Genomic DNA, 144,179 nt, shown 5'->3' with positions numbered 1-144,179 from the left:
GAGCTACTAGTGACTTGGAATTTATTAAGGCACCTTTAAGGTTGGGAGTATCAGGTCTTGACAATTGGGCATGGGAGGAGGTAGTGGGGGCTTCTTTAGTGGGTATTAGCTTAATCATCCTGGGTTTTCTAAAGGTGGGATTATCTGTTTTAGGCAAGGTGGGTGGGTATGCTAGATTGATGATTTTCATTGAAATAACTTGTTTGGTATGAAGACCTTGTCTTCTGACGCAGGTACTGGTTGTAAGGTTGGCTGATGGTCCAAATAATTTCATCAGTCTAGAACAGAGTCTGGTATTTCTAATGGGGAAGTGGCATGGTATGTTGGTCCTGGGAGGACTTTGGGTGAGAATGGTGATCGGTGCTGGTTGGCCCAGTTTGCTTTGTATTATTGGAGTGCTTACATTGCCTAGTGTGGCTGCCATGGTGTGGGTATCACTGGGGTTAGGGACTGAGGTCAGTATAGCCCAGAGTAGGACTGACTGAAGGACAGTGGTGAACATAATGCACTTAAGTCTAGTCTATATAACTGCCAAGAGCAGTATGCTCATTTGCATTGTGTTTTGTTTATTCTATATGGTTCATTTAAATCCAGTGTGTGCATAGAGGAGGAGGGGAGGGCTAGTCTTAGTGGAATTAACAATGCTTACCCAGAGGGGTAGGAGTAGGTTGGATTAGGTGAGTGAGTCATAGTACGTTCCTTTGAGTAAGTTAGGAGTATAGCGAAAGACGGATGGGCAGTTTCTCATGGCTAGGTATGTGTAGGTCAGTAGTCTAGATACACTAGTCTAGAGAGAATGAAACACAGAGGCTAGAATGAATGCAATACAGCATACTAGAATGAAGAGAATACAGTAGGCTAGAATGAGTGCAATACAGTAGGCTAGAATAAATGCAATAAAGCATACTAGAATGAATGCAATATTGGAGGCTAGAATGAATGAAATACAGTAGGCTAGAATTAATATTATACAGTAGGCTAGAATGCGTGCAATACAGTAGGCTACAATGAATGCAATACCGTAGGCTAGAATGAGTGCAATACAGTAGGCTAGAATGAATGCAATACCATAGGCTAGTATGAGTACTATACAGTGGGCTAGAATGAATACAATCCACTAGGCTAGTTCCAGTAGGCTAAGTCTAAGTGAATATATTCACGTATAGGACAGTCGCTCAGGTACTGTACGCTCAGGAACAATAGGGTAGAGTGGATGCAGTATAGTAGGCTGGTTCCAGTAGGCTGGGTCAATGGTCAAGATAAGCTCATTCACATGAATTCAAGGTATCAACAGAAAGCAGTAGGCTGGTTACAATAGGCTAGTGCAAACAATGGGTAGGCTAGTTCCGGTTCGCTCGGCGTATATGGGGTTGGCTAATCCAGGAAGCCGGACTTGGCTTTGTCAGAAAGATGAGAGAAAAAATGGGTGGAACCCTCTTTTTTGTAAAGGGGGCCTGACTCTTGAGGGTGGGTATAATGGAAGGAAAGGAAATGGAGTCAAAGGCTACCCTAACCCAAAACGTGACAGGGGGTCACAACATTTGCAGCAAAGCTAGGTAGTAGCTAGCTTGAAAAGACACACACCTTAAAAAGGAAGAGTGTATCAAGAAAAAGGTTTATTAACACTAACACAATAGACATATTTTCAAAAACGAGACATATTTTCAAAAGAGTGCCATTGCACTAAAGGTGTGCATCATTGAGCACATAAATATCTGCTTTTTTGTGGGTTAGTAGGCAGAGTGAAGAATTAATACATGTATTGCTTGGGATCACAATACGATAGTTTTGTCGACACAAAGACTGGTGTTTCTGGTTCGGTGTATTTGATGATATATTGCAGTGGCTGTACAGGGTGGAGAAGCACTGCTTGGATGTACCGAACGGTCTTCAGGACTGTAAGTTGTAGTTGGAGCCATGGTGGTGAAGTGCGTCCATCTAAATTTTTTGAGAAAGGACTGGGTTAGTCTAGGGGCGGTGGTGTCAATGATTAAAAGATTTGAAGAAGGAATGCTGCAAAAAATGGATCTACCATGTTCGGGTAGTTGTACGTCTAGGTCAAGGTCCAATTTAAATATATTTGGACTGGCGGGCATCTGCGAATAAGTCAGATGTCAGGAGCTGTAAGTCACACAAATGAAAAAGGTAAGTAGGTGTTGCCCTGGTTGGTGGCAACGAGTACTTGAAAGTGCCTACGAAGTGCTGTGCTGCATATGGTGCAGCAGAGAGAACCGTCTGTGTTGGGTACAGGTGGTCGTGCAAAAATTCTTATGTACAAAGGGCTAGTGGTGCGTCCAGTACTAGTTGGGCAGAGGTGCCTCACCGCTGATGTGGAATACATCATAGCGGCGTGTGAAAACATGCAGAACTGTTATTGCAGGTAATCATTGGTGCAGTGCTGGTTTTAATGTGAAAACCTGCGCTTTAGATTCTAGCGGGTTGTGTCTCAGTGGGCATGGCAGCGTGAGCACTCATGCCGATAGACGTGCCAGCTTAAAAATTAATTATGTGCGAGGATTGGGATAGGGCAGGTGACTCTTTTAAACCAGAGAAACCAAGATTCGCATTTAAACGAAGTCGCAACCTTAAAGATCACCTGGTTCACACGTATACCGAAGTTGAGACCTCAAGAAACCAACAAACCACCCTCTGGCACCTTCTGCCAGTAAAAGGACACTTTAAATGCGGCAATTGTTCGGTCTGCTCCCTAACAGCCAACCTAAAAACCATTGACCTGAAGGGCCATCAGTGGACCCTTAATTCCTTCTCTAATTGTAAAACCAGATGGTCTGTATACATAATCAAATGTCCCTGCGACCTCATCTACGTTGGCAAATCCAAAAGGGAGATTAGGCAACGCATATGCGAACATCGCTCTTGTGTGCGCAACCAAGTAGACGACAAACCCCTGGTGGCACACTTTAAAGCCAAGAACCATACCCACAATGACATTTTTTGGGCAGTACTGCAAATAGTAGGGAACCCCTTTCGCGGAGGCAACAGGGACCTGGCCCTGCAAAAACTTGAACAGAAATGGATCTACCGCCTAGACTCTGTCAAACAGGGTTTAAACATTTCAATCGAATGGAATCTCTTTTTTAACAAATAAAGCGATCCTTACAACAAAGCATCAGCCAGCAAACATGTTTGGCCTTTTTGCCCATAATTAGTTAGGAAACTGCCTATTTTAGCTGTGACCCAAAACATACACTGAGGTGTACTTGTTAACAACAGAGCTCTGTGTAAAAAATGCTAATATTTGTAATAAAATGTCCACTTTGGTTCGGACAGGATCCATTATACAAGCCGCAATACACAATTTTTGTGTTTTGTGTGCCTACAGTTAACCAATGTTCCTTCCTAAGAAATGTCACAATCGATGTCTTTCCTACTAATGTCGGCCTTGCTGAAATTTGACCACCTTACTATATAAATAATTGTATGTATAAGTAGCCATTTGCACTAAATGTACTGGCGTGCCATCTAACCTGTAAACCAAAAACCTTCTGCCTACTCTGTCACATTCTCGACATCCATTCCAAAATGTTTTCATTACCACAATTGTGAATGTTTACTTTTCGGATGCCAATATGCAAATTATCACGATTATGTACTACAACATGTATTGCATTGTAAATACCATATGCATCATCAAGTGCGTGGGCCCATGTCTAGGTGCCTTTCCAACTCGTTAACAAGATCGCCTAACATCATAGGCACTGGCAACCACTTATCTGTCTGATCAGACACTAACTCCCGACTGACGAAGTAGCGCTCAGTCCGCATCGACTCATGCGCCCGTACACTAAACCTCGGCGACATGCGCACTGCAGCCCATGTCTCGCTTCTTTAAAAACGACCCGCCAACGCGCAGGCGCACTATCCGTCCTCACGAGGTACGCAGCTCATTATCCACGGGACAACGGGACCAAGCGCCGGACGCAGCACAGCTCCCCAGCCGATCAATACCAGGTATCTATGCTTGCCCCCTCCGGGTCACCTGCCCTATCCCAATCCTCGCACATAATTAATTTTTAAGCTGGCACGTCTATCGGCATGAGTGCTCACGCTGCCATGCCCACTGAGACACAACCCGCTTAAATCTAAAGCGCAGGTTTTCACATTAAAACCAGCACTGCACCAATGATTACCTGCAATAACAGTTCTGCATGTTTTCACACGCCGCTATGATGTATTCCACATCAGCGGTGAGGCACCTCTGCCCAACTAGTACTGGACGCACCACTAGCCCTTTGTACATAATAATTTTTGCACGACCACCTGTACCCAACACAGACGGTTCTCTCTGCCGCTCCATATGCAGCACAACACTTTGTAGGCACTTTCAAGTACTCGTTGCCACCAACCAGGGCAATACCTACTTACCTTTTCATTTGTGTGACTTACAGCTCCTGACATCTGACTTATTCGCAGATGCCCGCCAGTCCAAATATATTTATATTGGACCTTGACCTAGACGTACAACTACCCGAACATGGTAGGTCCATTTTTTGCAGCATTCCTTCTTCAAATCTTTTAATCATTGACACCACCGCCCCTAGACTAACCCAGTCCTTTCTCAAACAATTTAGATGGACGCACTTCACCACCATGGCTCCAACTACAACTTACAGTCCTGAAGACCGTTCGGTACATCCAAGCAGTGCTGCTCCACCCTGTACAGCCACTGCAATATATCATCAAATACACCGAACCAGAAACACCAGTCTTTGTGTCGACAAAACTATCGTATTGTGATCCCAAGCAATACATGTATTAATTCTTCACTCTGCCTACTAACCCACAAAAAAGCAGATATTTAGGTGCTCAATGATGCACACCTTTAGTGCAATGGCACTCTTTTGAAAATATGTCTCGTTTTTGAAAATATGTCTATTGTGTTAGTGTTAATAAACCTTTTTCTTGATACACTCTTCCTTTTTAAGGTGTGTGTCTTTTCAAGCTAGCTACTACCTAGCTTTGCTGCAAATGTTGTGACCCCCTGTCACGTTTTGGGTTAGGGTAGCCTTTGACTCCATTTCCTTTCCTTTGTCAGAAAGATGCCATGCCTGTGCAAAAAGTGGAATGGGCTAATGCAAAAGTTGGGGTACATACAAATGATTTAGTAGATGCATATGATCACAACCTGTTCATGTGAACTCAAGCAAGTTGCATGTATCAAGCAAACAGGTTAACCCATGTAAATGAGCAGCATATACAGTGGATGAGCGAGTAAACGGGTACAGATATTGTACAATGCACATACAGTAGGTAGCTCCGAACACGGTGCAATAGGTCAAGCTCTGAGCGCATGCTATGGACTGATTCAGTCTAGCTCAGAGCAGATTTAAATGGAGTGCACTGAGTTTAAAGTGTGGCACAGTACACAGTAAGCAGTGAATGTGCCTCCTCTAAATCCTACAACAAAGGTAAGTATTGAAATGTACAATACTTATTAATATATAATGTATATACATTTTGCCTGCCCAGCGTGAAGCATAATGAGGAGGCAGTGAATTGTCATAGGTGCATAGAGTTATATTGGTATTCGGTGGTGAGGATGGGCGTTCATACTGTCTATGGGAGTCATGCAGCTAATTGCCGGGTATGGATTGACGTAGATCAGAGATAACATATAGCTAGAAAAAAAGTATAAAACACTTGAGCATATAACGTTAGTGCACGCAGGTCAGTAGTGGAGGCTTACCCGGCGAGGTTGCCGGCCCACCGCTCTCCGTGGCAAACAGGGGCAAACAGGTGCTTACTTCTCACGGGCCTTGGAGAGAGAGGGCCGGCTTCCGCCTGTGGCGGATATTCACCTAATTAACTAGGCGCATTGCCTAGCAACATGTAAATAAAACGTAATGCCGGCAATTTAGGTAGTCTTTCCAAAACACCAATGCGGTGTGGCCAAAGGGCTACGTGGGGCTGGGTTGCTTGATACTTCAGAGGTCTAAGGGGGGCTGAAGGCAGCAGGTGCACGCGGATTGTGCTCAACTGCAATGTGGATGATACATGCGGTGCGTGCGAGGTTCCAGCAGCTCTGTAGTTGCAGCGACGGCTTTCCAGGCTTGGTGTAGGAGGAGGTGAGAAGGGCTCCTGCCCTCTCCGTTGATCGGGGTGGAAAGGCAGCAGGGCCACAGGGCTAGGGGCAAACAGGGCCTTACTTCTCACAGGCTTTGGAGTGAGAGGGCCAGAGGTCTGAAACACTGTGGATTAGAAACATAATATATGGCTCATATCGGGGCTTGTCTGACAAGCCCCGATATCAGCTATACATTCAATCATAGCTCATTATGCAACATTACAACAACTTGATGCCTTTAGCACTGTAAAAACATATGCTTACATCTAATCTTATGTTATCTTTCTAATCCACAGTGTTTCAGACCTCTGTACATTAGATAGTGTGGTCGAATTTTTAAATAGTATTGTAATTGTCTAAATGTCTTCCATTTTGTCTATATATATATATATATATATATATATATATTTTATAATAAAATAATGTTACCCTACTTCTGTGCACTTCTGGTGTAATCTAATTATGTTACACTAGGCTTTAGAATCTTGTCTACAACCGCTTTATGCGCTTTAGAATCTTGTCTACAACTGCTTTATGCGCTATCAGGGAGGGGTAGCCTTTTGACTCAGCCTTTCTTCTTTTGATACTGTTACAACCCTCATGAGTCAGGCCCCACGTTACCAAAAAAGAGGGTACTATAGCCTTTGTGTTTTGTCTCCTGTCGAAACCCAATACATGACATAACAGATAAAACAGGATTTAGAAAAAATAGGATGTAGATAACCTGACACAACGGATGCTGGAAAATCAGCCATTTGGTCTACCTGCAATGCTAAATATAGCACATTTAACCACCAAAATAACCTCCATTACTAAGGAGGTGGGCGTGACTGCCACGTGCTGTGAAAGGAAGCATAGATGCAACTGGCCATTAACTTTGCCAACTTCTAATATATCTCTGCTTGGGACCGTAAATGTTTCAATGATAAACCTAAATGAAAAATGACCTAATCTTATACACCACGCCACCCATTTCTTACATACCATAATAATTCGACATCCACACCACATCCAGAATAAAAGGGTGTGATATGTTGAAATCCAATACATGTCATAACAGATAAAACAGGATTTAGAATAAACAGGATGTAGATAACCTGACTCAACAGATGCTGGAAAATCAGCTATTTGGTCTAGCTGCAATGCCAAATATACCACATTAAACCACCAAAATAACCTCCACTACTAAGGAGGTGCAACTGGCCATTAACTTTGCCAACTTCTAATATATCTGTGCTTGGGACCATAAATGTTCAATGATAAACCTAAATGAAAAGTGAGCTAATCGCGGAGTCAGGGTAGAGTCTGAGGAGCTGCAGGAGCTGGTGTGCTGTTCCTTCCTCAGTCTGTCTACTCTGTTAACAACTTTCTGTAAGGCGTGCTCAAAAGGCTCAATCCCCCCGCGGAGCGGGCGCAGAGTCAGGGCAGAGGCTGAGGAGTCTGAGGCAGTCGAGCAGCTTTGCAGCCCCTGCTCTCTGCCCCTCCTCTTATCTCCTGTTCCTTACGTTCGATTGCAGGACTACGAACGGCCCCTCGAGAATGCCAGATATCTGAGTTACAGTACTTCTGAGGACGCATGCTCAACTCAAACGGATGCAATCTGCTGATGATCTACAGAATGTAGTCACCCACGCATCCTCTCAGCAGTGCCCAGTTCGTTGAGATCAAGTAAGTCAGCTGTGCAGTCCTGCCCAGGACGCTATGACTATGATTGTTGAATGCGTTAACCCCATGCCTAGTCTAACCGCACAGACACTTGGTACCGCCATTGAAAGTGAAAGCGGTAAGCCGACTACTACTAACATTAATACTACACCTGAATTTACTGAATATACTGTCAGCAAACAACTTTCATCTGAAGTGGTGGCCCCCTTGGCTGCGTCTCCGGAAGTTGCTGTGGAGCTAAGAGGGGTTGGCTGGGTTTGTTTTACCAACAACGAAGCCGCCTCGACTAAATACACCTCAGCGGAATGTTGTTCTCTCGTGCTGTTACTCAGAGTGTCTGAAGCAAAAAACTGGAAGTTCATATCCTCGAACTCAAGTGCAAGGGGTGACAAAGGGGTGGCAAATCCAATGGGGTTGGTACATCGCTGTCCAGAACTGGAGATTAGATTCTGTAGCTGTGTGATGGTAATCTGACCTAGAGAAGGTCAACTGTTCATATTCTGTTTTCCTGTGTTGTTATTTTAATGATTCCCGTAGGTCACAGAGAATTAGGAATACTTGAGGTTCAACAATTGGAAATGCACAAATAAAAATAGCCAAAGGGCCAAAATGGTGAGGGAAGGCTCTTATAAAAATTGCACACTCTTTCCATCTGGGTGTGCGTAGGAACGGTTGTTCTCTCGCAATATCTTATTCCTTCCCGTGGAGATATTTGGTGCAGGTCATGAGAGCCCTCATGACCTGTGGGGTCGACCGGTTTCAATGGCACTCATATTTGGGGCCATCTTCGTCAGGACCGTGATTCCAAAAGAAGGGGGATCAATCCGAAAAGTTTCAGAATTGTCTGAAACGGGGACAGGTTCCTCCTCTAATCACAGACTGTGTCATTCCGAGCGGCTTCACCGAACGAAGCAGACGCCTCCCTCGAAGACACAGAACAGAGTTACCAGCCAGCCTGTGACAGACCCCCTCCAGCACACAGTCTGTGCTGTGCTGTGCTGTGGATTTGCCACCCCTTTGTCACCCCTTGCACTTGAGTTCGAGGATATGAACTTCCAGTTTTTTGCTTCAGACACTCTGAGTAATTAAACATATTTTCCTATAAAACCGTTGTTTTTGTGCTATCACGTCTGACCCCTTTAACGGTTTAAAGGAAACCAACGGCTTGTCCGTGCCCTCCTTTGTTTTTTCTACAACAACGTAACCCTGTTTGTTGTTACGTTCTCTTGTGCTGCCCATGAACGTGTCAACGGAGCCAATTGAACAGTTGCCTAACATCTGTAAAACATTACTGTGCCATACTGCGGTCGACATTGCAGATTCACCAATCGATTCCACTGTGTATACTACGATTACTGACTTTTTCGCATCAGCGGAACCAGCACTAGATGTAGCACCACTAATTCCTGCACGCTCAATTTATTTTAGTGCCTCTGCCAATCACTTAGAGATTGTTGATGGTTTATGCAGCGATAATGTTTTCACAGACGCCTCACAGTTGCGGGTCTGTGGCAATAATCCTCCTGCAATGATTTTCCCTATTTCCTCTCAGGTTGAACACCTTCAAAACTCTCAAAGTTCAAGTGCTATGATCCCTGCACACATTACAGAAAATCGTCGCAATTCACTTGACATTGCAGGCAAACTGCTTACTGACTTAGTATTGATTAACAAAGCATGGCAATCTCATAGAGCAGATAGTGTTGTCACTGGAATGAATGCTCAGCCGATTCAAACAAGAACAACTGATTGGCTGGCTGCTTGCCTTAACCCCCTGGCGAAGCTCTCTTATGGAGATGCCTGTGGCACTAAACGTAGAAGAAATCGTGCCAGCAGCTCCTCTGGAAACGACTTTGTGACTGAGCCTGGCCTGAAAACCTCAAGGGTTTATAGTTAGTCGACTACAGATTCTTCTTTATTTGACATGTCATCTACTGATTCCTCTTTAATGGACCGTCCTTATCCGAAAATTAGGGCTTGTAGACGCTATTGCCGAAATAAACAGGCTTCGACCAAACAAAATCATATGCACCTTGGTGATTCAAACTGGGCCTGAGATCTTCAGATAACCCTTATGGCATCAATGGCCATATCCATTGCCCCCTTTACTAAACTCTATGAACACATTAATGGAAATATCACAGACCTCACAACTTTGATTGCCGTCTGTAATACCAAACTAATCGACATTGAGAGGAAGAGCACTTACTGTAAAGATGATCTTACATCCTTCAGTAGCAAAATGGAGTGTATGGTAAACTCTATCTCCAAGCAACCCAAAGATAACAATGAGGACAAAAAACTTCTAGCCGAAGTATCCATGGAAGCACTGAAACTGTTTAGAACAAAGCCGGAGCCTTCAATGGGAAATCCCAACAATGAGCCACACTTCATTGGCACAGTACCACGAGACATAGAGCTGGAGAAGATCTCGCCCACAATCGCCACCAAACACGTGCCATCTAACCTTGGCCCGACGCTAGTGTCTTTTATGACATGTGATCCTGCTCTGACACAGGAGCCTTCTGGGCAAACAAAACTGGATTTGCTCACAAACACGGCCAGCACTGCTGACTTTGACAAGACGATGTGCCGCTCTAACACGACCCCGACACGATCGGCTGAATCTGAGAGCCCTCAAACTGTATCTTTGAAGACTGTAATGATCCCCAGTTCTTCTCTGCCTGTTGTCAAATTAACATCTAAGGGACTTCAAGCAAGGACAAAAAAAACTACAACTAGCGTCAGCGCGCCGGCTGACTACACCGACATAGATCTTCATAAAAACTCTCACGTTGTGATTCCAGACAGTCTTGCACAGGACTTACCATTGCAGGACACAACTTTCTTCAGCGAAGCATTAATATCTAGTCTTCAAACCAGTAACTCAGCTATTGCTAATTCACAAATGGCCTCGTCTTCAAGCGCTTTGCTCCTCAATACTGATATAAGCAAGAAGATTACGAGTGTAACATATAACGTTGATCTCTGCTCCTCCAAGATCTTGGAGGTCTTTGATATTTTCAAAGGATATCAACAAACAGCGAACCCATTGACAACTTTCACGTTTGGGAAAACCCAGACTGCGAAAAGGAAAACCAAAAACCAACCAGCAACGAAAATGCGGCATGGGAATGGATCCAGAAAATTCCTTTGCAATATAAAAACGGTACATTTAACAGTTCATAACAACACTGGGTCAAAGGGACTTAACTTGCCTAAACAAAAAGCTGCATACGAGGAACCAAGTACAAATCTTGAAGCCATTGGCCTAGATGAGCTTCCAAATGAAGAAATTGACGTGGTTAACTTATCAACGTATGAAGATGATTATGATGATAATCCTAATGACAAGGAATGCTCTCCAACAAATTAACTGTGGAACCGCCAGTTATTGACTCATCCAAAGATAAGCGTATTGATGTACCTGTCAAGGTGCTGTTCTCTGAGCCACCAGGAGCTTTCAGCCAGTTCAAATGCCAGAGAACTTGCACTCTGGTGCAACCAGGAACTCTGGCAATCAGCATGGAAAAATCTATCGGAACTCCCTTCCTGACAATGGAAGAAAAACGATCCAAAATTGTGGCACACAAGCATTCTGTCTCGAGTGGTGAAATCCATTCACTCAAGGCATCTGCGGACTGTCACAAAAACAAAGCTTCTCCAAACTTGTCCATAAAGACTATGCACAAGACAAATCTACTTCTCGTGTTTCCATTGTAGAGGCAACTCATCTTGCACATAAACGAGTCATAACAAACTCTAAGCTAACAAAAAAAAGTCTCTTCCTACCATCAACTGACTTTGGAAAAAATTGACTTGTCGGACGATCTAATTTTAAATCGTCACTATATATCGTGGCTCTTCCATCTTGTGCCTAGTTTGAGAACAATCCTTCCTGATGATTTAAAAATCGTGGAATTCCACGCAGAAAAACGAAATGACAACGTGATTTTACACCTTGCATCAAGCATAATTCGGGACATTTTGTTAGAAGCTGGCCCGTTGCTGCTGTCTCGGGGCTTTGAGATATACACTATTCCCCAAACAGATACGATCCCGAAGCCTACAGATAGCGGAGCCTGCCACAAAGTCACTCAAAAACATCTTGTGACACTTCAAATGGATGTAAAAGAAAAATCTGCAAGAGCTCCCGGGTCCCCAACATTCTCTGAGTTTGTCTCCACAAATAGACCTGCGGATTCTGACAAATTCAAAGCTGGCGAGAAAATAAAAATAACTATTGAAGGTCTAAGCAGAACTCCTGACGTACTTGCTACCAAAGGCACGAGCAGTTGCCCTCAGGACAACGGAAATTGGGCTTGGCTATCATTGGCTCTGAAATCGCAGAAGAGCAAGTAACACCAGGAATCTTACTATCTTTCACCTTTGACCCTTGGACCTTGGAACCCTCATGGATTTGCACATCTGTTTCACATGCCTTGGCTGTTCGACCTCGACCTGGCATGTTTACAAGAAACATGGTTAACAGAATGCCCAATTCTACCACTGTTTGAAATAGTGCTAAATTTGCGTCGAAACAACAGAAGGGAAGGCCTATGGCTCGGCTGTTAAGTGCTGTAAAAAGATCATCCGGCCTCAGAATTGTGGAGTCTAAAAATGTATCCCCATACATCCAGAAAGCGAAAGTGATGTTATGCGTATCTTGCGAACCAGAGTATCTTCATATCATCAATATATATTGGAACCAGGTCACTATGGGAATTGGATCATTTGTCGTGCTTGTGACAACTATTATAGACAATATCCTCGAGAACTCGAGTACCGCAAAAATAACAATTTGCAGCGACTTAAATATCGACTGTTTGAATCATATCAGTAGTACAATACAGTCACGAAGAGGGAAGGCTAATGACCTAGCGGCTCGTTTGTGGTGTTCAGAAATTGACTCTCATAAAATGGCACTGTTGAACAGGAATCTTGCTGGTGACATTCCATCCAAGACTACTTGGATTCGAGATCAGCAATCTTCAACACTTGACTACATCTTTGTCTCTGAATCCATCTTAATAAAGGCAAGTCGCTGAGAGGTTACCAAGATGGTCCATAGCGATCACGACATTTTGTTTCTTAACATCACAACCAGCTTTACACAGCCTTTCTGGCCTCATCCTATCTCCTTTCGATCAGGCCGTTTAAGATTAAATCGTAAAACTACCGATGTCAATAAGATTTCTTCCAACTTAAACTCAGAATCAGATATGACTGAGTACCAACATCTTCTGTCTCAATTTGCTGTTCACAAACAGGGCCTCAAACAGCCTAAGTTTTGCCGCAAACATAAGTTTGACATTGAAGTGTTGAAGCACAAACGCCACCTGCGTTGCGAAATAAGAAAGATACTATTCGAAGACTGTTAGGAAAGATTTCATGATTGTATGTTATGTTATGTTATGTTATTTTGCATTTATATAGCGCCTTATATATCATTGGTATGGTCTGAAGGCGCTGGTCGGTTGAATGCCCTCGGGAACCGAAGTTCAGGTCAGTAGAGAGAGTAGAGAGAGTCCAAAGGTGCGTGTGCGCACCAGGTATGTGTGCAGCTGGTGCGGAATTCGTGTGGTAACTGCTTCTTAGCGGTAGGTGTGGTGGTTGAGAGATCAGGAGTATGTGTTCGCTCTGGCAGGATTTATCCAGACCGAGTGTGGCTGCGTTAGGCCTGAGGAGAACGCCAGGCTGGGGGTGTGAAACCAGCAGTGTTTATTTAGAGTGATGGGGAGTGAGCGGGAGATGTTGATATGAGGACAGTTATACCGAATGGTGTAATTTTAGTGATTGGTGGTGTAAAGAAGAGAGTAAGCGTGGGGTGTGGTATGATATATGTTCTTTCATATGTTCCCTGCATTCCAAAGCATATTATGTATGTCACGCAATTCTAAGCGATCAGGTCCGTTCTATGCATTTTTATTCATTTCATGCGTTCAAGATTGCCCTACACACTCCTGTCTGCTCGACACACTCACGCACTCTAGTCCACCTTGCGTGCTCTAGTCTATCCCTCATTCTCCAGTGTGCCCCATTCCATACGCATGCACTCCTGTCTTCCCTGCGCATGCACTCCTGTCTACCCCGCGCATGTACTCCTGTCTGCCTACGCACTCATCCGCTCTGTATACTCATCCGCTCTGTGCGCTCATCCGATCTTCCCGCTCATCGATCTACACGCTCATTGATCTACACACTCATCCGCTCAACATACTACACATCCGCTCTACGTATTCATCCGTTCAACACACTCATCCGCTCTGCATACCCATCCGCTCCATACACTCATCCTTTCATGCGTTCATCCACTCCAGACACTCATCCGCTCCACATACTCATCTGCTCCACACACTCATCCGCTCCACATACACTCATCCGCTCCACATACACTCATCCGCTCCACACACTCATCCGCTCCACACACTCGTCCAATTCACACATTCGTCCAATCTGCACACTCGTCCAATCTACACGCACTTATAAATTTATAGAGTAGACATAACTTTCCACAGACAGGCTATTGGGCACACTTCAAAGTGCAACTTTCCACTAATGGGTTATTGGGCACGCTTCTAAATGCAACTTTCACAGAGAGGCTATTGAGCACACTTCGAAATGTGACTTTCAAAGAGAGGTTGTTGGGGACACTTCTAAATTCAGAGAGAGGCTATTGGGCACACTTCTAAATGCAACTTTCGTTAAAGGCTATTCGCACACTTCTAAATGTAGGTAATTCTCCTTCCATGTGGCAACCCCCAAACTTTGTGCTGTTGTTTTACACCCTGATCTAGACTTTGCCAGAGAAGCGCAGCCTTCTGCCGCACTACTCTGTGCTTTCGCTCCATTCTTACGGGGAAACTGACATGCCCTTAAGACAGTCAGTACCGGGAGACTTTGTTTCCCTTAGTCCTTTCCTCATGTTGCAGCTTTTGAGCAACATGAAACAAGAGTGCACCGTAACTTACATTACCGCGCTCTTGGGTCTCTAGTCATTCCAATGGCCCTAGAAACTCTCACTGGACTTATCATGAAATGTGCAAGTGTGTCACGGATGGGACTGGTGGCAGCTATCGTTTCTTTGTGTTTTGAACCCCTTTTTGCTATGTTAACCGAGCTTTCCCGCGTTTGGCCCAAATGGGTGGCCTGGCCTCCAAAATGGCCCTGCCATGAGGTTCTTTGTCCTGTCCGCTGACCGTCTTGCCCCTTCACCTTCCCCCAGGTCGAGCCGACCCGGGGCAGTCCTTATTTGGTCGTGCACTTTGCCAAGAAACACAACGCTTTTGCAGGCTTCTGCATGCCTTGTGTGTGCCTCCAGGATGTGGGCTGGGATGTCTATTCCCAATACATATCCTGGGTTCCAGAGAGTCTAGAGTGTCTTGAATGCCTGGAACCACCGTGGTCCGTGATAGGTCCACGTATGGTGTGAGTGTTTTGTGAGCAGATCTCCCATTGGCTCCGTTTTGGCGCGAATGGAACTCTGGATAAGAGGAGGCTGGAAACACCACTACCATGTCGATCTCCTGAGTTCTCACGAACAAAGGATAAGGAGCCAAGTATCCTGCAACTAAGAAGCTGAGTCGAGGAATCGCTGGTGACCCGCTGAAGGTTTGGCACCCTGCACTGCTGTCGAACGAGAAGGCCTCTACTGGCGCTTTGACACTTTAGAATAGTGGGAACAACTATTCTCGGCATCTTCACCAAATCCTGTACGTAAGCCTTCGGAAGCGTCCCTGGGCCATCCAGTGGACTGACCAGCCTACAGGAACCTTGCTCTATCACCGCCGTCTGGCTTACTGCTAATCCCGTGTCCTCGGCACTCTCACACGATTCGTACACTTGGCATTCCCAGGTCTGAAGTGAGACGTGTGCTTTGGGACTGAAATACATGCGGTTGCCGAGTTGCCCTGCTGTGGTAACAAACCTGTGCGTGTTCGCTGCATTTGGGACACCCTCGACCCTGACTCCTGCTGTCGCGGAATCTACACCGCATCGAGACATCCTGCTGATCGCATCTGAACCTGCCAGTACCGAAACGGAACCGGAGAAGCCTGGGTCTGCCTGCATCGGGGACCGGTGAGTAGTCAATAACCTAACCGGTCGCCCTCCCACAGGAGCCTGTGGCTCTCCACCGCTGTCGTAAACAGCAACCCTTTTCCGCACTCGCGCCCTGCTTCTGCCCACAAGTGGAGGCCGTGCTTCAGTAGCGGGGAACTGTTCATCATCATTTTTTTCACCTCTCTGAACTGCCTGATCTCCCTGAAGAGACTCTCCTTTGCCCGTTTGCACCCGCGTGTGCAGGTACTTTTGAGCACAAGGCTCCACTCTTCGTAGGGCTCAGACTTCCTTCTAGTTAGGTGGCCTCTGATGTTGAACTGGGTCTAACGATTACTTGCACTGCCTGTTTTCCTCCCCATCTAGGTGGTCTGCATATTTCGTGCTTCTAACTCTTTAGACCCCTTGGTCTTGTATATATATTGTATTGCTTGTGATGTGTTGGTTTATTGGAGTTTTACCGTGATTCTTTACTATGGTCGATGTTACAAACGCCTTTTAATAAATATGTCTATATTTTTAATATAACAGCTGTCTGCAGTAATTTGTAAACGTCCTTGCTTTGTGTGCTCATTGCGGGCTTTCAGTCACCCTCACCCCTTTTGAGACCTAGTCTTGACCGCCACCATCGCTACCCTGATTTGTCTGGCTTGTCCAGAGGTTACCCTGTTCCAAGAAACTAGGCTGGCCTTCTGAACCTCTGCGCCTCCAGGACAGAGTTCAGAAATCCATCTTAACAAAGACTTTGGTCACTACCAGGTAAACAGGAAAGCTGAAATTCAGAAATACAAGAACTGGACCAAGGCCCACAATTCTGTGTTATTACAAAATGACTCTGAGGAAATGTTGATAAAGCTTAAAACAAAAATTCCTCTGAGTTCTGGAGCCTCACTAACAACTTCGCTGCTCCTCAGGATGCACTACAAGTGTCAACTATTTCAGAAGAAACTTGGGTGAAATACAACACGGATATGTTCAGCAAAAATACAGAAAAAATCCATGAACACCTTTCAAATCTGGTCATCTGGGATTTGAAATTCGACAAAGATGACATCTTAAGTTCCATCGTGCATCGAGAGCGCCAGGTCCTGATGTTCTTGCAAACTATACCATTCAACTAAACCCGGATGCATGTGCAGATTTCTGCGTAACGCTGTTCGAAAGAATTGCAATCAAACGAGCTACGCCTAAATCCTGGAAAAGTGCCATCATCATCCCTATTTTCAAAAAAGGTAATAGGGCAAATCCAAAAGATTACCGACCCATTGCCCTTCTCGACGTACTGGGCAAAATGTACACAAGCCAACTACAACGAATGCTGCTGAAGTGGTCCACGGAAAACAACTACATAGACCATTGGCAAGCTGGCTTTGTGAAAGGTGTCGGATGTGGCCTCAACATCTTTTTGCTGAACTTTTTGAAAATGGAATCAATAAGAACAAATTCCAAAATGTACGTGGCAGCGATTAATTTCTCCCACGCCTTCGATAGTGTAGACCGTCTAATTTTGTGGGCCAAATTGAAAGCGTCGGAGTGTCCGTCAAGTCTATTGGACACCATTAAGGATTTCCACACTAATACGTCCATTAAAATTAGACTGGGGTACGGAGGCACTCTGTCATCTGCAATAAACACCTTTAAGGGCGTTAAAAAGGGCTGCCCGCTGGCAGCAATTATTTTTTATCTTTTAATCTCAGTCATCGGAGAAACATTTAACGCAGTGGCCGCTTTTTCTCCAAAAATTCATGGTTCGCATGTTGGCTGGCTCATTTATGCAGATGATTTGATTCTTTTAGATGTCACACCGATTGGTCTGCATCGCAAACTTGATGCCCTGGAAACCTATTCATCAGAAACAGGCTTTGTATTAACAAGGAAAAATGTGAAATTTTGATCCTTCGTAACCTGCTAACTCATAAACAGGAACATAGCAAACACATCTGCCACCTTGAAAAAACAACTCTAAGAACTTCGACAACCATTAGATATTTGGGCATGTTGATAAACTCCAACATAAATGACTGTCCTTGGGTCGAAGCAACAAAAAAGAAATGTCGACAACTAGCTTGCCAGGCAGCAATCATTAACACAAAATTTTGAACATTTTCTATAAAGTCACTACTTAACTTTTATTGTCCAAAGGCCGTGTCGGCTCTCATTTACAGAGCTGAAAACATGTTAGGTTGCCCATATGTAAATAACAAGGGGGGTCCTGGGAGACTCTCTGCCAGACATTAGTCCTGGTTACAAGAGCCTTACCCAGAGTCTTTAGCTCACTATCTTTCACAGAGGAGAAATATCCTAAACATATCAGTCTTTGTCCTTCCTTGGGGCATTCCAGCACCCAAATGCTAGGCAATTCTCCTCTGAAGAAGAGCACCAACAGCAACCCTAGACACGTGTTTCAGTCTGTTTGAAGCTCATCAGTAGGGTGTAGCTGTGCCTCTCTAAAAATAGTAAGCAAGGTGTCCACGTCTGGATTCGCCTAGTAACTTAGGGTGAGACCCAAAGTTACTTGAAATATGCAAATAACAAAGGGTGTCCTGGGAGACTCTCTGCCAGACATGAGTCCTGGTTACAAGAGCCTTACCCAGAGTCTTTAGCTCACTATCTTTCACAGAGGAGAAATATCCGAAACATATCAGTCTTTGTCCTTCCCTGGGGCAATCCAGCACCGAAATTCTAGCCAATTCTCCTCTGAACAAGAGTACCAACAGCAACCCCAGACACATGTTTCGGTCTGGTTGAACCTCATCCGTAGGGTGTAGCTGTGCCTCTCTAAGAATAGTGAGTAAGGGTTTCCACGTCTAGATTCCCCAAATAATTTAGGGTGGGACCCAAAGTTAGTTGAAATATGCAAATAACAAGGGGGGTCCTGGGAGACTCTCTGCCAGACATAAGTCCTGGTTACAAGAGCCTTACCCAGAGTCTTTAGCTCATTATCTTTCACAGAGGAGAAATATCCTAAACATATCAGTCTTTATCCTGCCCTGGGGCATTCCAGCACTGAAATGCTAGGCAATTCTCCTCTGAACAAGAGTACCAACAGCAACCCCAGATAGCGAGCTAAAGACTCTGGGTAAGGCTCTTGTAACCAGGACTCATGTCTGGCAGAGAGACTCCTAGGAACCCCCTTGTTATTTGCAGGTTGCCCATATGACCTGTGGAGTTCCCTGGAGAATATTATTTGGACGAGAGCCCTTCACCTGCCTAAAGATTGTCCTACCTGTAACCTAAGATATGAACCAGGCCTGATATCCATACATGCAAGAGTATGTTGGAACTTGCTAAACCTTCACAGGAAGATGATTATTTTGAATCCGGCCTCTCAATTCAAAATACTACTTAAGCCAGACACTGATCCGGAATACACAGTTCTTTCTATGTGGGGTAAATTATGTCTTGAGATACTCGATGCAAATGACATTAAGGTCACAACCTAGGTGGAAAACCCTGAAAAAGCGTAGCAAAAAATGTGGAGTCTACATTGGCACTTAACCTGCTCGGCCAGACATAGCTCTCGTCTAATGAGAGCTGCTCCCTTCGAAGCAAGAGCACATGATAAATTGCAGCCTTATTTGCTTCAATCTCTAGACCACACATCAAGATTGCTTTTCATACAATTTAGACTTAGGGCCTCATTACACGGAAGGCGGTAATGGTTAACGGCCACCGTTAATGGTAACGGTGACCGTTAACCATTACCGCCTTACTACGAGGTCCCTTAGCGGGTTGGTGCTTTAACGCCTGCTTTTTGCAGGCGTTAAAAACCAACCCGCTAAGGGACCTCGGAGCTAATTACGGCACCGCAAAATTGCGGTGCCGTAATTAGCGCCTTCCCCATTCCGATAGAGCCCTATGGGGCTGAAATGGGAATGGGGAAGGGCAATGGCGGAAGGGGGATTTACCGCCCCACCAACCTTGGAATGGGGCGGTAAATCCCCTTTCCGCCAAGGCGGTGCCGGTAATTTACCGGCATGGTCCAGGGTGCTAATAGCACCCTGGATCACCGCCTTCCGTGTAATGAGGCCCTTAATCTGTATTACACCAAAGATCGGACTAGAACTTGGAACAGAAATGAAAATGCAAATCTTGTTTGTCGTCTCTGTGAGCAATCAACAGAATCTCTTAAACACCTAATCTTGTTTTGTCCTAAGCTTCGAAGTCTGCGAACACGGCTATTTGGCCCAATTTTTTGGGCCCGACAAACCTATTTTGCCAATGACTGGTGGAAATCTATGTTTGAGGGATCAGAGCGAAAACTTATGTATGGGCTAGTAAATTTTCTGGAAATACTGAAAACCTGCTTAGTTCAATGTGAGTATGTGATGTAAGAAGCTCTAGGAAGTATTTCTTTGATTTAATTTTTCCTTCTTGATTTTAATGTACTGATGTATTTAAGTATTCATGTATGGATGTTGACACTTTGTAAAGGTTTTTTTTTTAAACCACATACAAATAAATAAAAAAAAGTGAGCTAATCTTATACACCACACTACCCATTTCTTACATAACATAACAATTCTTAATAAAGCATACACATAATACAATCAATATATACATACACTATTCATGACAAAGGTATCAAGTGAATAAAAGCTGCAAAATAATGCACTGGCACTGACTCACTCCTCCCAGCTCCAGTTTTCACACCTCACAACTCTCTGCTTAAGGACTGTAGGTGAACTCCAGATAGACAACATTCCTCCAACCCACTTTTCACCCCGATTCATTTTACATCTCTATTTGACAGTGCATTGCATAACAACATATTGTATTACATAGCATAGAACCCAAATAGACTCATGTACTTCCAAAGTACACCATTTGCAAGAAAATTGGAAAAATGCCAAATATGATTGTTCATTATTATTTCTAAATTACTACCAACAATTACATGGCAGTGAAAATCCTGCAGTATAACAAACATCCCATATACTATGAAACCCTACTGATTTAGCCACTATAACTTCACTTTCTTCAGTTCGTAATTGCACACTTCCACAATTTTAAGACAGTAGAAAATCACCATATAGGGTCACAGAAAAAACAGCTTAATATCCAACTACAAAGCACACATAAAGCCACAATAGTTTTCAAGCTTAGAGTTAGACTGCTTGGTACACACTAGGACTTCTTATGCACCCTCATTCATATCACCTCTTCCAATGTCACTGAGAAGCAACGTTTATTTGGAGTTATATTTTCTGGCAAACACAAGCATAGCACACCATGTCATACTGCTTCATCAGTCTCCTAAAAACACTATAGTTCATTTCTAGAAAACCCTACTTTGCAAACAATACTTACAAACTTGACCAGATGAGACACCTAAACATACTTCAACTATCTTACAAATACAATCATTCTAACCGTACATACAATATATAAAAGCACACTATCACTCACCTTCGGCTGCTCCAAATAATGAATAGATATTCACCATAGCCAAACACAGAACATGTGCAAACTGTAAGTTCTAGAATCATACTGTCAAAAGTTTACACAAATGTCACTTTCATAGCTTTCACAATTCAATAGCACAAAAAGAGGACTGTAGAAAGCAAGCAAGTAAAATGACAAACACATTCCTATTACAAGCTATATCAATCAATAAAACCCAACACAATCCATCAAAGAATACTTTATACAATATTTACACACTAAGTTAAACATTGATTTTTTTTCCTAATTTCCTAATTTTAACCCACCTATAGACGCGGTTACACGAAAATGTTTTTAATGCGCTCAAAAAAACATATTACAAAGATTTCAAAATCAATTCACATTAGCCTTCAAATCTGAGCTAAATCATCCATAATATAATATAATATAATCACTTCAGCAAGATCACTGCACCAAAATACAATCAGCTATGTTCACGGTACAGTGACCCGTGGCTATCAAAGACCGCCAAAAAACACATAGCTGTGAATCGCATCAACCGCCAGTAGTAACGGCTCCCAGTATCATTTGTACACTTTCAAAAGGACATATTGACCAGCTGTAACAATTCAAACAACATAAAGGTACACATGAGGGCATGGAATCAGAAACACGTGAAATTGTGTGGTGTAAAATCAATGGAAAAACAGGATCAATGCATAGAAATTGGAATGATTATGTCTGCGGCTAAACACACAATAGTTATAACCGCGGTTGCACCCACTTAAAATACACAACATGCCATTTGCCTGCCCGTACCCATGGCTATGACCCGTCTTGCGATTGATACCCGTGACTATCAAAGACCGACAAAAAACATGACATGCGATTGGCCCATTGATAGCAGCGAATCACGTCAACCGCCAGTAGTTGCAGCTACTCTTACCATTTTTACATATTCAAAAGTACATATTGACAAGCTGTAACAATTCAAACAAAATAATTGTACACATGAAGGCATGGAATCAGAAACACATGTGAAATTGTGTGGTGCATAATCAATGGAGCAACATGATCAATAGATAGAAATTGGAATGGTTATACCCACGGCTAAACATACAATGGTTTTGTACCTTCGGCTATCAAAGACCATAAAAAAACACGATGTGTGATCGGCCGGTTCAGAGGCATGAATCACCTCAACAGCCAGTAGTCGCAGCTACCCGTAATATTTTTACAGAGTCAAAAGGACATATTGACAAGCTGTAACAATTCAAGCAGCTAAAAGATACACATGAGGGCATGAAATCAGAAACATATGTGAAATTCAGTAGTGTACAATCAATAGAACAACATGATCAATGCACAGAAATTAGAATGGTTATACCTGTGGCTAAAGTACGATAGTCACAAACATGGCTACACCCGGTAAAAATACACAATGTGCCATTTGCTTACTCGTACCCGCAGCTATAGCCTGTCCCGTGGTTGGTACCCGCGGCTGCAATATGCCTGACAGGACACAATGTTGCAATGATTAGTACTGTAACCGCGGCTATTTTAAAAAAGGGCATCACACGTATTTTCCTTTTCCAATTGACTTAACAAATTATATGGGTGGCTTTTAAATGTGCCTTTAGGTTCTGTTACCAACATATCACCAACATTGTCAATCTGAGAAATACTCTTCATCTCTGTGATGATTCAAAACATTTTGAAAAACGTGTCTGTGCTCTTTCTTTAGATGATTAATTAATTTTCTTTTCCCAAAGATAAAAAAACCTGTGCTCGCTGATAAATATATTTCACCACACCACAGCATATACCTCTCATTTCAAACACTCCATCAAAAATAATATTATAAAACCAAAAAAACCTTGTAAGCCAACTCTTCGAGAACTCATCACCTATGTCCATGATATCACTATTAACCCCATCCTCAAAAAAATGTCCACAATCTTCTGAAGAAAGTGATTCCTCTAATTCGTAAATTTCTTCATGTTTCAAATATCAAATGAAAAAATAAATATACCCCAAAAGAGCACTATTTCCTAAGGGTACACCTCACCCCCAAACAATAAAAATGTACTGTGTACAAAAACACGTAATATAATAATGGTATATTATTTATAATTGTATTGGCATATATAAACATCACTCAAAAAATACATTTTCTCAAAGACTCTATACAATTCAAGAGCATCTGAGGTACTTGAAATTCTATTGGCAGCCACCCACCACCCAAACAATGAACAACCAATCACAAAGCAAACACAAACATTCCACCTTCTCTCCTCATGAATCTTTCTTCATTCCCAATTCTAACTCTGAACTCAAAATAAGTAATTCTCTGTACCACTACTAAAATGGAACAGTATATGGAATGGCTGGAGGAGAATTACCCACCAGAGGAAGAGATTAGAAAAAGAAGATGCTGAAAACAATGCTCCAGAAGACAATACACCACAATCAGGATTTTGTAAGTGCATTCTATAATTCATGTAAAATGAGACTAGCAATTATATTTGCAGGAACAAATATCAGTAACCAAACACATATAATGTATCTATCTATTATCAAACTATCAAATGTGTATAAAACCAACACACATATTTTATGCGTGTATCGTCAATTGTTTAAAAATATTTCAAATATTTTCAAACAGATGAAGAAGTGATTCAAGAATATATAAGATTCAAAGGGGAAGCACCACAACAAGGACCCACCAATCTAATTAAGATTCCTCGACAGAATTAAAAGACCTTTTGATGAATATTCAAAAAGACATGCGATCAATGTAAAAGGATATTGAACATTTAAGAGAACTCATGGACAGTACAAATCCAGAAAGATTGGCTACAGAACAAGATATATCATGTGTTCTAACTAAAACAGAAAAAACCCACAACCAGATCCCATCCCAAATAAACCTGTTTTCAACAAACTGTGTTTGAATATTTACCCTTTTCACGTATGTACACTTATATGCATTATTATTGATTAAAAAGTATTTCAAATGTTACACTGTTTGCAAACACCACACACAATGCATATTTAAAAATTGTTCCACATTGAATTTTTTTTCAAGAAATCCTATATCCTTTTATCTGGAAAAAAGAAAACAGAATCAGTTCAATGATACACTTTAATAAACACAATTTAATACACACATTGTTATGACCCTCAAATGTTATATGCAGTGCATCACATGCACTATATAAAAGATACAACATTTGTGCGTAGTACACTGTTGTTCTCTTTGCACATACTAATCATTGGGAAATAAAATCCAACCTGGATTAAAAAGAAACATGCAACAATATAAAAAACCACTACAAAAACAAACAGAGATATAAAAACTGGGGCAAAATAAATGAAGAACATTGTACTAGTTGCAGGCAGAACATAGGATGGGAAGGTCAAGTAAACTTGGAGGACAAGAGAAAATAGGGTAGAATAAGTACTTGGAAAGCAAGAGAAAATAGGGTAGGATAAGTAAACTTCGACCACAAGTCACCAAACAGATCAAGTTTATAAAACTACTTTTCCTTTTTTTTTTACTTTTCAATTTTTTGCAGCATTACCTCAAAATGCATTAAAAGTACAAGAAAAGCAAATGAGGAAAATAATAATGAACACCATCTGATCACTACAACTACCACACACACAATGCAAATAAACCTTCAAATTCTATGTGGCTACGGATTTTGATTTGTACCCGCTGCTAAACGCACATTTTCATGCAAGCACCAAATCAAACTAAATTGGCCTTCAAACCTTCAAATTAAATAAGTGAACAACTAAGAACATAAAATAAGACACACAAATGCAATTATGAACTATATCATCCACATGAACATATGATTATTGCACAGAAAATGTATATTTATAGGCACGGCTTTAAATATACCTGCAGCACTAGACATAACAAATGAAACATAGGATAGTATCGATGCGCCTACGCACATGCTTTTTTAAGAGCTCCTCCTAAATGTCTGCTGGTAACCACGACTATTCGCAATAACTGTGAAAATTGCATTTCCACTGCACCAAACTCCAAAAACTGTCCCCAACATGCCTACCAGCACCACTTCCACTCCTCATGGTCCTCCTCCACTCCCCTAGTCTTGTAAAATCCCCCAAAACACTCAATGCATATAAGATACCACACCACCAAAAATTTCGGATAGTGGCGGCTACCACACGTCCACAAACACACAATGTGTCACTTGCTCAAATATAGCCGCAGCTACAATGGGGGAGGTGTTTGTGTGAGAATCTACCCACGATTAGCAATACTGGACTCTGGGTGGATGTTGGGTAGTCACAAATACTAACAATAGCACCATTGGCCAATTAGAAAAGTACAACACACACATATCATACATACCCTGCTCATAAAAACTACTAGAAATTCAAACTAGGATTAATTTTCCTGGAAACAGAGAAATACTGTGGGTATCATGGCTGGTTTGAAATCTGTGTGGCTGATTGGAGATAGTTAGATGTTTTGGTTGCTTGCTTTTTTGAGAAACTAAATATTAACATGTACCTCAGTTTGAGAGATTTTTCAATTAAATGGTTTGGATTGCGGGGAATGCTTTGGTTCCAGATTTTTCCAAGATTGTTCATTCTGAGAAGTACAGAGCACCCAGATGTCATACTAATTAATTGCAGAGGCAATGATTTGGCAAATGTATGAGGGGTGACCCTTACTTTAATGATGAAACAAGACATGAAAAAACTAATGGAACTATTTCCTCACACCATCTTTATCTTTTCCAATCTCACTCAGAGGCAGAAATGGAGATGGCTCACCAGATTTAATGGCATTCGTGACAGACCACAACCAATTATGGATTGTGAACAACAACATACAGTTCTACATGGCCAATTCCTATGTACATCACAGAGCACATCTAACTGATGAAGGAAATGCAGTGTTCCTTCATAACATCAAAACAGAACTCGTTATGTGCTATTGTTCTACAGTCAGTGTACCCTAAAACAGTTCTTTTAAGGACTATTCATCATACATCAATACACAAATACAATAAATAATAACTAAAACAATGTTTTGTTATACCCACAGCTACAGTTAATTTACTTTTACCAAAGCTGCAACTACAAAAAGTCAGTTAAAAGGGAGACTGAGTTCACGTTTTATACTACAATCAAACTTAACTGATGAGTACAAAACAAGACTACTTGTGTACTAATGTAAAGTAACTGTAAAATAAGAATCATGAAAATAATACATAATAGTAAACTGGATAGGTAGACATTCCCCCCCACAACAAAGTACCATAAGTGAGAACACACAACCTAAAATATATTGTATGGCGCATCTAAAATGAGACTACAATCGCTCAGTTTTATATTTTGTTAAACTATTTTCTTCTATCTTTCTCCAAAGTCACACATGCTCAAAAGTCTGAAAACACACATTCAAAATAAAAAAGACTGGCCTTTGCCCATGGCCTGTGATTTTTCACCCTCAATGTCACTATACCTAAACAAAGTATTTTCCCAAAAGTATAAACCACTGACACCCCAAACTATATAGCCGCGATTACCATACTACACATACTCTCGGCTATCTGTAGTCTTTTGTAGCCTTGAATATAGCCCTGAATATCGGCAAAACTGCCAGAAAGAAATGCTTTTCTGCTCCCCTGAACCTCACAACGTGCCCACCTCATCTGTACGAGCTCCCCCGACTTCCCAAATGGCATCCTCACCTTCCCTGATCTCTCCCTCCCCCCACTACACACGCTGCTTCTATGACACAGTTTGCTATGAGACTAAGGAAAACTACTCGGTCCCTGTACCTCCTCCAACTTCCAAATTTCACTTTGTGCCCAATAGCTACCCCCCTACCTCTAACCTGATGGTATTTGTATATATTTTTACCCGCAAATAGCTTTTTCCTATGATTCATTTTCCCATAACCTCGACTATAGCCGCAAATATCTCTAGCATCAAGAGAAAAACAAGATGGCGATAGTTTAATTTCTGAAAACCTTGATCCAGCAATGCACCATGGAAGAAATAACTATAATTTTTGGAGAAGGGGCACAAATTTGAAAATAAACACGGAACGGACGGAATTACCCAAAACCATGCATGGATCGCGAGTCAACGCAATTGACAAACAAGGTCAATTTTTGCCAAACCGCACAGACCAAACCGCTGGATGGAATTGGACTGGGTCTGAAACAACTTGGGCACAAAGCATTTCCAAGAAGCCTTCTTGTGGTTTGGGGATATTCCGTACAGTAGTTTTTTAGATATTTGATGGAGAAGGAGATGCCCCTTCTCAAAAATAGATAGCTGTACCTCAGGTAAATTGCCAAAAATTGTGGTATATAGAAATGAAACAGCCGCCATCTTAGTTTTTGCTCAAAGCGAGAGATAGACATGGTTATAGCCGAGGTTATCGGAAAATGAAACACAGGAAAAAAGCCAATTGCAGGTCATAATAAATGCACATGCCATCGGTCTAGTGGTGGGGGCTTGGCTAGAAAGCACCAAGTGAAATTTGGGAGTTGGAGAATTTTCAACACAAAGCTTTTCTGTAAACTTGGCAGTAAACACAAATAACCGACATCACAAAGCAAACTCCGTCACAGAAACAGAAGGTGTTGTGGGGGAAAGGGAGAGGGCAGGGGAGGTGAGGGGACATCTGGGAAGTGGGTTGAGCTGGTACAGATGATGGGGGCCTTGATCAGGGCCTGGAGGTGCAAGAATGCATTTTTTGGACCATTTTCCCAATAATCACAGCTATAATAAACTACAGATAACCGTGGCTACCCGTAGTTCATAGATAAAATGACTTCAGATCGGCAAGATTATCTGCAGTACGTACCCGTGGCTATAGTAAAAAAGTTAAACATGAATAAAAAAAATATTTTGACAGGTACAGTGACGTACGGGGTGTACAATCACTGGCCACGGCGTGACACAACAGGCATCCTGGACTTCCATCCAGGCAGTTACCAGAACTGAGCCCGCCTACCTTCAAAGTAAGGTATTAGCTGGCACCCTCAGGCCACGTTGCCTAATAAATTAGAGGAAGTCAAAAGAATAAATGTGCAAAAGTTAAAAGACCACTTAAAGGAATGTGGCCTGAGGGGGGTCAGTCTCGGTTACCGCCTGGATGGGATACAGTTCACAGTTCGGGATGTGTTTTCTTAGTTTTAAAAATCTCATAACAGGGGGGCGCTGTTGAGCAGCCAAGCAAGATGGCCGCCTAAAAGAGGAGCTCCAGCCCCAAAATATCTGTTATCCAAATTAATCAGTTGTTGCCCAATTGTAAAGAAAACCAACACCAAATGTGATTGAATAGGATCCAAGAAGCTGAGGGATCATTTTGGTCAACATTTGAAGCACTCGAGGGGAGGAGCGAGCAGCTGAACAACCGACCCTGCCAGCTGCCAAACTATGCTGGTGAGCGAGTGGCTATTGGGTGCTCTGCCGTGGGGCCCACCTGACATCCCACAGCCTGAGAAGTGACTACCGGCCCACCCACAAATAATACCTCAAACATTGATGGCAGTGACAGCGCCAGGCCAGTGGCTCTGGACCCTGAGTCGCGGGACGGTCCCAGGTGTGTCTGATTGTGCTCTCCCTGGTGGGGGAGGAATAGCTCACTGTGCGAGGCGATCAGACCACGGCCACTTCCATATAAGTGCTGCCGGGCTGGCAGCCAGAGATACTGCATGAGAGAAGCTGTCGGGGCTGGAGACCTAGAGATTATGTTAGCATCAAGAACACTTCAGGCCATCCCCCACCGGCAGAGGTACTGGGTCGCCGGTGGCCAGCAGCAGATTGGTTGGCCCACAGGATGTTGCATAGACACCATTAGCCACCTTGGCGAGGCCGGAGACGTGAGACCTGAAGCAGATGGGACTCTGCCTTTACAACCAAGGGTATCAGAGTGGTGATATCACTGCAACACACACACACCCGGAGACATGGAACACAAAGCCACGAGGACGACCCTCATATCGTCACGACCTTTGGCCATACCCCGGTTGCCGGCAGCGACCAGCTGAGGTGGACTTACGCAGGGGCAGACATGCTGTGAACAGCGACATTGGATCCTACCCAGCCCTGAGGGTGCAGCGGCGGCGCTGGGGTGGCTGACATACATCCAGCCCTACAACAAACAATGATAATCAAGATACAAGTAGCAAATCATTTCCCAGCTATCTCTGCCCGCGCTGGATGCCTTGGGATGCATAAGGCGCTGTTGGGGATACAGAGACGCCCCTTGAAGTGTGTACGTAGGCGTGCAGAGACAGCCCACTAACGACAGCTGGGAGGCCGCATCAGCAGGGCACCATCACTGTGTGCCTGCTGTGCCATACGCCTCAACCGGATCTGAGGGGTGGTTCTGCTCTTCCCATCAGTTGCCACAATGGCAAACCGGACCACAAGGAGCAGTGGGGTCATGAAACAGAGGTTAGTAAGATCTGGCCCTGAAGCCGACCCCCAGCCACACAACTAAACATTGCGCATATGAAATGCTGGGCTTGATGTGTCCCCTGAGGTGTCCTAAACAGTCCCATGATACCTTTGGTGATCGTGCTCTTAAGATATTACTGTAACATAACATAACATGCTACGAGGGCACAATTAAATTGGGGAGACCTAACACATACTGCTAATTACTTTTGTGTACAAAGACGGGGGATAAAGCAACACTCTAATTTCTGCAAGGCCTGCTGGGGAATGTGCAGTTGGCACCCATAGGCTTCCCCCTGAGATAAGAACTTGGAAGCCGGGCTCAGGGCCCCCACACTGGGGAGATCTGAAGTGAGATCACAGGCATAGTGCTGCATATCGACCAAATATATATAACCTGCACTGGTGTCCCGAGCGTCATCCTGGCACCACCCCGCCCCTCTGGCGGTTTGATTAACAGGGAACATCCTCACAGCTTCCTTGACTGCTGCATTCGCCCAGCAGGCCGGCAGTTTACTACGAGCACCCATCAGACTTTGATCTTGCCACAGCAACACTTCAGACATACCACCAGAGACAACCACTTCCTTGCTGCGATGCAGAATGGTTTCATGGCGGTGAACATGAAACTTGATGATATTGTTTACACCATTGGGTCCCTGAATGTCATGACCACTGTGAGGGGCACAAGTTGTGTCACAAGCAGGCTCCCACCAGAACCCTGAGGGCCTTAATGCCACTGCAAAAGGGCTCCTGGAGCCAGTTCTGGCACCTTTGGCACCAGGCTCATATGTAGGAAGGAAGGGATGTTCAAATGAGGCCCATTTATGTACATGGGCCTTTAAATCCAACATGGAAGCACCCACACAGTCTAGTTCTAAGAACCAAGCCATGCGTCTAGTGTTTTGGGTGTGGCAGGCCTGGAACCACTTTCCCTGGTACTACTTTACCTAGGCTATATAAACCACACCCTGACTGCAGAACACGCTTCGTGTTATTCTGCAACCCGCAGCGTGACACTCACTGTGTCCAGCTCCTGGTCTTAAGTATCTTCCTGTAATCCTGCAAGAACAAGATTATTCTGTTTTACCTGAGAAAACACCATCCAGCACTCAGCATCTCAACTGAGCTGCAATCTGTGGAAACCGAGAGAAGAAGAAACATCACTCACCTGTGAGTACTAACTTAAAGACTTCTGGCAAACGGCTACCACAGCTGCTATTCGAACATTGCGACCTGCAATAACGAGAAAGGGAAAAACAATATTAGAACACGCGCTTTCAAAACATCGAATTACATCAGTCTTACCTGAATTCCATCGTTCTACGCCACGCTTCCATCCAGAGCAGCACAGCAACATCTGCAAAGCAAAAGAGACATATTCAGGTTTGCTTTCAATATTAAACAACCGCACAGCGGAGAAGAAGAAGAAAACACAGGTTAGCTTTAAAAGACAATGGGGGTCATTACGACCCAGGCGCTAATTGCGCCGACTTTACCACCATGGTGTAAACTATGTTTACACCATGGTGGATGGCGGATTTACTGCCCCATTCCAAGGTGAGTGGGGCGGTAAATCCCCATTTCCCATTTTCCCTTCCCCATTCCCATTTTTGCCCCATAGGGCATAATGGGAGTGGGGAAGGCGCTAATTACGCCACCGTAAATTACGGTGGCGTAATTAGCATCATGGCAGGTTAGCGCCATGGATTTTAACGGCTGCTAAGAGCAGCCGTTAAAATCAGAATAGGCGTTAAGGGTTAACGACGGCGTTAACCCTTAACCCCTGGGTCGTAATGAGGCCCAATAAAGGCGCCGCGCTTCGCGCTTTCTCTTACCTAGAAAACGTGCCTCTCCATCCGGCATGCCAGCATCAAGACCTTCGCACCTGGAAAGAAGGAGATACAGACATTAACGAATTCCCACCATAAACAGAACAAGGACTTACAATTAACAAACCTACCTGCCTACCAGCAGATTCGGGGTCACAGCAGGCCTGAGCCCAAGGAAGGCGTACTGCACCAGTGAAGCAACTCGATCAGCTCGCCAACAAACATCAAGCACCCCTGCACAAGAAACGCAGGATGGATAACTAACCCTACAAATAACTAAGATTCATTATTCAGCACTGGGCAACTACGCATCCAGGGTTCCAGATTTCAGAGCCTTCGGGACACCCCGGGGATATCAGGGGAGCGTAACACTGAAGTCTAAGCTGGAAAAACAAGGGGCACGCATCACAGAGGTGGAAACAAGGGTCAGTGAAACGGAAGATACAGTTATGAAACATGCTCCCGACATTGCACACCTGCAGCAGGAGTTCAGCAAAGCCTGCAATAAATGTGACGACCTAGAGTCGCGATCTTGACAAAATAACAGCTGGATAATCGAGATCAAGGAGACGGCCTGTAAAGGTCCAATGGAACAATTTGTAGAACTTGTTAAAAACACTATTTGACTCCTCTGGATTCTCACAATACTTCCTGGTGGAAAGGGCACACCGAGTCCTGGCTCCTGTTCCCAAACCAGGGGCTCTTTCTAGCACTACCCTGGCTAAACTTCTTAACTATTGAGACAGGGATCTGGTCCTGCACATGGCAAGAGTAAAAGGACCACTGCAATACAAATCCTCAGATATACACATATATCCTGACTTCTATGCCATTGTATTTACTAAACGCAAGTCATATGATCCAGTTAAAAAATGGTTACGCATCAGGCAAGTCCAGTATGCGCTGTTATACCCAGTGAAGAAGCGCATACAACACCAAGGAAGAGCTCACTTCTTTGAAGATCCTAATGAAGCAACAGCATATATCAAGTCCACAATCTCAATACCGCTCCTGAGAAGAGACTGCAATGGCGGGGGCAGACCCCTACAAGCAACAATGAGCCGGACAATATGGACAACGATTGACAACCCTGGTGGTTTAAACCTTCGTTATACCTTGATCATGGGCACAGGTAATTTTTGTCTAGGGGCTGGCGGCAAGAGGGCGGCTGTCTAAGTAGAACCACTGACTGCTCACAGTGCACCCCAAGTGTTATCTAAATGTGTTCCATTGCGTTATGGGTTCCATCGTCAAGTTGGGTATGATGATGTGGGAGGGGCAATGTTAATGTGAGTTGTACATTTTCGGGTTTTATAGGTTTGTTTTTACAAGTTGGCATGCTTGATTTGGAAAAACACTGAAGACTGCTCTTCGACCACACAATTCAAACACATCCAAGGTCTTGCCTGGCAATGACTGGGCCTCAGCTGATCACACTCCAGCCATGATAGGTTCTAACATCACATTTATGTCATGGAATATCCGTGGTCTCAACCACTCAATAATTAAGGTGCGGAAGGTCGCTGCATACATAAACCGTCAGGCTCCTAAAGTGGCGATGCTACAGGATACGCATGCAATGGGGGCCTTCAAGGACACATTTTCTAGGGCCCTCAGCACAGCTACACTAATTATTCATTGCAGTCCTGTGGGGTGATGACGATGATATATCGATCTATACCATTCCAGGAAACCGACCGCAACTTAAACTCACAAGGCAGGTATGTCATTCTCTGGGGCGAACTAGCAGGTGCCACCACAACCCTAATAAGCATATATGGGCCAAATATCGATGACCCTGAGTTCTATGGTCAGATTTTAGATATTCTACTGGGGCGTTCCCAAACACGCATAATCTGGGGACGGGACTTTAATCTGATATTGCACTGTGTCATGGACAGATCTAGAACTACTGAACAGGAACTAACCAATGCAGGCCCAATGCTGTTAAACATGAAATATCTCGAGCTAGAGGATCCATGGAGAGGGCGAAACCCAAGCACACGTGAATACACATTCTACTCAACAGCCTACGATGCACACTCAAGAATAGACTACTGGCAGATTCCTACTTTGCATATGACACAAGTAGAAGACTGTAGGATTCTCCCACGCACAATTTCAGACCACTCCCCTATCATTATGACACTGAAATGGAGTGGACAGTCCGCCCCATGCCCACTCTGGTGTATGCCCCCTACATGCCTAGCAGACACAATTTTTCTGGAGATTGCACAATGAGGCGGTGGAGTTTTTCCAAAGGAATGAAGGGACTGTGCAAAAACATGGCACAGTCTGGGAAGCCTTCAAGTTGTGGGTCAGCATGAGGTCCTCTCCATGGCATCAGGCATGCTAAAGGAAACTAGATGTAAAATGGTAAGGGTGGGACCTGACGTTAAAAAACTAGAAGTCGTATATGGCACCATGCAGGACCGTGCCCTGCTTGGTGGCATTAAGGGGAATCTCTTGAAAATTAAGGAACTAGCTGACAGGCCAAACTGCTCTACTCTCCTATACGAGCGAGAAGATACCGAGAGGCTGATAGACTGGGACACCTACTGGCAAATGTGGTTAGAAGCGAGAAAGGGGTGCAGCATATTACTGCGATATCGAGTTCCACTGGTACCACCCTAAATACTCCTGAAGCGATAAATCACAAATTCCATAGGTTTCATGAATCCCTATATTCGGAATCAGACGGCTGCTAAGCTGCTGAGCTGGAGGACTAATTAGATGAGATACCGCTAGCGGTGCTCCCAATGGAGGCTCCACAGGTCATCAATCTACCACTGACTACTGTAGAGATTGCTGACACAATTATGTCACTTCCCTCGGCAAAGGCACCTCGCTCCCAATCTGCTGAGAATATGCGAGGAGTGTTAAACTCACCTGATATCCCCGGAGGCATCTGGAAGGCTCTGAAATCTGGAACCCTGGATGCGTAGTTGCCCAGTGCTGAATAATGAATCTGCAATTACAGAAGGGCAGATTTGTGATAACTGTCTCTAATAGGTGAATCTCCCACCTCCCTCTGACCGATTCCCTTCCCACTGGGTTCCTTTCTCACCTTAGTTATTTGTAGGGAGAGCTATCCACCCTGCGTTTCTTGTACAGGGGCGCTTGACATTTGTTGGCGAGCTGCCCAAGTTGCTTCACTGGTGCAGTACGCCTTCCTTGGGCCCAGGCCTGCTGTGAGCCCGAATCTGCTGGTAGGCAGGTAGGTTTGTTAAGTGTAAGTCTTTGTTCTGTTTATGGTGGGAATTTGTTAATGTCTTTATCTCCTTCTTTTCATGTGCGAAGGTCTTGATGTTGGCGTGCCGGATGGAAAGGCACGTTTACTAGGTAAGAGAAAGCATGAAGCACAGCGCCTTTATTGTCTTTTAAAGCTAACCTGTGTTTTCTTCTTCCTCTCCTCACAGGCTGCTGTGGTGCTGCGAGTGGATGAGAGCGCAATGATAAACAGGCCCCCGGAATCCGTTAAGGTAAGTACAGCGCTGTGCAGTTGTTTAATATTGAAAGTGAACCTGAATATGTCTCTTTTCCTTTGCAGATGTTGCTGTGGTGTTCCGGATGGAAGCGTGGCGTAGCGCAATGGAATTCAGGTAAGACTGATGGAATTCGATGTTTTGGAAGCACGCGTTTGAATATTGTTTTTCCTTTTCTCGTTATTGCAGGTTGCAATGTTCGAACAGCAGCTGTGGTAGCGGTCCACCAGAAGTACTTAAGCTAGTACTCACAGGTGAGTGATGTTTCTTCTTCTCTCGGTTTCCACAGATTGCAGCCCAGTTGAGATGCTGAGTGCTGGATGGTGTTTTCTCAGGTAAAACAGAATAATCTTGTTCTTGTTCTTGCAGGATTCAAGGAAGATCCTGAAGACCAGGAGCTGGACACGGTGAGCGTCACGCTGCTGGTTGCAGAATAACATGAAGCGTGTTCTGCAGTCAGGGTGTGGTTTATGTAGCCCAGGTAAAGTAGTAACAGGGAAAGTAGTTTCAGGCTTGCCACACCCAAAACACTAGACCGCATGGCTTGGTTCTTAGAACTAGACTGCGTGGGTGCTTCCATGTTGGATTTAAAGACCCATGTACATAAATGGGACCTAGTTTGAACAGCCCTTCTTTCCTACCTGTGAGCCTGGTGCCAAAGGTGTCAGGACTGACTCCAGGAGCCCTTTTGCAATGGTTTTAAGGCCCTCAGGGTTCTGGTGGGAGCCTGCTTGTGGCACAACTTGTGCCCCCTCACAGTGGTCATGACAGGAGTCACTGTAATCTGGCTGACTTCCCCCCTCACTCTCAAAAGCAGTGATTACAGTACTGCTGAAACCAAATAGACCTGCTGCTGACATGGGTTCATATAGACTATTGTTCCTGATCAAGTCGGACACAAACGTTTTTGTCAACTTATTAGCCACTCGGCTCCTCCCATATATGATAAAGCTAGTGCACTCTGATCAATCAGAGTTTTTCCCCGGGCGATCGACGGCCTCAGTCTTGTGGCAGTTCCTTTTCTCGGTGCTGTAGTGAATGGGTCTTGGAGATTTCTTTACTCAGTGTGTCCATTTACTATAGGTCTCCCCGGCGGCAAGGATCCATACCGGGACCACACTATCCCCTATGTTCCTGCTTGGACGCGGCACGTGACAGGGCTGCCCGCTATCCTCGTTGTTGGTTGCACCCACTATGGAGCCCCTAGCGTGTATCATGCGCCTCAAACACATACACCGAGGCTTGCATATGACAGGAACACAGCAAATCATATCACTCTATGCGATGATTTGTTTACATAAGAAGCACATTCACAAACCTCACCCCAATTTTAGATGAAGTGCGCAAGTTTGATATCTACTCGGGATACCGTATCAATGAAGATAAATAAGAATTGTTCCCACTGACCGAAGCCACCACTGCCACACCTGAATTGGCAGGACGTAGATGGGTCAAAGACAAGCCTAAGCACCTAGCTATAGTGGTTACACGCCAACACCACTCCCTATTAACTGAAAACCACGAAAAGTATGTACTAACACTCACAGACAAACTGAACCTGTGGGCCAGGCTTCCAATCTCACTATACAGTAGGCTGTCCCTTTTAAAAATGATTGTGGTCCCCAAGTTATTATACTGCTTTACTAATATTACGGCTTGGCCAGGTCGCGCATTCTTTGATAAGCTGCGTTCACTGGCAGTTGGATTCACGTGGGGCAAATGAATTGGGAAGCCATGACTAGACCACATGAGCAAGGTGGGCTAAAAGCCCCAGACTTTGTGTTGTACTATGAAGTATCACAGGCACAGTTTGCCAGACATTGGTATTCCCCACACCCACATGATAGGCCACTACACACGAACTTAGAGGAGTACATTGCATACCCGTCGATCCTTAGCACTATAGTCTTGCCCAATAGACATGCGGACACCTGTACGTTCGACCCGGTTCATACGACAGTAAATGCCTGGGCCAGGATATTCAAGAGACTGAATGCCACCACACCCTACGTCAGGGCAATTCTGCTTTGCTCCTGTCGAGGACTCCCCCCCCAACATACAAGGCTATTCAGAAGGTGTGGAACTTCGATTGTACACTGAAACTGCACAATCTTTTTTGGAGAGCTCTTTTGTTAAACAAGCACATTTCTCCAAAAATGTGGGCATTAACTCCATTAAATCACTACAATATTATAGAATTATAGCAGCGGCCAGGGGGCGCTGTCCATCGTTCCCGCTTGAACCCAAGGAATAGGAAGTATTGTGCAGTGGTTACAGGTGGGAACCCCAGAGGGCTGGTGTCCAGATTATATAAGAAGTGCCAAGAAGCTCAGAACCAATCCCAGAGTGCTAGGATACGGTGGGAGGCAGATTTGGGCATGCCATTGGACAATATTCAGTGGCTCTGGTGGTGTTGCTTGACCAAAGAGGTATCCCTCAATGCCAAACACAGACCTATACAATTTAAGATATTTTATAGGTTACATGACACCCCCGCAAAAATTGCTAGGTTCGCTCCCACAGCGTATGGCAGCTGCATTAAGTGCAACACTAACGTGGCTGATGCATGCCATATGTACTGGAGCTGCTCCTGGGTAGCCCAGTTCTGGCAGGCAGTTGCAAACTGTTTCCATGAATGCACTGATGTCCCTCCTTTGCTGTCACTACCGAAATACTTGTTTGGCGATATAGGGAAAATATCAGTAAAGTTGCGTGGCCTCTTTAACCTAGAGTGTTTGAGTGCTAAAAATGTATACTGCTTCAATGGAAGTCGAAGGCTGCCCCGGTCATTAAAATGTGGATTAAAGAAATGACTTATGCCAACAAGTGTGAGGAGACCTATGTTTCACTTGTAACAGTGAGCTGCAGACCTAAAGACATTTGGGAACCCTTCCGAGAATACTTAACGAAACAAGGATCTGCTCAGTAAACACAATGCAAAAATGAATGTAATTATGATATGCTGTCCAAACAATACCTGCATTTCTGTGTACTAAAATTCCTAAATGCTGTTATGATAGTGTGATCTGCTCTAGAGGATGTATGCCATGCAATCCACTAAATAAAGTAAAAATAAATCTCATTATAAACTTAGGAAACACACGGCATCCGCATTCTTATTTTTTTTAAAATGTCAGTCCTTCAAAGTATTGCACTTAGAAAGCACTTAGAGAACATTCTTTTGCCTTTTGCTGAATTGCATTATGGTATTTGTAGTTTCCCAGTCAAGACAGTGGGAATAATGTCACAAATGTACACTTTTCGCCTAACATAGTTCGATAATGATTTATATATTTGAGTGACAATATGGTATGTGTACTTTTCAAGTTATCTTTATAAAGCAAAGTATTATTGAAAGCCAGAGATATGGGTGAGTAGGGGAAATGAGAGGGCAAGTAAGCCATGAGTATTTGCCCATGATGTGATGAGAGAGTTTGCAATCCTGGACACCGGTGTAGTTATTTGCCCCGGATTGTGGCTGATTTTCAGGGCACAAGTAAAGGACACATGTGGGTGGAGAGCATAACTTTTTTTCAGAGGGCAGAATCAACCCGTTGTTTTTTTTTTAGGTTGGCAAGGATGCTCAAGTATTTGGCAACCAGGATTTTACTCAGGTTGTCATGTTCCCAATGCAGACATTTGCCCACAAAGTCACAACCAATTGTTTCATACTTGGGTTTAGTTTTCCACGGCACATTTTGTGGCAGAATGCTAGGTTTCTGAGGGGAAGGTCAAATTACCTACATTTGTATATTTCACTTTAAGATATATGTTCACTTATACTCTGTATATTCATAGGTTCCAGCTTTTGATTTTCACTATGGGGCAAATGTACCTGGACATATGTTATTCTTGCAGCTGGTCATTTCTTTCCCTTTTCCATGCAGCTTACATGCGGTTAGTTGGGGCCATGTGATGTATTTCAACCGTCACCAACAGACTGGCCATAAAACAAGGGGCTTCTAGCCCGCTGCTTAACCAACGTGTATGGTCCATGGCAAATAATGTTATCTCACTGCACATTGTGAGTTCTCAAAGCCAGCAAGCTTAGTTTAGTTTAGTTTAGCTTAGTTTATTTCTTATATAGCGCAACACGCCAGGGCTCAGTGCGCTGACAGCAGAACATGTAAACATCAATACGAACAATCATATAAATCAAACAGTATGATTAGCCAACCCAAAGTAATAAGCAAAAAGGAAAATGCAGAAAATCAGTTCAAAATGAGACTCAGTTTAGTGGGAGAGGAGATGTTCTACTAACCTTTGTTTAATTTAAAAAACAAAGGAAGGTTACTATGACTGCAGCCTGTGACTATACAGTTTGTTTTATCTGTTGAACCTCAATTGCTGGTCTTTACCCTTCGCAGGACTCTCAGGTCCTGAGTTCTGACGCAGTTTTGGCTTACTCTGTGATGTAACCAGGCCAAGATGTTCTTTTTAAGTGACTCTCTTGACTCTGGTTCCTTAGGATTCTCAACATTAGTAATTGTAATATTCCTTGAGTCCCAAACAAGCTTCCTTAAATTTGGATTACCAATCCTTGCCATATTAGATTGTATTTTATGAATATCCTTCAAATATGAATGTATGGGTGATGTATTTAGTTGCAGAGACGTTAAGGTGGGAACTTAATGCAACAAAACCCCAAAAATTCAGCCAAAGCCACCTTAACGTCACACCCGCTGTTGCGTAGCCTATGACCACATTGATGACATCACAGATGGCTTTACGGATGGCGTTACTGATGACATCATTGGTGACATCACAATAACATCATCTATGACATACACACAAGTATTGAAAAATGGAAACTCTTTCCAAATTACTTTTACTTTTTACAGTATGTGTTTTATTTCAATTCTAGCACGTTAATCACTTACAAAAGACACACAGAACGAAATATACATCTATGCACATGTTTTCAAGCAATTTTGAAACTTCATTTCTTTTCTATACATATATCCATTTACAGTTGTAATCCCTTTTTTCAATACCAATGTATGACAATTCTTCAAATATATCCTGGTACTTGGTTGTTCCTTATTTTAAAGCACTTCTCATGTCATTTAGAGAATGATATGTGTACACATTTTTCTTACGATAAAATAATTGAGAATTTACGGATGTTTAAAAACATCATCAATAATTAGGGTTCAGCATGTGTGGCTTTCATCTAATTTCTTTGTAAATGTATATATGGATTATATTACAGTGAACATGTCTCAGATATAGTTTGCACAAATAGGAACATTCTAAGCAGTACACTTTTTATAGTACAGATATCTTTTACCAATTTACTACAAAGGATATCTTCACAAGTAGTAATATGATGCATGTGTAGCTGTTTACTGTTTTAAACAATGTACTCATTGTTATGAACTATTCTAAAATGTTATTATCACATTTGTAGAAACGTAAGAGTGGTCTAAATATATGCAAATACATAGAGCAATCTTATTAGTTAAATAATCATTGATGTTATTTATGATGTTGCTAGCGATGTCACCAGTGATGTCATCACTGATGTCTTAGTGATGTCACCAGTGATGTCGGCCGTGATGTCATCAGTGATGTAATTTGTGATGTCATCATTGTGGTCATTGGCTTTGCAACAGCAGGGGTGAAGTTAAGGTGGCTTTAGCTAAATTTCAGGGGTTTTGTTGTGTTAAGTTCTCAACTTAACGTCTCTGCAGCTAAAGTTTTTTCCGTGAATATATATATATATATTATAGGGCAAAGGTTACTGCCTATAGTTAAGGTGAGTCAGACTCCCATAGGAACCCCTCAAAATCTCATTGTTAATAACTTTTGATATGAGTAACGGTTTTGGCCAACATTTCAGACTGCAAAGGTACGTACAGATTTCTTTTCTCCAAAAGTGCAGCCTACTTCCCATTCATTTTCCCATAGGCAAACAAGGTACATTTTTGCCAAAGCACAAAGCTAAAACCGCTTGACTGATTTGGAGCAGGTCCAAAACAACTTGGACATGAAGCGTTGACTCGCGTTCCAATGATTGTTTTGGGGTTACTCCGTGCAGTTGTTTTTAAATATTTGATGAAGAAGGGGATGTCCCCTTCCCAAAAATAGGTAGAGCTATTTAGTGGATTTACCCAAAACCGTTTTTTTTTAGAAATTAAAGGACCACTATCTTGTTTTTCTCTCGATGCAAGTGATATCCATGGCTATAGCCAGGATATGGGAAAATGAAAGACAGAAAGAACGCTATTTGCAGGTCAAAAAACATGCAAATGCCAATAGGCTAGAGATGGGGGTGGTGGCTAGAGGGCACCAAGTGACATTTGGGAGCTGGAAGGGGTCCAGGGACCGTGTTTGCAACACAAATCTATCTGTAGCCTCGGCTACAGCTGCAAAATAGACATCTGAAAGAAAACCGCGTCACAGAAACAGCGTCTGTTGTTGGGGGCAAGGTGGAGGACAGAGGAGGAGAGGAGGCCATCTGGTGAGTGGGGGAGCTGGCACAGATGGGGGGAGCACTTGGTGAGGGCCTTGTGGGATAGGAACAGATAATATGTTTTCATCCATTTTGCTGATATTCATTTTTATATAAGAGGCTACGACGGACTACAGATATCTGTGGGTAGGAGTAGTTCTGTGCCGTGGCTATATATTTAAGATGTCAGTGTTTTATTTGTTAGTTTAAGTTAATTTTATAGGTATAGCGACTTTGGGGGTGAAAAATCCCTTGCCATGGCTAAAGCCCATGATCCATGACTTGGTAGGTATTTGGGAGTGTTTCTTTTTTTTTGGCTGTGTGTTTTTAGAGTTTTGTATATGTGAGTCTTTGGGGAAAAACCAAGAAAATTGACATAATTAATATAAAAAGGAGGATTCGTACTGTAGTTTTAGATGCCCCATACAATGTATTTTAGGTTGTGTATTCCCACTTACGGTATTATCTTGTGTGACTGTGAAATGTTTTCCTACCCAGTTTATTGTTATGTATTATTCCCTGCTTTCTTTATCTTTAGCTACTTTACATACGTATGTTAGTAGTGTTGTACTGTATTGATCTTTTAAGTTGTATTGCAGTATAAAACCTGAAGTGAACCCCCTTTTTAACCAATTTGTGTAACTGTGGTTATGATAAAAGTCAATGAACTGTAACCACGGGTATTATAAAATAAATTGTGTTTGTTTTATTGTATTTGTGTATTTATATGTCATAAGTAGTCCTAAAAAGACTGTTTTGGGGTATACTGAGTGTAGTATTTTAGCACATCTGGAATACTGTATTCATGTTTTGCAGGAACACTGCATTTCCTTCATCAGTTAGGTGCACTCTATCATGTCTATAGAAATTGGCCATGTAGAATTGTATGTTATTGTTTGAAATCCATAATTGGTTGTGGTCTGTCATGAATGCTGAAATGGCTTTATTAACATTTCTCCAGGATTTTCTCAATGTTACCATTAAATCTGGTGGTACATCTCCATGTTTGCCTCTGAGTCAGATTGGAGAAGATAAAGATGATGTGAGAAAATAGTTGCATTAGTTATCCCATGTCTTGTTTCATCATTAAAGTAATGGGCACACCTCGTACATTCCCCAAATCACTGCCTCCACAATGAATTAGCACGACGTCTGGCTGCCCTGTACTTCTCGTACTTAACAATTTTGGAAACATCTGGAACCAAATTAGTCCTTGAAATCCAAATAATTTTATTGTAAAATTTCTCAATCTAAAATTAGCCACAGTTTTCAAACCAGCCATGATATCTGCAGTCTTTCTCTGTTTCCAGTAAAATTATTCCTAGTTTGAATTTACTAATAGTTTGTCTGAGCAGGGACGTTGTGTATTTGTAGTCACGTCTATAAAAAAAGCACATGTGTAGGAGTGTCAATACCATTCAGCATTTTATCAGTTATGACTAGAACCGCAGTTATATTAAAAGCGCATCTGTAAACATATATTTTCTGTGCAATAATCATATTTCTATGTGGATGATACAGTACATAATTTTATTTGTGTGTGTTATTTTATGTACTTTGTTGTTCATTGTTTGATTTGAAGGTTTGAAGGCCAATTTAGTTTGAATTTGGGCCTGCAGAACAATTAGATGTAGCCGGGGATACAAAGCAAGGTCTGCAGCCATGTAAAATAGGCACATTATAAAATCCACCATTTTCTGCAGTTTTAGCCTTTTGATATCAGAACTGTCACTGTGCACATGGCAGAAGTATGGCTGATGTGAAAGAAGGTTTTGATACATATTTACATGTTTGAAGGTTTATTTGCAGTGTTGTGTGTTAGTTATGTTAATTACTACTTTCAGATGGTGTTTATTATCATTTTATTTCATCTGCTCTGATTGTTGGGCAGGTATTTTTTAAATGTATTTTTTAACTTTCACTAACATGGACCTACAAAATTAGATTTGTCAATCAATGGCATTTATATGAAGGCATTTCATTTTTGTTTTTATGTTAGTGAGGTTGAAGGTTTATCCTATTGTATTTGTTATAATTTGAATGCAACTTCAGCTATGCATTACTCTTTACTATTTTGAGTCATTTATTTTTGCATTGTGTTTTAGCTGTATCGTTCTCATCATCCCAGTGGATTTGCACCAGACGTTGGACAGTTAATTTCTCTGAAATGTCAACCTATATTATAAACATAGTGCTACTGCTGGAGATGGGAGCAGCACATTTATAGACAGTTTATTAAAAGCCTTCATTTGAACATGTCTAGCATTTCTGATGATTATTGAAATGGGGTGCTGCAGGTGTTTCAAGTGTCTGGTTGCTGGTGACAGCACTTTTAATGTGTGGAGTTTATTATACACATTTGACACAAAAGGACCAAAAAGAGGGTCGCATGCCTGAGTGTACCCTTATTTATTTGCACAATAGAGGACTCAGGTTGATCGGTTCTATGGGGGATATTGTAGTCAAATATCTAATTCAGAGTTGTGAGGTACTTGAGGTTGCTTTAAAAACTGCTTTTAATAAACTGCTTCATAGATGAAAAAATAATTTGTTATTAGATTTCTCTATCCACAGGGTATAACAAGAGGATACATATATATGTATTTCTATTGGATACTTGTATTCATTTTTCAAAATTTCCTCAGAATTCAGGTCTCCCTTGTTATTTCTTCTGCTCTGGTCTTTTTCATAATTTTACCAGAGTCTTTTTAGGGATAATGGTGATTTGCATCGTTTTTGAGGGGGAGTGAGGGAATTTGATGAGGAAGCCCGACGAGTTTCAGGAAAAAATGTATATCTGCTCGTCTGGGTTTGTTCCTGGTAAAGAAGCCATAAAAAGCCTACCGGTTTCAGTGGCACAGGCTAGATAAAGGCCACATTCATCAGGGCTGGGCTGACACTTAAAGGTTGCTGTGTCGACAAATGGGTAAATGGTCGGATAATGCCAGGAGATCCACCTAGTTACAGGGGTCCCCACAAGTATCCGTGTAGAAGGGAAGATAAGGTAGTGCACTCCCCAATGAGACATGGGATATTTGGCATGCTCAAAGATACCATTTCCTTTTCATAAAATCAGCTGCGATCTGTCGCAGTGCCTCCCTTGCAGTTTCCCTCCCTGCTCAGTTTGTAGCTGCGCTGCTAGTAGACACGGCATGGTAAACCGAGGAATGTGTCAAAGCAACTTGTACAAAATGCAAACCACGGTAGATTATGTTCTACCTGCAATTCGGATAATCGCTCCACGTTACTAATACAAACACATAGTAAATACGTAATACTAATGCTTCTACGTTACAATGCAGATGGTACGAAAAACAACTGCAAGCTGACTGGATTCACACATGGTCAAATATCAATTGGTAGGAAAACCTTCACAACAATAGGTATAATCTACCACGAAGGAGCCACAACCAACTCAGGGCACTACACTGCATATATAAAAAAAAAATGTGGATGGTTTCAATGTAATGATAGTACTGTTACTCTAAAGCAGAGATTACCAGCTAATATTACAAACGCATATTTAATGTTCTTAAAACCAAAATTTGATAACTGAACTGTACTTAAACCTTAAGTACATTTGTAGTAAAAAAAATATAAACTGTCACAATATTTCAAAACCTATCTAACTGCCCAAAGTTTCTACAACAACTAATCAGATAAATTAATACCACTCAAATAGAGCAAAAAATAGACAGTTAGAATACGCCAATTGGTATCTATCTGTCCCAAAATTTACAAATATGCAAACAGATAAATCAATACCACGAAATTATATCAAAACATAAACAGTTAGAATACGCCTACTGGTATCTAACTGGGCCAAAATTTTACAATATCCAAACAAATACCTAATATCTTACGGCTCACAAAAACTGGAACAATCCAATGCATAAAGCATTAGGCAGAAAGAACAAGTAAACACGGAAAACAAACAAATAAATAAACTGTAGCATAACAGAAAAAGGTTTTTTTTTTAAATCCAACATGGATTTTTTTTCTCCCACAGACCCAATGATTTTAGCAACAAACACAGAAACTTTGCACATTGCACAGTACTCTGGTCTGTAATCTACTAAATATGAGGGTCAATAAAAAGAAGAAAATGTTGATTGTACAATGTAATAAGTCATTATAAAATACTAATACTAACATGCTATTTTCTTTTATTACAGAAATGAACAAGAAAAACATGGACTCCCGTTACTAAACCAAATAGTACGTATAACAAGATAAATACAACCATCGCAGCATATCACACCCATACAAGCTTATACAATTGTTCCTTATAAATTAGTTTTTGACCCAAAGTTAAAAGCCACTATGGGTGTGATATGCTGCAGTGGTTGTGGCCAAGTCATACACTCTTGGGTGCATGGCCAAATGGCCATGCACCCAACATTCTATACCCTGGCAACAACCACCGCAGCATATCACACCCATAGATGCAAGCATTGCAACCATTTTTATGTCCGCGTACAGGGGGAAGGTCCTATGACACATTCAACTTGCCAGAGGACAATACAAACCGCATCCTCAGGACACCCCCATTTTCTTTATGTACGAACATTTCTGGACACCGCGATTGTTCTTAAAACATTTTCACCTTGCCAACGAACAATACAGACAACGTCTCCGGGACACCCCCTGCAAACATTCCAAGACACCACGAGTGTTCTTAGAACACTTTCAAGTTGACACCGAATCCATTCTGTTTATTTACGAACATTGTCCGCAGACAAATCGAACACAACAAAACCGTCTAGCACATAAATAAAATTACAACTTTGAACCTATCTCATACTCCCCCATCCTCCCCAAAGACTTCTACACACCAACACACTCTACTAAATACACATTTTGAACAAACTTTCACTGCGCTGTCCGCGGACGTCCGCAAATGCAAGATGGCGGGCGCGACAAAAAATCTGACGCGCATCACGCACCACGCCACCCAATCAGCGAACACGTCGCATGTCCACGGACATGACGCAAGCCGCTAGGCCAATCGGGGCGCTGTCCGCGGAGCGAACAGGGAAGTCCGTCCACGAAGCGAACACAGATATCACCAATTTTTTTGCCTTATATTTTGGTCATTTTTAAAAGAAACTACTGGGCGGATTTACACCAAATTTGCAAAAGCACGCTTTCGGGACCAGGCCGCCGCTCCTGCCGCAAATTTGGTGTAAATCCGTCCAGCGGTTCGGGCTGTAGCCGTGCGTAAACTTTTTTCCCATTCAGTCTATGGGGAAAAAAAAAGTTTTGGGACCCCCCTATAACTTTCCCCCCCCCGGACGAATCCTCACCAAACTTTGCAAAAAGATTCAGGGTGGGCCATATTCTTTGTTTGCAAAGTTTGGTGAGGATTCGTCCAGGGGGAGCGAAGTTATAAGCCGCCCAAAAAGTGCTCTTCCTATGGAAACACCAATTTAACCATAACTACATGGCCGCTACTGCGGCCATGTAATATATATAGTGGGAACGCAAAACTGTTATATGATCCGATTATCTGTTACAAAAAAGTGCAATGCCACATAGCTGCGTCAATGTAGCTTTCAAAGTGAGTGGGACTTTCCTTGACGTGGCCACCGCTACATGCAGGCATGTCTTCTCATTGATTTAGGCGACTGGCCAATAAATTAGGCGCGAACACGTCATTACATTTGGGCGTACCCGCGCATACGGAAAACACATTCTGGTTCGCCATTTCATGTAACAGCAGTTCTACCCCTCTCCCAAGCACCTCATTCCTGTTTTATGTCATTGATTTTTGTCGCTTGGTGGGTGAACTTCTTTGTAAGCCGTCAGGAACTTTTAAAAGCAGTACCTTGATTTATAGATTCTTTTTTTTAACCTTTTTTCTTCCTATACCTTTGTCCTTTGTCGTGTGCTTTGTGCTTTGTTATTTTTTGTTATTTTAGCTTGTGTAGATGTGTATATGGGCAGTAGTCTTGTAAAGATTTATTTTAAGATATATTGAGTGCAGTCTTTGTACACAGTTACGGTAACACTTTAATAATTCTCTATTCATTAACATTACATATACATGTAAACACTTAAAAAACTTAAGCACATATACAAACAAAGTTTGAAATTAACAGGTTTATTTGGGGGGGTGATTGTGGTTGCACAATTATTTTTTCACTTTGTAGACATGATACATCCTTTTCTTTAGCCCAATTGTCTGTATTATGGATGTCAATTATCTATGGAATAACAAAACCCTTGAAATTAAAGGAAAACACATTAGTTGCAGGGACATTAAGGTGAGCAATGAGGTACGTTAAGGTGAGAACTTAATGCAACAAAACCTGTGAAATTCAGCTAAAGGCACCCTTAACTTTGCGCTTCCTGTTGTGTAGCCTATGACCACAATGATGACATCCCAGATCGCATCACTGATGAAATCACTAATTACATTACAAAAGTAACTGGCATTAAGCATGACCTTCAGCCATGGTCAGTGTGTATGGGAAAATATATTGTTAATGAGTACTAATCATGCCCTTCACTTATGGACACTGGCTACAATCTTCACCCATGTGCAGTGTATATTTTAAACCACTAACAGGCTGCCAAGCATAGACTTTGGCCTTCACCAGAGGCTACAGCTTTGAATTGTGTCCACTGTATATAATGTACACTGGTCAGGCTTTAAACATGGACTTTAGCACAATACTGGTCAATGTCCACAATCTTTGGCTGTGCCCACTATACATTCAATCATATAAATGGGCACTAACCATGGCCTTTAACCTTGAGCAGTGTATACATCTTTTGGCCATGTCCACTCTATATATTAACATTTTTTAAAATGCAATAAGCGATGGTCTTCGGCCGTGCCCACTGTGTGTTATACAAAACTATCCAGCCGCTAGCTATGGCCTTTGGCTATGTCCACTGTTTATTATATACTCTAGCCAGCCACTAGCCATGAGCTTGAACACAATACTAGCCAGTGGCCACCGCGTTTGGCTGTGCCAACTGTATATTCTAACATATTAATGGGCACTAGCTGTGGCCTTTAGCCATGGCCACTGATTACAGCTTTTAACTTTACCCACTGTATATTTAAAAACAGTGTTGGGCTACTAGGCATGGCTTTTAACGATGCACATTGGTATTTTTGAACACCAACCACCCACTAGCTATGACCTCTGGTGCTGGCCAGTGACCCCAGTCTGTGTCATGGCTAAGTCCAAGGCCTAAATTGTTATTAAGGTAATCAAAGTTTTAATAATCTAACATATAAATGATGTTCTGTCTAATTCCATTATTGATGTAATCAGTTGTATGCAATGTAATTAGTGTTGTCACCAGTGATGACATCAGTAATGTGATTTGTAATGTCATCAGTCTTCCCATACACCTGTAGAGGAGCAGCTGAATGCCTCTGCAGGAAGTCCTGCCCCCATTCTGCCTATTTTATTATTTTATTTGTGTGTTTATATTGCACCGAAAACCCGCAGGCATTGGTGCGCATACATGTAGACACGGACTAACATATCAAATCTATCTAGAATGAGGTTCCACCCTCTGGCCAGGTCCTATCATCTGAACAGATGTGTTGTCTGCGCTATCCTGAACTTTTGTTAGGTCTTCTCTTGTCTGAGTTGTTTTGGAAGGCTATTCCACTCTGGGCTGCTTTCACAGGAAAGGCTCGGCCCAGTCCATGGGACCTTTTTGAGGGCGGACCGTTAATATGGCACAGCGCCTCTGATCTTAGTGACCACGTTGGTGCATAGAGAGTGATTTTCTCTTTGAGGTAGGCAGGAGCCTGCCCAAATATGAATCTATGAACCATGGTCATGCTCTTAAAATGGATTCTGTCCTCTGCTGTCAGCCAGTGGAGCGCTTTCTGTCCTCTGTGATGTGATCTCTCCTTGCTTTATTTCTTATTATTCTCAAAGTGCTATTTTGCAAGGTCTGGCATTTTTCTGTACATCCATTACTTTGCCGTAGTCGAGCCTAGATTAGATATTGGACTTTGCTATGGTTGCACTATTACCCTCACTCAAATATGGTATGATGGATTTGAGTAACCACATGTAGTATTGGCAGTTTTTGTTCAAGTAGGTAATCTGTGCTTCTGCCCACATGGAGGCTTCCAGGAAAATCCCCAATTTCTTCACATTCCCTACCACTAAAATTGGGGAGTCTTTGATGTTAAAAGTCTGGTATTCTTGACTTAACTTGCAGCGAGCCTGCGGGAGCCAAAGATCATAAGCCCTGTTTTGTTCCCATTAAGGCATACATCCAGTGTTTATCCATCCAGGTTTCAATGAGGTTGTAGAGGGATGCCACCTTGGTGCAGTCGTTAGCATAGCAGCCACACAGTTCCACCACCAGCTGGGTGTCATCTACATAGTTCATGCAAAATCTCTGGTGTTGTGAGCATTATGCAGAGACACCTCAACTAAAAATTGAAAAATAGTGGTGATAAGCTTGCACCCTGGGTTGCACACACAATAGATGGGCCTCTCGCTTGAGAATGTGTCCCCCCAGTGAATTTGTGTTCTCCTGTCTGTTATAAATGAGGCTACCCATCTGGTTGCTTCTGTTGAGCAATTGCCCACATTTTCCAACGCCCACTGTAGCTGTTGATGATCAAGGAGATCAAATGCAGCACTTAGGTTTAGTAGCACCAGCAGGCCAGTTTTACCTTTGTCCATAATGCTTAGCATATGGGATTGTAAATCCATCATCGCTGTCTCTGTGATGTGAGCTGCCCTGAATCCTGACTGTTGTCTGTGTAGAATGTCATTTGCTTCTACACATGTTTGAAGTTGGGCCGTAGCCACATTATCCATGATTTCTAGCAGGAAATAGCTATTTGTTATTGGCCGTATTGGCCGTAGGTTCCCCGGATCCTTCAGATCCAATTCTGTTTTTTGGCCAGTGGTGTGACAGTGACTATCTTGATACTCTCAGGTATCTTCCCCTCTCTAAAGGATGCGTTCACCATCCTAGTCAACAGAGGTGCAAATAACTTCCTGTTATCCAGAATCATTTTAGGGGGCGTATATTCTCTGCACATGAAGTTGGCTTCATGGACGCTAGTATTCCTTCCATGTCCTCCGTTGTGATGGAATTAAACATAAAGCTTTCCTGGTTATTCCATAGGATAGCTATTCTCGTGGGGCTAGATTTGTCTGGTTTAGTTGCTTGAGATTTTCTGATTACCTCCCTTGCATTTTCTATTTTGTGAAAGAAGGTCACCTGTACCTTTTCACAGTCTTCCTATGAGGGTAGGAAGGGGGGGGGCTTTTGGTTTTTCCACTGATTTCGAACAGTTTGCTTGTCGAGTTCGATGCTGACGCAATCTGCTCGTTGTAGAAATTTTTCTTTGCTTAGAAAATACTTTTTTTATAGCGTTTATCAGAGTCCTTCCATTTGTTCCGGTTACACTTTGAGTTTTTTTTTTAGCCAACTGCTCTCCCTTCTCCTTTTTTCTCGTTTCAATTGTGACAGGTTGGTTTTAAACCATGGTTGGTGGCCTTTATTTGCCCTGACTAGTTTGTTCTTTACAGGGTCCAACTGGTCTAATAATTCTTGTATCTGTGAGTTGTAGATGTGGATTATTTCTTTGCAGGTATCTCTGTCTGCATTGTCAATGATGATTTTATTTATGCACTGTTCTAATTTCGTTGTGGTGATTTTCTTGAAATGTCTGCTCTGTGTCTTTTTATGCTCATTAATTCTTTTCAACTGGGTTTCGGGAGTTAATAGAACAAAGTTCACTTTGAAGTGGTCGGACCATATACATGGTGTGGTCTCTTCCATTCAGGTCTCAAGATTACATGTGACCAAACAGTCTAATTGATTGCTATTGGAGGTAGTTGGCTCTGTGTTAAGTACCTTAAAGTCGATGTTGTTCAATACTTTTCCTAGCTTAATGGCCTCCTTATCTTTGGTGTTTCCTCTCCATCTATTGAAATCTCCCAGCAATAAAGCGGCGGTGTTCAGGTCCTTGAAGTTATTTAGCTGTTGAGTGATTTCCTCGTTGAAATCAGACATCAGGGATGGGAGTCGATAGACTACGATCACATTGATGCAGCTGTTGTTAGTCGGAGTGTGTTTTAAATGTAACATTTCACAGCCCTGACATTGTGTTGAGGAAGGGAACATGTGGAGGTCATTCCTGACTATGACCACTGCCCCCTCCCCCCGAGACCCTGTTCTCTGTTTTTATGGAAAATTGTATAGCCATCCCGGCACAGCTTTTTCTATTGTAGGGCCACATAGGTCCTGGAGCCATGTCTCAGTTCTCTATAATGAGGTTGTGGATACACTCTGTGTGCTTGTTCAATGATCTAGTATTTGAAAGACATATTCTTATCTGATTGTTGTTTTTTCCCATCTTAGTTGGACATTCTGTGGATGTGTTGTTCTTATTTTGAATTGTCTTGGCTTTCATTTGTGCCTTGCTCGTAATGTTGACAATGTCAACTGGAGCCTGTACTCCCGAGCGTATTAAGGTATTTGAGGCGTCCTGAAATGACGTGCTCTTTTCTTCCATGGCTTTCTGATCATTATGTTGTACTGATGCTATCTGTTGGCATCATTGAGTGTCCAACAATATTTTCCAAGCATTTCCAAGGGTCCCATCCTTACCTCCTAGTGAGCAGCACCCTGCTAGGGGAAGCAAGAGCGCTGGGTTTCGACATCGATGACGGCGAGGACCAGCGAAGACCAGCCAGGCTCTGAAGCACCGGCGCTGAAGAACCTGGTGTTTCCTTAAGCGCCTGGCCGGGACTTCTGGGAACTGTAGTTCCTAAAACTGAGCACTCTCTGTGCTGATGTAGACTTCAAAACTAATGCACTCTCATCTAAAGAGATCTCATCAATATGGTAACTACAAGTATATGTTGGAAACCGTAGAATGAGACATGTGCAATGCCAATGATGGTGCAGATTACACAAAAAAGCCTTTGAGACAAGGGCCCTCATTACGACCCAGGCGGTAAGTTACCGCCTGGGTCGTACCCTTACCACCATGGCGTAAACTACGTTTACACCATGATGGTTGGTGGATTTACCGCCCCATTCCAAGGTGAGTGGGCCGGTAAATCCCCATTTCCCATTTTACCCTTCCCCATTCCCATTTTCGCCCCATAGGGCATAATGGGAATGGGGAAAGGCGATAATTACGGCACCGTAAATTACGGTGCCGTAATTATCGCCAAGGTCCCTTTGTGGCATGGATTTTAACGGCTGCAAAAAAGCAGCCGTTAAAAGCCATCCCGCAAAGGGAACCTTGTAATCAGGCGTTAAGGGTCGGTGCCGTTTACGGCGCCGTAAACCCCTTAACGCCTGAGTCAGAATGAGGGCCAAGGTATCGACTGAGAAAACCCTATGTGACCTATCTATGAAGAGATGTCGGTCTCCAGAGGAGGTCCCCGAAGAAGTGTGCAGATATGAAAAGGAGATGCTGGTGACATCACAAGAAACGAGCGTGGCGCTCTGAGAAGGATGATCGAAGAAGAAAATACACAAACCTTATATGATGGTGAAGTAAAGAATTGAGAAGACTTTCATGTGTGGAATGAAGATTGCACATGTAAGAAGCACTGCAGAGAATGCAAGCCGTTTTATAACTGTACAGATGCGGTAAAGCAAGTAGACTAAGTAATTGTAAAGGCTGGCTATATGTAGTGAATAGACTGCAGGTGGTACTGCCAATATGTACATGTATATAGAATATGGAAATTCAATGTCACAATTATAGTAAGCTCAACCGTGGAGAAAGGAGTATTGATAGTTGTGCTGTCTGTGTCGCAGCAAAGAAATAAGCCGAGGCTTGAAGATGGACGAGAGGAATGCTGATTGGCCTGGTGTCGAAGGCTAAGGCAGCCAAAACTGATTATCAGTCCTTAAACAACATTGAATGTGAGATGCCAAAGCATTCCTTGTTAAGTTGCAAAGAGAGAACACCATGAGTGCCAAGTTTCTTTATTCGAGATAATTAAATGCAATAAAATGGGCTGATTCACAGTCTCCTGTCACGTGAGTCCAGGATGGAAATAGAAGTAGACCTGAACCTTGATAAGAACATGCTCACACTCACTTATATTCCCAGTGAAGAAAAGTGACTACAAGGCCACATTAAAAGACAATCTAAATGGCAGAATGCATCAGCGTTGAGAGATGTTGGGCTAATTGGGTGGGGAGGTACGGTCAAGTCCACCCACCAGCACCTGGGGTACCAGATTATGTGCTGCTAGAGAATCAAATGTTACAGAAGGGTACAGGCATGCCAACCAATTGTAGAAGGCCATATAACGAAGGGCCAAATAGTTTGAGAACCACTGATGTATTGTGTTTCTAATAACTGTTGAAGATGACTTGCACTAGGGAGGGCATAAGTTGCCCACCTGACTATAGAGACCCAATCACAATCCAATCCCTTATAGAAAGTATACTTAGATAGTCCCCTTAGTCCTATCACAATACTGCATAAGTTTTCTTAGCTTGCCACGTAGTATGATGTCACGTATGATGATTTTTTTTATATAAGTGCTGTTTATTATGAAATGCTTTCAGACTATTTTAAGGGAGGAATGGTCATTTTGCCCCCTGTACATTAGGCACAAAAGAAACCTAATGTTCATGCAATAGTGGGGAGACGTCTTCCTTGCCCGTCCCTGACAACAGCGGAAGAGGGGCTATTGCACAAAACATTCAGACTCCATTTTGTGCACCTCCAGGCTCCATTTTTGGACTAATAGATCAAGTCCCCTGATAAAGCACCTGGCGGGCTAGACCCTCATACCCTTTATCTCTACAAAGGCCTGAGGCAACAATGTGTAAATAAGAGTCTATAATTTATAGGTATCCCCACATTCTAGTATATGGTTTATGTTTTGCATTATTCACTGCATGTCAGGAGATATTGTGTAGCTTAGTTTAGACAGAACATTCTCCTCTCATGGACCCGGCCTGACCTTCACCTCGCAAAGATGAGCCCAGCTGACACACGTGATGCCTTCCGGACATCCAAGTTGCCAGCCAATCCTGTGGAGCCGGTCCCTACACTACTATAATGTATCCATGTCTTTCACCAATCCGAATGTAACTTGATGTACCTATAGCGAAATGTCACTAGTGATGTTTCTGAAGCTTATAATGTACTGTATTTGTATTGTTTGGCAGAGCGCTCTCGAGGCAGCAGAGTCCTCTGCATGCATTATTCTCTATAAATCTTTGTTTTACTCACAACCTTTCTCCTGGTCTCATTCTCTACTGGGGTGTGTCATTTCACTATGAGTTTATAATTGTCTTTACGGGGAATGACCACCTTCACTATGCTGTGCGAAGTCCGTTGATGTCCGTTGTACTCCCTGTTTTAGATCATTGAAAAAAGAGACATTTTGCTAACTTCCTGAGTCGGTTTTCTCATTTGGTGTGAGAGTTATTCTCCATCCCATCCATTTTACGATGACATGCTACAAAGTGAACCCTTAAGGTCAATTATAAGGACCATACGGGTTCACTTTGTAGCATGTCGGATGGTTCAGAAGTGAGACCCATCGACCAGTAGAATCCAGTACTTCGGATGACCGGGCACCCTCTGCCATGTAGCCGGAAGATTGTGAGGTTTCCTGTGGAGAGCGGCCGATATAGAATTCTTGCAAGAAAATTGAGATGGGGAGACGTGTCCCTCTTTGACAAAATCTCTCCTGGTTTCCACAGGCGCTTTGCGGACGGAAGGCTAAAGTGGTCGAGGGACAGGGAAGTCGATACTGAAGGTCTTCAACTGAACAAACAAATGGTGAGTAGACTAAGGGGAATGGCAAACTGAGGGGATGTGATTGTGGTAGTTTAGAAAGTAACAGGGAAGTAACAGGTAGTTTAGAAAGTAACAAGTGATTTTTTTTTGTTTAACGAGAGAGAGATAAAGCCTGAGAGTCCTAACCCAACGGGGTACAGAAGAAATTGTTATACACTTCAGTCAAAGTAAAATAGGCTATGTATAGTACAGGTCCATATAAGATAACAATTTAAATCCTGTGATCAGGGTATTATTAGGGGCGGAAATAAGGAGTGATTACTGAGGACTAAAGTGAAGAGTCTATCTGTGTATTTGTGATAAATTGACATGTTGAAGAGCGACAATTGTTTAAGGAAAACTGAGAAAAGGTCAAGGAGACAGAGGAGACATGGTGTCTATCCAGAAAAACTGTTGGTACCGACTCAGAGGTAGATTGAATTTATTGAAAAATTGAGGTTTTGAGCAGCGATTGTTGGAGCATGCTCATATTTGTTGTTTTCGTAAAAGTATTTTTGTAAACACTGTTAAGCATTGACAGTTCATTGAGACTTGTCACGCTGGTAGACATTACTCCTTGGATGCATTTATGTAAGACATTGCCAAATCACATGCACAAGCTGAAACAGTACAGTGCAGTATGGGTGAAAGGCAAGGCAGATAAAATGTTCATGCCATGGCCAGAAGGGTGATCATTGTCCAAAGCAGTATTGCAACACATGACCCATACTTGCAGGCTGCGTACCTGGGAAAGAAATTGGAGAAAAGGTTTGCTATTTTAGAACTTTCGAAAATGTAACAAGAAGAGAGAGATGATCTGCCACCTGAGGAGTGGATTCTTAACCAGTGTGAGGTGCCAAGCCTTCTGCTCCCCTTTCCTCGTCTGAGGTAAAAGGTGATAGCACAGAAAACCTAGGATTGTATCTGTTAAAGGAATTGAAAGCAGTGACGGGGTATAGTAATCTGATATATGAATCGCCAGCTTATAGTAGTGACGATAGTCCAGAGGAGACTAAGAGAAAAGAAGAGATCTTTAAGATCTTGCAAAACAGGGAAGAGAAAAGTGAGTGATCAAATGTATCGACAGAGATAGAATGAGAGATCAAGAGATGGAAAGGAGAGAAGGATAAAGCTGATGAAGTAACGCTCGTGCAGAACAAATGGATGGGAGAACAGCTATTACTCAACCTAGATTCGAAGAGCATTGAGGAAATCAGGCAAAGGGAAAATCAAGAAGAACATGATAGGAAATACAGGGAACAAGAAATGAGATTAAAAGAAGATGAGCGTACAAGGAAGAGCAGACAGCGGTGAGAACAGATGTATCAGGAGGAGGACAGAGGAGCAAAGGAAGTAAGTATGACAACAGACACAGAGCAAAAGAAGAATGGGACAAGCAAGAAAGGAAGAGAGAAGAGGAGGAAGCGCAGACATTGAGAGATAAAAGAATACAAAGACACAGAGAAAAGGAAGAGAGAGGAGAAGGGGTAAGACGAGATGAGACAAGTAGAGGAAAGAGTTAGATGGGAAGCACAAAAAGCAAAGAGAAGTAGATGAAGAATTACAATGAAAGAGGAGACAGTGGGAGCACGATACTGACCGCATTAAAAAGGAATTGATGGAGCCAAGTCCGGCAATACAATGGGGCAGTATAGAATAGTTCCTTCCGTCACAGGGAGCAACGTCAGGGCCATCTACAGTAACCCTAGAAAAGGACTTAGATATAGGAAGCATCAGAGATAGGATTGATAAAAGCCTATCAAGGGAAGGGAGATCAAACCATCGTCTTCCAATCACGAAGCAAAGAGAATAATCCATTCTGTCTTGAGGACAGATCCTTGTCTTTAAGTAGACTGACCTTAAACAAGGGTGAAGGGGATGAGAGTCATACTAGTTGGGGACTAGATATGTCAGACGAAGAGAGAGAATCCTACCATGTAGAAGGAGGTGCATATGCTCCTGAGGGAGGCCTGCAGGTAGACAGGGAAGTAACATGGTCTGATCTAGAGCAACCTAAGGAAAGGACACCAGATTCTATAGCATAACCAGAGCGCCCTAATGGACGATTGTTTAGTGAGAGGAGAGAGTCACCGCATATGTAAACAGGTTAAGGTAATTGCCAGGAAGCAGGCGATCAGGGACCATTGTCCCTACTATGGATATGCAGACGATGGGAGCCGATTGCGGATCAGAATTTACCCAGTTAGTAATAAATTGCACAAGGAAATAACTTAGCGATAGGAGATATTAAGAGTCTCCTAGCAGACATTTTTGGGGAAAGAGCTGATGACATTTGGAAGAGAGCAGGCTATTCAAGTGTGACAGCATTTATTAATTGTAGGGTAGATGTCTGGAGAGCTCTCAGAGTACAGTATCCTGATGTGTCAGACATGGGTGCAATTATGTCGTGAAAGATGAAAGAGGATGAGGATCCGCTTGCTTACATTCAGGACATTAAGGAATGCTGGACTCTCGAAACACGTGAGCCGTGGGGAAAAACAATGCCGGTATTTTACCACATTTTATGTCAGGGATTGCCTGAGCTGGTACAGAGGCAACTCATGAAGCAAGTGCGAATGGATGCAAAGCCATGGGTTGAAATACAGTTGACTATAGTGCATCATTTTCAGCTGTTACAAGAGAAAAACAGGAAGAAAGACAAAGCTAGAAAAATTGAGGAAGGCAAGTTATTTCAGAAGAAATTGTCAAAGTATACCATAGAAGGTGTGATATTGACAAGCAGAGGAGGACTTGGCGTACAACAAACAGTGGGTACATCAGGAGTACATCACAGGCGAGCAATCAGCGCCCGATGTACCAAGGAGGGAATGGGTTTACACCACGAGGTAGAGGCATGGGCTACAGAGGAATGGGTGAATTTCAAAACAATCAAAGTGAGTTTCAGAACACACAGAATGAGAATCAGAATGTTCAGGAGGGTTCAACCAAGGGGAATTAGTAGAAAAGGGTCCTCCTATATGTTGGACATGTGGGATGATAGGGCACATTGTGCGTGCATGCAGGAGCCAAGGCTATGTACAAAATGGCCAATTCTCAAGAGGGGAGGCAGCTTATCCTCCAGCATATAGCTCACAAGCTAGGGAAGGATTTGCCCAAGATCAAACATTGTATCAGGCACATGCGCTGCAAATGCAACAGACACAGCAACCACAGCAAGCACCAGTGAATCCACCATAAGTGCAGTCGCAGTATGTCCCCGTGCACATACAGCAGAATACAAACATAGGACAATTATTGACACCTAGGGCCTCATTACGAGTCATGCCGGTAAGGGAAAAATTATGCCGGTATGCAAATACCGGCATCATTTAACGTCCCGTAGCATTCTGACCCGCAAACCCGGCATTAACGGCACCGTTATCTACAGTGCCATTAATAGCGGCATAGGCGCATACACGCACCTCTTCGGGTAGTAAATACCGGCATGCCGGTAATAAGGAGCAATCACAACCCACGCAAACATGCAAATACTGTCATCACGAACACGGAAATAACGGGCTGCATGATGCCGGAAAAACAGGCATCGCGGACCACCCGCAAACAGCAGCCAAGATACAAGGCAGCTGCCACAGGTGCACACAATCCCCACAGGTGGAGTCAAAGGAGGCTGTGCCAGTATGAACTGAGCACACCCACACACCACACCCCCCCACAGGTGTAGGCAATGCAGAGTGGCCCAGTACAAAAGGAGCACACCCACACACCACACCCCCCACAGGTGTAGGCAATGCAGAGTGGCCCAGTACAAAAGGAGCACACCCACACACCACACCCCTTCCTACACCAAAATGCTACCACTAGCATTTGCAATCATGGCGCTGGAGGACATGCCTATACTGCTACAACTACAGCAACAACAGCAACAACAACAACAACTACAGCTGCAAGAACAGGCAGCACAGCGGAGACGCAGGAGGAGAAGGAGGGTGAGACAGGCCCAGCAATTACCACCAGCCCAGCCACCAGCGCCTCGTAGGCAGCCACCAATCCATCGCACCAGACCCAGCCCATTCAACCTAACCCCTTAGCAGATCCACACCCTGTACCGGTTGGACCGTGACACCATCACCACCATAGTGGACATGATACACAACGACATTGCCAGCCACATACAAATACACACTGCCATCCCCCCACTACTGAAGGTGGTGTCAGTGCTACACTTCCGGCCACAGGCACGTACCAACACACAGTGGGCCAGCTGCATGGCATTTCACAACCACTATTCTCACGCATGCTGAACCAAGTGCTGGATGGCCTCCTGAAGCACACAAGCACCCACATATCCCTACCACGGACTGCCCAGGAGATAGCCAAAACCAAAGTAGGCTTCCATGCACTGGCGGGCATGCCCAATTGTGTTGGTGCCATCGACTGCACCCATGTGGAATTGGTAGTCCCCCATGCCATAAAGGCGGTGTACCGCAATCGCAAGCAATACCACTCCATCAATGTGCAAATGGTATGTGACTCCAGCAAGATCATCACCCATTGCTGCGCCCGATTTCCTGGATCCACACATGATGCCATGGTAATGTGCAACTCCACGCTACCCCGTCACATGGAGCGACATGCTGGACCACGTGCCTGGCTGCTCGGTGAGTTGCACAACAGGCCCATGGCCATGCTGTGGGGTACTCATGTGTGCGGATGCAGAAGGGGGGGGATAGTACACCTGGTTGGGAAAGGGGGGGGGGTAGTTTACCTGGGTGGCAATAGCCAGTGAGTGGAGAATGAATGCAGAGATAAACACTCCTCACCTGACATAGCCAAAAGGAAAATGACACATCACTGGGTCACATATCACAAATAATGCAAATGGAAGACAACAAGTAAGAGGCACAACCGGGGCACCAGGTTGATGGCAAGCAATGCATGACTGAATAGGATGGCAACTGTGCCAATGCGGCCTGTGTGACCATGCATAGTAAAGAGTATACAGCATGAATTGGAGGCTAAACATTGTCGCACTGCCACAGCACATCTGCCTCAGCATGTATGATTACACCCTGCATCATCTATTCAACCCCATCCAGTGTTCCACACCTCTTAACAGTATACATTCCATATTGGTGACTATTTGGTACACTAATAGCTGCTGCCATGACCGTGCTCCCTGAAGGTGTCAGTTCAGAGTGACACACACCTATTTGTATCTGCTTGTAGGTGATGGAGGATATCCCTTGAGGCCATGCCTACTTACCCCTGTGCGGATCCCGCAGGACAGCCATGAAGAGGAGTACAATCGTGTGCGCACTCGTACCCGTGTTGTGATTGAGCAGGCCTTTGGCCTGTTGAAGGCACGGTTCCACTGCCTAAGCAGGTCTGGTGGGGCACTCCTATATAGGCCTGAGAAGGTGGCAAAGATCACCATGGCCTGTGTCATGCTGCACAACATGTGCGTCCGAAGGAATGTACCACTGCCACCTGACATTGACATGCATGGCCCCGGTGAGGATGAAGGAGATGGAGACGGAGGTGAAGGAGCCCCCCTGCCAGTACGTGATGCACGGGACGGCCATGCTGTACGCCAAGCACTAATTGACGAATACTTTTAAGATACAGGGACCATGAATAACTTTTGCCAGTCAGACACTGGGCCAATGTGAACATGCACAAAGAGAATGTTGTAATTTGGACATTGAACACCGTAACACATTAAATAGATGCACACCAAAAATTAACAATGTCCAGCCATGGATTGTTCTCCAGAAAACTTGTGTATTATATGAAAGTGCAAAACTGTGCCCACTCCCCCCTCCCACAATCCCCCAACAAACTCCCTCTCCCACCCCACAAACCCTCAGAACACCCCTGTTAACTCCCTCTGCCATCCCACAAACCCTCAAAACACCCCTGTTAACTCCCTCTCCCACCCCACAGATGGAAAGTGTCCCCATGTGTGCAACGGACAGTGCTCCCTTCCACAATGTGTTTTGCCACAATGTCATTGTCCGTGCATTCACTTCTTTTGGACTTTAGTGTCGGGTGGTGCCATGGCCGACTGTCGTGCGCTCCTCCTTAGGTGACGCACCGGACTGGATTGCGCCAAGGTGGTAGGGCTAGTAGTTGCGGAGGAGTCTATTGTCAATCGACTGTCTGTGTGAAGGTGTGGCCGCTGCATCGGAGCGTTACCTGCAAGGATGGCCTCCGTGAGTGTCCCCATACACTCCCAGAAGGCACGCATGGATGCCTCCACTGCTGCAGTGTTGGCTGCTATTGCCCTTTCGAGGGCACTCATGGCCTCATTGCCTGCTTCCACCTGCTGGCACATGATCAGGAGCATGTACTCCTGCCGGGCCTCGTCCCTTGTCAGGTGGGCATCAAATGAGGTGTCGTCCGCAGGTCTGCAGGTTGCTGGCAGGGTGGAGGAAGGCAGAGTGGAGGAAGGCAGAGTGGAGGAAGGCAGAGTGGAGGAAGGGGCCTGTGCGGAGCCATCCCCCGGGGAACTGTCCTCAAACAGCGCATTGTCTGATTCCCCGAGGTCGGAATCATGTAGACACGGATCATCGAGGCACTCAGACGCCGCTAGAGGTTGGGGGCTGGCAATGTGGCTTGGGGTGGGTGTGCCAGGCATCATGTCTGATTCTTCTTCCACCTCTGTGGACACAACGTCCCTGTTGGCTGGCGGCAGGGCTACCACTGTTGTGGTTCTTTGTTGTTGGGCAGTGGGTGCAGGTGTCCCCTGCAGGGTTGGTGCCTTGCGTGGCACACTGGCTTTGGCAGGTGTCTTTTCCTTGGCCGGTTGTGTTGGGGTGTCCCTGGTCCCCTTGCGTACACTGAACGTGCTCGCACCCCTGTCCAGTGGTCCACCTTCATCATCGGTGCCTGGGGGATAGAAGAGATGCAGGTCATCAGTGATGTTGTCAAATGGCAGCTATGTTGAATTGCGGTGGGATATGTTCATGCATTCAGCCATCATTTCATTTCTGGTTTGTTGCTTTAGGTGTACTGAGGGGTTATGTGGGGAATCAATGCATGGCTGGTGGGGTAGCATTAGTTTGGTCTTTGTGTGGTGGGTGCATGGGCATGGTTGGGTCATGTGGAACCTCTGTTGGGATTGGGGTCATCACTCAGCGTCCATGTGGTGTAGGGAGTGACAATGATTATTCTATGGATATGTTGATGCATCACCTTGCCCACTCTAACTTCCCCAGTTGGGCCACGTCATGTGTCGTGATACGTGGTTGTGATGGTACACTCACCTTCCTCTGTGGGGATTGTTGCGCTGACCTCCTGATCTCCGATCCCCTCAATGGTTTCGTGGTCAATGAAGCCACTTGCCGTCTCCTCCCATGGCATCAATTGGACTGGGGAGTGTGGGCCACTGCCTGTCGCCATTGCGGCTCTCCGGTTCTCAGACATGATCCTCCAGACACGGAGGCCGTGGTCGTCCCAACGCTTCTAGCAGTCGCGCACACTCCTTGGGGCGCACCCCACTGCTGTCACCCTCTGAGCTACCTCAAGCCAGACCACTTTTTTGCGGGTTTGGGCCGCATCCTTTAGGTCTGTGCTGCATAGTACATCCGCATGCTCTTCCAGGGTGTTGGCGAGCATGGTGAGCTCAGCGTCCGAGAAACGCTGCTTCCTCCTCCTCTGTGTGGATTTCCTGCTGGCCTTGGACATGATGATGCTCCTCTGACACACTACGACACGGGAGTTCCAGCGCGATGACGTAATTTCCGGGTCCGGTTTTGTGAACACGGTTATTCCGTGCCGGAGTTACCGTGCCGGTGTTTAGGGGTTCATTGAAGGCGGTTACGGAGTGGACGCAAGCCACAATGCCGGTATAGGGGGGTTGGTGGGATGTTACCGGGATGGCGGTTTTACCACTACCGGCATGGGGGAGGCGCGTTCTCGCGCACTCGTGATCGGTCGCTGGTAGCGGGTTCTCGAGGGCACGGACACGCACTTCCCGCCGTGCCGGTAATTGTGCCGGATTTTCCGGCCGACTCGTAATGAGGCCCCGAGAATAGGGGTTGTCACTGACGTAGGAGGGAATCCTTTCACAGGTACAGTGGTATGTATGTATCCGCAATACTACAGCACACAGGGTGACTTGATGTGTTCAGTACTATCTGTGACACCAGGGTTGATGTGACAATAGGAGGAACATATTTTTCGTTTCTAGTAGACACTGGTGCAACTCGTTCATGTATACGAGAGGGAAAATATCGAATGTCGGGAATTGCCATGAATGCACAAGCATTCTCTGGAGCTACTAGTTCCTTTTACAGATGAATTACCAATCTCTATAGAAGAGTGTGACATGTCTGTTCCATTGTTTTATTCACGCCAGACACCAGTTAATATTTTGGGAAGAGACTTAATGACAAAACCTAACATGATGATTTCTTTTACGGACAAAGGTATAGTGTGCTCCACTCCTGGGATACACTATATGTATTTAGGCACATTTATATTGGCATCTACAGGGAAAATGGCTGTACAAGGTGTGTCGATAGAACCAGATGTTTTCCTTTATGGGGTGAACATTCTGTTAATATGGCTACCTTGCTTAGTGGGAAAGACTATGAGGATACCTGATGAATTTTTATTTAGACCGCAGAAACCTATGGACGAAGAAGGGGGACAGATGATCCCTCAAGAGTTAGATGCAGCCATAGTACAAGGGGAAATGGCAATGTTCGAAGGAACGGATGTTGAGGGTAGGCCATTGAGAACAGTGATTGCCATTGGGGAAGGGTGCAGATTGACTGATGTCACTGACTATGACATGTTGGAAGATGATTCATCAGATGATGAATTAGTGTTCTTTAAGAGCATTACATACTGGATTAGAATAGAGAAAAGGGAGATCCCACAGTGTATGGCGATAATGCGGCAGCATCCAGCATTTGTTTCTGAAGGCTTGGAAAAAGTGCCAAATACTTTATGGACTACAGGCCCTTATGATGTAGGCCTATTGAAGGAAATAGGGGAGGTTCAAATAAAGCTGAAACCAAAAGAGATTTTACTTTGAGCAAGACAATAACCAAAGTCATATGAGTGCATTTTTTAGACTATTTCAGCACTGATGCAGTAAGGTATTCTGGTACCATCAGAGTCATTATGTAATAACATGGTGTACCCTGTGAAAACATGAAAGGGAGGGTTGTGGAGATTTATACAAGATATGAGACCGATAAACCTGTTTGCAGAGACAGAGTTTCCTTGAATTCCTAATCCACACAGCAATACTATGTAACATACCAGTAGAAGCGCAATATGTTATGGGATTGATTTGAAGAATGCATTTTTCTCTATCGTGTTGCACAAGGACTCACAAGACTTGGCTTAATTTACGTTCTGTCAAATTTATCTGAAACACACTTGTATGCCTCAAGGGTACTATGAGTCCCCATCGATCTTTAACAGAGTCGTATAGATGGACCTAAGCAATGCTGGTTTGAAAAGAGGGAAAGAGGGTAACACCTGAAAGAGCTGAAGCGATAATGAAAACTGCAAAACCGTATATGGTGAAACAGATGCAACAGTTCTTTGGATTATACGATTCAGTGTGAGCATGGGTTATTTGACTATAGTTCATGCACAAGATCCCTTTTGCAGATTTTAAAGAAAGCACAGGTAAATAAAGAGAAAATAGAATGGACAGAGTAAATGGAGGGAGGGTTTGAAGAATTGAAGAAAGCAATCTGTACAGCTCCTGTTTTAGGAATTCCCAATTATGCTGAGGAGTTTTTCTTGTTTTCACATACCATTGGGACAGTTATGACAGCAGTGCTTACACAGAAGACTACATTAGGGTCAAACCTCTGGCATATTACAGTGGGATTTTAGACCCGGTTAAGAAAGGGCATTTGCCTCGTGAACAGTCATTGGCAGCCACCGCTTTTGCAACTGAGCAATCTACCAGTATTGTAATGGGTTGTTCTATGATGCTTTTTGTGGAGCATGCTTTATTTGCCATTTTGAAGAAACCCAATGGTACATTGACATCTCAGAGAGCTTCTATATATGAAGTAATGATATCTAATCCAGTGATTAAAATTGTCAGATGTAAAATAGTGAACCCTGCCACTTTGTAGCTGAGCCAGTGGCAGAGGGTGAACATGTTATGTTATGTTATGTTATGTTACTTTGCATTTATGTAGCGCTTATGTATCATTGGTATGATCTCAAGGCACTGGTAGGTTGAACGCCCTCGGGAACCGTAGTTCAAGTCAGTAGAGAGAGAGGGGGAGAGTCATAAGGTGCGTGGGTGAACCGGATATGTGTGCAGCTTGTGTGGAACTTGTATGATAGCTGCTTCATAGCGGGGGTGTGGTGGTTGGGAGGTCAGAAATATGTGTTCATTCTGGTGGGTTGATATCCAGACTGATTTCTAGCTGCGTTAGGCCTAAGGAGAACGCATAGGCTAGCAGTGTGCTGAGACAGCTGTGTTTAATTAGGATGATGTGGAGTATGTGGCAGGTGTTTGTATGAGAACAGCTATACCAAATGTGTCATAGTATCGCTGTGCTCTAGTTGAGTCGTGGTGTATAGGAGAGAGTAAGCGTAGTGATGTGATATGATATGGTGGTTTTTGGTAAAGTGTTTGAGGACGTTCCATCTACTTCATCCGTTCCATCTACTTCATCCATTCCATCTACTTCAACCGTTTCATCTTCTTCGTACATTCCATCTACTTCGTACATTCCATCTACTTCATCCGTTACATCTATTTCATCCATTATATGCACTCCATCCATCCTATGCACACGATCTGTCTCATGCACTCCATCCGTTTCGTGCACTTCATCCGTTTCATGCACTTTATCCGTTTCATATACTCCCTCTGTTTTATGCCCTCCACCCATTCTATCTGTTCCATCTACTCCATGCAGTCCATCCGCTCTGTGCACTCCATCCACTCCGTGCACGCCATCCATTCCGTGCACTCTATCCATTCCATGCATTTCATCAATTTCATGCATTCTATCCAATTCTATGCATTCTATCCATTCTGTGCACTCTATCCATTCTGTGAACTCTATCCATTCCGTGCACTCTATCCATTCCGTGCCTTCTATCCATTCCATGACCTCCATCTGTTTCTTCCGTTTCATCTGTTCCTTCCGCTTCGTCTGTTCAATCTGCTGCGAGCGTTCCATCCACTCTGTCTGTTCCATCCACTCGATCCGTTCCATCCACTCTGTCCGTTCCATCCACTCTGTCAGTTCCAAACACTCTAACCCTTCCATACACTCTAACCCTTCCATACACTCTATCCGTTCCATCCACTCAATATGTTCCATCTACTCTATCCGTTTGACCCACTTTATACGTTCGATCCGCACCTGTCAGGAATATGGGGTGGTGGAGGCGAAAGAGGTGTTTAAATCTGAAAAGAGCTTAGAATGGGCTGTATAAACTACATTTCCCAGCAGCCCCTTGTCCATTCGTAGTCCTTGCCGTGTGCGTGGGCCAGCTGTCAGTAATTAACAACAGTTTATCACGGGCCAACGCACACGGCAGGTGTGGCTTATTGTTTCACGAGGGGAAGCCATGCCGGAGGTTCGTGCGGTCCACGCATGCCTTTCATCAGGATTCCGGGTATGTGATCTCAGCAGCACATGGTGAACTACGCGGTCCTAGAAAGAACGAGCGGCGAAGCACAGGAAGTACAAGGAGGACTTGCGTCACTTCGTTCAGGCTCTGCTCCCATACCGGCGCTGACTCTGTGAACGGGGCCTCGCCCACTTCTATCAAGGTGTCATTATTTCTCGTCTGGGATGGCTTGCGAGTCTCTCAGACGCATAGATAAGTGCTCAATGATTTAGTCATTTTCTGTGTGTTACCGTGGGGCAATGTTTGCATATGAAAGACTTGGAGGAGCATATCATATGGGCCGAACACTTTGATTAGTCCATGTTTAGGGATTCCTGATTGTTTCTATGATGGAGGCAATAAGCGGTCAGGACCTACCACACACAGCGTGGTATTAGGCTGCTCCCTCAGTGTATATGTTTGTTTTAATCCATTCTCAGTTGGTGTTGAACTCACACCTTTGGTCCTACATGTTCTATGAATGTTTATGTTGCTTCTGCTTGCCCAAAGGGCCATGTGTCATGTACTTCATGTTGGGAATCATATCCCATGAGTTTCATTTACGCTTGCATACATGTATTCTATGTCCTGGTAATTACTACATGTGCCTGTATCAAGAGGCTATTAGAGAGCACAATTACACTAGTTAAGGTCCTTAGTCAGCCTGTATTAAGGGGGCATATTTTGTGATCCATGTGACTGTTACGTGTCTGGTTTACTAGACAGTGTAGGGTTTTTTTTCCCTGTGTTTCCCCCTATCCTATCCACTGTAGGTGTTTCCTAAACCTCTATCCGGTTTCCCTTAACCTCCCCTTCCCCATTCACAACCTCCCCCTAACCTTCTTCCCCCCATTGGCTGCCACATGGTATCGTGTATTTTAAATATCAGGTATCTGTGCCAACCACGGTTGGAGGGTCGACTTCATTTGGCTTCTGTGGTTCGGGGGAGAGTGTCGACACTTCCCTCTCTTATGGTGTTTTTGACAGCTCCATGCATTCCATCTGCTCCGTGCATTCCATTTGATCCATCCATTCCATCCGATCCAACCACCCGATCCGATCTGTCGACTCGTTTTGATCCATCGACTTCATCCGATCCATCTATTTCATCCGTTCCATCTACTTCATCTTCACTCCGTCCGTCCCACGCACTCCATCCGTCCAATGAACTCCATCCGTCCCATGCACTTCATTCTTCCCATCTACACGTTCGGTTCTCTGCACTCAATGACTGCGCAAATTATGTGGAATTTTACGATGATATACTGTGCGTAAAAGATAATGCGTTGTAAGGAGGGGAAATTCTCTTTATTGATGGTTCTTCACAAATTGGTCAAACAAGTGGAGAAAGACATTCTGGCGCAGCTGTAGTGAGGCATACAGCAAATGGTCATTTTGAGGTTGTAGCAAGTGCAAAACTACCATTTCACTTTTCAGTGCAAGCAACTGATTTTTTTGCGCTTACTGTCAATCTCGAAAAACATGAAGGGCATGAAGTGACAGTGTACAGTGACTCTGTCTATGTGATGTCAACCGTACATGCAGGACTAGCCCGCTGGAAAAGGAAGGGCTACCTCTGAGAAGAGGGCACTCCTGTGCAGCACGCATCATTATTGAACAGGCTTTTTAAGGCACTACGAGTCGCAGTAGCCATAGTGATAGTTAAAAGCGCAGCACATACTAAACAAACTGACTTAATATTTTGAGGGAACGAAGCTGCAGATCCAGAATCGAAAAGGGTTGCGTATTCACCAGATATTTCATGTTTTGATACACCAGATGTTAAGAAGAAGATAGCTACGGTTATGGTAGTGAATGAAGGATTTAATCATTTACCAATAGCCCAGTTAATGGAGATTCATGGCAGTGCACCACAGGAAGTCCAGGAATTATGGAAGCGAAGGGGGTGTTCTTTATCCCCCACAGAAGCATTATGGCGGCAGGACAGTACTGGAAAGCCAGTGATGCCCGTAGCATTGTTAAAGGTAGCGCTTGAACGGCTGCACTACCCCACACAAGTATCTAGGGAAAGTCTTGCTGCTACAATTGAAGAAGACTGGTTTGTGCCAAACATATTAGAACACGTTGCATTTTATGTAGTAAACTGCATCGTATGTCAAAAGTTTACCACTGGGCATACACTGCAAACAATTAGAGGAGTAATTCCTCGACCAAATGGTCCTTTTCAGCATTTACATATTGATTATGTCAGTATGCTGCAAGTATGTAATGGATATAGGTATCTGATAGTGGTGGTGTGTCCCTTCTCCCGGTGAATCAAAGCAGGTCCTTGTACACAACCTAATGCCACTTGGGCAGCAACGTTTTTAGTATGTGAAGTCTTTCCAAGATGGGGAGTGTGCGTAGTGCTGAGATCCAATAATGGGCCACATTTTGTTAATGAAGTATTTGAATACATAATGATTATTGTTGAAAATTAAACAAAACTATTTTTCTAATAACCTGCAAGCGAACGGGATATGTGAGAGACTTAATGGCCTTCTTAAGGAATGGATGGCTAAGCTTAAATTGATGCTGAAAAATGGATGGCTATATTGGCTACCCCTAGCTTCATATGTCCTAAGGAATCAGCCTGGGTTGGACCACCACCTCACACCCCAGGAGCTAGTGACAGGAATACAAATGAGAATGCCTTCAGCTCCTCCATCCAGGAGTGGAAGTGATGCCAAGAGTACAGCAAAAATGTTGGGAAATCAATTAAATTAATATTTGGCATGTATGACCGCTAGTATCTCTGTCATTTCAGATCAACTCAAGCCTCAGGGGGGTCGGTCTCAGAACACAGAAGAAAACCATTTAGCAACCAGAGTGTCAGAATTATCACCAGCACCGAAACTATTTTCTGCTGACACTGTACTGATCAAAAACTTCACTACGAAGTGGCATGAGCCAAGATTCATTGAACCTTATGCGGTGGAGGACATTACCACCACAACAGCAAAAGTTCACGGCAGACAAGCTTGGATCCACTTAAACAGCGTCAAGCTCTACACCAGAGAGGCCACAACACCCCCAGCCATCGGTATAGAAGCAAGACAAGAAGAAAATTTGAGAGTGTTCAGACTTGTTCGATGACAAAGAAGTAGGACACTAACCCAATGGATTGACTAATGTATGGAGATTATATTTGGGCTGTGGCTCTCCCTGGACACTCCGTATAGATATTATAGCAGGTGTGAAAATATGTTGCTTGAGCCACAGAGATTTTTGAAAATGAACTTTAGAAAGTTGTTGATGCATCACAACTATGCCTGAACTGGATTTTGAGTTTGGTTTCGATGATTGGTAGAGGGAATAGTACCCTGATTCATTTCTTACTGAATACCTGTTCAACTGAGTTTATAGTTCTTCCCAAAGGTAATGTGCGTTGTATCATACTTGATATGTTTATTTTTATTCTTCAAGCTTATCTAGCTCTCATTAGAAGAGATGTAGATATCCACACGTTTTTACAGGATCCCAAAAATGGCCCTGTAATGAGGAGGCTGCCTATAGCAATCGTAGAGGAGCTACTACAAGTCCCAAATATGCTACAATTGCCAGAGTAGTGTTTTTCCTTCCTTAATTGAGCATAGCAAAAACAAGGAATCTTGAAAATTGTATGGTTTCAGAGAATGAGCAATCTCATGAGATACCAGAATGGCACAACAAGTGGTGGGGACTAGTATGTCGGTTTGCAATATACATATGCACAGTTATGCTTTGTGTCCTTTTGTTTCTTATGAGTAATCTTTTCTATTATTATTATCCAAGTAAAGCTGAAGTACATTTGTTTCACCCCACTCTAGGGACTCATGTAGATTTGCCCATTAGTGATGAACCAAGGTCTCAAGTGTTTTCTGCCCAGAACAGAGCTGCTTTAGAGTTGCTTCCATGGACTGCTAACATTTTAAGGGGAAGACACAGGAGAAATGCAAAGGAAGATGATAATGGCATTAATACATATTTAGACAGTACAGCACACTTGGGTAATAACATGTGGTATCAACACATGAAAAGGGTAGGAGAGAGAACATCTAAGAAGGTTTGCTACATTTGCACTCTCGTACCTTATGTCATGAGGGCTGCTCGAAAATTAATTTCCAGAGAAATGCAAGAGTACAATGCCAGAGTCTAGTCCACCTTGTTGCATGCATGACTCGATGACCATTTCAAGGGCATTAGGCCACTCTACAATGGAGATAGAAATGGTCATTCACACTACCTAGATGGAAAAGGAGCCTGCATGGAAGAGCAAGATGCTCACGTACCCTAGGGCAGGACAGCATGAAGTGGTCATAACAGAAATGAAGAGAATGGACTGTCCTGATATAGCAGACATAGATTGGTCACCTGGATGCTGGGAAAGAACTCAGATGCTACTCTATAGACAAGTGAAGTCCAAGAAAGGATGGGATGAAGGATTGATGTTCTGTGCAGCTCATCTATTGAAACAGGAATATGTGAGGGAAGTACAAAAGGTAAATGATGAGTGTTTGAAGTCATGGGCCAAACATGCCAACCTGCTGACATGGGTAGAAGATGAAAAAGGAGTAAACACTGCTGCCAATCTCTTAAAGTATTCTGATATAAAATCAACAAACGTAGTGAGGTGCAGAGGAGAGGGACACAACCCTGAAACTAGGTTGTGGTGGTCATAGGGACAAAAATCGAAGGGTGTCCACGAGCTGTGGAACACTCATGTCCCCTGCACACTCAAGGAATTGTCAAAAGACAAACAATAATTAATTAGTACTTCACTGCTATTAATCACAGTAAGTTCTCAAACAATTTAGGATTCCCAATGGTCATGTGAGTAGAACCACTGTTTCTGTTAAGTGCTATCCACGTAATTAATTGAATCTGTTTCTTTAGGAGAAATTCTGATTGTACAATTTCCAAATTGGTGAGGAGTGGGCCATCTAAAGATAAACTACATTGAGTGGTTATTACCACCCAAGAAGGTATGTCCCTATGACAAAATGATGCAACTTCTTGAAATTCATGACCTAATAGCAAATCTTTTGGGATAAACTACTTATATTAACCCTATTGTTTTGGGCTACCCTGGGGTGAAGAGTGACTGTATTCTCTTCTCTATGCTAAAATCCAAAATAACATCAGTTTAAGACCACCATGGGCACCGATGAGAGGTAGAGTCACCTCAAACAGTGAACTATTAATCTGTATTGAGACAAACAGCTCATTTCTAAGTGTATTAACACTAAAACACACCCAATTTCTATTATCGTTTTGTTACACAGATTACTCAGAGGATCTTCGAAGAACACTTTGAATCTATGAACACTGTACAAGTATGTGTTTTTGCTCCTGAGGAAGGGAACTAGAGTCCCGAAACGCATTGAGCTTTCATATTTTGGATTGAAATCTATGACATACTGAGAATGATATCTGTATAACGCAATATGCATGTAACATTGTTGCAATAGATGTGGAATAACGTTCAATAGTACTATCAACTAAATATAGGTTGATCTTAACATGAAGAAATTTGTATAAATAAAATGTCTTTCTTTTTTCTAAAACAATTTCTTTTGAATTGTGGAAATGGAACAATCAGAATTTCTCCTAAATAAACAGATTGATTAGGTACGTGGATAGCACTTAAAAGGAACAGTGGGTCTACTCACATAACCATTGGGAATCCTAAATTTTTTGAGAACTTACTGTGATTAATAGCAGTGAAATACTAATTAATTATTGTTTGTCTTTTGACAATTCCTTGAGAGTGCAGGGGACGTGAGTGTTTCACAGCTCGTGGACACCCTTCGTTTTTTGTCCCTATGGGTAGAAGATGAATCATGCCCAATGCTTGTAATTCCACTGGTGAATGCGACACTGTGCTTTCAACGAAAAAGAAGGAGGCATGAGGGAGATAACATAGGTTGCAAGACTATAATTGATGTCTCCAGTATGGGAGCTGGGACAGCCATTCGGATGGATCGATATTGGGCTTGTGGGTCCAGAGTCTACATGAAACTGGCCAAGGATTGGGGAGGAACATTTTTCTAAGTGTGTGTCCATGCTTCAGCGTTAGTGATTCCGAAGAATGACATGAACATTGGTGAATTTCCAAAAGCAGATGCCCATTTGAGGAAGAAGAGATCACTTGAATTCCTCAATCGAACTAGGAGGGAGAATTAATTCTCTGCTAAATCAATAGAAGCCTTTGGTGCTATTCCTTATGAGCACAGGCTATTCAGCAAGACTGCCTCAATCTTCACGACAATCTTTATGCCTGGGATCCAGACGATGGTCAGCGCCAAATGGTTACAGATTACCAGAAGGGAACTCCTGCAGACAATCAACACTACCATAAAGGGATTCAATGCGATCAAGGAAGAATTGAGGGCCATAAGATTGATGAGCCTCCAGAACAGATATGTCCTTGATATGATCATAGCAATGGAGGAGGTGTTTGTGCCAACATTGGGCCATCATGTTGCACGTTCACACCATCTCATGATGACGGGAATGGGACCTTGACCGAGTCCACAACGTTGCTGATGAAGCTGCACATCAAAATGGAAGATGAGACAGAAGATATTGCAGATGACAGCTGGTTCCCGTCTATCTTCTCAGGGGTTCCACAATGGATGGCGAATACCTTCAAACTCCTGGGAGCAATTCTGGTGATGGTGATGTTTGGATTCTGTGTGATTAGAATAATAATTATAAAATGCAACAAGACAGTAAAAACGGCTGTAGGAATAAAAATCATGATCAACGTCGAGTCAGTGTTTAGACCCAAGGAGTTGACAGATGAAGAAATCAGAAGATATATAGAGGCCAGCATTTTAGCACCTGAGGGAATGAAGTTCCTGCATCCAAGAAATCACAGGAAGTATGTGGGACGATGGATCTACTGTAATCTGAATGGGCAATGCAGCCACATGACTTGGAGTGTTGATGAACATGTAAAATCAGCAGTATCCTTGAAGGGAGTGGTGAAGGTCTGGACTCCAAAGAAGCACTTTTTCAAGAGAGAATACCAAGATATGGAGACTGGTGAAGGAGTGGTCGATAAATCAACCAAAGGGGAGAGTGTAGAGGAACAACTGAATGCCTCTGCATGACACCCTGCCACCATTCTGGCTATATGTTGGAAACTGGAATTTGCATCATGCGCAATGACAGTGATGGTGGCAATTACACAGAAAGCATTTGAGACAAGGTATCCACTGAGGAAACCCTATGTGATGTATGTCCGAAGAGATGACAGTCTTCTGAGGGAAGTTCCCGAACAAGTGTGAACAAATGTATAGGAGATGCTGGTGACATCACAAGAAACAAGCCTTATGCACTGAGAAGGATGATTGAAGAAGAAAATGCATAGAACTTATAGAATCTGATGGCAAAATAAAGAATTGAGAAGACTTTCATGTGCGTAATGAAGATTGCACATGTAAAGAAGCACTGCAGAAAATGCAAGCCATTTTATAACTGTAGAGATGCGGTAAAGCAAGTAGACTAAGTAATCGTAAAGGCTGGCTATATGTAATGAATAGACTGCAGGCAGTGCCGCCAATATATATATGTGTATATAGAATCTGGACATTTCGAAGTCACAATTTTAGTAAGCTCAACCTGTGGAAAAAGGAAGATTGATTGCTGTGTGTGTGTCGCATCAATAAGCCGAGGCTCGAAGATGGACCAAAGGAAGGCTGCTTGGCCTGGTTTCAAAGGCTAAGGCAGTTAAAACCGGTTATCAGTCCTTGAAGAACAGTGAATGTGAGATGCAGAGGCATCCCTTGTTAAGTTGCAAAGAGAGAACACCATGAGTTCCAAGATTCTTTATTCGAGATGATTAAATGCTATAAAATGGGCTGATTCACGGTCTCCTGTCACATGAGTCCAGGATGGAAATAGAAATGGGCCTATAGACTTGAATCTTGATAATAACATGCTCACACTCACTTATGTTCCCAGCGAAGAAAAGGGAATACAAGGCCAAGTTCAAAGACAATCTGAATGGCAGAAGGCATGAGCGATGAGAAATGTTGGGCTAATTTGGTGGGGAGATACGGTCAAGTCCACCGACCAGCAACTGGCTTACCAGTTTATGTGCTGCTAGAGAATCGAATGTTCAAGAAGGGTACAAGCATGCCAACCAATTGTGGAAGGCCGTATAACAAAGGGCCTATAGTTTGAGAAACAATGATGAATCGTGTTTCTAATAACTGTTGATGATGACTTGCACTAAGGGAGGACATAAGTTGCCCACCTGACTATAGAGACCCAATCACAATCCAATCCCTTATAGAAAGTATACTTAGATAGTCCCCTTAGTCCTATCACAATCCCGCGTAAGTTTTCATAGCTTGCCACATAGTATGATGTCACGTTTGCCAAGCATTTGTTATATAAGTGCTGTTTTTTTTTAATGCTTTGAGAATATGTTGTGTGACGTGCGTTGATGTCAATTGTACTCCCAGTTTTAGATAATTGAATATATTAATTTTCATAGATAAATGAATATGAAACAGAGACATTTTGCCAACTTCCTGAGTCTGTCTTCTTTTTTGTTGGGAGAGTTATTCTCCATCCCATCCATTTTACAACGTGTTGCCTGGATTAAAAGGACCATAAGGGTTCACACCATGTAATTAGTGAAGTCATCAGTGATGTGATCTGTAATGTTATCATTATGGTCATAGCCTGCTCAACAGGGGATGCAAAGTTAACATTCCTTTAACCCTGAGCGTTTTTAGGGGTTTACTCTGTTCTCTATTACTATCTTTGCACAGTGTTTCTAATAGAAACACTCTCCATGTTTCTGAAATCATTACAGATATATACAAATACACCACCATCGCCAACCAAACTGGTGGATGCCTTCCCTCAGCTCCACTTACTCTTTGAAGATCTTCCACTGCGGCTTTTGCCACATTGAATTGCCCCAGCCCTTGCCGTATTTCATCCACATCACCTCTTCTAATGGCATCAACAGCAGTCACCTTAACAACGCACTGCTCCAACTTAAAAAGCGTAGACAAGGACACAGCCTTCCTCATTCTGTAAAAGGCGCTCACTTAGCATTAGCTCAGAATTCCTTGCACTGACCCCACATTGGATAGAGAGATGTATTCAAATCCGTCTGTCCATTGCACACAGTCTACAAGGGCTGACACTCAGTCACCTAACAAAACTCCTGTTTCCTTGTCCCAATGTACGGCCACACAGAATACACTGGCCCTCCACCTTGTGAGAGACAAAGATTTTTGGAGGGAGATCGTTCCAATCACCAGGATCTGGTGCACGGCTGTGGAATTACCTATTCTTGTCAATATTCTTATGACTGGAGGGTAAACAAATCTTTTCACACAGGTATGCATGTTGGCCCCTTGCGAACATTGCCCTTTACTTTTGCAATTTCCTGCAACTGCTTTTCTGACAGTACTCTAAATAAAGCACCTAATAGCACGAGCACTATATCAAGATAACATGTTCTCTGGACATGTGAATAGTACACGTTAATAGCACCTAATGTTACCCGTTTTATCAACCTGCATAAGTGCAAGTGGAGCTTTCCTGGCCATTTGCAGAATCCGTGGCCTGCGGGTTCACTCAGTCCCCTGACCAGTCATAGCTACCTGCAAACTAGACGTATTGAAAATGCAATTCACAAGTTGATAGACGGATGCAGGCAGCACATCAAAGTCAAGTAAAGTAATAATGGATTGAGCTGTGTCTCGAAAGCCTGTGTCTGCTATAATTCATGGAAAAAAGTGTCTTTTGAAAAAAAAAAGAAATGAGGGAAAAGAACAAAAAAACCTACATAGAGATGGAATCGCTTCCTCAAGTGTAGCCTTGCAATTAACATATGTGGGCACTGCCTACACCATGATCTAGAAGTTGTCTGCAGAAAATCTGTACACCACTAACCAGGAAAGCCACTCGAGGCTCCTGCAAAAGAGAACTGTATCTTGAAGAAAATGATTGTGCAATTTAAATGGCACCGCATGTTGCAACATCATTGTGTCTTTTGTTTAGCTGTTGTATTGTTGGACGCCATGGCAACATAATCCTTCAATTTGCACAGCTAACCTTCCGGCTCAATATGGAAACACATGGAAAATAAATGTCCCATGATACATTTTGGAGGGAAAAAGCGGATAAATCAGGCAGTTTGGACTGCACTCTGCAAATGTCTGCTTCCCATACCTTTCACAATATTAACACTGGCAACCATATGTGGAAATTAGAAAAACGTCTCTTTGAAATGCATGGGAGCATACGTTTTTCCAGGACTCATTCATGTAAATCATAATGCAGAATCATGACCCAGACACAACACCACATTAAATTGCTTATTTCCACTAATTTGTCCAATCTGCTTTCACCTTCTTACGCTCATGTCTGAGCCTCTTTCTTAAAATTGCAGACAATGTAAAACCAAATGTGCAAAACGGATTGTAAATTGGCTGTCACGATTGCTATTATATGGCCAACATAACACCCAGGTGTTTACAATACACTATACAAGATGCATTATTCAAAAGCAGGCAACCCAGGGGAAATATCCAGCATGTACGTCATAGAGGCAGATGTAAGACTCCCGGCGAGGACATCAATGCTGTATACACGTCCAGAAGAGTGATGCTTGGTTTTATGTGGTGATTTAGTTGTAGCACGCAATCTAATCAAGGCAGGCCCATCTTCACCTGCGTGCAAAAAAATCCTTAATGACCAGTAGACAAGTACTTTGTACAGTTACTTTTTATAATTGTGGAAGGTTTGTTCTCAAGCCATAACACGGTAAGAATAATTGAATAAAAAAGTAGACAACTGTGGCGGTGCAGATGGCAAAAAAGAAAAGTGAATACTGTCCTGCGGCATGGTATCAATTTGTCTACACTCCAGTTCTCATTAGCATAAGCAGTGCCATTGCCCATTAACTGAGAATGGACAGTCCGCTCTGGAATGTATGTCGACTCCAAGACTTTCAGCACTGACTGATTATACCAATGACGGCTGGCAACTGGCGTATACACTTCAGTGCCCAGTGAGTGTACCTTGACAGTTATTGTACAAAGCACCAGAAACCAGTGACAACTCTGCCAAAGAGCGGAAATCCAATGGCAACAACAACAGCAGCGACCTTGAGTTCAAAAAAGATCCTACCACCAATGCATGTTGCTCCTTAGGAAGTAATGGGGGTGTCGGGTGGAGCTGACAGAGCCCATAGAAGAAGCTCTTTATCACTGATTCAATGTGGGCCTTAAGCTCCAGGACTGCCTGCCAACACACTGTGATCTGGTTGAAAAGGTTTGACTGAAGTCCAAATAGTGCTGTGTGAACTGAACACTTTTGGGCAGTTTCAAGGTGAATGCAGGGTCTCAGGAGCATGGCCTCTGTTTTTGGATAGATTAATCTGAAAACCAGTTTAAAGCGTGTCAAATCTCACATCACCAAAACAATGCTGATAGTATTTAGAAATCCTCTGCAGGGCCACTCACCCTGAGATAGACCTGGCTGTCAACTGCATAGAAATGTTAGAAGATGTCATGGTTGATAGGGCCTATGGCCAGCCCCCTACCCGTCTTCCAAATAATAATCATATTAAAGTCACCACCTAGTATCAGAAGGTCCTCACTCCAGTGTGTCAGCATATTAAAAGCAGACTTCGGGAACATAATTTGGCCTATATTGGGGGCCTTAAGAGTAGCCAGTGTGACATGTATGTCTCCCAGGTATCCCTTTACCATGAGAAGCCTCCCATCAAGCCCTTTCTGAGGTTGGGTTTCCTTCATTTGCACAGTTCTCGCTATGAGAATACCCACTCTACCCTTTTCTTCTCTGTATGGGAGATCCAACATGTTTGCCCAATTTCCTTACCCCTCAGCGTTGCCCCCTTTCCCTGCTTCAAGTAAGGCTCCTGTACAAATCTAATTTAGAGACGCAAGAAATGCACCACATAGCAGGCACCTCTTATGGGGTGAGTTATGCCCCTTCACATTTAGGGTTGTCACTTTGATCTCATCCATAGTGCCCAGAGTTGATTTCCATTTGTAACCATCTCGTGCTCACCTGGTTGCCCAACAGAGCAATCAAACAAGTATGCGAGTAATAGAAACGTCCCTCTGCCACCTCCCCTCAACCCCACCCCTGGCTAGGACTGTAACACGATTTATTTCTGTCAATCGAAACCGCAAAACGAATACGTTCAGTACATATCAGTATGTCAGATATCACTGGGCCATTAGGATCACATTCTTCCAGTTTTGTATCCCTTGTCATCAAAAATAAGAAGCACAAATTGTTCCATTGCTACTTTTCTTAAAAACACACAATACCATCCGGCCTCATCCAGTTTTCCTTTGCTGCGAGGATGCCATTTTGTAGCTCCACTCACTTTCTTGCATACCCTAGTTTGTGCAAACGCCTTCTTGAATCTTTCCCTAACCTGATGCTGGACATCTTGTCACATAGGGGCCCTGCCCCCGGCAATTCATGAAGAAGTTGCTCTGCCGACCACCTCGTATTGTTCACCTACAAACTCAAATGACAGGACGATGGGAACCTCAACCGGTAAAGTATCCCTTACGATCTGAGCCACAGTGTTAAGGTCCTACACTGCCTTCTTTGATCCAGCGTATACGAATATAGGTCTTGGAAAATTCTTATTGAGGCACCTTCCTTTTCGAAAGAGTCCACCTCCTTGGCTTAAAATAGTGCCACTTTGCAAACACTGTCCTTATTTTTCTATTGAATCTATTTTATTTTTGCATTCATAGTAGCGCACAAAACCCGGAGGCATCTTGGCACTAGTTACGGTGACAAGAGGTTGTAAAGTACATTGTTGTAGAGCAGGTATAAAGGATGATCGAAATCAGATACTGTGCAATACATGATATAGAGAGAAGCAGCCGGTGCCTGCTGGAAAAGCCTCACCCAGGAGGACTGGGGTCTATGTCAACAATGTGAGGCACTGGTAACAGATAATAGTGGCTATTACATGCAAGATTATTAGACGAATTAGGATGGTCTCAATCAGATAATGTGCACTACATGAGATTGAAAGAACAGCCTAGGCTGCTGGAAAAGCTCCACCCAGGAGAACTGGGGGACAGGTCAGCAAGGAGATGTAGTGGGGTTAAGAGTCAGAAGGTACAGTGATGTTGGTGTATTAGTCCCATTTAAGAACAAGAGAGACGATGCAGCAGGTGAGTGAATCCAGGTGCAACCCCTGGGTGATGAATAGGAATGTTACGGGCATGGTATGATGCCAATGTGAATGTGCAGGAAGCAAGTTAGGTTGAAGCGGGTGTATCTTGCAAAGGGGAGCAAAAATTAGCAAATGCCTTGGGTGAAAGATGGACAGGGCACCTTCCTGGCCCTGATAGGCCCAAAAAGGAGTAATCTCGACCCTTAGTAGTGGCCCTTTGTGGTGAGCAGCTTTGTCTGCCGGCTCACTAACCCATCGTCATCATAATGGTAAAATGCGGGAACAAATGCAAACAGGCCCCCTGCTGCACTGTGGAACCCACTGCAGCCATTTCATAATGGAGAACATACTCCTGCAATAAAGGAGCCTTGACTTTTCCGTGCGTTGCCCATTGTGCCAGACCTTGGACCATATCTTGAGCCTGCCCCTCTATGGACCCTATGGAAGAGAACTTCTTTCTGATCTCCCTGGCCCAGGAGCTTCTGTGCCATGTGTATCATCATCAGCTCAAAATCCCTTTGTGTCTCTCCATCTTTCAGTGGGTGATCCCTCATTCTGAGGTCGCTCAATGTTTTCCATATTGTCAAACTTATATCACCTTCTAATGCCTTGATCTGCATCTCCAACTTGGCCTCCAAGACTTCTGCAACAAGCTGATTGTTATCCATGGCCTCAACTCTATCTTTAAACTTCTCAACCCTTTCTCTGATGACCCAAATAGTCTGCACATTGGCTTCGAAGGCTTTCAAATCTGTACGGATTGCATGTATATTATGCTCTAGATCCCTCCTCTCTTCTTCTGTGGGTTTATGCCTTTCTTCCGTTGGGGCGCCACCTTCGCCCCCACTACAATGTGTTCCTTACATGAGCACTACAGTTATGTCAATATATTTGGGACTTATCTATCTCTGGGAGCCACTCCCTGTCAACCTCACCTTTCACAGTGGATGGATTCTTTCTACGTCCTAAGAAAAACCAAAGTCTCAGCCATCCAAGGGCCCACCCATAAAACTCTTCCTCCTGTGTGCATTTTAATGGAGGCCCACTAGTCGACACCCACCTCATCAAAAAGGTACAAACACCAGCAATGGATTTCAGCACTCTCTGAGCTGACCACAACATTCAGCTTTCCCTGCCCTCCTGGCACCATGGCTGTCATAGTGCTTCTGAGGATATATCCACTCCTCCATAACCAGACGAGATGGGCCCGGGACTGACATGCTCCAAGGGCTGTAATTGGGATCACCCGAGCCAGATAATCTGAGACTTACTCTCATAGTCTATGTCAGTGTTATGGCCCTCCATTATAAACTTCTGGCCAGCAATGCCTCACCAGCACTTCGGACCACTGAGGAGGCCACTGGGTCAGGCCCTAGTCACGGCGATGGAGGCCTCCCAGGATCTCTACCATGATGTGTGCGGGCTCCTCATCAATGATCATCTTCGGACTACCCTCTAAGCTAGCACATGTTGGCCAAGGGCACCGCGTCACTGGCCCCCAGACCTTCGTGGAATCCGGATCTGTTGTAAGCCAGGATTTTCCATTGGCAAATCCAGCTCTCATCATGTTTCCAGCCCCCTATTGTGTTGCCGTCTGAAACATCTAGTGTCAGCGGGCCTAATCACATGGCAACCCGTCATCTCCAGTGGATCACTGATGTGCCCTTCAAGGTATCCCCAGAGGTAGGCACAGCCGCAAACAGGTCTCCTGGAACAGGCAGAAAAGGAGGTATAGTCCACACCCGATTGTCAGCCCCTGCAGAGCAATGGAGCTCTGTTAATAGTAAGCTGAGACGGGAGAAAGCTGCTTATGCGGCCACCACTGTCCACGTCCCCTAGAGTTATCACACTATGATTATAATTAATGATAAGGGTGACAGACTTGCATGCTTGGAAAATGTTAACAATGAAGATAATATATCTGACAACGGAACCCTCAGAGTGGATGCCTGCGATACTACCATCACAAACTTTGAATAGACACTAGCCAAGGCTTTTCAATCTTGTCATTGAACCCTTGCAGCTAGTCTCATAATCGTAGTGAGGAAGGGTTGTGTTCTGCATTTAATTTCTATAGTTTGGTCGCCTTACAGGAAACATGGATGGCTGGCCCTATAGTTTTTGATGGTGGATGCACCATAAAGATGGCCGATACTCAAGGGTATGAAGGGAGCCCGAAAGGGGTGCTTATATTGAGTGCTAAACACTCTTTCCATCTTGGAAAATTAGAGATATAATCTAATCAGGTTCTAGAAGTAATACTAAAATGGGAAACCATTGATTATAAAACTATGACATTCCTTGGTATTAATGAATATGATCCTCCTGATAACTGAGACCATCAACCCATTCTGAAAACTACTGGGAATATACTAGATATGTTGCAGAGTATGAGAACATGGGGGATTACAACAGTGTTGAAGAGTACATCCAGAACCCTAAGAATGCACGAAAGTACAAGCTGTGAAGTTCTTGAAAAATGAGTGCACAGCATGGAAGCCAGCAGACACACACACCCCCAAAAGAGATTCCCTTGTATAGGCCCAACAAAGCACAAGTAGCCACACTGGTATGAACCATAGCACATTCAAGTTATAGCTAAGAAAAAGGGACCAAACCAGTTCCCAGGTTTGAAATGCAGCAGTGAGGTCATGAAAGAGCTATACATAGAAATATATGAAAACCCATAGTTCCATAGGAAAAGACACTGCACACACATCAGTCTAGCTAAGTTTCCAAGCCCATGTTCAAAAGGAAGATAACAAAGTATGTTCCTGTGTAGCACATTCAAATGTATTATAATGAAGGTCACAGGCAAGAGAGGATAGAGCAATAAGCAGTGCGACAGACCTGCCTGATGAGAGAGAATGAATAAGGTACAACACTGGCCTCTGTAGGACATATTGCTAAGTGAGAAGCCATGTAAAGTCCTGTTACACATGACGTGGAATTGATTAGGAATAATTGATTTGTTTTACACAGGCTCACCCATAACCCTCACCACATGTACATAATAGAAATAAAGAAACCTTCATGAAATCACAAATTCTATAAATACATGCACATATAGGCATGCAAATATATACACATTTCCTTGTCACTGTAAAAGAATTGAGTTTTTGAGGAGCTAAGTCCCAGCGTGAAAGGTCAAAGACATGATAGATGAAATCATGAGAAAGGAAGCCAGGGAAGTAATGTTTCCCACGACCGGTCGCAAAGTTTAGGGATTGGTCAAAATGTACGTAATCATTCACTCCACACATACTCCTCTTGGAGCAACAAATTTCAAGTTGTGTTTAGCTGATACATTTTCAAAAGCGAGCCATCCAATTAGAAAGCGTGTGAAAATGAGGCATGTAAATATATACTCATATCCTTGTCATTTTAAGAGAATGGGGTTTTTGAGCAGCTAGGTCCCAGCGTGAAAGGTCAAAGACAGGATAGATGAAATCATGAGAAAGGAAGCCCGGCAAGTAATGTTTCCAATGATGTGCCGCAAAGTGTACTGGAGAAAAAAACAATTTGCATTGATGAGAATGGTAAGATGGTGCCAAATCGCTTAGGTCAATGCGAGAGGATGATAGGCTACAATCTTAATGCCGCACTGTCACACCTCAGATAGGGATAAGTCGAAATGTACGTAATCATTCACTCCACACATACTCTTCATGGAGCAGCCAACTGCAAGTTGTGTTTAGCTGATACATGTTTAAAAGAGAGCCATCCACTTAGAAAGCATGAGAAAGGAGATTTTTTCTTGCATTGTATATACATTTATATATTGATAAATGATCAGAGGCACATGTTGGTAAGACTTTAACTGAGGGAAAAGATTGGGTTGGAGTCTGCATTTAAGAGGGGAGTGATTTTGGAAATGTCTGTTTATGCATGAGCGCACTGTGATTTTGTGTTCAAGTGTTGGTTTCCATATTGAAATCTATGGGCCTCATTACGAGTGCAGCAGTAAGGGGTTTGTATGGGAACCTCAACCGGAAAAGTATCCCTTACGATCTGAGCCAGTGTTAAAGTCCTACACTGTCTTCTTTGATCCAGCATATACGACTATAGGTCTTGGAAAATCCTAATCGAGACACTTTCCTTTTCAAAAGAGTCCACTTCCTTGGCTTAAAATAGTGCCACTTTGCAAACACTGTCCTTATTTTTCTATTGAATCTATTTTATTTTTGCATTCATAGTAGCGCACAAAACCCGGAGGCATCTTGGCACTAGTTACGGTGACAACAGGTTGCAAAGTACATGGTTGTAGAGCAGGTATAAAGGATGATCAAAATCCGATACTGTGCAATACATGATATAGAGAGAAGCAGCCGGTGCCTGCTGGAAAAGCCTCACCCAGGAGGACTCGGGTTTATGTCAACAATGCAAGGCACTGGCAACAGATAATAGTGGCTATTACATGCAAAATTATTAGATAAATTAGGATGGTCTCAATCAGATAATGTGCACTACATGAGATTGAAAGAACAGCCTAGGCTGCTGGAAAAGCTCCACCCAGGAGAACTGGGGGACAGGTCAGCAAGGAGATGTAGTGGGGTTAAGAGTCAGAAGGTACAGTGATGTTGGTGTATTAGTCTGATTTAAGAACAAGAGAGAGGACGCAGCAGGTAAGTGAATCCAGGTGCAACCCCTGGGTGATGAATAGGAATGTTACGGGCATGGTATAATGCCAATGTGAATGTGCAGGAAGCATGTTAGGTTGAAGCGGGTGTATCTTGCAAAGGGGAGCAAAAATTAGCAAATGCCTTGGGTGAAAGATGGACAGGGCACCTTCCTGGCCCTGATAGGCCCAAAAAGGAGTAATCTCGACCCTTAGTAGTGACCCTTTGTGGTGAGCGGCTTTGTCTGCCGGCTCACAAACCCATCGTCATCATAATGGTAAAATGCGGGAACAAATGCACACAGGCCCCCTGCTGCACTGTGGAACCCACTGCAGCCATTTCATAATGGAGAACATACTCCCGCAATAAAGGAGCCTTGACTTTTCCGTGCATTGCCCATTGTGCCAGACCTTGGACCATATCTTGAGCCTGCCCCTCTATGGACCCTATGGAAGAGAACTTCTTTCTGATCTCCCTGGCCCAGGAGCTTCTGTGCCATGTGTATCATCATCAGCTCAAAATCCATTTGTGTCTCTCCATCTTTCAGTGGGTGATCCCTCATTCTGAGGTCGCTCAATGTTTTCCATATTGTCAAACTTATACCACCTTCTAATGCCTTGATCTGCATCTCCAACTTGGCCTCCAAGACTTCTGCAACAAGCTGATTGTTATCCATGGCCTCAACTCTATCTTTAAACTTCTCAACCCTTTCTCTGATGACCCAAATAGTCTGCACATTGGCTTGGAAGGCTTTCAAATCTGTACGGATTGCATGTATATTATGCTCTAGATCCCTCCTCTCTTCTTCTGTGGGTTTATGCCTTTCTTCCGTTGGGGCGCCACCTTCGCCCCCACTACAATGTGTTCCTTACATGAGCACTACAGTTATGTCAATATATTTGGGACTTATCTATCTCTGGGAGCCACTCCCTGTCAACCTCACCTTTCACAGTGGATGGATTCTTTCTCCATCCTACGAAAAACCAAAGTCTCAGCCATCCAAGGGCCCACCCATAAAACTCTTCCTCCTGTGTGCATTTGAATGGAGGCCCACTAGTCAACACCCACCTCACAAAAAAGGTACAAACACAAGCAATGGATTCCAGCACTCTCTAAGCTGACCACAACATTCAGCTTTCCCTGCCCTCCTGGCACCATGGCTGTCATAGTGCTTCTGAGGATACATCCACTCCTCCATAACCAGACTAGATGGGCCCGGGACTGACATGCTCCAAGGGCTGCAATTGGAATCACCAGAGCCAGATAATCTGAGGCTTACTCTCATGGTCTATGTCAGTGTTATGGCCCTCCATTATAAACTTCTGGCCAGCAATGCCTCACCAGCACTTCGGACCACTGAGGAGGCCACTGGGTCAGGCCCGAGTCATGGCGATGGAGGCCTCCCAGGATCTCTACCATGATGTGAGCGGGCTCCTCATCAATGATCATCTTCAGACTACCCTCTAAGCTAGCACATGTTGGCCAAGGGCACCGCGTCACTGGCCCCCAGACCTTCGTGGACTCCGGATCTGTTGTAAACCAGGATTTTCCATTGGCAAATCCAGCTCTCATCATGTTTCCAGCCCCCTATTGTGTTGCCGTCTGAAACATCTAGGGTCAGCAGGCCTAATCACATGGCAACCCGTCATCTCCAGTGGATCACTGATGTGCCCTTCAAGGTATCCCCAGAGGTAGGCACAGCCACAACCAGGTCTCCTGCAACAGGCAGCAAAGGAGATATAGTTCACACCCAATTGTCAGCCTCTGCAGAGCAATGGAGCTCTGTTAGTAGTAAGCTGAGACGGGAGAAAGCTGCTTATGCAGCCACCACTGTCCACGCCCCCTAGCGGTATCACACTATGATTATAATTAATGATAAGGGTGATAGACTTGCATGTTTGGAAAATGTTAACAATGAAGATAAAATATCTGGCGACGGATCCTGGGAGTGGATGCCTGCGATACTACCATCACAAACTTTGAATAGACACTAGCCAAGGCTTTTCAATCTTGTCATTGAACCCCTGCAGCCAGTCTCATAATAGTAGTGCAGAAGGGTTGTGTTCTGCCTTTAATTTCTATAGTTTGGTCGCCTTACAGGAAACATGGATGGCTGGCCCTACAGTTTTTGATGGTGGATGCACCATAAAGATGGCCGCTATTCAAGGGTATGAAGGGAGCCCGAAAGGGGTGCTCATATTGAGTGCTAAACACTCTTTCCATCTTTGAAAATTAGAGATATAATCTAATCAGGTTCTAGAAGGAATACTAAAATGGGAAACCATTGATTAGAAAACTATGACATTCCTTTGCATTAATGAATATGATCCTCCTGATAACTGAGACTATCAACCCATTCTGAAAACTACTGGGAATATACTAGATAAGTTGCAGAGTATGAGAACATGGGGGATTACAACAGTGTTGAAGAGTACATCAGAACCCTAAGAATGTACAAAAGTACAAGCTGTGAAGTCCTTGAAAAATGAGCGCACAGCATGGAAGCCAGCAGACACACACACACCCAAAAGAGATTCCCTTGTATAGGCCCAACAAAGCACAAGTAGCCACACTGTAATGAACCATAGCACATTCAAGTTATAGCTGAACATAAGCCCATGCCGTAGGGAAAACAGGTGTATTTAACATTAGTTAGGAAAACATAAAACGTATTAACAATAATAACGAATGACAGTAAACCTTTACACTAAACTGAGTATGCAGTACATGTAGACCTCAAAATCTAGTTAGCCATCTCATAAGAATGAAAATCCTCACCACCACGGCAGAAGACATCGTCCAAATCTTTGCAAAGAAGCACACACACATCTGAATTCTAACTTTCCAAAGTGCAAAGCTAAATGCTGTACAGTAATTGGCTAAGAAAAAGGGACCGAACCAGTTCCCAGGTTTGAGATGCAGCAGTGAGGTCATGAAAGAGCTATACATAGAAATATATGAAAACCCATAGTTCCATAGGAAAAGACACTGCACACACATCAGTCTAGCTAAGTTTCCAAGCCCATGTTCAAAAGGAAGATAACACAGTATGTTCCTGTGTAGCACATTCAAATGTATTATAATGAAGGTCACAGGCCAGAGAGGATAGAGCAATAAGCAGTGCGACAGACCTGCCTGATGAGAGAGAATGAATAAGGTACAACACTGGCCTCTGTAGGACATATTGCTAAGTGAGAAGCCATGTAAAGTCCTGTTACACATGACGTGGAATTGATTAGGAATAATTGATTTGTTTTACACAGGCTCACCCATAACCCTCACCACATGTACATAATAGAAATAAAGAAACCTTCATGAAATCACAAATTCTATAAATACATGCACATATAGGCATGCAAATATATACACATTTCCTTGTCACTGTAAAAGAATTGAGTTTTTGAGGAGCTAAGTCCCAGCGTGAAAGGTCAAAGACATGATAGATGAAATCATGAGAAAGGTAGACAGGGAAGTAATGTTTCCCACGACCGGTCGCAAAGTTTAGGGATTGGTCAAAATGTACGTAATCATTCACTCCACACATACTCCTCGTGGAGCAACAAATTTCAAGTTGTGTTTAGCTGATACATTTTCAAAAGCGAGCCATCCAATTAGAAAGCGTGTGAAAATGAGGCATGTAAATATATACTCATATCCTTGTCATTTTAAGAGAATGGGGTTTTTGAGCAGCTAGGTCCCAGCGTGAAAGGTCAAAGACAGGATAGATGAAATCATGAGAAAGGAAGCCCAGCAAGTAATGTTTCCAATGATGTGTCGCAAAGTGTACTGGAGAAAAAAACAATTTGCATTGATGAGAATGGTAAGATGGTGCCAAATTGCTTAGGTCAATGCGAGAGGATGATAGGCTACAATCTTAATGCCGCACTGTCACACCTCAGATAGGGATAAGTCGAAATGTACGTAATCATTCACTCCACACATACTCTTCATGGAGCAGCCAACTGCAAGTTGTGTTTAGCTGATACATGTTTAAAAGAGAGCCATCCAATTAGAAAGCATGAGAAAGGAGATTTTTTCTTGCATTGTATATACATTTATATATTGATAAATGATCAGAGGCACATGTTGGTAAGACTTTAACTGAGGGAAAAGATTGGGTTGGAGTCTGCATTTAAGAGGGGAGTGATTTTGGAAATGTCTGTTTATGCATGAGCGCACTGTGATTTTGTGTTCAAGTGTTGGTTTTCATATTGAAATCTATGGGCCTCATTACGAGTGCAGCAGTAAGGGGTTTGTATGGGAACCTCAACCGGAAAAGTATCCCTTACGATCTGAGCCACAGTGTTAAAGTCCTACACTGTCTTCTTTGATCCAGCATATACGACTATAGGCCTTGGAAAATCCTAATCGAGGCACCTCTCTTTTCAAAAGAGTCCACTTCCTTGGCTTAAAATAGTGTCACTTTGCAAACACTGTCCTTATTTTTCTATTGAATCTATTTTATTTTTGCATTCATAGTAGCGCACAAAACCCGGAGGCATCTTGGCACTAGTTACGGTGACAAGAGGTTGCAAAGTACATGGTTGTAGAGCAGGTATAAAGGATGATCAAAATCCGATACTGTGCAATACATTATATAGAGAGAAGCAGCCGGTGCCTGCTGGAAAAGCCTCACCCAGGAGGACTCGGGTTTATGTCAACAATGCAAGGCACTGGCAACAGATAATAGTGGCTATTACATGCAAAATTATTAGATAAATTAGGATGGTCTCAATCAATCAGATAATGTGCACTACATGAGATTGAAAGAACAGCCTAAGCTGCTGGAAAAGCTCCACCCAGGAGAACTGGGGGACAGGTCAGCAAGGAGATGTAGTGGGGTTAAGAGTCAGAAGGTACAGTGATGTTGGTGTATTAGTCCAATTTAAGAACAAGAGAGAGTACGCAGCAGGTAAGTGAATCCAGGTGCAACCCCTGGGTGATGAATAGGAATGTTACGGGCATGGTATGATGCCAATGTGAATGTGCAGGAAGCACGTTAGGTTGAAGCGGGTGTATCTTGCAAAGGGGAGCAAAAATTAGCAAATGCCTTGGGTGAAAGATGGACAGGGCACCTTCCTGGCCCTGATAGGCCCAAAAAGGAGTAATCTCGACCCTTAGTAGTGACCCTTTGTGGTGAGCGGCTTTGTCTGCCGGCTCACAAACCCATCGTCATCATAATGGCAAAATGCGGGAACAAATGCACACAGGCCCCCTGCTGCACTGTGGAACCCACTGCAGCCATTTCATAATGGAGAACATACTCCCGCAATAAAGGAGCCTTGACTTTTCCGTGCATTGCCCATTGTGCCAGACCTTGGACCATATCTTGAGCCTGCCCCTCTATGGACCCTATGGAAGAGAACTTCTTTCTGATCTCCCTGGCCTAGGAGCTTCTGTGCCATGTGTATCATCATCAGCTCAAAATCCCTTTGTGTCTCTCCATCTTTCAGTGGGTAATCCCTCATTCTGAGGTCGCTCAATGTTTTCCATATTGTCAAACTTATACCACCTTCTAATGCCTTGATCTGCATCTCCAACTTGGCCTCCAAGACTTCTGCAACAAGCTGATTGTTATCCATGGCCTCAACTCTATCTTTAAACTTCTCAACCCTTTCTCTGATGACCCAAATAGTCTGCACATTGGCTTAGAAGGCTTTCAAATCTGTACGGATTGCATGTATATTATGCTCTAAATCCCTCCTCTCTTCTTCTGTGGGTTTATGCCTTTCTTCCGTTGGGGCGCCACCTTCGTCCCCACTACAATGTGTTCCTTACATGAGCACTACAGTTATGTCAATATATTTGGGACTTATCTATCTCTGGGAGCCACTCCCTGTCAACCTCACCTTTCACAGTGGATGGATTCTTTCTCCGTCCTACGAAAAACCAAAGTCTCAGCCATCCAAGGGCCCACCCATAAAACTCTTCCTCCTGTGTGCATTTTAATGGAGGCCCACTAGTCAACACCCACCTCACCAAAAAGGTACAAACACCAGCAATGGATTCCAGCACTCTCTAAGCTGACTACAACATTCAGCTTTCCCTGCCCTCCTGGCACCATGGCTGTCATAGTGCTTCTGAGGATACATCCACTCCTCCATAACCAGACGAGATGGGCCCGGGACTGACATGCTCCAAGGGCTGCAATTGGGATCACCAGAGCCAGATAATCTGAGGCTTACTCTCATGGTCTATGTCAGTGTTATGGCCCTCCATTATAAACTTCTGGCCAGCAATGCCTCACCAGCACTTCGGACCACTGAGGAGGCCGCTGGGTCAGGCCCGAGTCACGGCGATGGAGGCCTCCCAGGATCTCTACTATGATGTGAGCGGGCTCCTCATCAATGATCATCTTCAGACTACCCTCTAAGCTAGCACATGTTGGCCAAGGGCACCGCGTCACTGGCCCCCAGACCTTCGTGGACTCCGGATCTGTTGTAAACCAGGATTTTCCATTGGCAAATCCAGCTCTCATCATGTTTCCAGCCCCCTATTGTGTTGCCGTCTGAAACATCTAGGGTCAGAGGGCCTAATCACATGGCAACCCGTCATCTCCAGTGGATCACTGATGTGCCCTTCAAGGTATCCCCAGAGGTAGGCACAGCCACAACCAGGTCTCCTGCAACAGGCAGCAAAGGAGGTATAGCCCACACCCAATTGTCAGCCCCTGCAGAGCAATGGAGCTCTGTTAGTAGTAAGCTGAGATGGGAGAAAGCTGCTTATGCGGCCACCACTGTCCACGCCCCCTAGCGGTATCACACTATGATTATAATTAATGATAAGGGTGATAGACTTGCATGTTTGGAAAATGTTAACAATGAAGATAAAATATCTGGCGACGGATCCTGGGAGTGGATGCCTGCGATACTACCATCACAAACTTTGAATAGACACTAGCCAAGGCTTTTCAATCTTGGCATTGAACCCCTGCAGCCAGTCTCATAATAGTAGTGAGGAAGGGTTGTGTTCTGCCTTTAATTTCTATAGTTTGGTCGCCTTACAGGAAACATGGATGGCTGGCCCTACAGTTTTTGATGGTGGATGCACCATAAAGATGGCCGCTATTCAAGGGTATGAAGGGAGCCCGAAAGGGGTGCTCATATTGAGTGCTAAACACTCTTTCCATCTTTGAAAATTAGAGATATAATCTAATCAGGTTCTAGAAGGAATACTAAAATGGGAAACCATTGATTAGAAAACTATGACATTCCTTGGCATTAATGAATATGATCCTCCTGATAACTGAGACTATCAACCCATTCTGAAAACTACTGGGAATATACTAGATAAGTTGCAGAGTATGAGAACATGGGGGATTACAACAGTGTTGAAGAGTACATCCAGAACCCTAAGAATGTACAAAAGTACAAGCTGTGAAGTCCTAGAAAAATGAGCGCACAGCATGGAAGCCAGCAGACACACACACACCCAAAAGAGATTCCCTTGTATAGGCCCAACAAAGCACAAGTAGCCACACTGTAATGAACCATAGCACATTCAAGTTACAGCTGAACATAAGCCCATGCCGTAGGGAAAACAGGTGTATTTAACATTAGTTAGGAAAACATAAAACGTATTAACAATAATAACGAATGACAGTAAGCCTTTACACTAAACTGAGTATGCAGTACATGTAGACCTCAAAATCTAGTTAGCCATCTCATAAGAATGAAAATCCACACCACCACGGCAGAAGACATCGTCCAAATCTTTGCAAAGAAGCACACACACATCTGAATTCTAACTTTCCAAAGTGCAAAGCTAAATGCTGTACAGTAATTGGCTAAGAAAAAGGGACCGAACCAGTTCCCAGGTTTGAGATGCAGCAGTGAGGTCTTGGAAGAGCTATACATAGAAATATATGAAAACCCATAGTTCCATAGGAAAAGACACTGCACACACATCAGTCTAGCTAAGTTTCCAAGCCCATGTTCAAAAGGAAGATAACAATGTATGTTCCTGTGTAGCACATTCAAATGTATTATAATGAAGGTCACAGGCCAGAGAGGATAGAGCAATAAGCAGTGCACTGGTAAGGATACCGGTGCCGTTACCTCCTTACCGCCGCATTCTGAGGTCCCTTAGCGGGTCCCGCTAAGGACGGCTGGTTTTACCAGCCGCCCTTAGCGGGAGACGCTAAGGGTCCAGGGAGCTAATAACGGGCCCACTATTTGCGGGCCCGTTATTAGCTCCCTCCCCATTCCCATTGAGCCCGATGGGGGCTCGAATGGGAATGGGGAATGGTTTCTGAATGGGGATTTACCGGGTCCTCCAAGGTTGGAATGACCCGGTAAGTCCCCATTCAGAGAACCCAGACACGAGTTTGGAGGCAGCCATGGCGCTACTAGCGCCATGGCTACCTCCAAACTCGTAATGACCCCCTATGTCTTGTAGTTTCTGAAGCAAGTTAGGGGTGCGCCAATGTGCAAAAGATATACTGATCAGTTGTGTTTTTGCTTTAGTATATAGAAGAAAAATGTGTACTGCATTAGAAAACATGTGCAAGGAATGACCAACCTATAGAGAAAATATAGTCACATACATTAATGAATGCACAGTGGGAACGGAAGGACAAATGTTTACAGGTTGGTCAGCTGAGGGCACGCATGATAAGAGTATCATTAATACTCATTTATTGTCCATATATAAGGGTAAGAAGCTGAAAGTGAGGCAAGGTATATTAGAACTTTGTAAGTTATACGAGGAAAACAAGAGCAATTCTAAACGAAAGGGCAGCATTGCGGGTGCATGCGCCCAGCCCCCGCCAAGCAGCACCAAAATGACACAGGCTTCAACACCTGCACATTCAGTACCCCAGATGAGTTTAGAGAAAGGCACCCTGAAGGCACAGGCTCCAGCGCCTGTACAGCTGACAGCTATGCCTGTAATGGGACATTAGCCCTTAAATCCAGCTGCAGGATATGCAAACCCTCAATATAAATCCCCATTGTATTCTGAAGCAAACCCATTAAGGGGAGCAAGTGCATCAAGTGACAGACGAGATCCGGCAATAGTGAATTTAGAACATAAAGCATGCAAAGATTTAGAAGCAGCAATGTGTGAGACAGAGGAAGAATTCTGAAGTGCAACAAGAAAAAAAGGGGGGCTTGCTTCCTGGTAGATGTGGAGATGTGGGCAGCATGAGAAATACTATGGAAATTGCACAAGGCAGTAATTAAAGATGTATAAGTAGAAACTGAAATGCCAGAGCACCAGGATGTAGAGTATGAATCAGAGGTTATTGAAAGTGATGAGCAGGAAGAAAGTGAGAATTGGGAAAGTGAAGAGGATCACAAAGAGAGGACACCCTGGGAAAGGCAATTAAGCCGTCACCTCAGAACCATTGCAGTGATAAAAGGGAGGGAAAAGGCCAGAAAACATCATAGTTCAACATGACGAAGACAGTTTCCATTGATACAGAAGTGAGTGGGCAGATCATAATTTATTTATTGTATTTATTGTTTGCTTTTTAGGTGCTTACACAATAAGAAAATTCAGTTTCAAAGTGCTCACAGGGCAAGGAGGGAGCAGGGAGAATACATTACAACACAATATTTAAGAACAATGGGGGAGGGACAATACCTTGTGAGTATTCAGAACGTGCAAGTGCAGAAAGGAAGAGGGAAGAGGTGGTAAGTGCTGTGGAGTGCGAGCTCAAGGGTGAGCCATAGACAAAGTCCTAGGAATGTTGAGTGCTACACAGACTGGGTTACGGGGGGTGTAAGTGTGAGCCTCCAGAACGAAGGTTGTGCAGAAACTAAGTGCAGTGGATAGACAATATATACCATGGCCACATGTGGATAAGAATGATTTGATTAAAATGCTGCCATCTCTTACAGTGGGGGTGGCTAAATGGATCAGCACAGTAGAAAACACAGCAGGGACTACCTTAGTAATTGAGGACATGAAGAACCTACTAGCCAGCATAATTGGAGATCAGACAAACACAATTTATGAATGAGCAGGGTCTCAAGCAGCTCGATTAGAAAGTGATGCACATGATGGGGCTCAATTTAACAACTGCCAAGCTTGTGTATGAGATGCATTGAAAAGGGCAAACCCTGATAGACCTTATGTAGGTGCTATAATGGCATGCACAACTAAACATGATGAAGACCCTGCATTCTATATTCAGTCCATTCAAGAAATGTGGCAAGAGGAATATACCATTCTTCTACCATGTATTACACAAATGTCTTCACACTGAAGTAAAAGTAAAATTAGATATAATTGTAGGCCTGGAAGCAAAAGGGTGGTGTGAAATACAGGCTGACATAGTGCATGTTTGCAAGTGCAAGCACAAAAATTAAACGGCAGCAGAAGAAAAGGCACAGCACGCAGAAGCTAAACTAGTGCAAAAAAAAACTAGTGAAAGTCAGTATGTAGGAGGCCATAGTAACTAACCCTACAGATGCACAACAACAATCAGGACCATCCCAATACTGGGCAAATATGCCAGACAACAACAGGCGAGGTGTCAAAGGGGCAAGGGGCAACTCACAAAAAGGACGGGGGAGGATTTGTGGGATTACAACCTCGAGTTGGAGGGGCATGTTGGACATGCGGGAAGATGGGACACATGTCTGAGGGTTGTTGAAACAGATGCCCCATGCAATATCACTCAGGAGCACTCCCAGCTCCATATTATGCACAAGGGCCAACACAGGGTTTGTATACCCTGCAGCAAGCTACAGCCCGACGCCCAATGTATGCCCCGGGATCTGCCCACCGTCAGAACATAGACCTAGTACAAATGATCACACCCACACAGGGACTGCCCAAACTGTACACAACCCCACATGTAATGCAGAATGTCACCCAACATGCTCCAGTATAAGCCAGTACAGTACAATGGGGACAAAGTGCCCTTCCACAAGGGACAGTAACATATTACCCTGAATCTAGTGTTTTTATGAAGCGATGTTTTCCTGTGTCAAGGATCCAATACCTATACCCAATAGGACAGTCCATAGCAAACCCTGATGTGTCCAGTTCTCTCAATCACTGCAGACATAGACAAGGAACCCAAAGTAGGGGAGAAGATAGGGAACAGAATGCTCACCTTTATGGTAGACACTGGAGCCACCCAATCTTGTATGTGGTAAGGACAGTTTCCATTGACAAACAAAAGTATGGACACTAAAGGTTTCTGGGGCAATTGTAAGGGTTCCTTTTACAGAAGACTTACCCCTAACTATAGGGACTTAAGCAATAGTCACACCATTATTGTGCAGTACGGAAACACCAGCGAACGTACTACGGAGTGGTCTCCTTCAGAACCTTAATATAACTATTTCCTTCACTGAAAAAGGAATTGTGTGCTCCACACCAAGCATGCATTTCAAGAGAATAGCCACAGTAATGCAGACACTGTCTAGCACAAACAAGATAGGCGCATTACCATTACATGATGCTCTATTCACATATGCAGTGACCATTTTAATTGACTGGTTACCAGGTGTACACAATGTAATATTCTGCATGGCAGCAGAATGTTTATTCAGACCAGCAGTGCCATACGAGGAAGTCCCAAAAACAGCCTTGGCATTTAACATTGAGGAAATGATCATGAGGAAAGACACAGACCCTCATTACGAGTCTGGCGTTAACCAATGGCGCTATTAGCGCCATGGTTAACGCCGGTAACTTACAGATTCTGCCTTGGTGAAATGGGGAATTACCACCCCATTCCAAGGTTGGCGGGGCAGTAAATCCCCATTTACCATTGGCCCTTCCCCATTCCCATTTTTGCCCCATAGGGCTCAATGGGAATGGGGAAGGCGGTAATTACAGTACCGCAAATTGCGGTACCGTAATTAGCTTCAAGGTCCCTTTGCGGGTCCCTACTTTAACGGCCGGTCCAGACCAGCCATTAAGGTCGGGAGCCGCAAAGGAACCTCGTAGTAAGGCGTTAAGGGATTAAGGGCGCCGCAACCTTTTACGGTGCCGTTAACCCCTTAACGCCTGGCTCGTAATGACCCCCACAGTCTTCATATTCAGCACAGATGAGGAATGGATGGAGTGGAGAACAGTAATATGCATAGACCCCACATTGCCACTGAGTGTAGTGACAACTATTTGCAAACATAGACAGAGATCGAGAAATAGATTTTGAAATCAGCATACCATGCCATATGGTAATACAGCATAGGGAAGTAGCACAGACAATAATGACAGCTGCATAAATACCATCACAGACACACAAGAACTTAGCCCAAGTATCTAGTTTACTTTGGATCCGTAACCCATATGATGAAGGGTGACTGACCAGCATCTGAGCAGTTAAGATCAAACACAAACCATGCGTCATACTATCCATTGTCCCAAGAGCGAGTTGAGGGAATGTATGACACAATGAAATCACTACTTGACCAAGGCATCATTGGGCCTTCAGACTCACTATGCAATACAGCGATATATCCCCTCAAGTATGCAAAGGGATTATCAGGGAGATTCATACAGGATATCTGCCCTCTGAACATCATAGTGGAAGCAGAATGTCTTCTAGTGCAAAACCGTGCATCACTATTGTGCAACATATCTGTTGATGCAGTTTACTTCTCTGTGATAGACCTTAAAAATACATTCTTCACAATTCCACTACAACCAGACTCCCAATACATGACAGCATTTTCATATTGTGAAAGAGATTCCAGCATACTCATTTGCCCCAAGGGTACGGGAATCCCCCAGGGACTTTAACAGGGTCCTTCAGATCACAACAGAAGAACTGTGTAGAAATGACTCAGTATAACTCCTGACAATACTCACAGACAATGGGTACAAGGTGGACAAAGAAACTACAATACTGTCAGAAAGAAGTGCTGTACTTGGGACAGATCAAATCATAAGCAGGGAGAAAGATAAGCCCAGACAGAGCCACAGCAGGGAGTAACTCACCACAACCTAAAACAATCAGAGAAATGCAGCAATTCTTAGGCCTATAACAATTATTGCCAAACATGGGTATTCGACTACAAAACAGATATCAGACCTCTATTGCAGGCACTCAAAGAAGTCCACAAAAATGAAAGTCACATTTGTCTGGACAAAGGAGGTGGCAAAATGTTTCAAAGACTTAAAAATAGCATTCAACAGCTCACCAGTGTTAGCAACTCCAGATTACAATAAGATATCCTTTCTATTCTCACATTCAAATGGACAGGTAATAACAGCACGAGTTACACCACGAAAATGCAAGCCTTAAGCATACTATAGTGGTCTTTTGGATCAGTAATGCAAGGCCATTTCCCATGTGAGCAAGCATGACTTAGAGAGGAAAAAATCACCACTCACCACACAGAGAGCAAATGGGTATGAGGTACCAGCCATCACCATAGTGATGTGTCACACAGTCAACCCAGCAACAATTATTGCCACACCAGTTGAGCCTCAGGACAGAGTCCATGACTGTACAGTATATAAGGGAGAGCCAGAAAAATACAGCAGAGTGAGCGAAGACCCTCTTGACATAGGAGAAGAGTATTATGTAGAAGGGTCATCAAGCATAGATCAAGAGAGTGATCAGAGCCATTCAGGAGCAGCACTAGTGAAATATGTAAACGAGAAGGAGAATTCCAACTAGTGATGCAACAGATTATCCTTGCACGATTCAGCACAAACAGCAGAATTTATGACACTCATAGAAGCCCTAGAAATATCAGCTTATGAAGATGTTACCATATGCACCAACTCTGCCTACATGACATCTACAGTACAATCAGGTTTATCATGGTGGAAGAAAATCGGTTACAGATGGGCAGATGGGTCGCCAGTTCAGCATGCTGTCATGATAGCCAAACTAATTAAAGCATTGAAAGGTTCTTTGAACGTAGCCATAGTAAAGTTCACCCTGCACTCCAAAGGGAAACATTTTGTTTCATGCAGAAATGCAGCTGCAAAGCAGGCTGGTGATATGCCCTTTCCAGTGGAAAGCCAAATGCTTGCTACAGCAGTACAGCAGAGAAGGCTACCAGAAGCTTACAGTGCACTATCAAAGGAACACATACTTGAGTTTAAGACGAGAGCCCGAGCAGAGGAAAAAGCATTATGGATAAAAAGAGGTTTATGCAGTCCATGGACATCATCTGGAGACAGAACAGCACAAGTAAAGGGCTAATGCCTGTAGAGCTATTGAACATTGCCCTAGTACAGCTCCATTTTCCTATGCATGCACCTAAGCTGCACATTGCTGCTGACATTAGTGAAGATTGGTTTGTGCCTAATTTGTCCGAACAGGTCGACAAGCTCATGGCAAATTTCACCACATGCCACAAGTTTCATCCTGGACACACGCTCAAGACATTGATGGCAACAGTGTCCCACCGCACAGGGCCATTTATGAGCTTCATATTGATTATATCAATATGTTGAATCAATGCAACACCTACAGGTATGTACTAGTGGTAGTATGCTCATATTCTTTCTGGAAAGAGGCTGGACCTTGTGTCAATGCAGATGGTCAATCCATGGCCATGTTTCTAGTGAGGGAAGTGTTCCCCACGTGGGGAATATGTGATATTTTGAGATCTGATAATGGGCCCCACTTTGGAAGCAAGTTTCTAGTAGAGGTTACGTGACTGTTAAGAATAAGGAATAAGATAAGCACCGCCTACCACCTACAAGCAAATGGTGTGGGCGGATGAATTAACTGTTTACTGAAACTATTATTATAATAATATATAAAAGCCATCCAATTAGAAAGTGTGTGAAAGGAGATGAGCTAAATGCAAATGAGTTAACCTTTTAACAATAAAACTTTGTCACAATGTTAAAGTAAACTGATAGAGTTAAGAAATATATTGAAACACCTATACTGCAAATGATGCGGACAAATCAGAAGCCTGGAAAATGTCATTGATTTGTACAATTTGTTGTCTTTTCCTTTCTGTAATACACTATAAAACCAACCATTTTATAACTTGTAAATTAATGTCTGTTTAGATGTTTCCCTACTGGACAGTTATAATACATTTTTGTTTTTCTCATATCTCGTACATTCATTTTTGGCTCTTTTGAATTGATTTTTGAAACTTGGAATGGGACGTGGCTTAACAATACTATGCATACTAGACTACCTATAATAATAATAGGAAAATTTAATGCGAAAATACTGTCGTACCAGTCCTTACTCCCTCTTAGAGTTGGATATACTCACTCCCATTGTAAGAGTCACACAATCGATCGCAAGGGCCAGCAATGCACTAAACTACTCAATACCTTTGGTCTATTAAGTTGAATGGGCAGACACCAGTGGATACTCCCAAATGATATACTAGAACTTCTTATAACAGCCAATCTATAATTGATAACTTTTCATTTTTAGTTCTTTGTGCAGTGATCATTTTCCATGTATTGTAATCTTAGACAATAGAGACCCCTTTCACTCACTAGATAGAGTTGCTTTCTTAGATTGAAATGTTGGCACCAACATGATTAGCTGGTCCACCCTTTGTCTGAACAAGGACATTTCTATTATAGAGGGTTTGTTACCTGAAGTTATGTTGCTCACTGCGGGGGCAATGTATTCTCCTCACCTAAACCATAATTGTACTTCTATAAATCTTTTTCATGCTTCTATAGTTTTAAGTACTTATGAGCAGTTGAATCCTAAGATCACAAAAAACATTCAGTGTAAACGATTGACAAGTACGCATATGGCTCTTGCTACTGGTAAGAATGATCACTTTCGTGCACTTGACTTAGCCGTTTTTATGCAAAAAGTTCCCTTAGAAATTATATACGTCAAATTTGAAAGAATGTGTCTTCTCATCTAGGATTGGCAGATGCTATTAGGGATATGAAAATGTCCTACCACCAATGGTTAATAAAGCATAGACATTGAAAATGGATTGAGCGTTGGAGACAGCTAGTACAGTATGCCAAGACTGATGATACTTGTTCATTCTGGAAAGTTGTTAATGGCACTAAGTCTCATTCTCTACTTTATGAGGGCACCTCTAATGCTGCCTGGGAAAATTTCATTGACAGAATTCTTGGCATTAAACCATCAGGTGATATGGACTTTGTAGTTAGTAACAGAAACTGTTCTTTTGACCATGATGTTGAAGCCATTAATACTACAGTTTCTGGCCGTCAGGGCCCGGACAGCCTTTGTAATTCTACCATAAAAATGAACCCCAGAGTTTGGGCTGCCTTACTATTTCACCTCTTTACCTGCAGTTTATCCAAAAGCTGGTGGGATAGCATTATTGTTCTTGTGTACAAGAGAGGTTCCCTAAATGACCTAAGGAACTACAGAATATTGGTCAGGATGGATGCGCCAGCCAACACATGTGCTTGTATTGTGCTAGACTAATTGAATGCATGGGCTGAGTCCAATACAATCCTTCGATATAATCAGACAGGGTTCTGCAAGGGCAACATCACTGTTGCCAACATATTCACACTCAATCATAACAATGAGAGAGCATGGCGGAGCTCCGCGCAGAGCATTTATGTTACATTCACCAGCTCCTCTTCTTTTGATACAGCATGCAAGAGACTCCTGGGGAAGAAGCTGGGTCATTGGGGAATTTCCTATGGCTTATAAAAGATGATTGTTGCCCTGCACACTAATACTAAGGTAAAAGTAAGAGTATCACAATCGGGCCTGCTTAGTGACTCTATACCAATTTATGTAGGTTTGAAACAGAGCTGTATCCCCCCTGCCTATTGTTCAACCTTTATCTATCTGACTTAGCACTTGAATTGGTCGCTGACAGAGCATTTCCAAAGCATTTCCACCTTGCCTTGGGATGTATTGAGTGCAGTGGCTTTGCCATGCTGATGACTTGGCTTTGATGGACTGTGCCCCAAGGGGACTTCAACATCAGCTTGACTTGCTTTCTGCATATGCAGCCACTTATAACCTTACTATCAATACCCTGAATGATCATGATGCTCCAAACGGGAGGAAAGACAGCTAGGAAATAATACACATGGAGATCGAAGTGTAATGATATCAGCGCAGTCGATTACCTAGGAGTCACTGTTGACAATAAATTAAATTGGAACAACCACATTGAAAAAGTTCTCTGTTCCTCATCATATAGGTGCAGTGAAACCTTTTGCATTACATCATGGGGGGTATCAAGGTTTATAATATGAAGATACTACCTATCATATTTTATGCTGTCATGCTTTGGGGGCATATCACACACAGTGAGGTACACTCGCAGATCTATTCAAGGCCTGGACTCAGTGGGATTCGGAAATCACACACAAAAAACTAGTACCAGCCAACTAAATTCACATCATAAAACGAAGAGATATACAATTTCAGCACAGAGCTAAAGAACAATCAAGGGCCAAAAACAAATTGAATATCAAGCAAAGATTGTTAATAAAAATAATACACACATATTAAAAAGGCAGAGACAATTGCTTGTACACACAACAAACATCTAACCCACTAACACACAACCATATCCCAAAGCATACATTCTCAATCAAATCCCTTGATGGGTCAATCAGCCTGACCTTCTATCCTCACATACAAAATGAATTAACACAATAAAAGCTGCCACCCAGCACAGACTTTTCTAATACTGTGTGCCAATACTCTGTACAATGTGGAGATGATATTATACCACCTACATAAAATAAAATAAATTTTAAAAAAGTTTTTTTCAAAAGCATCTTTTTATACAGCATGTACTGCAATCGACAATTGCCAAATTAAGTTTCGTCTCTGTGGGTAAACTAATAATTTAATATTACCCAGCCTTCTTCAGGGCACATAACCTTTGGGTGGGTTAGATGTAACATATACCTCCATCCCCCAATAACCCGCAAGGTAACAGTGGGGCTCCAGTGCTGTAGAGAAATACAAATGAAAATAGACCATGACAAATGCCTAGTTTAAACCTTGTGTCACTGCTCAAGCAGCAATCAGTGAGGGGCAGGTGCTCCCAACTCCCACTTCACACCCCCAAGCCAAGAGGGAGGTATCATTACTCTGGGTTTCACCTAGATGAAGGTTGCATCCATCCCTAATGTCTCTATGCTTTAGGGCATAAACATGTGAGGAAGCTCATATCATTGGAGTGATTTTGCTTAAAAGATCTGATCAACCTCCTCTTGTCTTTACCTATTGAATATCTGTATATGTGCCTAACTAGTGAAAGCTCTGCCATTCATAATGGACCAGTGACATTTTATTGGAGATTACTAAATGTCGCCCCTCACACCTTATGGCAAGGCTGACGTTCAGCAGTGATTCTAGGTTCTTCGGTGCCAACACTATGACCATGTCTCATTTTATGGAAAATGCAAGTGGGTGGTGTCAGAGACTTTACATAGAACACACCAATGTTAACCACCTAGATTTAAAAAATGCAATAAAGCAATGGATTTTGAAATTGATTATGAGCAAAACTTAGTTAATCTGGGATGTAAATCCCTAAAATACTCTATCTGTCTACTCATATGCTCATACCCAAAATACAGAGTGAGTTCTGTGATGAATCAAGGGATTTCATCCCTTCTTCCCAAGGGACCACCCGGTGAGGCTAGGGAGGTGAGCTCGCTCTGCATTATCCTCTGTAGGTGTAGGGGCAAGTCGGACCTCAACAGGAGAGACTCCCCCTTAGGGTATAAAGACTCCTGTTCCCAGGAGAAACTCCCACCAGCTTGATATACCAATGGCCTTCATGGGATGTAAAAAAAGACAAGAAAATACTAACTGTCAAGACTCGCCTAAGGGATATTGTTATTCTTGTGAAAAAGGTTGTTTCCCTTTAAATCCAGAGGTACACTTTACTATGACAAGTCTGTTAAAAAGTGAACATCCAAATAGGGAGTAGAGAGAAGCAGGGAATGAGAGAGAGGATCATAGATGCAGGTTGTGGGAGGCCCCCAGCTGTGCAACCCCAGAAGGGAACGAAAATCAGGAACCCCATGAGATTCAAACTTGCTTGCAGCTGCTACATGTGACGCCAAAGCTATGGCAGGCCCGAGACCAGAGAACCCGAGAAGCCGAAAGAGCGGAAACCCAAGCCCAAGTGAAGGTGGTGGCGAGACCACAGAGACAAATCTGTGGTAGACCGCCGGTAGTAAGAGCGTTGATGAGACTGCCAACAACAGAGGAACGCAATGTGTCCATGAGTGCAGTCGACCATGCGGACACAGAGAAAAGGAGAGAGAGCCCAAAACGCAAAGGGAGAAGATGCAATCGGCCACAGAGAGAGAGAGAGGGGCATTCTGAGACTGAAACCCTCTGACTACGTTCTCCTTTAAGAAAGAAGGTAACCTGGAGAACGGGAGATGCTGGGAGATTCAAGCGGATAAGTATATCACACAGTTAACTCATCACAGTAGAAAATGTGAAAAAAGAATTAACTTGGACAACAAATAGACATGAAGATTACAAACTAAGTGAAAAGTTTGAAAAGAAGCTGGATAATTAGAAAGAGAACTGAAGAGACAAAATACCCGCTGAAAGGGGTAAAACAAAGTGACATCCTGCACAAGTGCATTGTAGTATTGAAGAGAGAGAAAGACAGTTATATGAGCATACAGCCATGAACCAGATACAAACACCAGTGATCCAGGAAAAATTGAATTGTTATAAACTAAAATTAAAAGGCCAGGAACACATGTTCCCTAAGGAGAAGGGCACAACCAGGTCTATGACCAGCACCGTAAACCAGCTAAGAGAGAGCCAAAAAAGGATTTAAAGGGAAGAGAGAAAGTACAACATCCCATTTGGGGAATTAAATAAATGAATATAAGAAGTTACAAGAGACTATTTGCGGATTGTATATTAAAGACTGGTACTAGCAGTACCCTCAGGAGAGTGAGTCATTCTCCTGACCTAAGTTACTTTTCTCTTAGTGATAGGGTCACTGAGGGTAGTTTTGGGCAGTGGACCTGTTTCTTTGGACATTCAAGACTGACAAATAAACACCTTAGCTAGTAATATAGGTAGGGACCACCCATAGTTATAGGGAAAGTTAAGCCTTCTACTTTTACTTTAATAAACAAGAGTATATCATTTCCTCTGAAAGTCTGTGCCCTTCTTCTGACTCGCCACAGTTCCCTGACAATGATATATTGCTTGAGTATCTAAGAATGTTTAACCTAGTAGAAACACACCAAGTTATAGGAGCAAGGGGAAATCTGCTTGCAGGAGGCATGTCCTTGCACTTAGTTGACCAGAGAGTTGGGAGACTTTCTTTGATGGAAATGATCTATCATTAGTTTATTATCTCACAAAATATTGTTCTGATATTAAAGAAATATTGGTTATTGTATGTAATGAATTTCTCACTTATCATCTGCAGTGCTGTTGATATGTTGCTCATTGTATTTTCTATGAGAGAGGCAACCAAGTGCATAGGTCAACCAATGGAAGATAACGTAAAAAGACCATAGTGTATGTTTATTGCTTCACTGTAATGGATTATCTTTTGTATATATATGGTATCAACATTTGTCTAAGATATTGTTTAAGATATTGATATTTGATAATGTGTTTGCACTCATAACAGTGTGAAAAGTTATTGTTTTAACTGTAACACACTTTTTAAATACACATTTTTTTTACTGTTTAGTTGGCACTGGTACTTTTATCTAAGGACACCTTGAAGGCTAGGACTTCTTTTTTATTCCTGTAATTACAGAGCCCCTTAAAATCACTTTAGGTTCTAAAACTGAATCATCTCATGCTTCCCCCCTGTTAATCTATTAGGCAGAGATCTACTCTGTAGGCTCAGGTGTACTTTTTATTGTATCTCGAGTGAGTATTTTGAGTGTCCAAAGTAAGGATCGTGAAACAGTTTTGGCAGCTCTTCAGGCCCAGTTAGACAGACCAGTATTACAGAGAAAGCAGACTGGTCAATCAATTTACAGAGTTTAATAGATTTCATACTGTTATCTGTATGGTTTGCCTATTATAACAATCCCTCAGTGTGTGGTGAAATCCAAAATGCTGAACCATTAAACATAACGTTTTTCCCTCTAAGAGATTGCCCTGTATTTCTCAGTGTCATTTGAAACCAGAAGCAAAGGAAAGTAAATTCCAGATATCAAATCACTTCTAAAACAAGGCATTATCATCCCTACGTCCAGTCTGTGCAACACTCCAATATTTGCAGCCAAAAAGACTTGTAGGAATACCTACAGATTTGTGCAATACCTGAGTGCATTGAATTTGTGGTCAATCCATCCTTTCCTGTTTTTCCTTACCCAACTACTATCTTAGCTTGTATACTCCCGACAGCAAGTCAATTCACAGTAGTGGATTTGTGTTCTGATTTTGTTTCCGTTCCTATTCAGAAAGATAGTTTGTATTTATTTGCATTTTCCCACAGAGGAATCCAGCACACCTGAATCAGGCAACCTCAGGGGCCCACCAACTATTACTCCCTATTTTCCCAGCATTTAAAGAGATATGTGGATGACATTAGGTTGTTGAGAAAGTCAGTGATGGTGCAATACTCAGATGATTATTTGTTAGCATTCTCTTCCTATGAGGCTTGTAAACAGTGATACCCAGTGGTTGCTGATTGCATTACGTAATACATGTCATTAAGCTTTTAAACAGAAATTACAATTGTGTAGAGACAAAATACATGATGTTTTAATGGCTCATCAAGACAGAGCCTCCTCCTCCAGAAATAAGGGGGTACACAAAATCCCTAAATCACAAAAAATTACACAGTAGAGAGAATACTTAAGCACAGTAGGTTTAGTCTGCCAATGGATCTAGGGTTATGCAGAGATGGTAGATCCTTTGCAGCACTAGACACAGGCCAATGCTATAGAAATTTACAATGGTCACCTGACGCCAAAGAGGCAGTCAAAAACATAAAGTGAAAATTTATTGAAGCACCCACTTTAGGTCTGCTTGATTATGATTATAAGAAAAAAATCACTCTATATTTTCATGAAAGGAGTGAATTTGCTTTTGCAGTACTGACACAGAAGCATGCTTTCTATCAAAACTATAGTACGCAATTAGAATCATTGGCAATTGGAATACCTCCTTCTTTGTGATCAGGGGCAGCAGCTACAATATCTGTGCAACTATGTAAGAATATTGTGCTTGGTTCTCCTTTAGTAGTGGCTTTAGAAGTGACTGTCCCTCACTCTGTTGTGTCTTTACTGCTGTTGTGTCTTTACTGCCAGAACCAAAAACACAACATTGCCTGTGTCCAGTTCTTATAAGCATGAGTCTTTGTTATTGAATTCATCTAACATTACCCTAACTTGATGTCCAGTGCTGAATACAGCATCTTTACTTAGAGCCACCCAGGATGGGGACCTCCATGAAATGAATCCCCCTGGCAGTGTTGCCATCATTCCTAGCTGTCCCTACTATTAGATACTTGAAAATCGTTACAAGAAGATCCCTGATGATTGGCTAATGTTAGTGACGTCAGTGATGAGTCCCCCCGTGTTCTGATTGGTCCTCTCGCGAGCCCCCAAGCCTGGGACCATCGCCGTTCCCAGCTCGCAGTGTACCTGTCACTAGCAACAATGTGTAACTATGTGTTGTGCAGACAACGTATGGGTCTGCTCATAGACTTGTGAGCAGGTTGTTCCCATCGCCGTAGGTGTCCATCTTGCTGCTTCGCTGTTGCAACCTGTGTCCCAGACGTGGGACCCAGGTGACTTCTATCTCGTGGGTCTGACACCTTGTCAGATCGGCTTGGTCACGTGTGGAGAGACCGTAGCTGGAGCGGAATTCTGCACATTTAGAGTTGTATTTCATTTCTGTGAGCTTGGCTTTTCTTACAGGTGTAACCTTGGCACCGGCTGGTAGCATAAGAGTTGCAACATTGTGGCCTTGGCTATAAGCTCTCGCTGGGGCTCGTTCTGCGTGATCAGCACTTGTATTCTTGCTCTGAGAGAGTTTTCATGATGAGGCTCTTGCTTGCGGCCTATTCGGGCCTAGTTCATGGGTGGTGATGCATGATCCATGGTACGGAGGTCGCAGTTTGACATGGCGTCACAAGCAATGTTAGGTCTACATGATGGTGTCATCACAGGGCGAGTGGTGGGAGAAGCGTCAGCAAGCGCATACGCAAGTTCTTCAAGCGTCTTGCGTTTCTGCATTACTATAAATGGGCCTATGTGAAAAATAACAAGTCACCTACGTCATAGCACTGAATATGTTCTTCGTGTAGGCTGGTGCGTGAGTGACCAGTGTACATGGTGGCACGTGTGTTCTTGGCAGTTGGCTAGGTCGTTGTGGCATCTCTAACGATGTGGGTGCTTGTGGCTGTTGTCTTAGTCGAGTTCATCCATGCCGCAGGTGTCGGCTTGAGTCGGACAGGCTGGTGAGCATATCCTTATATTCCTGAACCAGGGTATTTTGTCATCAGGTAGATAGAAGAACTCATCCCGTGGGGGGCGCCTGGGCTGCGATCCTCTAGGCCATGGTCGTGATGAGATTGGGGGGAGCTTGTTCTCCCATTCTCCCACTTCAACTCTGCCAAAGCAAATGACCAAAATTTGGTGACAGGGACCCACCTATATGTATGCACACATGTAATGGCTCCCTGCCACTTAATTACTCTTTGGAGCAATGTGAGCTCCAAAGTGATGTAACTGACACTCCCTTACACAATGCAGATCTGATCTTTTTCATGGATGGCTCTCATTACCAAGACCAAAATGATAACATGGTGGCATGCTACAGGGGAAGTTGTGGAGAGTGGAACATTACCCCAAGTTACCTCTGCATAGGTGACTGAGCTTGCATCACGTCCAAGGGCATGTGGCCTGGCTGAACACAAATTAGTGATAATCTACGCTGACTATAGGTACACCTTTTGAATTGCCCTTGATTTCATACCAAGTAGCAGCGAGTTTTCCTGACTTCACCGGGGTCTCTTTTTGATATTTCCCACTACGTGAAAGCACTCTTGGACGCAATTATGCTCCTTAAACAAGTAGCCATACCATAAATGTGCAGGCACACTAGCCACTGTACAATGAGATATGTTGTGGCATTGACTTTACAGACTCAACCATTGTGGTTACTAAACCCCAAGATGAGTAAATTCTTCCAGTCCAAAGATCCCTGAACCATCTCCCTTCAAGACTCTTTCAGGAGAATGCTCCTTCAAGTGCAAAATTCTATTGGTTACGTAAATGGTGTAGACTGTGAGAGGCCTTTAACAGGGTCAGTTGGTGGCTCCAGAAATACTACTTTTGCATCTTATTAGACTATATTATGGACAAGAGCATGTAGGGAAAAGCAGAATGATCTCCACCCTAAGTAAACATTGGTTCACCCTTTATTACAAGATTACTGCAAGAGGTGCATTATCTGCCTTTTTTAAGAAATGTGGGCAAGACAATCTTTATCACACAAGGAATACACCCACTGTCTTATAGTCCCTGTATTAACCTCCAAGTGGACTTCTGCCAATTGCCACTCTGTAATAACCTAACCTATGTCTATCTTATTAAAATTAGATGTCTTTTCATGTTGGATGGAAGCTTACCCCGGAGGACAACAGACACCATAACTGCTGCAAAGGTTTTCATAAGGGATTGTATGACAAGGTTTAGGGTAACGATTTCTATAATTAGCTATCAGGGCAGCCACTTTGTGAACAATATGATAAAATTATTCTTTCTTGACTGCGCTAAAGTGCAACATAGCTTCTAATGTCCACACCATCAACAGTCAGCAGGGGCAGTGGAACAACAGAACGCAGCTATCAAGAATACCACAGGGGTTTAGTCTGTCTCCCCTACTTTTTAATCTCTGCCTTAAATTACTCTGTACAGTCCTCAAGGACACTGGAGTGTTCTTCAAGAATTACGCTGATGACACTCAGCTGGTGATAGAACTGAGTGGTTATTACAAGACAGATGCCAGCAACCTTGAGATAGTTTATAACAACATAGAGGCCTGGATGACATCCAACTAGATGTGTTTGAATGGGAATAAAACAGAGTTACTGATCTTTGGCTCACGGCAGGCATGTGCCAAATTAGGATATGAATATGAGACTTTCCAGATCAAGGTCTCCTCCGTCAAGGTCCAAGAAAAGGTGAATTCTGTGGGCATTACTTTGGGGGCATCACTAAACACAGAATCTCATGTTTGCAACTTAAACACAAGTTGCCAATACTATTTATGTCTGCTCAATCACATCAGACCATTTGTGATTGAAAAGAACAGCACCAATATTGCAAGGGTATCATTCTCTCCAGGCTGGATTATGGAAACGCACTAATGTTGGAGCAAGCAAGGTTTGCACTGCAAGATGTCAGATCATTCAGAACAGTGCAGTGAGAATCATTAGGACGATAACCAGAAGAGAGCATATAACATCAGCCAGAAGAGCCCTCCATTGGCTAACAATTAAGGAACGGATTACGTGTAAAGCCATGACCATTGTCCACCAATGCATCCATGTGCAATCCCCAGCCTATTTGAAAGATCTTATCTCCCCTTATATACCTGGCTGATCGCTGAGATCTGAATCTAGGGGTCAGATTGTCTGCTCAGCTTTCAAACACACAAACGGGCTACGGAGATCGTTCCCAGTGAAAGCAGCCCAAGCATGGAATGGATTACTGTCAGATTAGAGGGTAACTATCTGGCTTTCTGGAAGGACTGAAGAGCGCCATGTTTAAATAGCTACAGCAGATCCCCAAGGGTATCCAAATAATTACCTATCTGTCCTGTCGTCTGGTATGTTGTTCCTCTGTCTAAATGTATCCACCCTGATGCCTGCAGGCTTTGGCACAGTATAAATGTATAAATAAATACATCATTTATCCAAATTGTGTCAGGAGAATGGGTAGAAGTGGCCATGTGCTCTCCCTTTGGTCTTGCTATATATGCACTACCCGCCCAGACAGAGGGCTAGGCTGAGTCCTCACACGGTTTGATATTGGCACCCAATGAGACAACCCTCAACTCCCCTAGTAAAGAATGAAGCTGTGAATATTCATTTGTCATATGATAATCTGCTTAACTATGTGGTATGTGCTTAACTATTTACTTCTATAAATTCCATTTAAGTGCAAATGAAGGAATTCCTTTTGAAAACACTAACTGAAACCTGCCACTCTCTGGAACTCGCCTATAATGTTATGGTGAACAGCTATTAGTGAAAATCTGCACTGACACCATGCTGGTGTGGACCTTTATAGACACTCCTTACCACAAACTGTGCTATCAAGGTTAGGGAAACCCCCACTTGGGTGCATACAACCCAGTGCAAACACGCGGTGGTACAGACACAATGAACATAATAGCTGCACGATGTTCAAGACCTTTAGTACCTGTTCACCTTTTTATTATGTTGAGTTTCTCATTTCCTCCAACTGGATTAAAATCTGTCCCTCCCACTCGACATGGGCAAGGAAGAAGATTTAGTCTTTCTCAGGTAGTCCTGGCCCTGGTAAAAAAGCTGTTATGTTGTCCATTGGCAGGGTGTAACATGTAAATGTATGCATAGCTGGGAGTGTGGCATTGACTTGCTATCACAGATTCTTCCCAAACCTGCAGAATAGGCTCCAGGACATGTTTTTCATATCCAGGTGAAGCCATACTGAACTAGCTGTCTCATGGCAGCTATGCCATAGCTTTGTCAGCTGAATGTCAGGCATTAACTCCCAGTGCAAGAATACACAATGAGGTTTCAAACAACCGAGCACGTGTTACTGACTCAACTGTAGTTTTGCCTTAGTTAGAACACATCTGATGCATTGTTGTTTCTCTGTTTTTTAACTTTCGACAAGTCGAATGGGAAATGCAATGGAAGTTATTTTGATTTTGTAATGGTCTCTTGCCATAGCCATAGTGAATCTAACTGTTGAGAGATCCAGTGAGAGAGAGACCAACAAGACGTCAGACATGCATTGGGGTTTCCATAACATAGCTGTACCGGGCTAGTGTAGTATAGAAGAACAACAGATTGGGATGAGGACAGACTTCAATGGTTCTGTTGAACTGCTTTGCTTTTTGTTAATGACGTTGAGTTTCAGGAACAATATCAAAGTAAACAACGTTTTATCTAACGTGTCACAAGTAGTCTGCCACCACAATAAACACATGATTGGAAGTTCTCCTTTATGATACACTGCATGGTCTCACGTGCAATTGAGGTAACACAGTTTTTCATCCATGCTAAGATTTGTTCACAGTCTTTGTGGTTTAACACTATTAGACAGATAAATAGGTATGGGTTCTGATATGTTACAGTCAATGCTACTTTGGGTAACATGGTTTTTTTCAATTCCTTTATCTGCATTTTAGGTCACAATGCAATTTCCCAACTGTTTGGAGGGAGCAGCATTAAGGTTAAGGCAGAAGGTTGACACATTATTTGCTCTGAGGGGTAAGAGGGAAGCGGTTGATCTGGTGTGGTATGGTGCTAATACAGCCTTGTAGCTTGCTGTATTAACTAGAGCCAATGATGAAATGGCTCAGCAACAAGGACTATCACCGTGTCACATCTCATCAAAACAGATATAGGTGAACTGCATGTAATCTGAACTCTCAGTACTATCACTTGGAATGTGCTGATCACATTAATCAAAGGAGTTATATCATCAGGGATATGTTACAGTTGGACATTGCCTGTGCAGTCGTCCAAGACTGAAAATGACCTCCTAAGCATCAGAGAAGATGCAAAACACAGCTGGCCAAGAATTCTCAGCAACGACTCTAGATTGAAGAGTTGTGACCTTGAAGAGACGTCTGGAAGTACAGTGGATGGGGATGCGAAAGTCAAGCAAGTACTTCCAAGGTTAAAGGCCTGCTGAAAGCAGTATGGGAACCAACTAGCGAGATTGTCCCCTGTGCTTGGGAAGGCTGCAGCTGGCACTGATGCACTTATCGAGAATTATGAGTAGTGAAACCTCCTGGAAGTTTTGATCGATACTTGATATCTGCACAAGGGGTAACCTCAGTTCCATGGCTAGGCTTTGGTTCCAGTTGGCAAACATGGCACCTGCAACATCCTCAGCTGCAATGCATTATTAATTTAGCAAATGTGCATGTAATCCTGGTAGGTAATAGGATATGTTGGAATGGCAAGGCAACATGTATTACTTTGCAAGGTATGCTATTGTTTCACAAGGAGTTTAAGTCTGTGAAATTAGTGTCTGTGCACTCAATGGATATACATTTTGTTTTATGCTCAAGGACACATAGTGGTTTGATGTTTTCTGGCTGGCAGAGGAAAGAAGGTTGGTAAGATTACATCCAGCATATAAGGCCTAAGGGTGCATCCAGGAGGTATGAAAACCTGTATGTGTTGTTGTAAGAGGTAAAGAAGATACATGATGTTAAGACACGTTTGCAGGTGTTTGAGGTTGTATTTAATGAAAATAATTTTTTTTGAGGTATCCCATCCTACAGCCACCCTGCTTAATCCCTACAATGTCATTTGTTCACTTGGTAGTGAAATCTCAGAAAGGCCTTATCTCACCACTACTGTCTGTGTAATACCTTTCTTGGTTTCCTTGATAAGCGTTATTCTTTGGCGGGGTAAATGCTGCTATATTTTTTTTTATTTATTTATTTGGGTTGGCTAATTAGATTAACCTTTCAAAACAAAATTATTTTTACAAAACACATACAAGGAAAAGAATTTTTAGCAATAAAATTAAGCAACTTGGCTTAAATATATTAAATAAAACAGATAAAAACATCATACCATACCAACTTATGATTAATATGACTACTCGTCCAAATCAAAATCAAAGGCAACACATCAAAAACAAATCAAAAACAAATATGGACACACTGTATACAGGTAGGTATCAAAGTATTAAGCAGTATTAAGAAAGCCATGGTTTGCACTCATTCTCCCGTTCATCAGACATCAAGTTACTTACTGAATTACAGTGAACACAGTATCTTGTTTAAGAATTGGATAGTGGCTATTCTCACTGTGATCTTTGATGTCGCAAATAGCTTATACCATAGCTCATCATTGGAGCGTCTTATACAATGGTGCCTTGTTAATTTGCTGATAATGTCTTTTCTCTGCATTTTTAAAGCAACACATTCTATTAATAAATGTTTAAGATTTTCTTTAGCTGTTCCATCATTGCAGAATCGACATAATGAGGAATCTGGCTTAATAATACCCCTCCTTAACAAGATTTGTTTTGTTGGCCATAAATTTAGGCGAAACCTCAATATTTGATTTCTGAGATTATGAGAGGGACATTTTAATAAATAATCAGCCGTTTGACACATTTTTTTATTCCCAAACAGAGCTCTGTCAAAGTCCTTTAATTTCAGACAGTTCTGTTCAGTTAAATGCCAATCCAATTAGTATAGTTTAGTTTTGGCTTTGCTAGGATTGGATAATAAAAGATCTAGAGAGATGTTTGCTTCCGTCAAATCTAACATTACAGCTTCTCTCCAATTTGATGGAAATAAGTGTTCAGATCGTAGTAAATAGTCTGCCAGAATCTTAAGTACACTATTACTAGATAGGCCAAGGACGCATTTCCGAAATAAGCAGCATCTCTTCCAAGATGCTTGTATGTTCACTGAAAGAATTCCCAATTCAAAACGAAGCAGTGCCATTGGGCTAGAGTTTGGAAGATTCAAGACTTTCTTCCAAAACCTTGCCTCTAATTTGTTCCAATAACAGGCCTCCAAGGGTAACCATGCCTCGGACCCATAAGTAACAATGGGAATTACCTTTTGCTGATAAAAGATAAGAATGTGCTTGCACGAGAACTTTCCATACTTATGTTGTAAGATCCTCGCTTGTGATATTAAGGTGGACAGTTTACCCTTTATACTGTCTCTTTGAGGCATGTTTGTAGGAGAGTTGCTGAATATAACACCTAGGTATTTATATTCATTAACTACGTTCAACTTTTGCTTATTCAAAAACCAACAATACTGTTTCCTTACTCTTGACTTATATCTCCCCAATTCCATTACTTGTGTTTTCTCCAGGTTTAGCGTTAAATTATTCTTTGTAACATACTGACTCAGTTTATCGAGCATGTTCTGCAGGCCACTCGGCGTCTGCGAGATGAGAACTAAATCGTCTGCATACAGAAGCCATGCAATTCTCTGGTTCTCAAGTTTAGGAGCATCATTCAATACATTACTAAATTCGCTACCCAGGTCAAGTATAAACAAATTAAACAGTGTGGAGGCAAGAATGCAGCCTTGTTTCAGGCCGCGCTTGGTGAAAATCTCTTCAGACAACAGCCCTTTCAAATTCATTTTAACCTTCATTGAGGTGTTAGTGTGAAGTAAATATATTAAGTTTACAAGCGAGGATGGACAACTAAATTTCAACAATTTTTCAAATAGCAAGCTCCGGTCTACAGAATCAAAGGCTACTCGAAAATCAACATACGCCAGATAAATTGGTTGATTTCTTGTAGCAAACAACTCTTTAATTGCATTAAGAGTCGTTATGTTAATGCTGGTTCCAAGTCCTGCAACAAATCCCGTTTGAAATGGATCTCGCCGATTCTCTTCTGACGCCCAGATGTTAAGATCTCTCAAGACAATTCTACTAAAGATCTTGCCAGGGGCGTCAAGAAGAGAAATCGGACGATAACTTGCAGGATCCGCTCGATCACCCTTCTTATAGACTGGCACCGTAATGCTGCTATATGAAAACATAAGGAGGTAGTAAACACAAGCCCCTTGAGACCCATTTAAAATCCATACAATGAAGATTCCAGCCTATTGCAGCAAAGGATGGAAATGTTGATGATTATTCAAAATTACTAGATGTTTATCTGAATTAGATTACATTTTTGAGGAGTTTTAAAAGCTGCTCCATGTTGGCCCAGATCCCATGAAACTTGTTGCTTTTGTAACCAAACGAGGAACTATGAGAAAAATAGTTTTATATCAAGAAGGTTGCACTCAGGTGCAAAAGGGGAGGGGACTGTTGAATGTCTAATCAGCCGCAGCAAATGTCTGCCCCACTGTATCATATTGTTTCATCTCTATCCTCTTAGTTCCTCTATCTAGCAGACGTTTATTAGGCCATCTCTTCCCATGTTGGCTGAAGCTATTGCTTTCTTTATATGAACTAAAAGATGCATGCATATCAGGACTAAGGATTGCAGGCTCTGGCTCCTCTGGGATACTGTAGCAATGTCGACAGAGGACCTGGTAGAAACCCTGGCCACCTTCAAAGCCACATCACATACAGAGAACATCCTCCCTGCATACATCCTCAAGAGCCTCCCGGCAGAAGCTCTCCTTCCCTACCTGGAGATCATCAACAGCTCCCTAACTTAAGGCCCCTTCCCACCGACCCTAAAAACAGGACAAATTCTAACATTACTTAAGAATCCCACTCTGGATCCCGACAGACTAGTTAACTTTCACCTCATCTTCCCTTCCAAGGTAAGGTCATCGTGAAAGTAGAAGACACACAACTGTAGTACCACATCGACACCAACAATCTCCTCCAAACCTACCAATCCGGATTCAGATATGCAGCTCAGAGACAGCAACCATAAAAGTGGTCAACAACACCCTCAACACCCTTGACAAAGGCCACCCCTGCCCCTGGGTTCTACTCTACCTCTTAGCCGCTTTTGACAGAGTAGACCGCCAGGCGCTTACGGCCACCCTACATGGGTGCATTGGGTAACAGAAACCTTGTCCTACGCTGGTTCAAGTTCTACCTCTCCAGCCGCAAACAGTTTGTTCAGATGGACTTCTCTAAATCGCCAATGCTACGCGTCACCTGTGGAGTCGCAAAGGGTTCCATCCTCTCCCCAGTGATATTCAGTCTATACATGGAGCTACACACAACATACACAACCACCAATACGCTGATGACACACATATTTACCTCAAGATCGACTCCATAAAGGAAATCTATAGGCTCAAAACTTGCTTCTCACTGATCCAGTCTTGGATGCTCAGGCCATACTTGAAGCTCAACCCCTCAAAGACCAAATTCCTACTGCTCACCAACAACACCGAATACCCAGATATATAGACCTGGCTATCAACCATGAACTTTGAGGGCTTCAAACAGCTCACCTCCTGCACCAAGCCCCTCAGGTTCCACATTGACAAACATCTCTCCTTCAATACACACACAGCTAAGAAACCTCAGACAGCTTGGTATCAGCTCTCCCTGCTGTGAAAAGGAAAGCCCTTCCTCCCTCCAGACAGTTTTAAATCCACTGTTTAAGCGCTGGTCCTGTCCCATCTGGATGGGTGCAATGCACTCCTCGAAGGCCTCTCGTCATCCTCCCTTGTGCCTCTGAGAAGTGGCCTACACGCCTCTGCATACCTCAACAACGGTCTACGCAGATACGACCACATCACCCCAGCCCTCATCGATCTTCACTGGCTCCCTGTGCATGCACAAATGACCTTCAGGTCTTGCTGTATCATCTATAATGCAGTCGCCCTCAAGTCACGCAGCTAAAATCGAGAGTGCACCACCAGAAGCCAAGACACGTGCAAACTTGAAATCCACCACTGCAAAAAGGAAAGGACCACAAAACAAGCCTTATCTGCATACAACTAAGACTATGGTACCTCCTCTCCGTCGGAATTAAACTCGCCCCCATACTCCTACAATTCTGAAAAGAACTCAACGTCCACCTCTTCAAGGAGTCTCTCCTCCTCAACACCAAGGTTATCATGTACCTGCTGCACCCCTTGCCCCACCTGATTTGCTGGATGCTGCCTGCGCCTCTCCTCCCCACCACCCAGTACAGCTGTACCCCCTCCTCTGTGCCCCTCTGCATCCTGCCCCCGCTGTATATCTGCTCTGTTGTTACCTCATAAAAGCGCTCTATTATGAATCTGTAATGTTGTACACCTCTGTAAAGTGCTCTGTGTCTTCTCAAAGCTAGGTCCATGGTCAATAAATACCATAATAATAATAATAATTAAAGGTCACAAACCTGAGCTCAGTGGTACAATCCAGCATGAACTGGATAGAGCAATAGACTGTTGATTACCACTGATGTCGTCAGGGGTGGAGGACCTACACCTCTCAGCTGATAAGGTGAGACCGGAAGAGATACTGGAGTGAGATGGTACCTCCCCACGCCAGGTCACTTTTGACAGGAAGTGTGGCATCATACTTCACTTCCGATTATGAACATTAATGATGGACATTAGAATCACATGAATGAGTCTATTATTTTGTAAGGAGGCAGGATAAGCATACCAAACACCTACTAGTAGTTTTCTTGAATCTTATCTGAGTTAGGTGGGTTAGGGTTTGAGATAGGTTGCGCATTTCCATGATTTGCAAGCTCATGAATAATCGTCTCTGTTTACCATCACCCACAACTATTGTGTGACCCTGGTTTCTCTGACACCAGATTCTCATTTATCTATTAAATTAAATTGGGGAATCCTTTCACCTTCTGTAATTGTCTCACTGTTAAGCTTCTTTCTTGAGCTAAGTAGACCTTGATGAGAACTTGAAATGTATCTTAAATAATCTGAATGGGGAAGAATGTGTGTTTTCCTTTCCTTTATATCATAGCTACACTGCTTATTTTAGTTCCTTAGTTATTCAATTGCCCAAAACCTTCACTGAACATCTGCTGTGGATACAACTTCACAGTGTTTCCATCCAGAGTGGATTTCCACTTGTTCAGATGGAAGGTTTCTCTTAAAGAGTCAAAGGAAGTTTCTTTCTCTATCATCCTGTTCCTTCACAGATACAAAAGCGAATTCAGGGACTTCAGCATTTGAAAAATAAATTTCCACTCCATCTAGATGTTTTCAATCAACTGGCAACTACCATTGAAACTGGCTTAATTGGCACTTTAAAAAAAAAACTGATTGGGTGGCAAGTTTGGGTAGACAGGACCTGCTTCACGAAATCTATGAACGACAAAAGCCTACAAAGTAAATTGTTCCTATTAGACCATGAGAAGCCATGACTATCAGTGGAAGGGTGAGTCAATGCCACCCTCTTTTGATTTCTGATGTATGTACATTTCACTTCCAGCCAATCTGTCCTACACCAACTCATGGTGGAAGAAGAAATGGGTGTGAAAAACCAGAGGGTGTTTCACAAACTTGTACCCTGGGATCCCATACTCAGGTGGCCAGGGAAAGGCCAGCACCTTTGGATCCCAACCCTTGGGTGGACAAGCGAAGTGGGATCACCTGGCTAGGGGGTGGGGGAGAAGCACCCAATGGCGAGACATGGTATCCCCCCTTTTCCACAACTCATCTAACCCCCAGCCCTGTTTATTTTATGGTAAACTACAACTCCCATAATTCCTCCCCACTTTGTCTTGAAAAAAGTACTGCGCCAAGGAAGATGAGAAATGAGGTCAGATGGATTACCTCCCCTGACTTGCATTGGCCCTGTCACTGTAAGGAGGCCATGCAGAGTCAGGCACATATCTCTAATAATGTACACCTGCCACTTATTAAGACTCCTTGTGAAAATAAAAGGTGGCACACACAGGCACACTTTGAGCAAGGCTGGGTTTGAGAAGGAACAGCTCATCTGAGGCTGGTGCAATCCAGGTTGTGGGAGTTGGAAGGCCAATGAGCTGCTAAATAATTGAGGAGATCGAGAGAATGCCAGGCAAGATTTCCAAGCTTTCGGGAAGCCGTGAGTGTTCGAAAAGCAGAGCTTGGCGAGCAGAGCAAAGAAACCTTCTAGGTGACAGGAAACAGCCTGCGGCTATCCTGGGTGAATGGCAGAGTTGGGGAGGAGCAAAGGAGGTGCTGATAACAGCCTTGAAGTGTGGTGAAAAGATAAAAGAAACTTATTTAGCACAACCAGTGAGTTTTCGAGAGCAACAAAAGTATGGTTGATGTTAAAGCGAAAGTGACTTTAATTTGAAGATTGAAGGTTGTGCATGGGCCAATAAAACGCAAATGAAGAGGGCAATTGTTAAAGGAAAAGGATACAAAGTAGCACAGTGGTCCTACGAGAGGAAATAGCTCATTCTAAAGTCTCTGTGAAATGTTATGAACTTGTTGAAAGATATTCCAAGCGGAGATCAAAGGAAAGAATGTTGAATAAGAGTAAAATCAAAGATATGAATTGAGAAATGTGCCAACAGGGCAAATGTGAAATATAACACCTTTGGAAAAAGCCAAGAAGGCAACTGAAGGAGAATAAGAACTACAAGTACCAAGAGGCATTGGTGCTGCAAGAAAGGATTGTGAATTAAAGGAATGTGAAAAGAGAGGTCAAAGTGGTCATACAGAGGTCTATATAAATTCCTTGCAGTTTCGAAAGTCTTCGACAATGAAAGATAATTTGGATAAAGTGTGGGGAAGGGAACCCCAGGAAAACCAAGAAAGGCTTGAGCCTGGGAGAGGGTAGCCTATGCAGAACTGTGAGAAATTAAGAGCATATAAACTAAGTATTTCTGACATGAAGGTGAAGCCAAAGAAGTGACTGAACTACCAGAAGTTGAGAGCCTGAGATATAACTGTTGAACTGTACCAGTACGCCAAAGTGCACAATACCGATAGAACTGTGCCATCCACAAATCCACTGTTTATTGATAGACATTCTAGACCCATTGGGGCTGAACCTGGGGAAGGGAGTTGATGCTTAAACCATTATGACATTTATTTTTGACACACTATTTTCCTTTTTGTATTCCCTTTGCACATTGTGTTGTCTTGAGAGTGAGGGTAAGATTAGGTTTTCTTAGAATAGGCCTTTTTATTTTGACCTGACTGATTTAGGCGTTTTTGTTATTGTTTATTGGTCAAGATCACTCCCATTTTAGAGTAAGGGCAAGTTAGGAATTCTACCATCCCAACCAAATTCAAAACTTTGGTCTGTGTCTACTGCTTGATACCATGCCTTCCTCCCATGGGCTAGAAGATAAACAAGCATATTTCTTTAGCCTTATTAGTGGAGATAATATACAATGTATGTATTGGTGTTTCTTCTCCACAAATGTTTACTCCTACTTTATCCACTCTCTCCTTTTTTTGTCTTTCATGTCCTCTGTCACCCATTGTCCATGCTAAATATATATGGACAATGCATGATCTTTGCCCACTTTTATGTCTTCCTTGATCTTGTGTGACATTTTGAGCTTGATATTTGATAATACCTTTGAAAACAAATAAAATAATATGTATCAATTGGTAATCTATAATACAAATAAACAATCCACCTGAATTATATTTATCACTTCCAAAATCAAATATTTTATCAAATCTTTTCAGTTATCATCATCTGTCAATAGCGGGACTTACCCGTCTCAGCTGGTGCTTGGATTTGGAGAAACATGGTTGTCTGTCTGAGGAAGCCATGTTGACCTCTAAGTAGCCAGACAGGTGACCCCAAAAAACAGAGTCAGGAAATGGGTAAAACTCCTGAAGGAGAAATAAAACCCACCAGCTAAGTGGATCCAGAGTATGGGGTATTGTACAACAACCTGGAGATATTCAGGGATGAAGAAAAATCCAAAAATAGGTGGAAGAAGGAAGGACAAATGCAAGGATCAGGAAGAAGTATACAAGGAGGAGCAATGAGAAAGGAGGGTGCAAGGGGCTCAGGAGGCAAAGAAGAAAACAACTGTGGCAAGAAGGAGGGCTGAGGAGAGTCAAACAAGGGAAAAGGAGACTTTGAGAATAATAGCCAGAGTACAATGAAGTACATGGTTGACGCAATAAGCCGCAGTGCAGTTATCTCCAGACACTGTAATGTAGCCCGCAGTGCAGTTATCTCCAGACACTGTAATGTAGCCGTCAGCTGGTGCGAACACGGAAGTCCGGAACCAGAACGCTGTTCTGATAGCTGGGGCACCATCTTGGAAGGGGCTCTCGTGCCCCAATATCCACGCTATCTTGGTTGTCCTCGCATCTCCGTAAGAAATGCTGTCGGCACATTGAGAGCCATAACATCAGTGGCCATACACACTGCAGTGATTCATGACATACTCCTTGTTCCAAAAAGAACCTGTATGCTAAATGAGATTATCTACCAGAGACCATTCAACACAGCAATGCAACTTCACACATTTGATTTTAGGCACAATATGTTTTACACACTGCATCCATGCATTGACATTGGTGGCATCTTTCTTCATCACCAGTACAATCCCACATTGAGTCCGACAATTATATTGAATGTATTTGTCTATTTAAAGTGACATGTAAATTGGAACACAGGGCAGCGGTGGTTTCGCTCTTAATTCAGCATATTTGTAATGCAATTTAATTCGATGTATGTATAATCACTAGTATATTTGGTGCATTGAAATACAGTTTTTTCAATAATGTATGTAATGTACCTGCAAAAAAAACACTTATTTAATTTAAACATGTGGCTTAATTATTATTAGTGTATTCATTGAGCACGGACTTTGCTTTGCGAAGCAATGTATCACTTTACAATTATAGGCGGAAGAACGCAGTCAGGGAAGCAGATAAACGTGGCTGTCCCAAAGGAAAAATGTAGGAATTTAACACTGGCTTATACACGCTCCAACAAGAAAGTAGGGTATTTTATAAAGGTGAATATCAAAGCATGATACATTTTACGTTTCGTGATCATGTTTTCCATTTACATTAAGTGTATTCTGCAGTCCAAATGGGGGAAATATTGCTACATATTTAAGGGACAAAATGATATTACTTCAACGGATGAAAACGTACTCTACTGCTTAAAGTTGTGATCTTCTTAGTGCACTCCAAATGTTGAATATATACACCTTGTACTACATTTTTAAATATGTTCTTTCATTATTTTCTGATGCTGGGTGGAACCTCTATGCACTCAATGAAGTATTCATGATATACTGATGGTTATTTTACACTTGTGTTAGCATACACTATATACCAAGCTATACATTTTGTTTTCTTGAACATCTTTAAATAGATCTCACGCATTTTTCATTCCAACTGGTTGATATAGTGATGTGATCAATTATATCATATGTGAAGCCTTATGTGACATCCGCAGTTTGGTCCTCTTTTATGGCATCAGTGTGCTCATGGTCTAAACAACATTGGGCACTGACTTCAAGTGGTGTAACTTCCAACGACTTCTGAATATCTGCGAGTTTGCATCATTAAAATAGCATTTTAACATGACCTCAACTACTGCGAATTGTTCACAGAGTTGTAATGGTTTTGTTGTTTTCAAATGTTTCAGATTGTCTCTTAACTAAAGCCATTTTACTGACTTTCAAGTTTATTTAAACTATATCTACCTTCACCTATACTACATCAGTTTGTGTGTTTGAAATGTTGTAAGATGTCCTCTGTGATGTCCATGGAGTATTCATATTATATGATTGATTTTCACTCAAAGATGTTCAAGTTACCTGGAGTTCCCAATTGCATGGGGTTTCTTTTATTGCTCCCAAAGGGCAAATTTTCTATGGACAAACCACCCAACCCTAAAATAGAGGTAATGCTGCATATGACGAATATGACACCTTCTGAGACAATTCTTTGTTAGTCTATATTACTTGATTTAGCAATAGTTGCAGTTTGCAAGACACAGACAGGATTCTTTGTTACAGAGAACATAATGCACTTGTTTAGTGAACAAACCGTGTTTGTAGGAGAGACACATTCCAACACATGCTATCTTCTAGTTTCTATTCGTGAACTAGGGGTCAGCCTGATCTAAGAGGGCCCAAAAAGGGGGGCCGTAAGGAAAATATAACTCATGCCTTTAATGGCCTGTTTCTACAGCTTCAGCGAGACCAGCTAGCACCTGGCTTGGTGATTAAATGCCTCTTGGTTCGCCTGCAAGGACTCGTGAGGGAGGAAAACAATGTATTTCTGTACTGCTTGGGCATTTCTGTCTGGGCTGGTCTCTCAACTCTTGCTTTGTTAAATATGGAACAACCTCCAGGTTTCATTACCGCTTTCTCAAACACATCTATGTTTGTTCTATCTAACTGACCTGTATCACTCTTATTCCACTTCCCATAAAAGAGTGCACTTAGGGATGCATAGCATGCTGTATTAAGGGGTAATGGCTGTACATAACACCCCAGTCCTTTTCTGCCATGCTGCGGTAAATGGGTGCAAACCCAGCAGTTAGTTTTTTTCAGGATTGAGTGAGTCATATTCATGATCAAAAGCAACGTATTATTACCATAACCTTCTCTATGTCTTTCTTCTATTGGAGGGAGAGTATAAGAGAGTACATGGACTGGACCATCTGTGACAGGTGCTTTTGTGGCAGGTAAAAGAGAACTCAATTGATGCACGCTCTCCAAACACCATAATACTGGGATAATGGTACACACAATACACAGAAGTATTGTAATCATCAGCATTCATTTCTTACAGCAACTTTTTCTAGAATTTTTTATAGTCTCTATATCTATTAAATTATCAATGTTGGTGCAGGAGGGAACAGAAGCAAGTATGGGCATTGTGTGCGATTCTTCTTCTCCAACAATGTTGATTGTGAATAATTCTTACTGCAATGCCCGTGGAAACACCAATATGTTCGAAGAAGTCAACAAAGTGTCTAGGCCAGTTCTCGGCAGCCTCGAATGCTAAACATGTGGCAAGATTTATCGTGCCTCTGCACATTAATCAAAAAAGTCCAGAGCAAACATCAATTGCCTTTGTACCATCTGCGCCCTGCTCGTTCGCACGGGGTGATCAACAAATTGATTTTTTCAAAGATAGCACCGGGATGCCGCGTTCCAGAGCTCCCAAATTGATGCAGATTGGTGCAGCCCCCACGCTCCACTGCCCTAGGCCTCCGGTTCCCAATTCATCCATGATGGGAATAGAGGGAGAAACAAAACACTAAGATCAGATCACTCTTGATTTTTTAGAACGTAGGTTGTACCTTATCGCTCCAGGTACTATGTGATGAATGAACAGTGCAGATGCACTTCCAGATGCAGGCTCAGTGTCAGCCTGTGATGCAGCAAGCCATGATGCAGGCTTTATATCAACCTGTGATTATGCAGATTCATCTGGGCAAAGTTGGGGCACATTTAGCCCTTTCTCCTCTTTAGCAATCTTTTCAGGCTTTCTCTCAGGCTCAGGCAGAATTTGTGGCAGGGAACTGGCAATCGTGTCTTTCGACTCAAGGGAAGCTGTTTCTTTCTCGTCGTCTGGATAAGGCAGTTCTTTCAATGCTGATGGAATTCTTTTTGTGTGGGTGGCATGGAACCATGCCTTACGACCATCCACATGGACTGCAGTCTGCGTTGCCAGGAGAATTTGATAAGGTCCCCGCCACCTTGGTGCGAGTGAGGACTTTCTTTTGAAATTGAAATTGAAAAGGCAGAGCATCTGTCCATTTTAATTGACTCCCTGAACAGATCTTACTTATCTTATTCTTTAAGATGCTGTTCTGGCGCTCAATAAGACCGGCACTCATAGGGTGTCTGGCGGAATGGAATTGTTTATCAATCTGGAGGCCTGCACAAATCTGTAATATCACAGCAGCAATGAAATGCGGGCCGTTGTTTGACCATATGACCCGTGGCAGGCCGCATCTAGAGAAATATTCTTTTAGCATCACTTTTGCTGTGCTTATTGTTGTGCAGTCCTTAAGCGGGTATGCTTCCACCCATTTACTGAATGCACATACTACCACCAAGATGTATCTTAGGTTCTGAATTCTTTCAATTTCTATGAAATCAAAATGGATGACTTCAAAGGGCATAGAGGGGGGCTTCCACCCATTTACTGAATGCACATACTACCACCAAGATGTATTTTAGGTTCTGAAATCTTTCCATTTCTATGAAGTCAAAATGGATGACTTCAAAGGGCATAGGGGGGGGGCAAAACTACCTATCAGAGTAGCTGTTCCTTTTCCAATATTATGTTGCAAACAAGTCATACAATTCTTGACTAGCCTCTCAGCAGTTTTTTTAATGTGTGGGTTCTGCCATACTGTAGCCAAATGCTGAATCATTTTTTTAGCACATATGTGTGTGGGGCTGTGGGCCATGGTGACCATTGCAGTTACGTAGGAGTTGGGCAACATCCACTTTCTACTCTCTTTTTCCACCCAGCAACCTTCTACGTCTAACTCTGCGGAGCCTTCAGCCCACCATTTTATTTCATCTGCAGTTACTTCCACCTGCATCTCTTTAACTGTGGCAATCCCATTTTCTATCATACAGGCACTTCTTCTGACCTTTCAATCAACATTCTCGTGTGCAAATCAGTGACCGTTTGTTTCGCAATTTTGTCTGCAAAAGCGTTTCCTTTTCCAACGGTACATGTTACTTTCTTATGCGCCTCGCATTTCATTATTGCTAGCCGCTTTTGACACATGAGTGCAGACAACAATCGTGCTATCAAGGGGCCATGTTGAATTTTAGTTCCATGTGATGTTAGAAAACCCCTCTCAGCCCAGAGTCGACCAACATTGTGTACCACCCCAAATGCGTACTGACAGTCAATATATACGTTTACATTCAAATTTTCAGAAATTTCACATGCTCTTGTCAATGCTATTATCTTAGCAGCCTGTGCTGAATTGTATGGAATTCTCTTGCTTTCTACAATACTCTTCAGTGTCGTGATGGCATAGGCAGCAGTTGACGTGCCATCGGGCATTTTAAAAACAGGAACCGTTACAAAACAGTTCTCTGTCTGGCTCTTTCTGTGGGGTGTCTGTTAGGTCAATTCTCCCTTTCGTTTCTTGTTCAGTAACAATTATACAATCATAGGGTGGCGATTTCTTCTCAACAGTATTTTCATTGGGAGGGGGCATTAACTCTGCAGGATTCAAAGCGCAACATCTCTGAATTTGGATATGTGGCGAAAAAGGACAATTTCGTATCAAGTCAGTCTGGCTAATGTAAGATGTTGCATCTGTGTTCTATTTAAAAGAATGTCTACTGTGTGAGGCACCATTAAGGTTAAGGCGTGACCCAAAGCCATTCCCTCGGTTTGTTTTACTGATGCGGCAGCCGCAGTGACAGCTCGCAAACAGCGCGGCAAAGCGCATGCAACAGGATCCAGCGCGGAAGAAAAATAACTGCATGGTCTATTTCTTCCTCCTTGTTCCTGAGTCAAAACAGTCAGCGCACAACCATCATTTTCATGCACAAATAACTTTAAATCCTTTTCATGATTTGGTGTGCCCAAAACTGGAGCTGAGCACAACACCACTTTGAGCAGATTAAATGCTCTCTGACATTCCTCACTCCATGGTAAAGGCAACGCAACATCCTTCTTTGTCAATGCCACCATTGGTTTCACAATCATAGCAAAATTGGCTATCCACTGCATGCAATATGAAGCCATGCCTATTATGGCTCTGACTTCTTTCTGTGTCTTTGGAATAGGCATACCAGATATACTTTCTACTCTTTCTGGTGTCAGTCTCCTTCCCTCTTTCGAAAGGAGGTAGCCCAAATAGGCCGCTCCCCTTCGACAATACTGGAATTTTTGTAATGACGCTTTATGTCCATGTGATGCCAAATGTGTCAATAACTTAACCGTATTCTCTTTACAAATGTCTTCTGTGTCGGCAGCAATTAACAGGTCATCGATGTACTGCAATAGTACACAACCCGTTGGTAATTCTAGCATGTCTATTTGTTCTTTTAATGCTCTGCTATAAATACTCAGGCTCTCAGTGTAACCTTGTGGAATTTGTGTGCATGTGAAAGAACGCCCTCCTAACGTGAAAGCAAATAAATATCTGCTATCTGAATGTACTGGGATGCTAAAAAATGCATTCTTAAGATCTACGACACTAAAATGTGAATCAAAGGCTGGAATCATTGTCAAAATGGTAGTGACATCTGGGACCAATGGAAATTGGGGATCAACTACGTTACTCAATGCGCGCAAATCAATTATGAAACTATACGGTATTTCATTACCTCCTTTTTTATAAACTGGAAGAATCGGACTATTGCAAGTGCTACCAGTAATTTCTTCAGTCACGTTTCTTTTAACCAAATCAGAAACAATGCATTTTAATGCTTTCTCACCTCCCACCGAAATTTTATACTGCAGGATACGTGGCAATGTGACTCCCTCTTTCAAAACAATTCTCACTGGTTCTATTCTCAAACAACCAACATCGTTGTCATTCATTGCCCATATACAAGTCAGTACCTTGCTTAATTCAGTTGGCAATGGCTTAGAAAGAAATTGTGATACTGGCATTTCTTGTGGTGCAATTGTCAAAAACACTCCATCAGGAGAACAATGAATAACAGTGCTTAATTTTTTCAACAAATTTAATCCCAATAAATTCTCGCAGCAGTTTTGTGTCAAAAGGAATGGGCAAGACTCGGTGAATGGACCTAGTGTTATGGGTACTGACTGTGACACTGGACTAATTACTGGGGTGCCTGCGAACCCTACTGAAACATTCTTTTGCCCTGACAGTGGTATCTCTGGAACAAAGTGATGGTCCATTGAGCACTTCTGTGCACCTGTGTCCACTAGAAAAGTGTACTCCTTATTCTCAATTTTCATTTCTGCGTAGGGTCCTTTCTGATCAACGGGAATAGACACTGGTTCCAACCCCTGTCTTGGGCTGTCCTAGTGAAACAATACATCATCAGATGTAAAGTCACCAGAATAGTACGTGTTGGACTGAATATCAAAAACATTTCCTTCTCCTGTACCATTTTGCTGATGTTGATTTTGGTTCCGATTCTGGTTGTTATTTCATTGTTTATTCTGATTTTGTGCATTCTAGTGTTTCTATTTTGCCCTTGTGTTCCCGGGCGACCTCTATTTTGTCTTCTCTGGGCATTCCCATTTCTATCCTGTAAATGTGGGCACTGTGCTCTCCAACAACCTTCTTCCTTACAATATGCATATTGATTCAGTCCAATTGGACCTCTGTGCATGTTCGAGTGATTCCCTCTCGTCTGTGTATTACCTCCACCCCTATTACTATTTGCTACTTGTTGCCGTAACACTCTTGTTTTTAGATTCACTCTATCCCTCACCTTTTTCTCTTTCTCTGAATTTACTCTATTCTCATAATATTGTGCCATGTGTTATACTTCCCTCTGTGACTTTGCTTGCCATACACTCTCAGACGTCATTATTAAATTTAGAATTTTCGGCAGCAACCCTCTCACATATTTGTCAACAAATAGTCTTTTCCCTGGTTCACTGCTTAAATTTTGGCCACTGAAATGTGCAAACACTTCCTCAAATCTATTGAAATAGTCAGTAGCCAATTCATCCTTTCCTTGCACGCATGCAGTTCATTTGTCCCAGATAATTCTCCTTTTAGGTACCAAAGTCTTCAATTTCTGTACTATTTGCGTTGGTAATGCTAACATATTTGACGATGGCTTCTTGCCAGCCTTTCTATCCGTATCCTCTTTTATCAAATGTTCCATGTATCACCCAGCATTTCGCTATCATCCACATTCCTAATTTGCTTCCATATATCTGCTGGGAGAATTACAGGAAACAATAGGTCAATATCACTCATTGTAAAAATGGACGACTTAAAATATGACTCAATTTCTTTATAGAATCCTGCCGGATTCTTTCTGAAATCAGGGATTGTTTTTTTTATATTATTCACCTCTTATCTAGAAAAAGGGACATGTACATACTGTACTGTATAATGTGCTTCAGCTACCTGCGTTTGTTGTCCATTAATACCAGGAATTTCTACTTTCGGTACAAAAATGGGAGGGACTTCTTTAATGGGAAATATTGCACTGGCCCTGTCATTCTTTCTCTCTCTTATTGAGCACTATAGCTCGATCAAGGGATAGAGCAGTCTTTCCAGTTTCAGTTAAACACAATGGCTTTCATTACAAGTCCGGCGGTGGACCATGGTGCTATTAGCACCATGGTCCATGCCAGATTCCGCCATGGTGGAAGGCGGAATTACCGCCCCATTCCAAGGTGAGTGGGGCGGTAATTCCCCATTCACCATTTGCCCTTCCCCATTCCCATTTTTGCCCCAAAGGGCATAATGGAGATGGGGAAGGCACTAATTACGGCACCGTGAATTACGGTGCCGTAATTAGCACCAAGGTCGCTTAGTGCCTTGGACTTTAACGCCTGCAAAAAGCAGGCGTTAAAGTGTGAATCAGGCGTTAAGGGTTAACGGCGCCGACGGCGTGTTAAACCCTTAACGCCTGACTTGTAATGAGGGCCAATCTCTTGTACACTGCCATTAATTCAGATGGACAGCAATCATTTCTCTCAACATATTTATCTTGCAAATATTCAACCATTACTTGCAATACTTTCCTTTGCATTTCTATCGTATATACTGTTCAACCGTATCATACACCTCCATTATAGGAATACTAGCATCCGTAATCCATCTAAGCGCCTCCCGTGTACATATTTTTATTTCTTCACTAACAGGTTTTGACGGCGGAAAAAATCGCCGCATGACATATGGTGTCACCTCTTGTCTCCCTCTTTTTACCTCTCTGTGCCGAAACCCAGGAACAGAAAACATCTCTGAATATAATTCATCAAGCTCATCTTTAAACTCAAATAGCCTATCTATGTGCGCTTTTATTTCTGCCTCACTTTCCCTCATACGTGACAATGCATTCAGATCTCGCAACTTCTGCCGCGCTACCATGCCAATTAATTGCTTCCATCTATTCATAAGATACTCTTCCATGCATTCCACCAGTACCTGTTTTTCACCGAACTTCGTGTAGTCATACATTGAACTCAGCGTCGATCCCTCGTCATTGCATTCAATGTACATTTCTGCCTGTTCTTTCAGTTCTTTCTTCCTCTTCCTGCTAACCGTACTACGGGTTACTCTAGTGCTTCCTTTCTGTGCAGGCCCCGCCTCTGCAAAGCTGCCTTCTCTGATGGCTGCTATTCAAGCTCTGTAGGTGGAGAGGGAAATGGGATCACGTTTTCAGGGGGAGCTGGTGCAGATGGAACAACTGTAAGGGGGGGTGGCAACTGAGGTTGAGCAATGGGCACTGGCGTAATTGTGTCAATTTAAGTATTAGGGCGTTCTTGTCTTTTTTCAATCAGAATCTTATATATTAGTTCATCTGATGCATGTAACTCTTGTTGTGGATATATTTTTTGTATGCCTAATTAAAGACTCCTATCCGCCCTTCTGATATCCTCATCCCATTGCTTCTATTCCAGTTCTAGCGCTCTGTCTGCATTAGACTTGTGCCTATGTGCATGTTTCTCTCTACTTCTTAAACAGAGATTAGCTTCCTTCCTCCAGTCTCCAATGACGTCAAATGTCACAGGGCGTGCTTTCTTGTGCAGCAGTACTGATTCCAAATGTTCTATTTGAGGCATCTCAAAAATACCATCTTTCAGCCATTGCAAATCTTCTACATGTATGGTTTACCTATGCCAAGTTTCATTAAACATGATCGCTCCTATCCCATGATTCACATACATTTCGAATGCTGGAGACCCTACAGGTGCCACAGCCTGGCCAGTTTCCAAAGATTGTCAACCGCAGTGGAAAAATCCCACTAGACAGGAAGACAATTTCCCAGGCATGTTTGATCTTTCGCGTACCTTACCCTGGGAGATGATCTTGCAAGAGCAACTCTTAACCTATATCAGGGCTGTTAAGAATCCGGGCACGAGTCACCTGATCAATCAGCTCGCCTCTCAAGATGCAATTCATCCGTATACAGACGCAACCAAGGATCGTTGTGATTGCGTATCTGGCTCAATCTTCCTTGTTTCAGGACCCTCTCCTTCTTGCTCTCTGGCCGGACGCATCGATCAGGGACCGGTTGTGTAAATATCTGCAAAGGAGTCTCTCATCACTTTCACAGGGGTGCCCCGAACACCTCTCGATCCCGGCTCGACGGCCTCGTCCTCGATTGTTTTTTTTTCTCGCCTTCTTCAAATTCAACGTACACGATGGAGCAAATGGGGGAAGGTCCCTATTCGGGTGCCATTTTTTGCTAGGCCCTGAAAACCCTTGCGCATGGAAACAAGGCACAATCACCATACAAGAACTGATACGACAAACACGAGGTTCAATTACCAAAATCTAGGGTTTATTGCAAAGCAAATATTGCAAAGCAAATATTCTCAGATGCCGACTGGATCTCACATCTTGCAACGTGTGTCTCCCTCGTAAGACGCAAGAGAGCGAACATTGTACAACAGTGTCATATATACAAAAGGACAATCATACTATCAGTTTGTGACACATCACAACCGCCCATAATGTATCTTTTTGATCTGGGGTTCAGTGATTGACAATTATGACAAATATAACCCCATCTGAGATGTTTCTTTGTTAATCTATATTACTTGATTTAGCAACAGTAGCAGGTTGCAAGACACAGACAGGATTCTTTGTTACAGAGAATATAATGCACTTGTTTATTGAACAAACCGTGTTCGTAGGAGAGACACATTCCAACACATGCTATCGTCTAGTTTCTGTTCGTGAACTATGGGTCAGTCGGATCTAAGAGGGCCCAAAAAAGGGGGGCTGTAAGGAGAGTATAATTCATGCCTTTAACGGCCTGTTTCTACAGCTTCAGCGAGACCAGCTGGCACCTGGCTTGGTAATTAAATGCCTCTTGGCTCGCCTTCAAGGACTTGTGAGGCAGGAAAACAATGTATTTCTGTACTGCTTGGGAATTTCTGTCTGGGCTGGTCTCTCAACATGTACCTTGTGGCCTTGCTCTGTGCAAGAGCAGAATGAAATTAAATACATTTTTGCAAAACGTTTGAACAGAAAAGCAAGAGAAAGCAAATGGCGGATCCTGCGGGTACAACATGGATGCTCTATGGTTATGCTGACGATTCTGTAATTGGCGATGCTGGGCATATGATGCGATTGGTTTTCGTCCAACATAATATAACATCTATGCTATGGTAGGGTATTTTCTAGACTCTGTTTGTGCCCTCCCCGTCTTTCTTATGCAAAAGATAAAAACTGACACACCCCAGATGAGGAATGAGGCAAAGAGAGCAGACTGCGAGAGTTCAAGGCAAGGTTTATATAAGTAAATGGCATTCAAAGATCTCTGTTGCCTCTGAGAGCGCTCTGACCAGAATTAAGGTTACAATACATTTCATAGGACAAATGGCGCAACTAACATAGGGTACTACATTGGTCCCGGATTGGACAGTCCATATGGTGCCCATGGTGTGGGTGGCATCTCTTCCTCCGGGTTGGCTGTTTGGTTGGCGGGAGGATGGACATCAGGCATCTGTGCTCCGAATGGGTGAAGGTCAGGTCGCTGTGAAGCAGGGTGGCCACTGGCTAAACTAACATAATATATTCTCAAAATGCATGCACTAAATAATAATCGTTCAAAGTCTTTGAACAAGTCATCATGTCTCTATAAACTTCACACATGTATCTATGCTATCAATAACATCGGATTATAAAGGCCTTAGGTTATGGGTCTTGACCACCATAATACACTGGTTGAAGTGAGGGTCTGTGTTCATAAGAATCTTTGGTATGTTGACATTTGTTAGAGGTAGACAACGATATACTGCAGCAGGGGTCTAATGTTAGTTGGGGATCTGTTGGGTGGGCATCATGGCGTGGTCAGCGGTCTGGCAGATAAAAGGAGTACCTTGCAGAGGCACAAGGTCACAATGGCAGTAAGTTTCCACTGGTGAGGGTGCGGGAGTAAGGACACGTGTGTGGGTATGAACGAGCTATGTGCTTAGCTCATGCTGGTTCACATGCAGGACAGTGATCTCAGAGGAAGAGTGATGTGTTACATTTATTATTTGTTGCAAGTACCTCCGGCTTCAGCGTGAGAATGGAGCCGCAGAGTTTTCCAGTCAGAGTGGGAAAGAAGGTGGGGGCCATGTGCCCTGCGCGTCTGGCCGTTGCGAGAAAGGAAAGAGAAGCATTTTGTACTATCGCAGTGAGCCCTAGTTACCAAGATGGAGTCGAAAGGGGGTACAAAAATGGATGCTCTGTGTCCTGCTCGGTGGTCCCATCTACGCAAATGTTAACCAAAGTCGACATCGCATAAGGGCAAGGGGCAAACCCACCATTGAAGACACATGGTCTGAGTTTTGCACTGAGAAGTAAAGGATGTGAGGGGCCTGCTGGCCCCTCGCTCCCACACAACTCACAATTGGTTTCAATCTTTCTGGTTCTCACATCCATTCGTACAAGCTTTCTTGCAGCCTTGCACAAACTAAGTCTCTCACACAATCAAACAATTCCAATTACTCTTACACATGCACCCATTTATTCAAACTCCATTCTACACGCACAGACTTACAGACTCAGTCAATCACATGCAAACACAAACACAGTTTCACTCACTTACACATGCACTAACCCATTACAAAATAAAAATAATTTATATCAGAATTGTTGCTCACTTCATTACTGAGCATCTTCTAATAGTCCCTCTATATCAGTCTCATCATTTTCGTGTTGTCCATAATGCTGGTAATGGCATGGTAATGGCTGGTAGAGGCATGTCCATGCTGGTTGTGCCATTCCATGCAAGTAGTGCTTTGTGTAAACACTCTTCTGTTAACTTTACATGTAGTCTTACGCTCCTCTTGGAAAACATATCCATGCTGCATATGCCAATATATTCTATTGGTGTCATACATAATATAGGGCTTTGCTCAGGGCAAACAGTCAATGCTTTTCTATAACAAAGAGACCTCTGCCATGCCTCTCCTAGCCCCAATTACTGATTTTAAAAAAAATCTATAAAACGATGCCATATTTCCCCTTTTTTGTATAGTTCCTTATAACATTCAATCCTTTTGAATATAAAATGTCAGCTTTTAATTTCCGAAAGATCTCATCTGCTACCACGCAACACATACTATATAATTGTTTTTGCTGCATGGGTATCCTGAATAACACCGAATTTAAAACAAGAAAATGCATGGCAGGTTTTTAACAAAACAGCAAAAACATATATTTCCTTCTCCACATACAAGAAACCTTTATACAAATCCTTACAGCATTCGGGCTGTGGAAGTGAGCAATCATTTTGCACTTTTAACCATGGGAAACCCAATTAAATTGTGATTAATTGAACAGATTGCACCAAACCTTCTGTCATTTTTGTTAGTTGGCTGACAAACCTATTTTGAAATGTTTTAAATGTGTTTGTTAATTCAGGAAATGGAGTCAACGTTATTAGCAATAGAAGTTTTGGGAAAGTCAATGGATCAAAGGTAGTGCGAGCTGACATGAAGGTTTAGGACATCCTTGTGAGATGGTCACAACACATCCTGGCTCATGACTAGCTGGGGCACAGGAACAAACTGAGAGCCTCACAATGCTTTAATTTGCTTTGTGAAGTTCACTTGTATAGGGAAGGAAGTGCTTTCACCTTAGCATTGCATCCTAACTTGACAGTAGTTAGGTTGGCCCTTGGGTAACCTCTACTCTTATACAACTCGACATGTGTTTTTTATCCTCTACTAAACCTTTGACTGCTTTTGCCAATCTTCACCATTGTCTAAGCATACTATGCCTTTCTTTGCATTGTACTTTATTTTTGTTTTTAACAATATTTTGAGATTTTATTGGGGAACGTTTTTTGCTTTTTTAAATTTTTTGCACAATGGAGTACATGTCTTGAGGTGATGGAATTGTAGGTGCTGAAGTAAAGTGGCAGCATCTCCTCAGGAGAGGAGATTGGGAGTGCCCTATGTGTTTTTGTCAAGGAAGTGGAGGGGGAGGAAGAGGTGCAATGGGTTCATTATCCTAGTCCACTCACGTGTTACTAGCAATCATTCTAATAACGAACCTGTGCCATAGCTCTTTGCAATGACAGAGGTCAAGAAGGTTAAACATTCTTTCTTGAGAATATGCTCTGCCAACGCCATAGCAATCTGTTCTCTCAACGTGATGGGACCATCTCATATTCAGCATTCAATACGACAACAGTGTGAGGAATTATATTACAGATTCTGTTGGGATATGCAGCAGTATCACTGAATGGTGGGCAGTAGTGCCCATCATCAAACCTCTGCTGTAACAAGCATGCCTCACACACTCAGTGGGTCCCACCCAATCATCAGTGTTTACAGGGTTCACACTCCGGGTGGTAGCGCCCACACCTACTTCTTTAATGTCAGTGGCAAGGGGGCCTTCTACCTGCTTGTCCGCAGCACATGAGTGGACTCCTGAATCCTCCAAATGATTCCAAAGTGTGCAATGATGACAAGCCGCCATTGCCACCACCAGATCATAATTCAGAGCAGCAGTTCATTTGCTTTATTTATTTTTATTTTTGTTTCTTGAAAGGGCTTTGTATTTCTTTTAAACTGTTCTTTCTTTGATCGTTTGTTGTTCACAAAATTAAAACAACCAAAATAATGTAAAAAAAAACACACACACAAATCCATTGTTGTTGTCTGTGTTGTGTTGGTTGAACTTTCCCCTTCTTGTGCTTACCTACACTGGTCTGTAGTAATTTAGCATGTTTCACAGTATTGCTGTAATGTGGTATAGCAAGCCATGTTTGCCGGGGTAACATATGGACAGGTATATGAAGACAGGATATTTATGTTAAAGCACACCATTTTTTCTCAATACTTGGTTTAAAAGCACACCTGAAATGCCTCAATTACAGGAGAAAAAATAGATACTTAATTAATTAACTGGATTAACAAATACTAACACGATTTTAACTCCTTAACATTATAATGTGTTCTCCATATGCAAAATGAGGCAGGCTGAGATTAATTTTAAACGTGTGTTCAGATTATTATTTTTTCTTTCTCTCTCTTTGCTCTGTCCACAGTCTTTGCAGGAAGCAAAAATTCAAATAGCAGGAAATATGTTAGATACAGTTGCTACTGTAAAAGTGAGCCATTGTTGAGGAAGGAGGGTAGACTATTGTGTAATTTGATTGGTGACACGTCACCTTAGGGGCTGTAACAGATGTTTCTTGAAGCAGCTCAGGGAGAAGGAGAGGGAGAAGACATTTTGCGGGGTTGCAGTGAGGTCACCTTTGTACTGCAGCTGTGAGGAGCTGGACCACTGACCTTCAGAGACTGGGGTTTCCTAGTCACTTGGCACCGGCTTGAGAAATGCAGATTGCAGATTGAACTGCATGTTCTCGCTGGGTGCTTTGAAGAAAGAAAAAAGAGAGCCCTGGGTCACTGCCCAAAGACGACAAGCCAGGAGACTTTGCATGCTGAAAAGCTACATGTAGCTGGTAAATATACAAATGGAGTGAGATTGCTGTGACTGCCGGACGGATGATCTTCTATTAGACAGGCAGTGTAGCAATAGGGAATTCTCCTGTGTTCAAATGCCACTTTATAATATTGCCATCTAAATGACTGTTCTTTTTATTGTTGCAAAGTGAAATGCCTTGTATTTTTGCACTTGTCTCTTCTGTTTATTCTAGAAAAGACTGCCTCGCAAAGCTGTTAATGTATTATTTTGAAATGAAACTGCTATAAATCACAGCTTGTATAAAGTTTTTTTTTCCTGCTTCTGTTTTTCTCTGGTGCATTTAGCCCATATCACGTAATAAAAGGGAAGGTTATTAGGTGATATATGTGCCAAAATTCCTATGCAGATGAAGTAATGTTATGAGCAATTATAAATAGCTGTGTGTGTGATTCCACTCTGGGTATGTGTGTGTGGCTTCTGAGTGGAATATAATGCAATAGTCTGCTGAGCGTATATGAATCAGCAGAGAGAGGCCTATGGAAACATAGTCACACTAATGTAAATAAATTAGTGATAATACCACATGTTATTGTGAATACTCCATGGAAACATAATTTCACTATTGTAAATATATTAGTGATAATACCACAGGGGTTGGTGAATGCTATATGTGTAAATTGTGGCATCCATAAAATGTAGGCCCAAGGTCTCTCTAGTGATCACATAACACACTAAGCAAGAAAAAGGGCGTTTTGTATATTGCGGACCACAAGTAGAACCGAAAATCATGTTCATCACTATACCAACCAAATGTATTTGTGTACTGAAATAATGCATAGCCACTATACCATTATAATACCAAACCCAATCTAAATGCAAGAGGAGAATATTGCTAAATTATTTTTGTTTTTGGCGGTAAGAATATACTGCTAGGCCCTAAATCTACACAAAATACCCAACATATTATATATTATCATATTATATATACTACAGGTCTAACTTTAATCCACAACAGTTGTTTTAAGAACCACTTATCCAGTCGAATAAAGACATACACGATATGTTCTGTTTTGCCTTGATTGTGTAACATATAAAAAAACATAGCAAGCCAAGCTATTTTCAAAACCATGTACATTTTAAAAAAAAAGGGAATGTATGTTTCAGACTACTGTAATCTGGATGGCATATTGTTCACAGATTTAGCTTTCACAGGTAAAACCCCATTTTAAAGGAATTCTTGCACCATTCTTTTATGATGGAAAATGTACTAGCTAAATTCCAATTATAATATATGACATACTGACAAGAAATATTGCATTTATGTTGTTCTGATCTAAATGGATCTCTACAGAATTTGTGTTTCCAATATCTTGAAATATAGTTTGTGAATACTTCACTGTGGGGATAACTTCCCAATGATGTCATTAACAATGTCATAATTGATATCATCTGATGTCATCATTGAAGTCATAGTCAATGTAAAATGTAATGACACCAGTAATGGCATGGGTGATGTCACTTGTGAGGTCATGACCAATAAAAAAGGTATTGGAATTAAGGTGGAAAAGCTTTCCATGAGTATGGAAACTGTTATTTTTTGCATTGTACCCCGACCTTAGTCAGTGTAATAGATTTTCACTGAATTTGAAGGGTTGTGTTGTAATGCACCATTTCAACTTAACAGTGTCTTAACTACATTTCTTTTTCACTGACTATGTCAGATCAGTATTCAGATCAGATCATCCCATGGCTTCATTGTTGTTGATAACCTTTCCTTCCAAAAATCACGTAGTCAAAAGGCAAAGACTGCACGATTAGAGATCCACACACTCCAGAAAAGAAAACCCTTATTCCCCCAAAGGAATTCTGTATGGTGGACAAAGCCCATGTTATATCACCCATCGATGGGGGAAACCATTCAGCCACATACCTGGCCCCCCAAAGCAGCACACCATACTGCTGCCCACCTCATTACAGGTGCTCGCACATTCAACCATATCTCTCCAACACTCTGCAGGCTTAACTGGCTCCCCTTCCCCACTAGGATCATACTGAAAAATGCATGTATCACCTGCAAAGCAATCTCAAATGGAATACCAACGTACTTGGTGGCTAAACTTCACCTCTGTATGCTCTTGTATCTCACATAACAAAACTATCAAAAGGTTGCAGTGAAAGCTAGCCCATAAAGAGAAAACTTGCAAGCAGTCCTTCTCCTGCCACGCTCTGAACAGCTGGAACTCAATCCTTGTAGAGGTTCGAAATGCCCCTACCATCCTGCAGTTCCATAAAAACACTAAAAATGTGGCTCCTTCAAAAATCTGTGCTGAGCTAATACAAATCCTTCTCTCTCACCAACAACAGAACTGTGTTATTGTATAAAATGCCAAGCCCATTTCTGGCACAATCCTGATGTAAAGCACTCTGCTGCTCTTCAGCTAGGTTTGAGCTATAAGAAATAAAATGAAAATAAAATATGGATAATGATAAACATATCTGAAAGCTTTTTTGTAACAAAACCATACAGTTGTGGTATAAAATGTCAAATTTGCTTTTAACAACAAGACAACCACGTGTGCACATTCTGATTTTGGTTCTGAGGCTTCCTTTTAATCCTTGCTCCAACCTACTGTTTCTTCCTTACTTCCCAATATGCAACAAAGTCACTGATCTCATGTCATCAATTTCTACCTTAGGCTTCTACTCACTGCCATGTATGGATTGCAAAGTGGGCCTGCCTTCTAGTTAGATTTCATAAACACATTAATATCTCTGCTACCCAAGGCACTCTCTATTGCCCCAAAGCCACCAAGAGAATCACGCTGGATTATCTTTGCATGTTTCACTGATTGCTCCACCAAGCAGAACTAGTTTTTATCATTTACATATTCAGGTGCCAAGCTTCACCCTTTATTTGCCCATAGTAGCACTGTAATCCATCATCACAACCAGGCAAGGAATGTAGGAAACCACTTCTCAATTCAGTGCTCCTTCTCAAGCAGTTAAGAATAAACATATTCACTTATCCTTTAGCAAGGAAGTCAGAATTTTGCTCTTCCCTTTTAATGTAGTGGTATCCACTGTGCCCCATGCATGTTACCCTGATGTTAGCCCAATATAAAAAGAAATGTTAATATCCAAGTCTGTTTCCGGTACAATAGATGTGCCAGTTCAATTTCAATGGTGATTTGGTGATTTGTAAGATATATTTTGATCAGTGTATGTCTTCTAAACAAAGTGGGCATCACTGATCTAATGCCACATAATAAACAGTCCAAACCACAATTCTGGCCAAGAAACAGGCGGTTTGATCAAAACTCAAATGTGTTTCAATAAATTAATTACAGTTGATCCACAAGCATATGCACAGAAGGTGACCACAATGTTACACAGTAACAAACAGCTTGTCGGCAGAAAACAAAATGAACCTGCCTGAGTGAATCTTACCATTTCTCACAAACATCCGTCCATTTATATAGTCAATTATATACATATTTTAAATTCTCAATAACAATAAACATTCAATTCCAATTCAGCAGCTTGTCAGTTATGATGGCAACACTAACTTTGCATCAACATATTCACAGATTACACTTGAAATTACATTTGCAAATAATGGCGAAGGGACTGACAAGGGCAGTCAGCAGTGTGAGCAGTGACCGCTGTTCGAGAGCGCAGTATTTCCTCACTTTCCTTTGGAGGCGTGTGCTGAGAGGCGTGTGCTCTGGTGAGCCTCTGGCACATAACCATTTCCCTCCACGAAGCGGACCGCGAAGGGACTGACAAGGGTAGTCAGCAGTGTGAGCAGTGAGCGCTGTTCGAGAGCGCAGTATTTCCTCACTTTCCTTTGGAGGCGTGTGCTGAGAGGCGTGTGCTCTGGTGAGCCTCTGGCACATAACCATTTCCCTCCGCGAAGCGGACCGCGAAGGGACTGACAAGGGCAGTCAGCAGTGTGAGCAGTGAGCGCTGTTCGAGAGCGCAGTATTTCCTCACTTTCCTTTGGAGGCATGTGCTGAGAGGCGTGTGCTCTGGTGAGCCTCTGGCACATAACCATTTCTCTCCGCGAAGCGGACCGCAAAGGGACTGACAAGGGCAGTCAGCAGTCCGCGGTCGGCGGGAGGAGGAAGGAGTCCTCCTTAATCAGCGCGTCTCAAGGGAGGGGCCCTCTCTACCATGACTGAGTTGGCGCAGAGAGCCAAAAGGAAACCCTCGGTGAACGAGCTTGAGCCGAGAAACCTACGGAGCAAGAAACCGCGGTGCCCAGAGTTTCTAAATCGCAGCTCCACCGATGCAGCTGAGCAGGTAATGGTAATGGAATATGGCCCCTCGTTGGATATGCATCATAATCTCCCCCTAACAACATTTTCCAATAATGCAAAAAACCAACTACAACATTCTGAGTGCGTTTTTAATTTCCCCACGATTGAGAGGAGTGAACATCGGGGGGAGGAACCAATCACAGACTTCTCCATGACTAGCGAAATACCCCCGCCCAAAATGTTACCCCATGCGACAAAAGGGAGAAGCTGGGAACCCCAAGCGTCATCCATGACAAGTCCAGTCCCACGAATAGAATCCCCCCCCATCAGACCTGAGATCCATTTATGCCCGCTCGCATCGGAGAGAGAGCCAGTGCAGGCCAACTCGAGGAAGGGGGTCTTGGGGGCGGGCCTACCCTTTACGCCTCCTACGGGGGTGGGTCAAGTGCACATCATGATACACACGATGGGGGAAATGGATGACCTGTGAACACCGCCAGGTGGCGAGGAGAGCTCCCCACCCATACCATCAACCGACCCAGAGGCTAGCCCTGTAGCACTGGACTCCGGTCCCTCTACCTCTCCGAAGAGACCGGTGCCAGTAGCCGGGGCAAGATTATTGTCGCCTCAAGGAGAAGTCAGTATTATGTACTCTCCAAGTTCCCAGGATCACAGTGCCTCGGCTATCACAGCGCCCCTTAGCCCGGTAGCGCTGTCTCAGCCGAATGCAAGTCCGCCGCCCAATGCTCCTCCAGTTTTCATTCCATCATCGAGTCCTCAATCTGATAAAAGGAGGACGGAATCCTCTGTTCACCGAAAGACACAGGGGCATTTACAGAAAAAGCTCCCCAAAAAACCAGCGCGTTCAAAAGCTCCGTATAAGAGAGGGGGAGTAGGAGGGAAAAAAACTCAGCATCAGAACCCTTCAAACGCAATGACCACCCTCAAAGACTTTTTTGGTAAAAAATCGCGCCGAGAAGGTCGCGGACAGCAGGACTTCTCTGATGCGGAGCTGCTGGCCATAATGGAGGACACGGCCCTACAACTCTCAAATTTAATTCTACCTTCAAAACTTAAACCTCATGTGGAAGAAGTTATTAACAAGACGGCGCCAGCGAAGTCACCCACCGGATCTGCAAACGACCCATCCAGTAATATGTTATTAGGGTTGGAGATTGGGCTTGAGGATGAAGGAGACACTCCTGCTGGCCCGGAAGCGAGGAAAAACACCTCAAAGATAAGTGACGCTCTTGAAGTGGCACGCAGAGAAAAAGAGTGCCCTCTCGCTGCTAAAGTTCAGGACCCCCGCCGGCAGCCCGGGAAGATCAGGATAAAGACACGAGGGGCTTACGGGAGAGGAAGGGGCAGACCTCTCTTCCATCTGACCCTGATGAGGGGGTAGCCTCCTCGCCCAAACCTTTCCTCCCCTTGGCTCCTCTTGACTCGATCTCCCCCCCTTCTCCTAAGGGACCTAAGGAGATAGGGTTAGGAAGTGGCCAAGATAAATACGTTGGGAACAACCAGCACGAAAACTCCCCGGTGCTCCCTAGACGGATGAGTGAACTTACGGCAAAACCGAAGCCAGAAACACCTGTCAAAAAGCTAGATCCAATGACGATCCTGTCCACTGTCACGATAGCATTGGCCCCGTTTGGGAAGCTGTACGAATCGATCCATGAGACGCTGAAAGATCAAAACACTCTAATAGCATTTATGCATTCCAAGCTCACCTATCTAGAAGGTTTTGTGTTGGCCCACAGGACTTGCGTGCATGCCTCTCAAAATGCTTTAGGTAATAAGAGACCTCAGCATGCGGATGGGGGCCTGACTGACAACTGGAGGGCGCCCAACCTGGTGTGCTTAAGTAACCAGGAATCCCAAACAACGGAGGATGTCTGCAGCTCAGCTGACCTGAGGTCCACAAGTGGAAACTCCATCCTCCACCAGCCTTCTAGGATTGAGATGGACTTAACTGACCCGCAAACAAAGAGCTTAGTAGGCACGAAAAACGGTGTGGCAGTTTTCAATCCCCCGGAAGTCGGTCAGATTCAACCTGCAGCGACGGGAACCAATTTTGCAGCAATTAGGGTCCCGTCAACTTTTGAAATCTTTAAGCACGTAGGAGCTCCTTACCCAGCCCAAGGAAGAAAAAAAGCCCAGAGAGCGGCCAAAACAGCGTCAATTGTCTAGAGAAAAACAGCAACGCTGAAACCGAATAACAAAAGGGAATCAAAGACGGCAAACGATTCGTCACCTGTGCAAAACAGAAAAGTGTTTAAACTAAAGCCAGTGGATCAAAATCAGGAGGACCACCCTGACATGGAATCCTGTAGCGACTTAGACTCAATTGATCTAATCGACCTCAGTACATACTCGATGGAAGAGGACGAGATAGACCCACTGCCCCCAATTCAGCAAAAACGAAAAACACCAGAGACTCGCGAAAACCGAGCCATGGAAGAACCAAAAACAAAAGCCCTCCTCATGGACTCGCCAACAAGTACCCCTCGGGCCAAGAACAAGAGGATTTCGAGCCAGACCTCCAGGGCAGGTCCTGAGGGAGCGAGATCCATGAAGGATAATCTCGCACACAATTCCAGGGAAGATAGGCATTCCCCCCGACATATCACCAGGAAGAAGTGTTACAGCGATAACAAAAGAGCTTCCGTAGATCTAAGAGTCAGGTTGCTGAAGGAAGAAAGAGACCGTAAGGAGAGATCATAGGCTGGAAGACTCTCCCCAGCAGGCCTAGACCCGCATTATAAATCACGAGTCCATGGGCAAAGGTGGAATGAAAGAGGAGCCGTGTCGGAGGGGCTCCCACGAAGGTCAGCTGTGGATCAAGATTTTCCAAGAAAAAAAGAAAAGACTACCAGGATTTTCAAACTCCAAAGGATCCATGAAAAACAGGACAGTTGGATCCTGAACCGTAGAGCCCTGGCAAAACTATTCAGCGATTCTCATCTCTCGCAAATTAATATCACAAAGGAGATCAACATCCTCGAGCCAAATCCCAATGGAAGAAAAGACAGCTCGTATCTCCACATTGACTCAAACTACACACAGCAACAGATCTGGGGGGAAAGATCAAGCCTTCTCAAACTGGGTTTCGAGCTGTCCTACGTCGCAGATGGTATCCTGGGGCCTAAACCACCCCAAGAGGGGGTGCCACGAAATGCGACAAATTATAAGGCGAACAAACAAAATTACGGACGCCAAAGGCCGATCCTGCAAAACAGACGAAGATACGAACTGTGAAGTGAAGAGGGGGGTTTCACAAACACTGGCAAGACAGTGGACGCCCCTCCAGCAAGAAGGAGCAACCAGCAACACTCCTCCGGAAGAGGTAGAAATGGGAGGGATTGTGAACCCGATGAGAAGCCGATACCTTCTACT

Source organism: Ambystoma mexicanum, chromosome 11, assembly GCF_040938575.1.
Source record: "Ambystoma mexicanum isolate Mex_15411 chromosome 11, UKY_AmexF1_1, whole genome shotgun sequence".
NCBI lineage: Eukaryota > Metazoa > Chordata > Amphibia > Caudata > Ambystomatidae > Ambystoma > Ambystoma mexicanum.
The sequence above is the reverse complement of the archived record's forward strand: the minus strand, read 5'-3'. Positions refer to the sequence as shown.